At 33.4% G+C, this 144,179-nt stretch overlaps 9 protein-coding genes, 2 long non-coding RNA genes, 1 other non-coding gene and 1 pseudogene across 21 annotated transcripts; 4 read left to right on the forward strand and 9 right to left on the reverse strand.

The window, feature by feature from the left end:
- Nucleotides 1–17,840: 17,840 nt before the first annotated feature.
- LOC132634773 (phosphatidylinositol 4-kinase gamma 4-like) lies at nt 17,841–21,738 on the forward strand. Its single transcript, XM_060350837.1, has 2 exons — nt 17,841–20,362; nt 21,114–21,738. Exons 1-2 carry the CDS (start codon nt 19,025–19,027, stop codon nt 21,498–21,500), a joined length of 1,725 nt encoding a protein of 574 aa, XP_060206820.1. The 5' UTR covers nt 17,841–19,024; the 3' UTR covers nt 21,501–21,738.
- A 2,868-nt stretch (nt 21,739–24,606) lies between these two features.
- On the forward strand, nt 24,607–25,672 carry LOC132638050 (uncharacterized). Its single transcript, XM_060355042.1, has one exon. The coding sequence runs from the start codon at nt 24,939–24,941 to the stop codon at nt 25,527–25,529; it is 591 nt and encodes a 196-aa protein (XP_060211025.1). The 5' UTR covers nt 24,607–24,938; the 3' UTR covers nt 25,530–25,672.
- Nucleotides 25,673–37,324: 11,652 nt separating this feature from the next.
- Nucleotides 37,325–43,214, reverse strand: LOC132634774 (GDSL esterase/lipase At4g10955-like). The gene is made up of 3 exons (XM_060350838.1): nt 42,965–43,214; nt 39,643–39,725; nt 37,325–38,571 (listed from the first exon to the last, which is right to left on the reverse strand). The coding sequence occupies exons 1-3, from the start codon at nt 42,998–43,000 to the stop codon at nt 37,596–37,598; spliced, it is 1,095 nt and encodes a 364-aa protein (XP_060206821.1). The 5' UTR covers nt 43,001–43,214; the 3' UTR covers nt 37,325–37,595.
- A 4,174-nt stretch (nt 43,215–47,388) lies between these two features.
- Nucleotides 47,389–57,214, reverse strand: LOC132634775 (GDSL esterase/lipase At4g10955-like; annotated as a pseudogene).
- A 2,908-nt stretch (nt 57,215–60,122) lies between these two features.
- LOC132634776 (UDP-glucose 4-epimerase GEPI48-like) lies at nt 60,123–64,900 on the reverse strand. Of its 2 annotated transcripts, XM_060350839.1 has the most exons (9): nt 64,532–64,893; nt 62,764–62,813; nt 62,402–62,537; nt 62,209–62,310; nt 61,583–61,810; nt 61,348–61,426; nt 61,067–61,149; nt 60,726–60,817; nt 60,123–60,474 (listed from the first exon to the last, which is right to left on the reverse strand). In XM_060350839.1, the coding sequence occupies exons 1-9, from the start codon at nt 64,712–64,714 to the stop codon at nt 60,372–60,374; spliced, it is 1,056 nt and encodes a 351-aa protein (XP_060206822.1). In that variant the 5' UTR covers nt 64,715–64,893; the 3' UTR covers nt 60,123–60,371. The 2 variants fall into 2 exon arrangements, with proteins under 2 accessions (XP_060206822.1, XP_060206823.1); XM_060350840.1 differs by lacking the exon at nt 62,209–62,310 and having other exon boundaries at nt 64,532–64,900.
- Nucleotides 64,901–73,306: 8,406 nt separating this feature from the next.
- TRNAA-CGC (transfer RNA alanine (anticodon CGC)) lies at nt 73,307–73,379 on the reverse strand. Its single transcript has one exon. It is a non-coding gene; the product is annotated as a tRNA-Ala (tRNA).
- A 3,623-nt stretch (nt 73,380–77,002) lies between these two features.
- Nucleotides 77,003–79,681, reverse strand: LOC132638051 (uncharacterized). The gene is made up of 3 exons (XR_009581589.1): nt 79,404–79,681; nt 78,698–78,738; nt 77,003–78,394 (listed from the first exon to the last, which is right to left on the reverse strand). It is a non-coding gene; the product is annotated as an uncharacterized LOC132638051 (long non-coding RNA).
- A 2,884-nt stretch (nt 79,682–82,565) lies between these two features.
- On the reverse strand, nt 82,566–86,550 carry LOC132634777 (nucleoside diphosphate kinase 3-like). Its single transcript, XM_060350841.1, has 7 exons — nt 86,390–86,550; nt 84,577–84,711; nt 83,738–83,775; nt 83,580–83,630; nt 83,247–83,414; nt 83,051–83,163; nt 82,566–82,934 (listed from the first exon to the last, which is right to left on the reverse strand). The coding sequence occupies exons 1-7, from the start codon at nt 86,466–86,468 to the stop codon at nt 82,811–82,813; spliced, it is 708 nt and encodes a 235-aa protein (XP_060206824.1). The 5' UTR covers nt 86,469–86,550; the 3' UTR covers nt 82,566–82,810.
- Nucleotides 86,551–89,014: 2,464 nt separating this feature from the next.
- Nucleotides 89,015–95,227, reverse strand: LOC132634778 (uncharacterized). 5 transcript variants are annotated; one of them, XM_060350844.1, is made up of 8 exons: nt 95,085–95,227; nt 92,736–92,855; nt 92,513–92,623; nt 92,309–92,391; nt 91,075–91,138; nt 90,859–90,979; nt 90,365–90,519; nt 89,015–89,302 (listed from the first exon to the last, which is right to left on the reverse strand). In XM_060350844.1, the coding sequence occupies exons 3-8, from the start codon at nt 92,573–92,575 to the stop codon at nt 89,219–89,221; spliced, it is 570 nt and encodes a 189-aa protein (XP_060206827.1). In that variant the 5' UTR covers nt 92,576–92,623; nt 92,736–92,855; nt 95,085–95,227; the 3' UTR covers nt 89,015–89,218. The 5 variants fall into 5 exon arrangements, with proteins under 5 accessions (XP_060206827.1, XP_060206826.1, XP_060206829.1 ...); XM_060350843.1 differs by having other exon boundaries at nt 92,731–92,855; XM_060350846.1 differs by having other exon boundaries at nt 92,713–92,855.
- Nucleotides 95,228–99,953: 4,726 nt separating this feature from the next.
- LOC132634780 (uncharacterized) lies at nt 99,954–108,077 on the reverse strand. 2 transcript variants are annotated; one of them, XM_060350848.1, is made up of 5 exons: nt 106,655–108,077; nt 104,414–105,533; nt 101,358–102,744; nt 101,192–101,275; nt 99,954–100,685 (listed from the first exon to the last, which is right to left on the reverse strand). In XM_060350848.1, exons 1-5 carry the CDS (start codon nt 107,274–107,276, stop codon nt 100,059–100,061), a joined length of 3,840 nt encoding a protein of 1,279 aa, XP_060206831.1. In that variant the 5' UTR covers nt 107,277–108,077; the 3' UTR covers nt 99,954–100,058. The 2 variants fall into 2 exon arrangements, with proteins under 2 accessions (XP_060206831.1, XP_060206830.1); XM_060350847.1 differs by having other exon boundaries at nt 106,640–108,076.
- Nucleotides 108,078–111,692: 3,615 nt separating this feature from the next.
- LOC132634781 (NAD(P)H-quinone oxidoreductase subunit S, chloroplastic) lies at nt 111,693–112,719 on the forward strand. Its single transcript, XM_060350849.1, has one exon. It carries the CDS (start codon nt 111,868–111,870, stop codon nt 112,588–112,590), a length of 723 nt encoding a protein of 240 aa, XP_060206832.1. The 5' UTR covers nt 111,693–111,867; the 3' UTR covers nt 112,591–112,719.
- Nucleotides 112,720–113,366: 647 nt separating this feature from the next.
- Nucleotides 113,367–118,734, reverse strand: LOC132634782 (uncharacterized). Of its 4 annotated transcripts, none has more exons than XM_060350852.1 (4): nt 118,676–118,734; nt 117,493–117,601; nt 115,260–115,420; nt 113,367–113,596 (listed from the first exon to the last, which is right to left on the reverse strand). In XM_060350852.1, the coding sequence occupies exons 2-4, from the start codon at nt 117,566–117,568 to the stop codon at nt 113,579–113,581; spliced, it is 255 nt and encodes an 84-aa protein (XP_060206835.1). In that variant the 5' UTR covers nt 117,569–117,601; nt 118,676–118,734; the 3' UTR covers nt 113,367–113,578. The 4 variants fall into 4 exon arrangements, with proteins under 4 accessions (XP_060206835.1, XP_060206834.1, XP_060206836.1 ...); XM_060350851.1 differs by having other exon boundaries at nt 117,493–117,617; nt 118,676–118,693; XM_060350853.1 differs by lacking the exon at nt 118,676–118,734 and adding an exon at nt 118,284–118,302.
- Nucleotides 113,539–114,049, forward strand: LOC132634784 (uncharacterized). Its single transcript, XR_009580331.1, has 2 exons — nt 113,539–113,719; nt 113,881–114,049. It is a non-coding gene; the product is annotated as an uncharacterized LOC132634784 (long non-coding RNA).
- Nucleotides 118,735–144,179: the final 25,445 nt, after the last annotated feature.

Here is a 144,179-nt window from a genome sequence, read left to right on the forward strand (position 1 = left end):
CCAAAAAGAAAAGAAAAATAAAATAAAAAGGAAGGGTTGAAGCCCAAATTTGAAAGAAAAGAGAAGAATGATTTAAAAAGAAAAAGGAAACCTATGTAACAGAAGCAAAAAAGGCAGAAGCAACAGAAAAATACGCAGAGAAAGAAAAGAAAAGGGAGGGATAAAAAGAGAGGAAAAGAAAGAGAAAAACAGGGATTTTCAACCCTAATCATCAAGGTAATGCTTCTAATCTTTTATTTAAGTTTATTAAGTAATTATGGGTGAATTTTTGTGGAGAAAACATGGGGATATTTTGAGGAATTGAGAAAGTTTAGCTCTAGGGTTCTTCAACCAAAATCATTGATTTGAAAGGGCAAATAGCGTCGGATTTTAGACTTCTATATATCGTTGGAATCCTCTCGTTAAGGCCTTTCCGAAAACATAAGTCTTGTCGGGTTTTGAACACATTGACCAGAGGGCGTTTTCGTCCTTTAAAATTTGACTTTAACTGTTTAAGCCTCTAAAAATATAAAAGTGGTTTACCCTAAGGGTTTTGACCATTCTAAATCCGTTTTTGTATAGTTTGAGGCAATCCGGAGACTCGAGAATGCAGTTTTGATTTATTGAGAAGTGTGCTTGAATTGTGAATTTGAGGTAAGTGAGACTTTAAGCTTTGGGTACTTGCTTTTTAAAACCCATTTTAAAAATATGTTTTGTCTATCTGGTCCATGTGTTGGGGCGAGCGTGTGCTTGGCAGAATCAGTGGTCCTTAAGGCCAACCGCACATACTTTATTTTCAAATAATCCAAAACTCTCTTTATAAATTATTTTGTGATGTGATATAGGTGTGAGCCATGATATTGGGGCATTGTGTATACTTCCCTTAGCATTGTGTATGATTCTTGATTATATTGGGGCATTGTGTATGCTTCACTACTAAAAAAAGGGGCGTTTTCGACCAAAAAAAATCGACCACGCGCGGTCGAAAAATCAAGAATTTAATTTTTATTTTATTTTCAGTAGGATTTCGACCACACGGGGTCGATTTTTTAAAATGAAAATATAATTTCGACCACGTGTGGTCGAAATTAAATTTTGTATAAATAATAAATGGGAAACGTTTAATTTTAAAAAAAAAAAACAATTTTCGACCACATGTGGTCGAAAATTGACCACATTTATATCACATCTGGTCTTTACTTTTCAATTGAAGATTTTTCTTTCTCTCTCTTTCCTCTCTCCCTCTCCTCTCTACCCACACCACCAGCCCAGACCCTCAACCCACCGCCTTCCGACCACGCCAGTCCACCGTCGGCGGCGCAACCCATTATTTTCAGGTACGTTTTTTTTTTTTCCAATGTCATGAACACTTACCAATACATAACAATCTCATGTTATTAGCTACATTACCTTCTATATTTAGTAGATTTGATAACTTTATTTAGTGTTCAATATTTGTTTTAGGTTTTATATTATGTTATTTTTTTTTTGGATTTTGAATTGAAATTGAATGTTATTCTTTGGGCTGTTTTGGTCCCTTTTTTTGGGACTATTTTGATTCTTTATTTATGTGCTATTTATTTATTTGTTGACATTCAGATTTATGGTGATTTCCGAAAGGAATTTATGATATTATTGTGTATAATCTACAGACGCTAGAATAGCTTGAAGCATTTGTTGTTTTCGAATTATCAAAAGAAAGAAACTTTGCAATGTTTTCGCGGAGGATGCTCGTAGTTTAGTTGCTTAATAAGAGTCAGTGTACCTAGCACTGTTTCCTCTTTCTTCTTGGGGAACTTAGATGAAAACCTCATGAATTTGGAGATACATTATATTAGAATGTTGAACTGTTATCTTGTGCAAAGTATTATGACAAGCTATTCCATGAAGTTGTGAGAAAGAGTGAAGAGCGTAGACTTAGAGACGCTACAGGAGCAGCAATGAATCTGTTTGGAACTGATTTATGCTAGTAGATCTACAACACTCTTGATAAGATGATTGATGAAATTTGTAGGGAGAGGAAGAATGATCGGCATGTTGTATTCATTGACCATAGAAGTGCATACAAACTGGCCCAAACACCATGATTATTTTAACGTCCTTTGTAGGCGCTGGAGAAAAGAATCTCTGTCAAATATATAAATGTCACAAAGGATTTTTAAGATTAAGAAGCTGTCACAAGTGTGAGAACTGTGGTAGGAGATATATGTTTACCTTAGTTATGGATGAACTACCTAATAGTTTACAAGTTGAGGCATATTGCATGTTGTTGTAGACTATTGATAAACTAGTAAGCATGTCAACCAAAAGCTTGAAATTGTGGAGAATCAATCTAGAGATTAAGGGTCTTAAGATAAGTTGAAGTAAGATAAGATATATGCACTGCAAGTTTAGCCAGCATAAGACGAGTGAAATTGTGGTGAGATTAAATGGGATTGAAATGCCTAAATGCGAACAGTTCATATATCTAGGTTTGATGTTCCAAGAGAATTGTATGATAGATAATGATGTAACACATAGAATTAAAAAACATGGTAGAAAAAATAAAAGCACCACCGAAGTATTATTCGATAGGAAGGTGGTTAAGTTCCTACAACTTAAAACTTCTAGGTCCACAAGACTCTATCGCTCCTCTCCCTTCTTTCCGTTCATTTTGGGCGCTTAAGTTGTCAATTAGCAAAGTTTTCAACAATGCAACTAGTCAATGGAAAAAAATAGAAGTATATTTCAGTAGCAAAGTTTAAGTTGTCATTCTTTTTGGGCGCTTAAGTTGTCAATTAGCAAAGTTTTTGGGCTGTTTTGGTCCATTTTTTTGAAGTATTTTGGTTCATATTTTTGGGACTGTTTTGGTTCAGATTTTGGGACTGTTTTCGTTATTTTTTGGGACTGTTTTTGGTCATATTTGGACTGTTTTTTCGGAGTGTTTTTTTTTTGGACTGTTTTTTTGGATAGTTTTTTGGGACTGTTTTTGTGGACTGTTTTTTGGGACTGTTTTTTGCGGACTGTTTTTTTTTTTTTTGGACTGTTTTTGGTCAGTTTTTTGTACTGTTTTTTCTAGTTGTTAATACATGGATAAGTCGCTAGTTAACAATAATAATATATTTTTTGTACTAAATTAGACTATTAACATTGTATCTTTCAATTTCATAACAAATTTCAACAACACTTTGAGGAGTTTCGAGCCACTCGGCCAAGTACCACGCAGATGACCGACGAGTTAATACAGCAACAATGGATTGAGAAGGTTGCTCTCCCAACAAAGCATGGGACAGTTTTGGATTCTAATTCTGCTATGTTTAAATGGATATGTATATTATGTTTAAGGGCTTGAATGTAGTTTTAATTTGAACTAGAAGTACTTTTAATTTTAAGATGTTTAAGTGTTTGAACGTAGTTTATGATGTTTAAGTGTTTGAATGGACAATGTTTAAGTGTTCAAGTGTTTGGACATTGTTTATGGTTGTTGTGTTGCATTGTTGATGAATTGGATGACTGTTTTGGTTGATGAATTTGGTTATTTGAAAATTGGCAGGTGGGATGTCAAAAACAGGCAAATGCTAGAAAAAATATTCCAGATTTTCGACCACCGGTGGTCGAAAATAAGCCCAGATATTTCACAATTTCGACCACATGTGGTCGAAATTGTACCCAGAAAAATACAATTTCGACCACGTGTGGTCGAAATTTAGCAATATGGTTGCCAGATTTCGACCACATGTGGTCGAAATTGTGAAAATAATTTTTTTTATATTTAAATATAAATAGTGTTTTCGACCACACGTAGTCGAAAAAGTTAAATATATAATTTAATATAAAAATAATTTTTCAACCACATGTGGTCGAAAATAATTTTCCCTTAATTTCGGTAGAATGTGATTGCGACCACGTGTGGTCGAAAATTTCGACCACACGTGATCGAAAAAAAAATTCGACCTACCTGTTAGCGACCTACGCGTGTGGTCGAAAAAATGGTCGAAATAAAGGCCTTTTCGACCTCGTGTGGTCGAAATTTTTGGTCGAAAATCCCAATTTTTTTAGTAGTGCTTCCCTTAGCATTGTGTATGCTTCCCTTAGCATTGTGTATGTTTCCTGACATATTTGGCACATTATGTATGTTGCCGTGGATTCATAGTGTTGACTAATTCTTTAACTGCCACTTATGACGGTTCGTAGTGTAAATTGTGTTGAGATATATACTATTCTTGATAAACGATTGTTTGGAACTTGTCGGATATTATATTACGATATAATTCTTGTGCATAATATAAAGTGCTTGTTGTGTATTTATATTTTCTAACACTTGTTCCAGGGGTATTTAGAGTGGCGGGTCGAGGATCTTACTGGGTTATATTACGTATAGCTCACTCCTTACCTGCATGTCCATGCAAATACTATTGGTGACGACGAAGCTAGTAGCTCACGAGTTTGCTAGAGTTGATCTATTGGTTGAGGTAAGCCGCCGCTTTGTTCGTGGAGGCTACCAAAAGTGTCTTTATCATTTATTTATTATTATTATTCTTTTTGGGATTTAAAAACCCAAGCCTTTTGTAATTCTCTTAGATGCTCCATGGTCTAGTGTGGGATTTGGGCAAGAGTATTTGGTTAATATTTTTAGACACTAATTATCTGTAATTAATTATTATATTATTTGAGTGCTTATTTAATTTGGTTAATGCTGCAAAATTATGATTAAGATATGAAAATGTGGTTCGCCTGGCCGGCGGTGTGTGCTGGGTGCCAATCACGTTTAGGAGGTATTTTGGGACGTGATAAAGTTGGTATCAGAGCTTAGGCTTTAAGTCCCGGGTCCATGGAGCAGTGTTTAGTAAAGTCTTGTTCATGGGTATATAGGCGCCCACACTTATGACCTTGAGGCTACTGAACATCTAGGATGGTTCCCCTTCTTTCATTCCTTATTCGAGCGTTGAGTTGAATCTAGTCTAATTGTTGCAATACTTATTCCGCAGACGGCTAGGACATGCGTATCCTCCCCTGCTAGATGTCACAGTTGATTCGAAAGTTTTTTTTAACTTCATATGTGCAACTGAGAGTAATACTGAGTACATAGAATGTTGTGTGCGTTGATTGTAGTTGAAATTGGACCGGTGTACACTTTGGGATAGTTTTATTTACAAAGAAAATTCTGCCAAATATTTTTTTGAATGTTCGGGAGTTAGTGAAAATTTTGAACGTTAAGAAATAGTTGAATGAAAGGGTAGCGACTGCGGGTTCTCTAGTCATCAAAAAAAAAAAGTGGTCAAATGATATAAAAAAAAATTGTGTAAGAGCGACCATCCAAATCTGGGGTTATTAGTATAACTTTATATTATGAGTCTTATCGGTAAAGAGAAAGAGGGTAGCGGGAAAGTAAGTGGTGTAATTGCATACCCATGCCTAAGTTGTTGGACTTTATGGTGAAAGATATTTTGAGGAAAGTGCTTAAATGGCTCTAAGCTTAATGCCTCTTAAAGTGATTCACTATTATTAGTAACGCTGTGATGGTGATGTCATAAGTGTGATTGTGGCGTAATATTACATATCTTAAGTGTATTAAGTATGAGCATGATAATGGCCCTATGAGATGCACAACTTGTTCGTGGAGTAGGTCCCTGGGTGAATTCCAGATTGTGAGCGAGAATAAGACTTAAGTATAAGAATTATTGAAAGAAGATAGTAAGATGTTTAGCATGAAATTCAGTGTATAGTGGCTTGATTAGTTGTTGAAGGGAAAGACGTGGAATATTGAAGACTATCACGCACCAAGAAAATAAATGAACCATAAAAGAAGTTGGCCTAAATAAGAAATGACATGATTGCCACAGATAACCAGTTCACACAGTTTTGTTAATATACGTTGTTTTCGATAAAGCACAAGCTTGAGGAAGATGAGAAACACGTTAATGAGATGGTAGTATAGATGAGGATAAAGAGAGAAGTTGATACTTAGATGTACCATTTGTGATTTCGCGATGGAGTCTACTATTATTGGCTTGTCTATCGAACGTGTATGGACAGAGTTCAGAGTCATGATATGTTTATGTGCTGGGAAAAAACAAACATGGCTTTATTGACCTTGAGGTTATCTTTGATTCAGATTGAATAACTTCGTCTTGCCTTAAGCTTGATTGCCATAAAAAGGCCGTTCCATTTTCCATTTCGATAGAGCCTAATATTGAGTTTGTAATGAGTTTAAAGGATTCAATTGGTATGTCCACAGACAAAGCAACCTCGTCGATAATATAGGTCGTATTTAACTTTAACTCGAGGCACCTGAGTTGAATAACTAACTAGTGGGTTAGTGTGAGTAGCTAATAAGTTTTTGAATATGAGTTGGTAATAAGTTTGTGACTATTCTGTCGTGAACCTACTAATTATACCATATAATGGGGAGGTCGACTAAAACTTGGGGATTGATATGCTGTCATTAATCTGGTATATTTTTATTTTTAATTATAGAATGACTGCAAAGTCAAAGGAAGTAAATTATAAGTTACAAGATTTCGTGATTGAGAGGTCACTATACCAAGTATAGAGCCCGGAGGTGCTTAATTTCTGTCTGTTGGGGAGAACGTTGAATCGATGCAGATTTTTATCACTAAGAGAAAAATGACTTAATTTTTATCATATGATGGGCAAGTATCTTTTTGTCTTTTCCTAAATTACGTGATATGTGGCTTCAGTTACAGGGTGTTATATGCTATTCTAAGATAGACTTGTGATCAGGATACGCTGAGTAGTAGGAGAAAGGGTTGGATAATCTGAAGACATGTACCAAGACTTATTTTGGTTAGTGTAAATTTCTGGTGACATCTTTTGGATAGAGAATGCATTAGTGATTGTCATGCACTAGAGGATTGGGTATTCAAAAACGTTCCTTAGCTCTCTATTTGTTATGTTCATTAATGACATATACGAATATCTTCTCAGTCGATAGAAGCATATGCTATGGTTGAAAAAGATGTCGGGATAATATTGATTAAACAATTGAGGTTAAAAGTGTGAAGTTTAATTTTTACATCATGGCGTTATGAGCCTTGTGGTGTCCAGTAAAAGGATGGAAGGTTGAGTTTAGTACACACACTAAGGCTCTATCATGTGTTATGCTACAGTTTTTTTTGTTTGAACATGCACAGTTGATCGATACAAGAGTCTTGACCTTATTGGGGATTAGTGATAGTCTCTAAAGACGAGGCTACTTAATAGTGGGAAAAAAAAAGGAACATTCTAATTAAAGAGTTGAATGTGTGTACACCTATGGTGGTTGACTTAAGGAGATTTGTACTCGAAAAGATACAACGTTTATTATATTTATTACTTTTTAGATTCATAAATATGCATTGGGACCGCAGGAAAGAGAGTTAAAATTGACAAAAGTTATTTGGGGTACATAAATGTTGTTCTTCTGTTTAAATCGTTAATATATTAAATACAAGTGTTAGAGACTCGAAATTTCCGATGCATGGTTGTCTCCGATAGAAAGTAAAAATAGATCAATGTAGACTTTGTAGCTGGTCTATATGTTCATGCAGAAAATCGTGATCGTAGCTTGGTGATATTGATTGACTTAGCGAAATTGTGTACCTGATTTAAGCTGAACTATTTTTTATATATCATACAAGCTTATAAAGTGTTATGTGTCAGAGATAGTGCAATGGCATGAGACGTCAATATTGTCATGTGTGACAAGAGTAACAGTGCATGGGACGTTTATGTAGGAGCATGTGGATGTGTTCCAGCATCGCTATATGTGAAAGTGTTATGTAGGAGTGTATAGATGTGTTCCAACACCACTGTACATGTGAGAGATATGTAGAAGCATAAGGATGTATTTCTAACATTGTTGTATGTGAGAGCATTGTGTAGGAGTGCTTGGAGGTGTTTCAGCTCTACCGTATGTAAGATTGGGGGATATGTTTCGCCATAGGATCGTGGTTGTGGCACTTGAATTGTGCCATCCTTGGGTGCCCAGTCTTAACACTAGTCAGATGGATATTACCTGATAAGTGGTTAATGATCAGTTGCTTTTGACCGAGTTCGTGTATGATATTAGTTTACTAACTCATTATGCAAATCTTGTCATTTTAGGTTTTATACGAATGCTGGAGTCTTACTCTATCTGGTTGATTGAATACTCTAAATCAGAGTAGTTGGGTCTAGACTTTGATTAGCAAGCCTTGAAGAAGGTTGCATTGAATGCGGGAACGATTTCGGAGAGCATAGAGTAGACAAAAGTCTTATAGTGATAAACAAGATTGTGATTTGAAGCTTATGAAAGGGAGTAATTTGAAAGTTCTCAATACGAAATGAGTCATGAGATTCAGTCGAACGGCAGGCAAAATCTTAGGTATATTGTTTCTTGTGGGATTTGGATCGAATCAGGTTGGTGCATGTAAACTTGCTTTACCTCTGTGATTGTCTGTTGTTCATATCTCGTGTTTCACGTGTCCATGCTTAGATCATATATTCGTAATGATAGCCATGATTCAGTCCAAAAAAAAAAAAAAAGTGGAGCTAGATTAAAATTTGACATGCGAAGAAGGTTCAATATCTATTGTAAAGACAAGTGCGATAATTGAGCTCGAACAAGGTTTCTTAAGTGGAAGGATGGTGTGCAAATCATGTTTTTTAAGGCTTTATTAGGATATCGATATCGTCTCTAGTTGAGTTGTTTGAGCTTGAGAAGACAATGCGATTTTATTAAGAAAACAAGTGTGATAGGCCCTGATAAGGTTGGGTTGGACCAAAATATAGCTTGGAGCAGGTAAAATTTCCTTTTCTCTTCGAACAAGAAAAATTCATAACTTAAATTTATAAATAAAGGAGTTAATTACATGTCTACTCACCCACAATTTTCCTTTACAGAAAAATTGAAATATTTCATTAAGAATAGAACTTTAACTAGTGTTGACAGTGGACGTACTTTCGGGCTTTTGGCCGCAAATGCAGAAAAATTAGGACCAAAATAATAGGGATTTCAATTTTAATATTTTAAGTAAATTATAATAGGGAAGTCGAACGAGAAATTTATGTTTATTGATTAGGGTTAGTATATTCCTTGGTTTGCCTCCTGGCTACCAAAAATAACAGTGAGTTTTTATTTTTTCAAAAATATATTTGTCAAAGTAAAAAGATTCCAAAAATAACTGTGATATCTTTTATTTTTCCAAAAATTAAATCAACATTTTAAGGTCCTTCACGCTTTTAATATAATATAGATTATTTAGTTTCATTTTTATTTTACTAAACCTCTTTATTTAGAGGATTTTCTTTTTTTGAATGTTTTACGTTTTCTTCTGTTTATCCTTAATATTTGAGTTTAATCGAAAAGAGCCATGTAATAGGATAAAATTAGAATTTTAAATAATATATTTTGTCTTCTTAGATATTTTTTTTTCTTCATCCGGTGTCTGGTACCCGCATTGGAACCCGACTATATCCTGATTCACGCCGCATAAGGAACCATTCTTAAATATATTTGGAAAAAATGAAATTAAATAGATTTAATGAATTTCTTACTGTAATTATCAGATTTCTTCCAAATAATAATTTGACCAAACATTTTCACATTATGCTAGAACTTATATCATTGATCATTTCATGAAAGTTTTAAACAATTTAACTACTGGACATAACTGTATTACCTATTCCGTAAAAATGTTCTGAGATCCCTAAATAGTTAATTCTTGAATATCTAATCTATTAAATCCTACAATTTAGATATCCTGCGAATTAGAATTTTGATAAAATAAGATAATGGGTTAGTGCGTACTTGTCGCCATATGCACTGAATCAACTTAATAACATGAACAAAAATAAGTGTCATCGTAGGAAATGAAGACAAAAATTGGCAAGCGTTTATAATTATGTCCTTAGTATTAAAGAAGTAGCCCTCTTTAATATTGTTCAATTCTAAATAAAATCTACTCCAATAAATAGAGATAGTTTAGTAAAGCTCCACATTGTATTTATTGATGGAGGGAGAGTGTACTAATTTGGATTCCATTTCTAGCATTCGGTGTCACTCCACTATTTGGATCCTTATTTTTTTTGGTGTGCACGATACACTGAATTTAAAATTTAGAAATTCCGATTCACATGCTTTTAGTATAAATTATCCTCTTTTACACAATGATTATATTTAAAAATCAATTAGTTAAAATTGTTTGCAACAAACGTGTTTTATTAATCTGAAAAAAAAAGGAGATAAATAACATAATTATCATATTATATTACACTAATAGTGAAGATTTTACACGACTACTTTGTATAACTGAAATTACAATTTATTTATGTAATTATGCCAAAAAGCAAGGCAAGCCATTTAATAATGGACTGATGACTCTCATAACTCCCATTTTAATCTCCCTAATACTAATCAACCACTCAATTCTAACTAATTGTCGCAGTGGCAATTAATCAATTTCTTTTATATCCATTACGATTTATTTGCGTCCATTCTTATTCTTAATATTTCATTATTTTAAATTATCTTTCAATTAAAAAAATGATAGTCAATAAATAAACCGATACACAAATAGAGGGTTCGGATTCAAACCCTTAATACGAAATTAACTTTATCAGGAAGCATCTTCCATAGTGGAAGATTTTTGGGTACAATTCTGATAGTCGGGCCCAATCGGGTATTGAATAATTTCTATGAAAAGAAAATTTTCTTCAAATCTTATTTCGAAAAAGGGCCAAATATACCCATGTACCATAGAAAAAGGGTTATACTCGTTATATTTTGGGTCCAAATATACCCCAAAAATTATATTACTTTACTCAGATCTACCCCTCCATCGTTAAAGTTTACTAAGGTGAAGTCCAATCCAAATAATATTAATATTTTAATGAAGTAAATATCATGTGACTTGACACCTCACTGATCAAATTCAATTTTAGCACTCCCCTCGCTATCATCTTCCACCGCACCTCTCCCTTAGTACTAAGAAGAACCTAACTTGCCACCTCACTGACCAAACTCAATTTTATCACTCCCCTGCCTATCATCTTCCACCGCACCCCTCCCTTAGTACTAAGAAGAATCTAACTTCTCAGCATATATTTATCATACTAAGAGTCAAATATAGCCCATAATGGTATATAAGTCATCCAGCCTATTCGGACTTGGACAGTTTGGGCCGAGAATTTATATTGATGGGTCAAGTAGGGATATCCAATAGTCCAAATTGATCCATAAGAAGACTTATATCAACAAAATAGAAAGATTCTTTGGTTTAGTTTGTTATGTATGTTCTTTTTCTGCATTTTCATACATCCTTACACAGTAGAAGGAAAAGAAATCATCTTGTTTTGGTAGTTAAACATATTATAACTATCAAAACATTTTCTTTATTGACTTGATTGGAATTGACGTATAGTTGTTGACTGATTATATTATAACATGTTGCTTAACTTAAATCGATCCAACTCATCTTGGCCAATGATAGTCGAGTTATAATTTGTTTATCAACTTTATCCGTTTCGATCCATCTAAATTTAACTCAACCTTCTTGTTTGACAACCTAAAACTCACCAAGAGAAAAAAGAAAACGAAAAAATTAATGAAATTAAAGTTTTGCGCTGCTTTCTTCAGCTTGAAATTAGTCAAATCTGAACATTCAAAAAGAAAAGAAAAATTATAAAAGCTGAAAAAGAGACAATGTCTGACTCAGAGCCACCCTCAACGGTCTATAGGAAGTGAACCGACAAGTAAGCTCCCCTCTCTATTTTTTTAACTTAAAATTTTGTCAAGAGCAAAGCACCGTTATGAAGTGTGTGTATGAACGTTGAATAAATTGTTCATATCTATAATAAATGAAAATTTTAATATCAATAAAGGTTTAGAGGAGAAAAATACTGGGCTCCACTGAACGAGTAATCAATGGCGAAATCAGAAAGTTCGCTAAGACGGTTCAAGGTTTTAATATATGTATAACAAGTAATTTTTGACATATATAACCAATATAGTTTCCTAATAAAGGACTATGCCCCTGTGTCTAATGATAACAGCGGTCCAGCCGGCTGGTTAGTTGTGCAGAAGAAAAAATCGCATCTCAAAAATAAGTCACCTTTGTTTCACAAAGGGTTGCATTTTTTTGTTTGGTTTCTCGTTTGGAATCGCATTAGGGTATAACTAAATATGAATTCGTGTTGGGAGGTTCAACATTAGAGGTAAACTGCTCCCTAACGAAAATGATTCTAAAATCTAGAATTCGAATCTGAAACTTCTAATTAAGGATGAAGTTTACCAGAACGTTGTTTGTAAACCGTAAAGGATTGTATTACTATAATAACTTAAAATAAGCACGTCAAAGTACCACCAAAGGATGTGGTGCAGCGGATGAGGTTGTTCCTTCCTTAATCAAAGGTCTCGAGTTCGAGCCCTAGGCATGAAAAAATTCTTGGTAGGGAATAGAGCCGTCAAAATGGGCCTGGCCCTTGAGGCCAGCCCAACCCAATCCGCTAATGGGGTAGGGTTGGGCTAGGATTTTTTTAAGCTCATTTAAATTGAAGCTTATAAGCCCAGCCCAAGTCAGCTGGCTGGCCCTTGAGGCTTGACCGAGGCCGGGCCGAGGTCAGCCCGTGGGCCAAAAGGCTATTTAGATTAATTAAAACCTTAAAAGAAGATTGTGAAAAAAAAAAAGTAAAATCTAGAAATAGTGATTACCAAATAAGTCTTAGTATCTTACACATTACTTTACTCATGTAACTTTAAATTCTAATCACCAAGTATAGAAGTTGTATTCATGACTGAAATTTAAAAGAAAATTGTGAAAAAAGAAGTAAAAAAATAGGAATAGTTATTATTGAATTAGTCTTAGTATCTTACATATTTTTCTTATTTAGCGTTAAATCCCTAATACTAAATTCCTAATCGCCAAGTATGCCTACTAAAATTTCTAATCACCAAGCGTAAAAGTTCCATCATGAAATTGTCAAAAACTTGTTACTCGAAATAGTTGCAGAGCTTTACTAAATTTAAAATGGTAATATTTTAAGCGAATTTAAATATTAAGTATTAGTTTCTAAAATCTAGTTATTTGATAATGCTTAACTAATTAAATTTGCATATGAATGTAGACTAAGATGGAGATGTTAATTAAGACACCTTTATCACAAACGGATTCAAATGTGCTCGACGATGTATAGGTGTTTATTTTATATAAGTTGTCGTAAAATTATGTACTTTCATATAATTGTATGTTACAAAAATATAACAAATTGGTATACTTAGAGGTTCGAATTTAGATTGAAAACAAATTTTCTTATAAAAAAAATTGGAAAAAAAATGAAGGGCTAGCCCGCACCAGCCCACGTCCCTTGTAGGGATGGGTTGGGCTTGCCATTTTAAGGCCCTTACAAGTGAAGGGCCGGCCCGCCCCAGCGCCCTAGCCCATCAAATTCGTTGGCCAGCGAGGCTTGGGCTGGGTTGGGCTGGCCCATTTTGACCGCTCTAGTAGGGAACGCTTCCCCGAATGGGTCATACGTAGCGCAAGTCCAGATATAATCGGACTCCAATACGAATACCGAACACTGAGTGGGGACAAAAAAAATAAGCACGTCCAAATGGATGCAACAGAACAAATAACGACTGTCCGAGCTCTCTCTCTTTTTTTTTTTTTTAATTTGTTAATTTTTATCTTTTCGTGTTCATGATGTATTTTTTTTATTTACACTAGTCTGTTAGTATTCTCGAACATTAGAATCCATCACTATATTACTTTGATTAATTCAGGCACCAACCATTCCAGCATACTCTTTTATATAATAACACGGACACGTACCTCAAATTGTCAATTATTATCGATCTCTTAAAGTTACATGTTTACTTTTTTTTCTTTGTTATTATGTTTGGGGACAATAATTAAGGGCGCTTTTGTTACATTGAGATACAAGGTTCAATGAACATGTCCACTTGCCATTTCTTTATTATACAAAGAACCTTCCTTTGTAGCTTTGTAAGTTTCAATAGTGACACAAAGTTTTTTTTTTCAAGAAATTAGAGGAGACAAAAGAATGTGATACATCATTAAGTTAGACTAAAGTAAACTGTAATTTAGAACTTTAATTATACGAATAGTACTATTCTTATCCTTGTTAGATCGATATCTATTAAATGCATTTGAGTACTTTGTTACAATTATTGTACATTGTGACTGAACTTCAGATCTATGCACCCTTTTTTGATCGGTTGAAACTTCAAATTAAAGATTTTTTGCTTGTAGTTTTGTTTTCTTGCAGCTTGAAGTATGGAGATGCAAGAATTCAATATTAAAATAAACGAATATTAGCACATATTGTCCCTCAAATATTAATAAATTTTAATTTTGATTGTGATTTTTGGTTAAGCACGCTGCACATTTAACCTTCAAAATCAATTGATGTGTACATTATTGATCCCTCAAACTATGAATATTCACAAATTAACGAAGTGTTAAGTGTGAAATATCTAATTATCGATGTATTATATTAAATTTGTATTATTACTCCATATTTGAGAGTGATATATTTCTAAAAGTACTCTAAATATCAGATATTTCCTACAAAAACAAAAAAACAAAAAAAATGCATATTTAAATTAATTGGAGATTAAAGATGCTTCGAAGTGTGCAAGCTGGCCCGATCAGGGGATCATCACGATTATAATCAAAAAAAATTGAAGGATAAATATATTTAGCCACATATTACACGGATTAAAAATAAAATATCGATAATTGAGGGACCACCTTAAAAGGGGTGACATTTGGAGTACGACCTTTAGCATTAGCTTTTGATGTACATGAGTCATAATTTCTTAGCGAAACATCGACCCGCAAAGTTCTTACTACCTAGCACATGAGTCATAATTTCTTAGCTAAATACAATTGATCAACTTTTGAAATTGTAGGAATAGTCTCGTTTAAATTGAAACAAATTAAAAAAAAAAACTTACAAACTATTCGCCTGTCCACAAAATAAGTGTCTCTTTAGCTCATTTCACGTCCATTATGAAAAATAATAAATACGAGGTATAATTTACTTAATTACCCCTATTTATTAGATGTTTCTTGAGAATTAAGCACTTTTAAGAAGAAGTAATTCTTTAATATAATGATATGGTTGGAAATAATAGTACTATTTTTTTTTTTGAATTCCTAAAGTGATACTTATCATGGGATAATTTTTTTTTCCTAAAGCGACACTTATTTTAAAACTGAGGAGCATTAAGTTGGAATGTCCTCTCTCACCAAATAGTCTATAGTTTATGCATTTACGGGAATACACATTTAAGGACATGCTTAGTGAGCTTAATAAATAAATAAGCTTTCACAAATTACCAAGTTTTTACTGTTTTACTTTTACTCTAATTATTGAAAGGAGAGAAAAAGGTAATAGAGCTTCAAAGGGAGCATTTCTTCTAGGAGACATGAATTAACATTAATTGTTAATTTTCAAGAGAGATTTTCTGGATATGTAATGCTAATTTGGAACCCATTTCTGTTGCCCCGGTGTTTTACTGTGTCACTCCACTGTCTGGTATCGTTTTTTAGTGTGCAGTACCGTGAATTTTAAAAAATATTCTAAATATTAATCATTTTATCACTTAATTACTCATGCATTATTAAATTTATATTATTACTTCATATTTGAGGATAATGTACTTTAACATAAAGGGATCAAAAGCACATATTTAAGTAATTGAAGGTTAAATGTGTTGTGCATAAGACGGAAATGAAAATTTACCCACGACCGAGGGACCAAAAGTGCTATTATCCATTTTTATTTGCACAAACGATGAAATCAATAAATGATTATGGTTTAACTTTCGAAATTCCAATTAACAAAAACATTTTGTTAAATTAAACATGCCATTAGTAAGCTTATAGAATATTCTAGGATGAGCTTCTGCTATTTATTTATTTTCTTTTATGGATGCTTAAGCAACACAGACTATCCTCATCGATCGCATCTAAATGATATAGAGATGTATGATCAATTGTATTTTAACTTTGTATATACTTGTGATTAAAGAATCACTTAAACAATGATATTATTTCAAAATTAATTACCTGAAATTGTTTACAACAAACTTGACTTAGTAGCCTGAAAAAGGAGATAAAATAACATAATTTATCCTATTACATTACACTAATAGTAAAGATTTTACACTTTATATATCCATTACGAATTATTCGCATTAATTTTTATTCTTACGTTTTCATAATTTAATTATTTTCTAATTAAGAAAATGCAACAACAACAACATACCCAGATTAATGATTAGAGCTCTCGAATTTGAGCCCTGCATGTGGAGTTATTTTCGTTAGGGATTATTTTACCCTCAATGTGAGACTTGGTAGTAGTTTGGCGCACTGTACTTGTTTCTCCTTTCATATCGTGGTAGTAGCATTATTCTCGTAATTTCTTGTTCTTCAATTTCTATTACTATATGTTGTTTCTTGTGCTTCAGCCATCACATTATTTGGTCGTTGTTACTGTTTCTTGTTTTATGAATGCTATTTAATGCTTTCCTTATTATTTGCTAATTATTACTTATTTTTATTCTTTTTCAAACTGTTTTGATATGCTTTACTTGGACCGAGAGTCTTTCGAAAATAACTTCTCTACCTCCGAAGTAGGTTAAGGCCCGTGTCACTCTCTCTGCCCAGACCCCACATGTGGAATTACAATGGTATGTTGTTGTTGTGACTAGGGGTGTACATAGATCGGGTTGGTTCGAATTTTTCAATACCAAACCAAATTAATTGTGTCGGGTTTTTAAATCGATAAACTAAACCAAATCAATTAAAGTTGGTTTTTTTTATTTTTCGGGTTTTTTCCCAAAAACTTTTCATACAACATATAACTTTTACTTCAAATATTTCTTTAGTCCTAGTAAGACACAGCTATATAATTAAGGTGTTTCTTAAGAAAAGAACAAAAATGTGAAATGAGTGATGGCATTATAATAAAATATTCAACAAAAAAGATAATGAATTAGCATAAAATAAATTTAGCTAATTAATAAGGCATAATGAAAATGATCATCATCTAAAATTACTAAATTATGCTAAAATAAGTACGGCTAGTAGTATTAATTACAGGATAAAGAAAAAAATAAAATTAAGTTATGTATTTTCATTGTTTAAATTAACAATGCAGAACTAAATAATAAATATCCAACATTATTATCATTCCTAGTGTAAGGCTTGAATTACTTTTGATAGCATTAATATTGATTCAATTTTGACTTTGGTTGAGTAATAACATCTATGAGCTATAAATCTTATTGGAATATTCAAAATTTTAAGTCCAAACTCGAAATAATATGTTAAAAGACAAAAATTATGAAAAACTTCAGAGATATTAATAAATTACATTATAAGTAAACCTTTATGTATAAAATATTTTAAAAATTTATATACATGTAATTTCGGATTGATTTGGTTCGATTTGACTTTTTTAGATAAAATCAAACAAAACCAATTATGATCGCTTTTTTTTTCAACACCAAACCAAGTCAAATCAAACAACTAGTCGATTTTTTTTTCGATTTGATTTGAATTATCGATTTAATGTTGTTTGTTGATTTATTTTGTACACTCATAGTTGTGACTTGTGAGACTTTCCGGCTCTAATCGAATAGCTGGACCTCAATGTATGTACCAGACTCTGAATAAAAAAAAATAGTAAAGATACTACGTATAAGTTTCAACCAAAGATACTACGTATTAAGAAGAAATTCTTACTTCGAATATTAGTTTCAACCAAAGTTTGAGTGACACTGACACATGAAATAATTTGAGATAAAGTTATAAGATACTACGTATAAGATAATAAAGTTATATAAATTTCAATAAATAAAAGCTATGCTTCTCAATGCTTATATGAGTCATATAGTCAAAAGCAAATTAGCTTCACTAACGGCTATAATTCCGCTAATTCCACTCTTCCTTCACCTTCTCTTTCTCTTACATCATCGGAAAAAACAACTTCAAAAAACCGGCGATTAAACCGGAGATAATACTGTTTCAATTTTCCGACATGTAACCAAACCAAAGCTTTCAATATCCAATTACGGGAAATGCAGGGAGGATAAATAAACATTATAAATTTTATTCAAAAAAAAAAAAATCCTTCCTATTTGCCATGTAGTTGTAATAATTATATAAGGTTTTATTCATTTATACATTTGAATTTTGATTCTTTCCTAACTTGGTAAAGAATCCACTATCCTTGTGGAAAAAAAGAAAAAAAAATTATTTGCCCCCAAAGTTCCAGTGATCTCACTTTTCTTTGCACTCTTTTTGTGCCCTGGTGTTGTTTGATAAAATTCCCCAAAGGAAAAAGATCCCATTTTGATATATAAGCTTTGATTCATTGACCCATTAGCCTTTTGATTCTTTCTTACTTGGTAAAGAATCCACTATCCTTGTGGAAAAAAAGAAAAAAAAATTATTTGCCCCCAAAGTTCCAGTGATCTAACTTTTCTTTGCACTCTTTTTGTGCCTTGGTGTTGTTTGATAAAATTCCCCAAAGGAAAAAGATCCCATTTTGATATATAAGCTTTGATTCGTTGACCCATTAGCCTTTTGATTCTTTCTTACTTGGTAAAGAATCCACTATCCTTGTGGAAAAAAGAAAAATTGCACCCTTTTGTGCCTTCCACTTGTTTGATAAAATTCCCCAAAGAAGTGAATCATTGAAGCTTTACTGCATTTCTGAGGAGTTTTTGATCATTATTGAATTGGGCATTTCCTGTATAACAGTTTAGGTTATGCTCTATTTAGGTTTCTAAAAGTTGAATCTTGATTGCTTTGAGTTCTTTCATTGGTTTTTGATTTCATCTCTTTTTTGTGTATTCTTAGTTTTTCTTTGTTTTCTTTTGTGGGTAAGAAAGGTAGAGTCTTTTGGTAAAAGGGGTTACATTTCTGCATTAAGGATTTAAGATTGAGCCATTTTGCGCATAGTTGATGCCTTGTTTGAGATTTTGAACACTTACATAGTCATCAAGGGGTCAAGAACTTGAGGCTGGTTTTGTAAAGCGTTAGATATCATCACAATGTCAGCTGTTGATGTGGCTTTGAGTCCGGTACAGGAAGAATCTGTCCGGGCTACGAGGCATATCTATGGCCCATTGGCGCTTTGCACAAACGAATCGATTGTAATATACATCACTGTAGCTGGTTCTGTGATTCCAATGCGCGTGTTGGAGTCTGATTCGATTGGGGAAGTGAAACTTAAGATCCAAACATGTAAAGGGTTTGTGGTTAAGATGCAGAAGCTAGTTTTCGGAGGTAGAGAGCTGGCGAGAAATGAATCTTTGGTTAGGGACTATGGAGTCAGTAATGGGAATGTTTTGCATATGGTCTTCAAGATATCTGATCATCTTGTTATCACTGTTCGGACCACTTGTGGGATGGAATTTGAATTTCCTGTTGACAGGCATCAAGATATCGGGTACCTAAAGCGTACCATATTGAAGAAAGGCAAAGACTTTGGTGAGGAGCTTAAGGTTCAAGAGCTTTTTTGTAATGGTGAGAAGCTTGAGGATCAGAAGCTAATCGATGATATTACTGCTGATGCTGTGATTCACTTGGTAGTTCAGAAATTCGCAAAGCTTCGTGCTAAGCATGCCGAGAGAGATGTTGAACTTTCTGTTATTGCAGCTAATTGGAATGAGAAGACCCAAAGTTGGGGTGTACATGAAGGAAATAAACCTGATAGATACTTGTTGGTGGAACCTTTTGTTGTTAATCCAAATATAGAACTGCCTGGATATATATGGGACATGATCAACTCTGCAAGTGATGGGTTGACAAAAGGAAATAGACCGATCCGATCATCTGAAGGGACTGGAGGAGCTTATTTCATGCAGGATGGGTCTGGCAACAAGTATGTTGCTATTTTTAAGCCGATTGATGAGGAACCACTAGCTGTGAATAACCCTCAAGGGCTACCTTTATCAACCAATGGTGAAGGGTTGAAAAGGGGAACCCGAGTTGGAGAAGGTGCATTTAGAGAAGTTGCAGCTTTTCTACTGGACCATCCAAGGACTGGGCACCGAACATTGTCCAATTATGAGATTGGCTTTTCTGGTGTGCCTCCCACTGCTATGGTTCAGTGCTTGCACAATGCATTTCATCATCCCGATGGATTCGAGTGGTCATCTGAATACATTAAAGTTGGTTCGTTGCAGCTGTTTATGAAGAATGAAGGAAATTGTGAGGATATGGGTCCTGGGATATTTCCTCTTGAGGAAGTCCATAAGATTACTGTCTTTGACATAAGAACAGCGAATGCAGATAGGCATGCCGGGAATATTCTTGTGAGCAGGGAAGGAGAAGAAGGGCGAATCGTGCTTACGCCAATTGACCATGGCTACTGCTTGCCTGAGAATGTAAGCTATGATTCTGTTATTCCCTATAAATGTTGTTTGACAAATTAGGTGTTAACAAATGCCAGGATTGTGATTGCTTCCTTGCGAGTAAATTTTTCATTTTGACTAACTTGATTATTGCGTATGGAAGTTCTTAGAATCCTAAAGGCAGTGGCAGAGCCACCTTTTTCCGAGGGGATTATACTGTGTAGATAGGTAAAAAAAATCTTTTTATGTTTATATACTATGTGTTGAATCCCCGTAGCTTCTTCGTATGTTTGCTTCTTTATATTTTGACTCCTTTTGTGAGCCTTATGAACACTAATATTTCGGTTATATGAAATCGATTCCTGTCGTGTGGAGAAACTTTTGAGGCACGTAGCTTGGATGCCAAGTAATTTGTTCTTTCCCCGTGCATTGTTGGTAATGAGTCAGATATCAAGAAAAGTATGCTTACCCTGTCGATGGACTTAATATTATCCCTACACGATCTACTTGACAATAGGGATAGCGATGGTTTAACTATCTTTAGGTCCAGTTCGCTCCAGCAATTTACTTGAAAGTATTTGAAATTCTTAAGATCTGTGATATTGCTATATCTGTGTCACACTCCTGACTCATTATATCGAAGAATCTGCACTGACAAATGGAAAAATACATCCCTCTATTGTATATTAATTGAACATTTACTTGCTTTCAAAGAGTTGTTCTAATAACTGAAGTTTCTTCCTTTACAATCCAAAAATTTGCACTCACAAATTTGTTATTGCAGTTTGAAGATTGCACCTTTGATTGGCTCTATTGGCCACAAGCCCGTCAGCCTTATTCTCCAGAAACTATCAAGTATATCAAATCACTGGACGCTGAACAAGACATTGACCTTCTTAAGTTTTACGGATTGGATTTGTCTGTTGAATGTGCCCATACTCTTCGTATCTCAACCATGCTTCTGAAGAAAGGTGTGGAGAGAGGACTTACTCCCTTTGACATAGGAAGCATGATGTGCAGGGAAACCTTGAACAAGGAATCTGTTATTGAGGAAATCGTTCGTGATGCTCAAGATTCTATGCTTCCTGGCATGACTGAATCTGCATTTCTTGAAACTGTCTACAAGCTCATGGATATCAAGCTTGAGAAGCTAAACTATAAATCTTCCTAAGGATTGTAAGTATGTGTGTCTTTGGTCCTGTTGTATGTATATAGCATTCGGTCCATATATTATATAAATGGACTGAATGGAGATAGCGAAGGTGGATAACTGACTTTGTGTCTTATGGTCAGAAACCTTTTTTCCTCTCAGCTTCTGCTCATTACCAATTTGATGGTTTTCCAAATATGGAACAGAAGTTGCAATATGCAATAAATAAATAAAACAAACTGTTATTACAGTTGCCTTGTATCCTTTCTCAATGAGTATAGTGATACTGAGTTATTTGAATAAGGCAGACTTCTCTACTATTCTGTGGTCTGCGGACAAAGCTATCAAATTCCTTATCTCCGTAAGTACCAACTAACCTGTGAAATTTAATGTTTACTTGAGGATTATAATTTGAAGTGGAGCCTTGGCCTCCTTGTCTGACCAGGAGGTCACGGGTTCTGGTCTAGCCCTTTTTCCGTATCCGCGTATAACGGTAGCTTAGTGCACTAGGCTGGCCTTTTATTTGTGTACTTTTGATTTGAAGAGTCAAAAAGTTTTAGCTTGTGACAACTCTTTTTAAGAATTAGCTCAATCGGATAATTTATTGGAATTGTGATCGAAGTATAGAAAAATGACAGAACTAAGCAGAATAGTTAACATTAATGTGATCGAATTACAATTGTATTAGAGTTTGAAAAAGCACATTAAGTGTCCAAATTCAACATTTTCTGTTGGTAACTAACAATGACATATTATATAAAGATAATATAAAGATTTCTTTCTCAGAAGCTGTCAACACTATAAAAAGAAAATTTCCCATATACAGTTGTATAGCATCATTTTAGGCTAAAACAAGGTTTTGTGTTAACTTATCTCTTTGTTTTCACCCTACCCCACAAGGCCACAACTCCCGCTCTCTCACCAATTATAAGATAATGTTGTTCTAATTTTTTCTTTAATGTTTAATATATACATAGCATCTTTTTAGCTAGCTTTTTCAAACCATGCTCCGGGATATAACAATTACACCTCAATCTCGAACGCTTCATAATACAATAACTAGGCCTTAATGTTGAACAACGCTTCGCCAATCAACCTAGAAAACAACTTAAGAGTGTTGTTCTAATTAATTGACGGCAAAATTTAGTATCATTCATTCCTAACTGTTGTTGTTTGCTTAAGACTAAAAGCCACAGTAGTAATTTTGGTATTGGTTGTCTAATTCTCGTACATACCAAGGTTTTTTGCTTGCTAGCTGTCTCCCATATTTGCTGAAATAAACCTTCTTTAATGGTTAAAGGCAAAGGAAATCTATCATAAAGTAATTCTTTTTCTAGCATTATAGTTGCACTTTCATCTAATATTTGAATTTAGCAAAAAAATCTTTTCTTCTATCTTCTTTTGCCTTAGTGGAGTCAAATTTAGGGACTCATCCGCTTAAAAAAAACCTAAAAAAAAAAAGAAGCATTTATAGGTGTGATTTAGTAATCAATGAGGTGAGTTATGAATTATGAGGCCTCGTATTCAAATTTCAATGGATGCAATTTTTTTTTTTTTTTTTATCTATCTATGCTTTGGTGGTTATATTTGCCCCTCTACTATTTAAAAAATGTTTAATAATGTCATTCGTATCGGTCCATATATGCCCTCAATAATATGGACTGATAATATAACATTAAGGGCATGTATCGGATGTCCTTTATTATACTATCGGTCCATATATGCTCTAAATGTTATGGATCGATAGTATAAAATTAAGAGCATATATCTAGTGATGGTATAACGAAGGGCAATACAAAACCTTTTTCAATAGTAAAGGAAAAATATGACCCTTTTCCCTACCCGGATTTCATGCTAATAAGAAGTTGTAGGTATCTTTTTCCATCTGTCCAAACATTGGTAGACAAGGTCACCTGGATAACTGGATAATTTATGTTAATGAGAAGTTGTAGATATCTCATAAAATTAATTGAGGCGTGAGGAATCTGACTCGAACACAGTGATTAAAAGAAAAACATTCCATCCAACTCTTTTCCCGGGTCTCAATTCTTTTTAGAAAGAAAAAAAAAAAGTGGCAAGAGAACAGAAATTACGCATGGCAATTTGCAAAAAAGTCTCCATTTTCACACTCTCTCCACAGACAGTACTCTTTATCACTTTGCAAAATCAAAAAGAACACAAATTTCTCTCTCTTTCTCTCTGTCACTACTCACTTGTCATCAAACACCGATCCAAAAAAACAAAGTATCACTATCTTTATCTCAACTTTAAACACTTCACAAAGGTTCAGGAAAAAAAAAATGGTTAAGTCACGTAAACCACCAAGTGGACGTACAAATTTAGCTTCATGTATAGTAGTAACCATTTTCTTGATTTTCATCATCATTGCAATCTTCATCATTTAGTTCACAGTTTTCGAACCAAAATACCCCGTTATCGCTGTTAACTCTATTCAACTCCCTACATTCTCTACTTCTAACAACACCGTTAACTTCACGTTTTCTCAGTACGTGTCCATTGAGAACACAAACCATGATGTTTTTGCTCATTATGACAGTTCATTACAGTTGCTTTATTGGCGTAATCAAATTCGGTTATGTCCAAATTTCAGTGGATGCAAAAATACTATGTACTGATATCCCAATTATGTGACGATATTTAACTGGTCACAAAATATAAAAAAAAGTTTTTAAAATTTGTGATCTAAAATAAATTATAAAAATTTATATGCCTATAAATAATTTTATAAAGGGTAAAATGTGAAGTTTGAAATTAGATTATTATACTAAATATAAAAATATGTCATTCTTTTTTAGATTTATTAAAAAGGAAAAAGTGTCACATAAAATGGGAAAGAGGGAGTATACTCCCACTGTTTTAATTTATATGAACTCATTTGACTGGACACAAACTTTAAGATTTTTTTTTTTTTAAACTTGTGGTATTAAATGAGTCACACATATTTTGTGCGGCAATAAATCATTATATAAAGATAAATGGTTTGCCAATATAAAAAAGGGTCATTTCTTAGCATAGACTAAAAAGAAAATAGGTTCACATAAATTGAAACGGGAGAGTATAATTTATTTTCATCCGACCAAGTCTATGTGGACTTGAGTTACTTAATACTTGTGCTAGTAAGAAGTTGTATATATCCATAAAATTAATCGAGATATGCGCAAACTGACTCGAACATCACAATTTAAAAAAAATAAAAAAAAATCCACCGCTTAACTGTTTTCCCGGGTCTCAATTCTTTTAAAAAAAAATAAAAAGAAGTGACAAAAAGAACCAAAATTACGCAAACCAAATTGCAAAAAAGTCTCCATTTTCACACTCTCTCCACAGAAACAATCTTTATCACTTTGTTGCATCAGAAAGAACAAAAAACTTCTCTCAACTTCTCTCTGTCTTTATCTCAACTTTAAACACTTCACAAAGATTCAGAAGAAAAAAAAAATGGTTAAGTCACGTAAACCACCAAGTGGACGTACAAATTTAGCTTCATGTATAGTCGCAACCATTTTCTTGATTTTCATCATCATTGTAATCTTCATCATTTACTTCACCATTTTCAAACCGAAAAATCCTGTTATAACCGTTAACTCCATTCAACTTCCAACATTCTCTACTTCTAACAACACTGTTAACTTCACGTTTTCTCAGTACGTGTCCATTGAGAACCCAAACCATGATGTTTTTGCTCATTATGATAGTTCATTACAGTTGCTTTATTCGGGTAATCAAATCGGGTTTATGTTTGTACCCGCTGGTAAGATTAATTCGGGTCGGACTCAACATATGGCTGCTACATTTTCAGTTAAGTCTTTTCCTTTATTAGTGAATGGTGTGGGACCTACTACAGTTACTGATGGGTTAAGTGGGTTTAGTGGGTCTCGGGTCGGGCCAAGTATGGAAGTGGAGTCCAGGTTGGAAATGGCGGGTCGGGTCAGAGTGCTACATTTCTTTACGCATCATGTTGAGACTAAATCTGAATGTAGAGTGGCTATTTCTGTCAGTGATGGATTTGTTACAGCTTTCCACTGTTAATTTTTTTAGTACTGAGTTTTTTTTTTTTTTTTTTTGGTTTAGTTAATTTTTTGTTGTTTGGTGATGAATTTTTCAGAGGAATTGTAAATATTGTTTTAGCTAAAGGGGTGTCTTAATTAATTACATTTTATTGTTGTAGATAAGTTTTAGTTTTTTCTTTTTTGCCACCTGGCATCCGGTACTTATATTGGCTTGACTAAGTTTAGATTCTCGATGAAAAGTCCTATATTGAGGTAAAATGTTTTCTAAAAAAGACGATTTTGTACCTATGGCTCGAATTTGAAATCTTTGATTGAGGATAAAAGAGTACATATTTACTACTCCACCGCCTTAATTTTTAATTTGCTTGGTAACAGGTGAGTCCTGGCTTCTTTGATCTAGTCAAACGTAGAATATGGATTCTTTAATTTAGTATTTGAGTGTTACTTTCAAATTTTGTCCACTTAAAATATGTTTTGGAATAATAACTAAGCAGATAAAACAATGGGTAGACGGTTCCTTTTCCCCCAAATCAATGAAGAAGTGAGACATAAGTTGATTCTTCTGAAGAATCGAAAGCGAAGCGCTATGTCGGGGCGGGGGGACGGAAAAAGAAACGGCTCCGAAGAAAAAAATGGGGGTTCCCAATGCTTCTCCACGCTCAACGAGATGCGCCAACCTCGGGATGCTCTACTCCTAACCCCACAAGGTTCTGAGACGGAGCTTAACCTGAGTCTCGGTTAAGAAAGGTGATGATACACGTTTCACACGGCGCACGATTCCATGGATAGTTTCATTCGAAATCGTGATGGAGGACATAGCTTACGATCATCGGCTTTGATCATGCCACTAGGCATTTGATTAAGACATTGCACAATGATCCGAACACTTTGTCGCATGTCTTCCATACGAATACAGTAACGCAACGGAAGAATCAAGATCTCTCATTGAATTTGTGATGACTCAAGCTTCTTGCTTAATTTGTTTTATCAAAAAAAGCCAAAAAAAAAGGAACTCCTATTGTTTTGTTACAATATGTTAAAGTTCGCTTTTCTTATTAACATAAGTAGAAATTATGAAAGTGCTTATGCTTTTGAGTTTTATGAGCAACATTAGCTGGAAAGGATGTTCTTTGTTTCTTTCTGTTTGAAGTTAATGATTATTGATTGGCAAAAGACACTACTACTCTTTTGTAAGTAGTGCCAATTTAATATACTACTACTAAAAAGCAGATTAAGAATATACCAAAGTAAAGCAAAAGTATTACTATTAGAAGGAAAAAAACAACTTGGGATGAAAATGGTGAGGATTGTGGTTCAATTTATAGTAAGATAGTGGGTGATTAATGTGTGATATAACAGTTAATAAAGTAGGATAGAAATCATGCAAGATCAAGGTTGTGGTTCAATTTATATTTATTCGTTCGCTTTGGATCTCGCTCATAAGCTCCAAAACGAGCAAATAGCTTGCTTTGGACCTCGCTCAGCGAGGTTTTGGTCTTGTTCCACACCTGGCCAATTTTAATATCTATTTCTCCGAAACGGAGCATTTTCAACGTACAATATCTAGATTCCACATTAACACACAGATTGGTTCCATATCGCCAAAATCACTATTGGTTAGGGATATTTAATACATTTAGCTCTAAAATAAGGTACAAACATGGACAAAAACTCAGAAACCACTGTCTAGAAAGAAGACGGTGACTGATTAGGCGAGGAAAGTGGGCACCAAAACAAAGCACATGTTTCTGGAGCCTTAGTAGTGGACGGGGCGGAGTTAGCTTATAAGTTAGAGATTCACGTGAAATTAAGTATGAAAAATATTTTAAATAATTACAATTATTTTTATTATAAATCCAATTATTATTGTATATAATTTGAAATCATCGTTAGAATTCAGAAGTTTTAATTTTAAATACGACTATAGTAAAAACTCATACTATATTTTAGTAAATGTTAGATTTGCTACCAGTAGTGGACAGCCCGTGAATACTGGCTAGTGGATACAACAGGAAATAAGGACATTGCAAGATTTTTTTTTTTTTTTTTTTGTGGACCAATCTCCAAAGAAAGTGAATTATTGGTGTAGTCCTTTTCTGCAAAATTTTCATTTTCTTTGTGGGGTTAGGTCCCTTGGGTTTAGAGTTCATAGTGCACTCTTTTTCAACCTTTTTCTGTATGTAAGCATAAACGCATCCAAGGGCCCGTTTGTTCATGAGTTTTTTTTTTTTTTTTTTGGGAATACATCACTTTATAATGTTTGGTCGTAAAATTTTTAAATACAATTTGAAATTGCATTTGAAATTTAAAAAATAATAATAAAAAAATTCACTTTCAATACATTCAAACAACTAAATATTCTTTGCAAACACAACTCCAACTCCAAAATACCAAATAAAGTGAAAAATATTTGGTTTTCATAGCCAAACGCCTGCTAAGAGTTTATATTGGATACCATCCAATGCTCTTTCACAATAACTAGTACTCCGGTCTGTCCCAATTTATACGAGGGTTGACCTTTATGAAGAGTCAAACAGCTATTTTTTATATTATAATTTCATATATAGATTCTAAAAGTATATTATAATAAAATTTATATATTTGAAAATTACATAAAAAGTATTATAAGTTTGTAAATTAATAATCGCAATATATGAAAAGAGTTTGAAGAAAAACTATAGTAAAAAAAAGTTGTTTAACTCCCCAAATAAGTCAACTCTCGTATAAATTGGAGCGGGGGAGTACTAGTGTTAGTATTAAATTACAAATTAACATTAGTAGACATCTTGATAAAGGTTTTCAACAATATTTACCTAATTTTCTCCTATAATTGTGGTGTTCGAGTCAACTTGCGCTTACTTCGATCAATCTCATAAAGTATATGTTACCTCTTATCAACATTAGTGTTTAATAACTCTATCCACTAAGACTTGAATAGATGTGAAGAAATTACCTAATTTAATTCGAACCGGATATATTACTATTTTTCAGTCAGTTTCTATTATGCATTTAAGAGTGGTTTAGTTGTCAATTATGTAGATAAAAATCATGCAACCAAGGTTCAAATTTCAAACATAGATTAAAAAATGTTACTCCCACCGCTCACTTTTATTTGTCACGTTTCGCTTTTCCAGAGTTAATTTGACTAATCTTCGAGGCTAAACTGAATTAGATTAATTTAAGTTTTTTGAAATTAAAATCTAGATGTTCAAAAACTATATGAGAAATACCATAAATTGCAATTCCTCTCATATTAATATGATAAAAAAATACATCTTAAAATATCTGTCAAAGTTAGTATAAGTGAATGGAGGGAGTAAATGATTTTCTTTCTATATTGGTGAGAGATTAATAGCTGACAAAACTTTAAAATCTACTCCCTTATTAGAGTCGTCGGAGAAAATTTATTGAACTTTCTTTATTTGTATTGTTGATTGAGATGCTTCTTATGGATTAATTAATCTGAACAACACCAAAGAGCAAGTCAAAGCAAGACCAGTGAACATTTCCTTTTCATAAAGAGAAAAAAAAAAATATTAGCAGCAAAATTTTCATTTTCCTTGTGGGGTTAGGTCCCTTGGGTATAGAGTTTGTAGGGAACTTCTTTTTCAACCTTGTTCTGTATGTAAGCAAAAAGGGATGTAAGAGTTTAAATTGGATAGCATCCAATGCTCCTTGCCAATAATTTTTTGAGAAAACACAGACATTATATTAATACTAGTGTATTCGCCCGCGCATTGCGCGGTCCTAAAAGCAAATAAAAAATACGTTCATAATTAGCCTTATTATTCTTTTAAAAATATTAATTAGTCCCGCTACATAATTCTACTTTTGATGGTCATATATGATTCTACTATTGTTTTGATTGCTCTTTTAATGAAGATAATTTATTGAAAAAATTATTTAAATCGGAGCATATGACCTTAAATAAGTAAAAACTTAATATCAAATAATAAAAAAGAAAAAAATGGTGATATAAAAATGTGGTGATGTAAGCCTTACATATATTGCAAATCCTTTTTTCTTCCTCTACTCAAAGAATATTGTTCAGGTGGCAAATTATTCTCCACAGACATTCTTAATCCAATGTATCGCTTACAAACTATACATATGACAAGTCACCTCAAGATAATTCAATTTCAATTTATTTTCTTTAATTTACTATTTTCTGTTCTTTTACTTCCTTAAGCTTGTAGATAATATAATTGAATTAACGCCATTCTTCTTTTTTAGACAATAAAAATAAACTAAGAAATAGAAAATCATAAAAATTATAATACATGTAATATTTACATCACTTCACCTCATATTGATATCCCAAAATTAAATATTGAAACCTACAACACTTTTATGAGAATATTCTTAATTCCTGATTAGTAGATCACTATTGTCGTCAATTCTCACTGAAATTCATGCAGAACAGTCTATTTAGTATTGAAACATATAGCACTTTTGTGAGGATATTTCTTAATCTTTTTCTCCCCATTTCCTTCCTTTTTTGTCGTCTACGGCTTATACAAATTATATTTTTTTTATGCATATGTACATTGTAGTATGTCATTTCTTCGTGCTAAACAATCTATTTTAATGTTTGAATTCAAAATTATATCTTTGAATTCAAAATTATATCCACTCTTTCACAACTTCCTTTTGTCAAATAAATTAATAGTGTAACTCCAAAAGCAGTTTAGTCTTTTCCTTAGAAATCAAGCACAATAATTGTATATTAAAAAGGATAAGATTAATTCACCAACCGAAATACATTCGCATTTTATTTCAATTAGTTTCAGCAATTTTTTCAACAACCACCTAAAAACGGAAAAGAAAGAGCAGATAGTTTTCTTAAAATGAAAAGATTCGTAAATACCTATTTGTTATAGCCTGTAATTCCTGTATGGGTATTCTTCTAAAGCTTTTTCTGAATCACATCCTAATCTCGTCTTGTTTTCAAAATTTTATAGAACCTTTTCGTTTCACATGCATGCTGATTGTTGGATCAATATTCACCCTAATGTTTAATATTTATAGTAATGAAAGAGTTTTGCAACATTAATACAGTAATTAATGCAATATTATTATGGTGCTTACTAATAATAAATGTCTGCCATTGGAAATTCTTAGAGAAAGCAAATGACAACACATTAGTATGACAAATACAAACAGTACTCCACTGCAAACGGCAACAATGGGAAATCAAATGGACAACTTTAATTTTAACTTTTATGGGAATTTAATGTGTGGCCTTTTAAAAACGTCTAATGAATGAAAATGAAGAGGTAAACAGAAGCAAAAAGTTAAACCAGAAAGGCGTGACTTTTGAATTTTGATTAAGGCAATCATTAAGGTTATGTAATGTAGTTGCTCCGTCATCTTTAGTTAATTTTAATTTTTAATCAGAAAAAATGAGGTAAAAGGCTAAAAAAATGACAAAAAAGATAAATACTAATGCTGATCATAGAGAGGTGCCACATCACCTCTTCTATGCCTAGCTTTATTATATATATAGATTACTCCTAATAAACTATTACATCAAACAGGGTACCACACAGAGGGTATCCTGTTATTCCAGAGTATTAGTAGTAGTAGCAGTTTCCAAAACATAAGTATTAGTAGTAGTAGCAGCAGTTTCCAAAACCATATTAGTAATAGTACTGTAGTAGTTGTTGTGCCAGGGATGTCACGCGGGACATTTTGATTTCCAAAAGTAGCTAGATCATTACAAGCCTTAATATTTACATACTTAACAAAAAGGGGGCCACCATTACGATCAGCTTCAAAATACTTGTCAAGGAGGACTTGACATATATTTTACTTTATTTATATTGGACAGATTAGGAGCTGCCTTGGCAAGGTGGCACTACTAGAAACAGAAGTTCTTCCTATCGACATTCAGTGTGAAATTTATGTTATAATATATGATTTTCGCATCTCATTTCTACCGAAGCAGCTCAATGGGAAAACGCATGATGGAAAACAGGTTCTCACTGAAACACTGAGAAACTTTTTAATTTTTCTGTGTGAACACTACTATTTAAGTTTTTCTCACCGACATACCGTAAGAAATAGTCACTCAACATTTTCAGTGAAAATTCAGTGAAAAAATAGATTTTTTTTTGTAGTGTGATGCGCAACTTCATTCCCCTTTCGGAAGTTGTGCCTCAATATCGTCGGAGCCTTCAGCTGGAGCATTAAGGACCTGCATTTACATATAAGATCAGCATAAATATGTGAGTTTTGATTAATATATTGTATCACCTCCGTTGAATCTGTCTCAATTTCCAGGGGTGATAAATTGTGCTGATGTGCCATGACCAGTCCATCATAGAGTGCCAGAAGTTCTGCTTGCATCGGAGAGTAAGCATAGCCATGTTTCTACAAGTCCTAAGTTATTCAGACTCTTTTAACGTTGCCGCACCCGTGTCGGATCCTTCAAAAATACACTAATTTTGAAGGATCCAACACGCATGACTACGTTTTAGGAGAGTGGAGTTACTTAGTCTACAACAACTATAATTTAACATTAGTAGACTTCTCTGAAAAGTTGGATACCTAGTCTTGTGTTCCCTTTTTTTTTTTTTTTTTTTTTAATTGTGGTGTCCGAGAGAGTTTGTGCGCGTCCCGATTAATTCCACAATGTATACCTCTCATAGCATAAATATCGAATAACTCTGTCAGTAAAAACTTCAACAGACGAAAAGAAATCACCGAATTAATTTAATTCAAACAATGAATGAATTTGCACTCAACAAATGGATCCATATGTGGGTCTATATATAGTTTTTCCATAGTCACTTCTCATGAATTTAAGAGTGTGATCCAGCTAGTTGTTAATGAAGTAGGTAAAATCATGTAAAATTGTGATTCAAATTCCAACAGATTTAAAAAAAAGGTTAAGTGATTTCTTTTCATGTTGATGATAGACTAGTAGCCGGTTTGACCAAACTTTAAAATCTACTAATTTTGAAAAGAATTTTTTGTCAAAAGTATTTTTCGAAAAGTAGGAGAAAAAAAATTATACTAAAGTAATTTTCTACGAATTTCATGTCTTGGAATTCTTGACCTACTTGTTGTAATTGAAGATGAAGCAACAAAATTAGTTTATTCAATTTACAATAATGATTTTGACGATTTAGTCGACTGGAACAAGTTGTTTTTCAGTTAATTAAAGTCGTCGCAGAAAATTTATTGAACTTTCTTTATTTGTACTGTTGATTGAGAAATTTCATGAGGATTAATAATCTGAACATCCACCAAAGAGCAAGTCAAATCAAGATTTGTGAACATTTTCTTCACACATTAAACTTGGAATTTAATTCAGCCAAGACTTTTAACACTTATAATTCCCTTGGCAAAGCTTCAAACCAAATATTCATTAGGCCATTGAGCTAGAAAGTATACAAGTATATACTTAAAGTTTACAACCAAATTAGAATTCAATGCCTTGGAGTCCAGCAGATATTGTAGGCACTAAATTGGTATTTTTTGGTGATGATGGTGGCTATGGATTAAACGAATTGCTACGGTCGACGGCCAGGATGGATTTTCTGTAAGGGAGTGTTTGGGACGACTTATAAGTCGGAGTTGCAAGGGGAAAATGCAGTGGTTGTGAAGAGATTGAAGGTTGGTTGCTTACCTGAGGAAGAATTCAGAGAAAAAATTAGTGAGTCCGGAGCCAAAATGACATATTTTTACAGCAATTAGACCAAAATAGGCTGTCTTTTTTTTTTTATACCCAAATGGGTATTTCGTTGATCATTCAACGAAATACCCCAGTTACTGTTCATAGCAGCAACTCTTTTTTTTTTTTTTTTTTTTTTTTTTGCTATTTCGTGGATTGTTCCACGAAATAGCTTTTTTTTTAAATTTTTTTTTTGCATTTCGTGGAACAATCCAAGAAATAGCTTTTTTTTTTTTTTTTTTTTTAATTTCGTGAAAAAATGATTTTTTTTTACATATCATGACACAATCCACGAAATAGATGTTTTTTTATTTTATTTCGTGAATAAAAAAAGAAATAGGAAATTATAATTTTTTTTTGTTTTTGCATTTCGTGTATTAAAAAACGAAATAGGATAAAAAAAATTCTAATTTCGTTCGTATAAAAAGGAAATTGGAAAATATATATATATATATATATATTATTTTGTGTATTAATGAAGGAAATTGATTTGTTTTTTTATTTTTTTTGCATTTCGTAATCTAATGAACGAAATAGGTTTTTTTTTTTTTTTGTATTTAGTGAATAAAAAAACGAAATAGGAAATTATATACATATATATATATATTTTGCATTTCGTGTATTAAAAAACGAAATAGGAAAATAAAAAATAGGAATATATATATATATATTTCATTCATGTACCAATGAAATAGGATGAGTATATATATATTTTTGTGTTTCATTTATAAAAACATTTATATATTCACGAAATAAAAAAAAATCTTATTTCGTTTTTTAATAAACGAAAAAAAAAATAGTTGTAAAGTCAAGACATAACTTTATTTTAAATATAAATATAATTCTAAAAAATATAGGGAGAAAAACTAGTTGTAAAGTCGTCAAACTTTAGATGGTCATAACTTTGCGCTCGGACGTCCGATTTACGCGATTTTTTTTTTGATTTTGGGTATTTTTCCGAGATCTATGCACGCAAACGGCCGCAAGGCGGTTTGGCCGAGCCGATTTTTAAAAAAACGCCTTTTATCACATTCAATTTCAATTTTCCCCAAATTGGCATGAAATTTTCAGTTTTATTTACTTATAAGATGATGATACGCAATAGATTTCAACGTAAAAATCCAGGGATAATGTATCTGTGAATGTCAATTTCACTTCTGCGGTTTCAATTTTTGAAAATAAAGCTGACTAATTTTCTCGATATATAAAGTTGACTAAAATAACCTTACAGTTAAACACTAAGTTTTTTGAAAAATATATTTAAAAAAAATTAAAAAATGGCTTTTAATCAATTTGGAATATATATATATAAGATCAATTTCAAAAATATATAAAAAAACTGTTTTTTTTTTTTATATTTCGTGGATTGTTCCACGAAATGCAAAATAAAAAAAAAAAAAAAAAACAGTTTTAAATTAAAAAATAAAACAGTTTCGTTAATATAAATAAAACTGTTTTTTTTTTTTTGCATTTCGTGGAACAATCCACGAAATATTTCATTGGTACATGAATGAAATATATATATATATATATATATATGTATGTATATAATTTGCTATTTCGTTTTTTTATTCACTAAATACAAAACAAAAAAACCTATTTCGTTCATTAGATTACGAAATGCAAAAAAAATAAAAAAAATAAATCAATTTCCTTCATTAATACACGAAATAATATATATATATATATATATATATATATATATATATATATATATATATATATATATATATATTTTCCAATTTCCTTTTTATACGAACGAAATTAGAAAAAAAATTATCCTATTTCGTTTTTTAATACACGAAATGCAAAAACAAAAAAAAAATTATAATTTCCTATTTCTTTTTTTATTCACGAAATAAAATAAAAAAACATATATTTCGTGGATTGTGTCATGATATGTAAAAAAAAAATCATTTTTTTCACGAAATTAAAAAAAAAAAAAAAAAAAAAAAGCTATTTCGTGGATTGTTCCACGAAATGCAAAAAAAAAATTAAAAAAAAAAAGCTATTTAATGGAACAATCCACGAAATAGCAAAAAAAAAAAAAAAAAAAAAAAAAAAAAAGCTATTTCGTGGATTGTTCCACGAAATGCAAAAAAAAATTAAAAAAAAAAAAAAAAAAAAAAGAGTTGCTGCTATGAACAGTAACTGGGGTATTTCGTTGAATGATCAACGAAATACCCATTTGGGTATAAAAAAAAAAAAAACAGCCTATTTTGGTCTAATTGCTGTAAAAATATGCCATTTTGGCTCCGGACTCAAAAATTAGTGAACTAGGGATGCTATGAAAATTTGCTTTCTCTTAGCGGATATTGTTGGCATCAAAATGAGATTCTTCTTGTATATGATTATGTTGGAATGGGAAGCTTAGCTTTCCGTTTACATGGTATGTATTCTTTAATTTCTGCATCCCAAGTGACGTGTTAAATTAGCTAATTGAATTTTATCTTGAGAAAATTACACAAAATGATCTCTTATTTTTGAGGTAGGTTAGCCTCTTAAGTATGCACTTTAACAGTCTTGGTCTTTTAAAGTCCCGAGCTCTATCTATTAGATTTTACAACTACGGGAAAAAAAAAAAAAAAAACTAGGGTAACTCATTTAGAGGTACAATTTTTGAAGTTTCCGCTATTTTTGACGTTATTTTTAGTAGCGTGGCTTTTTTAGCTGTGATTTTTGCTACTTTTATATCTTTTTAATGCCTAGTGCGGTTTTTTATGTGATATATTTTAGGTTTTGATGGGGCTTTCTCGATGTTTATGATTAAATATTTTTTCCCACTATTTCCGTCAAATCGCAGAGATTAAAAGTATTAATTTTTGGCAAACGTAAAGGACTAAAACTGCTAAGTACATACTTAAGGAACTATTTCGAACCTACCTTCAAACATAAGGGACTATTTTTATCATTTATCATCTTCATTGTATGCAACTTTGATATCCACATATAGGAAATGAAGGTATCAGCAAGGGCTCACTCACTTGGGAAGTAAGAAGTAGCATTGCCTATGGGCAGACCTGCCTATGGGGTTGCCCGTGCTATTGAATTTCTCCATTCCCGAGGCTCGAATTTCTGCCATGGAAACATAAGATCATCCAATGTTTTCCTCACCGATTTCTCATCAGGTGTTTGTCTATCTGAGTCTTCCATTGCACGAATTCTCTCACCCGATACAAAACTAGAGCTCACGGCTGGTTATCGTGCACCAGAAGTGACAAATGTTCATATAGTCTCACAGATGTCTATAACTTTGGTGTCTTTCTCTTGGAACTATTAACTGGTAAGGCTCCATTAGATGCATTTACCAAGAACAAAGGAGTAGATTTACCTAAGTTCATCAGTTGCATGTTTCAAGAGAAGCCTATCATTGATGTTTTCGATACTATGATACCTGAACATGACCAGAATAATGTTGAGCAAATGGTCCAATTGTTACAGCTTGTAGTTTGCTGTACTTTTCAGTATCCAGATAAAAGACCTTCAATGGCTGCAGTGACAAACCAGATAAGGGATACCTGCAGTGACAGACCTTCATTGTTGACGGGCAATATACAAAAAGAACATCTGTTTATGTTATGTTTTATTATATGTTTTCTTTAATAACATTTCGCTATAGCAGTATATCAGAACAAACAACGCTGTTAGAAAGGTTTGACTGTATAAAGTCTTGAAATTTATCTTACCATATGTTTTTACAAATATTATAGTTTCGAATCAGGCTCCTCTCGATTTCCCTCAAGTTCCTTCTTGGATGTGTGAGTGTGTGACACTTTGTCTTATTTAACTATTGCTCTATGTAGATTCAAAAGCTCATAGGGAAGTTTCCTAATCGTTTCCTAATATAAAGTCTTGAAATTTATCTTACCATATGTTTTTACAAATATTATAGTTTCGAATCAGGCTCCTCTCGATTTCCCTCAAGTTCCTTCTTGGATGTGTGAGTGTGTGACACTTTGTCTTATTTAACTATTGCTCTATGTAGATTCAAAAGCTCATAGGGAAGTTTCCTAATCGATTCCTCTGCCATGAGGACTCGACTGGACAAACCAGTGTTCTGAAAAGGTGAAAAGAATCTCAAAAGTTGTTCCTCTTGAAATGCGACATTAGTTCAAATACAAAATACCAAACGAAAATAATCTCACAAGGGGTACTTCCATAGGGAAAATAATATCATTATCCATACACACAATGACTTGGAAAGGGAAGGATATAATTTCTAAAGAAACACACACACAATGAGTAGTATATGCACTATTTCAATTTTAGCACCAGTAGAAGACACGGCCATTAAGCCAAGAGCAAAATGTAATGTGCCTGATAACCATTAAGTATACCTGAGCAGGGGAACAAATAAGACAAGCATACCATCTGTCGCGTGTAGAGGTATTTGTTTTATATCATCATTCATGTAAACTGGTGTTTCTTGGACTCTACAAGTAAATCAGGTTTCCACCATTGGTGGATCCCGTGAGCATCTTTGAAGTCTGCCGGAGGAGTCAAATTAACCGTTAAATTGGCTGATGGAATAAGGTGCAATGGCTCATCACACTCTTTGCCCATGAAATTCAAGACAAGACCACCGAGCGAGTGTTGGGTCGCTATCTTCTCGATAACTCCTGCTCCCATCGTATCCATCTTTTCCCTGTGTTCAAAGTAGCCAATGTATTCTGCGCAGATGGGATCCGATGGATTCACGTATAGGCATGGGGTCCACGCAGATAATGCAACAAATGTATCTTCTCCAGATCGAGTATTAGCGTTTTTAGCCTTCGCAGCGAAAGCAAGTCCGGCTGTTATAACACTGGTCGCAAATCTGATCCCATGTTTCACTTTTTTATCTTTAATTCTTTCAATTGGGGCTGACAAGAATGGCGGATTAAACAAAAATGCATCTAGATATACACCTGTCTTTGCCGTGGTTTTTCCAGCTTGCATTGCCATTGCAGCCCCCAAGGAATGACCGGCTAGCCAGATATTTGAACTTCCAAATGTGGCAACCACATGTCGAACAGCTTGAATGGCTGTCTCAAATCGAGATGTCCGATGAAGTCCATTCCTGATTATGTCGACATCCAATTGTATATCTCGTGTAAATGCATCACCTTTGGTTAATGTCCCACGGAAAGCAATAACAAACCGTTGGCTTTTATCTTTGGAACCATCAAAAGAAGATTTTGAGGGTGTGAATCTATATATAGCACCAAAAATGCAGGAATCAACATCATCAACAAGCACGCGATATAACTCAAATTGGAAATGTTTCCACCATGGAGGAGCAAAAGCTTGATTTCCTTGCCGCTTTTCTTGCTTGTCACGTTCTAGGATGTAGACACCCTGAACCAAACTGGCAGCCACGGATCGTCGATGAGCAACATTTTCCCTGCATTTAGGTAGCAGAAAAATATTATTTGTAACAACTGTCTCTGGAAACTGGCTCGACACTTCCAGCTTTCAAGCAAGAGCAAGTGTCGGGCAGCATGAGAGTGAGTAGTCTTGCCCAAACAATAACATTTTTTTACAATGGTGTCCGAGCCAGCTTGCACGCACCTTGACTAATTCCATGGGATACCTGCCACCTCCCACCGGCAACAGTTACCAAATAACTCTGTCCGCAAAGGCTAGGACAAATGGAAGAAATCACCTAGTGTTTTGCCGAAACAATAACATTAAGCTTCATGATTTGGAAAAGAATGCATAGAGGTCAAACTAATTTCAGCTCCCTCTATACTTCTTTGCTTGTTGTATCTTATTTGTTTATCGGGTGAAACATCAAGGAAACTTGTCTTCAAAAGAGAGCCGGCCCATTCTATCAGAACGATATCAGGCTAATTTAGGCACTTGCAGGCATGACATCCTCCAAATTATCAAAGAGAACATGGCTCCCCCCTCCTCTCTCTTCTCTCTCTCTCTTTATGCATGCATGTCTTTTATCCATTTCTTTTGTTTTTCTAGAGGTGGACAAATAATTTAGACCTAGTAATGTGACCAAAGGAAATTTCTATATCCTCTACCATGGAGGTAACCGTTACAGTCATGCTCATCCTTGATAGGGTGCAAGGTGTACTAAGGGGATTTACACAACCAAAGCAAAGTGATCTAAAATCTTGGCAGCATTCTTATCACTTGGTAGATGGCAAAATCAAACCCCCCCCCCCCCCCCCTCCCCGGGACATAGGGAAAAGTGGTGTAGGTCCTCATTCTGATGCTATATTTGACAGACCTACACTTATTATTCATAGTTGAGACAAACAACTAACAAAAGGGTAAAATCGGGAGAGAAAATCTAAACTGAACAATATTGCACCTGACAATCTTTGATAATTCCATTAATTGCATAGTGTTCCATATATAACTACAAGTTTATGCTATATTACATCTCGGATAATTCCATCACATTTATGATATGCAAAACCTTTATTTAACTTAAAAACATGGAAAAGAATTTACACACCAGTCAATAGAAGTTAGGTGCGTAGGTCCACATAAGTCGAAAATTTCCCTTTCAGAGATTAATATATTTTGTTCTTCTTGTCCCTGCAAAACACAAAGGGAAAACAACAATGGTGAAAATCTGACTAGCCATACATCTATCAATAACACTAAGCCATCTTATCCAGCTAAGAACAGCCAAATAATTTCTTATACACCATCTCAGCCTACTCTCCACACGGACAGTAAATGATAGTAAAAACTTTCTAGCAAGACCAACTCTATTACGTAACTTTTACAAAAGGGACAACAGACCCTTGTGGTCTGGCCCTTCCCCGGACCCCGTGCATAGCGGGAGCTTAGTGCACCGGGCTGCCCTTTTTTTATACAAAAGGGACAACGATTAATTTAAATGAGTGAATTTTCCAACTTTAAGTGGGCTGGTTTTGCTCTAACCAATGGTTCTTGACCCAATTGAATGATTCAAATAACACTGATATCATTTCCACAGTTAGTCGTGTCTCTAGACATAAATCTCACATCTTCCCCCTATTATAGCACTCTTATAAGTTTTAAAGAGAGTTACAAGCTATGTTGCTCAAACTCCCCAAAAATGCTACTGTGTCCGCCAGATCCTCCAAAGATGCACCACTTTTGGAGGATCAGACACGCACTCGCCGACATTTTTGAAGAGTCCAAGCAACATAGATTATAAGGATACCTAACTTCACATTCAGGTTTGAGTTTATCTCCTAGGGTTCAAATTCTAGTTTCTTCAGCATTCTTCTGTTTAGATAACCATCCGCAGAACATTTGTTTAACCTTTCCATTAAAAGTGCCACTGAAAAAGAAGTGAACTGCTAAACCAAATTCACCAACTTCATTCTTCAATACCAACTATATTACGTAAAAGGATGCAGTACTCTCATGAACTAGAACCAATAGCAAGATTAGAAAACGAACATCCAAGTTAATTCCCATATCACATGATTCTCTAAGTTACTCTATTTACTACCCTAATCAACATATTTGTAGTCATTCATCATCAATCCTAACCTGACTGATAACCATTATCTAATACATGGATCATAAACAAAACACTAAGAGGGTGTTTGGATTGGCTTTTTAAAGTAGCTTATAGGCCAAAAGCCGTAAGTTGGGAATACCCAACTTTTGGCTTTCGACTTATTTTTGTATTTTTTAAGCCTAAAAGTAAGTGCTTGAAAGCATTTTTTATCATATCCAAACACCACAAAACTAGAAAAGAGCTTAAAAGCCAATAAGCACTTAAAATAAGCAAATCCAAACACCCTCTAAATAGTCTAATGAAACATCTATATAGCAACTGACAAACGAAACATCAAGGCTCATGGATGCAGGGGTTCTGGTGGTTTTTTTTTTTTTTTTTGGTGTGTGTGGGGGGTTTGGGGGGGGGGGGGGGGGGGCGCTACTTGGCAAAAAGATTAAGGAATAAAATGAGACTTTTGAATCTTGTGGGTCTAAATTAAAGAAGTGTGTAATGTACCTCCTTCGAACCTGTGGTTTTAAACTTGCCATGTAGGATCTTTGAATTGTGAACTTACTAACTATATAGAAAGAGGCACTCTTTTTGGGACAGACTAAAAAGAAGAGTAAGACATTTAAATTGGGATGGAGGGAATAAAATTTTGTTTCAAAAAAAAAAAAAAAAAAAATCTAAATAGCAGCATTTGCTTACAAATAAAACTCTGAATAGCAAAATGAAACATCTACCTTACTTCTTTTAAAACAATAGCAAAATGGAACAGCTACATAGTAACATTTGCTTTATTACTCAGACACTTCTCAAGGTATATAAATTCAAAAATACCCTTTTCTCCAGCAAGTTGGATCAATCAAAAACAGAAAATAAAATGGCAGGAACATAAAAAATAAAAATAAAAAAGATACAATCGTTAGAATAAAAATGCCAGAAACATTAAAAAGATACAATCTTTAGAATAAAAATGACAAAAACATGAAAAGATTGAATCTTTAGTGAAAATGCTATAAGGGGTATAAAAGATCCAATCTTTGTAGTTGTTAAAATGCCATTTCCTGTTCCATTTGTTAAGATTTTCAAGAACCCACCTTTGCTTCTCTATCTCAAACAGCCAAAAGGAGTGTAATATCTATATAGCAACTGACAAATGAGGGATTAGCCTAATGTTAAGGACCCTCTATCTCAAGTAGCATAGTGGAAAATGGCTACTATAGGCTCCTGGATACAAGGGTTCTGGTGGTTGTTTGTAAGGGGAGAGTGGGGGGGGGGGGGGGGGGGGGGGGGTGAGGGGTTTACCATATAATATTTTGCTTAAAGACAACCCTTCAAAATAGCAGCATTTTCTTACAAATAAAACTCTGAATAGCAAAATGAAACATCTACCATAAAAAATAGCAAAATGGAACATCTACATAGTACTCCCTCCGTCCCAATTAATAGTCTTACTTTCCTTTTTGGTATGTCCCAAAAAGAGTGACTCTTTCTATATTTAGTACGTTTTCCAATTTCAATATCCTACATGGCAAGTTTAAGACCACAAGACTTAAAGGACTACAAACATCTTTAATTTAACACCACAAGATTCAAAAGTCTCTCTTCATTTCTTAAACATCGTGCCCAGTCAAACTAAGACACTTAAAATGGGACGGATGGAGTAGCATTTGCTTTATTGCTCAGACACTTCTCAAGGTTTAAAAATTCAATGTACCCTTTTGGATTTATCAAAAACAGAGAATAAAAATGCCAGGAACATAAAAAAAGATGCAATCTTTAGAATAAAAATGCCAGAAACATTAAAAAGATACAATCTTTAGAATAAAAATGACAAAAACATTAAAAGATTGAATCTTTAGTGAAAATGCAATAAGGATTATAAAAGATCCGACCTTTATAGTTGTTAAAATGCCATTTGCCAATAATTTCAAAAACTCTAAATACTATAATGAAACATCTATATAGCAACTGAAAAATGAGGGATTAGCCTAATGTTAAGGGGTTTACCATATAAAATTTTGTCTTAAAAAAACCCCTTCTAAAATAACAACATTTGCTTACAAAGAAAACTCTGAATAGCAAAATGGAACATCTACACAGTAGCATTTGCTTTATTACTCAGACAAGGTAAAGAAATTCAAAATACCCTTTTGCCAGCAAGTTGGATCAATCAAAAACAAATACCAGGAACATTAAAAAGACACAATCTTTAAAATAAAAATGCCACGAACATAAACAAAAAGATATAATCTTTAGAATAAAAATGGCAGAAACATAAAAAAGATTGAATCTTTAGTGAAAATGCAATAAGGGTTATACAAGATCCAACCTTTGTAGTTGTTAAAATGCCATTTCCCGTTGCCATTTGCTAAAATTTCCAAGAACCCACCTTCCAAAATGGGGTGTTGTAGGGGAAGTTGGGTCGGTGAAGCTCAACTGTCGTTTTCGATTGTACAAACAATTGATGGTCTTGTTTATTTCCTCAACAGAGATGCTAACATGAGGTTTCCTCCTTTATTATTTTCTTTTTATTTTGTATTTTTGTCGGTATGTTCTTTCATCTTCGAGGGCCACAAAACGATATAAATGGTCTTTTTAACTACGACGGTAGGTTCAAATAGTGCCCCTTTTAATTAGTGTCATACCAAATATTCATCAAACTTTATTTATTAAAATTAATAAAAATTATGATAAAAACAGAAATTCGAGAACTTATATTAAGATATACACATTACTAAAGAAAAGGTTAAATGCCTCGGGACAAAACCGACTGACGTCTGTCGCTTATGGAGAAAAATTGAAAAAAAAAAAACAACAAACCTGATAATATCATAAAATAGTGTCTCGAAAGACTAAAACCAGAGAGTCCATCGGCTAAGTAAAATACACTAGATTCAGTTTTTATGAAAAACCCCGGTATCAAAATAAATAATTATTGTAGTGAATTTTAAAAAAGAATTGCTTTCGCGCATTTTTACCCGAAAATAACCGACGGTGGTATTTGGCCTTTTCTTTAGTAATGTGTACCTCTAAATGTGAGTTATCGCTAATATCTCTTTTTTCTATAGTTCTTGTCAAGTCTAACAAACAGAGTTCGATAAATATTTTGTCGGAGACTAAAAGTGTTAACTTTTGGCGAACTTAAAGGACCAAAATTGTTAAGTGCAAATGGACTATAGTTAAGAGATTATTTTTGTTAACTTGTGGCAAATTCAAAGAACCAAAATAATTAAGTGCATAGTTAAGGAACTATTTTGAACCTACCGTCATAGTTAAGGGACCAGTTATGTCGTTTTCTCTTCGAGGGCAAGTGCACGAAAAAAACCTTTGGAGCATTTTGTTAAAAGAGTGATTGAAAATTACAAAATATGTAATATTTATAATCAATTCTATCTTTACTACACTAAAATTGAAAAGCTGGAATTGGAGTCCGTCAAGTCTAATTTCAAATCCAAATATATGAAGTTGGCAATGTCAAGGTTGACATAGTCACGTACAATAAATGAGGTCAGTTGAACATCCTTCGTCAAAACATTGTCATTGTGCATATAAGAAATTATATTAACTAAAAACCAAAAATTACTCTATGCATATATATTAAATCTCGAACACTTTTAATAAATTTTTTGATTTCATCCACTGTCAACTCCAAACTCTTATATCTGAAGTTTAAAAACTTTTCCAAAAGGTTTGAATTTGGTGATTACAAGGCTTAACTTCAAACCACAAGTATTTGGAGTTGGCATATTAAAATTTACCAATAGATCCTCTTCAGAGAAGCTAATTAATTCTAGGCTAGTAATTACTCGAATTAAGCACTAGATTATTCCTATTCCGTTTCAGTTGTTAGTGTAGCTTTGGCAGAGACGGATCCAGAATTTTAACGCGGGGACACTATTTACTTAACATAAACATCAATAAAATTTTAATGATGACTGAGGGATAATACTGTGTCGGACCGGTTACTAATAGTGTAGCAGTGACGAAAATACAAGTATATAGGTCAAATATGTGTAATAAATAAAATTTAACACGGTAAAGCAAATGAAAGGGATAGCTCAGTGGCTAAGGCTGTGCAACATGTGGTGACAGTGCAGGTTTGAATTTGCGCGAACTCATTTAACGCTTATTATTTTCCTAAAAATAGGCTAAAACAAAATAAAAAGTGACATTCAGGTTTGATCCGAGGTGACATATAAGGGAAGCAGCAGTTGCAATCAATGTGCCCCAAAGACACTTTCGTTTGTTAGAGTGCACAATTAAACATATACTAATTTCTCAAGGTATACACACATATATACATAAAAAAAATTTGAAGGGTGGGAGTGCACGTCCATGTTGGTCCGCCTCTGGGTATGGGACTATGGGTGTTGGGTTGGACTAAATTTGTTAATTGAAGCCTTCCTTATACATAAGAAAATAGTACTCCGTCACAGTTTATGTGATACACTTTTCTTTTTAGTCTGTCCCAAAAAGAATGATATATATTTAGAAATAATTTAACTTAAAACCTCCCCTTACCCTTAATGAAATGATTTACAACCATACAAATATCTATAACTTGTTTTATATCACAAGTTTTAAAATATTAGTTTTTTTTTTTAAACTCCGTACTTAATCAAACTAAATCACATAAATTGGGACGGAAGGAGTAATATATTGAAAGCGTAAAGAACGAAAGGCTATTATTATGTCTAACTTTACTGTTTACAATTCACCAACACTGGCTTAAATTAAATATTTTTAAAAAGTTAAATAAAAATTTAAATGACACATGTAAATTGACTACATGATGCAAATCCTATTCATCTTCTTCCTCCTCTTTTTTCTTATCGGGCTTTTTAGGAGTAATGGACCCCTTCTTGGGTAAAGGCTTGAAGTTACTTTGTTGGACCAGTTAGATTGATTAGCTTTGGGTTTTAACCCAAGTTAGGTTAGAAGTTGACCCATCTGGCCCATTATTTAATGGGCGGTGTAAAACAGATAATGACATTTAACTAATTGTTTGGCAAAAGAAAAAATATCACTAGGCATAACACTATTTGATTTTGATATTTAGTGATAGTGCAAATGTCATTTAAACGATTAATGGAGTTTGGTCGACTCGTACAGATTATTTATTTGTCTTTTTCATATGCAAATGGTAGCTACAAACAGTTACATTAACTTTTAAATAATCTAATAAAGCAAAATTGATTAATTCACTACTAAAAAGAGGTAATCATAAACTTTTTTTAATTTTTTTTTCTTTTTATTACATATGAGGTAGGGGAAGGGGAAAATAAGGAAGGGAGTTATAATGTGGGGATTCGAACCTTCACCAACAAGTAATCCTAAACTTAGTTAAGTGGGTAAACCATTTTTTTTTTGAGTCACTTTCGCCAGCCCGAGAAGAAAATCCCTCCGCAAAACATCGATAATAACCTGTCAACCCAAAAAAGTTTCGGGACAAAATAAATGTGTCAACTATGCAACCGTCTATATAGTGACGAAGAAAGAGTGGTCAGCAAATTGGCCGGATATATATATTAACAGATTGGAATTCCTGGGACTGTTTTGCCTTTTAGCTAAATTTAGACAAGTGTTGTAATAGGCATGAACAGTTTGGTTATACTAAATTGATATGCCTCTCTCTTTCTTTCCTTCTTTCTTTCTTTCTTTTGTTTGTGTAGTCTCTTTTTGGATTTAACACCTTCCATCATTCTTGAGTAGCTAACGTGTGGCAAAAGATGATGCAACTATAATGATACAGTCAAATCTTCCTATACCGTGTCGTTTGTATGGATATGTTTTGTTGTTATAATGATATATATTATTATAAAAAACATATAAAATAATATGTTTTTTTGTTTAATTTATTATTACTGATACTTTTTCATCTCTTCTTGAGCCGAAGGTCTATCGAAAACAACCTCCCTACCCGTCAAAAGGTAGGTGTCAGGCCTGCGTACACTCTACCCTCTCCAGACCCACCTGGTGGATTATACTGGGTATGTTGTTGTTACCAATTTATGTGAAACTTTTCATTTTTCGAGATTCAAACTTCTTATTTTGACCGCACTTTTGGACACTGAATCTTTTAGTTGTTCAAAATAAAATTGACAGATTTGAAAACTACGTAAAATGTATAAAAAACAATAATTAATATTTAATTCATAATTAAAAGACATGAAAAAGTTGCGATCGAAAAGTAACTCGTTTGACTCTCGAAATCGAACATCGCCACATAAATTGGGTCAGAGGTACAAAAGCCAGTTCCAAAGAAAAGTCATTATAGTGAAATGTTGTTATAGATGATGGCTGCTATATAGAAGTCTTGATTGTATATCTTGAGTAATAGATCTCATCTTCTTTATTGTCCTATTCTTCTTTTAACCATCTGATATTCAAAATATACTAGCTTGACTAATCTAAATTCATATTTGGTATTCAAAATATATTGACCCCGCTAATCTAGATTCACATCTCATATTCGAAATATATGATCCAACTAATTCAGATTCACATCAAACTCAAAACTTCTGGTTAAAGTAGAAGAATCTCATCCGTGTCCCCTTTTTTACCTGTTAAAATTGTTAGGGATCGTTTGGCAAGAGGGATGTGATTATTAGTTTCATGGGATTGAAATTATCCCATGTATGATTGGTCAGATAACTCCTTTGGTATTCCACCCAATTCCATCCATATGGGATAAATTATCCCATATTGAGGGTGAGATAATTCCGAAAAAGACTTGGAAAGGAAAGGATATAATTTCTAAGTAAACACACACACACAATGAGTAGTATATGCACTACTTCAATTTTAGCACCAGTAGAAGACACGGCCATTAAGCTAAGAGCAAAATGTAATGTGCCAATAAGTATACCCGAGCAGGGGAACAAATAAGACAAACATACCATCTGTCGTGCGTAGTAGTATTTGTTTTATATCATCATTCATGTAAATTGGTGTTTCTTGGACTCTACAAGTAAATCAGGTTTCCACCATTGGTGAATCCCGTGAGCTTCTTTGAAGTCCGCCGGAGGAGTCAAATTAACCGTTAAATTGGCTGATGGAATAAGGTGCAACGGCTCATCACACTCTTTGCCCATGATATTCAAGACAAGACAATTGAGCGAGTGTCAGGTTGCTACATTCTCGATAACTCCTGCTCCCATCGTATCCATCTTTTCCCTGTGTTCAAAGTAGCCAATGTATTCTGCGCAGATGGGATCAGATCGATTCACATATAGGCATGGGGTCCAAGCAGATAATGCAGCAAATGTATCTTCTCCAGATTGAGTATTCGCGTTTTTAGCCTTCACAGCAATAGCAAGTCCGGCTGTTAAAACACTGGTCGCAAATCTGATCCCATGTTTCACTTTTTTATCTTTAATTCTTTCAATTGGGGCTGACAAGAATGGCGGATTAAACAAAAATGCATCTAGATATACACCTGTCTTTGCCGTGGTTTTGCCAGCTTGCATTGCGATTGCAGCCCCCAAGGAATGACCGGCTAGCCAGATATTTGAACTTCCAAATGTGGCAACCACATGTCGAACAGTTTGAATGGCTGTCTCAAATCGAGACGTCCGATGAAGTCCATTCCTGATTATGTGGACATCCAATTGTAAATCTCCGTGTAAATGCATCACCTATGGTTAAGGTCCCACGGAAAGCAATAACAAACCGTTGGCTTTTATCTTCGGAACCACCAAAATGAGATTTTGAGGGTGCGAATTTATATATAGCACCAAAAATGCAGGAATCAACATCATCAACAAGCACGCGATATAGCTCAAATTGGAAATGATTCCACCATGGAGGAGCAAAAGCTTGATTTCCTTGCCGCTTTTCTTGCTTGTCACGTTCTAGGATGTAGACACCCTGAACCAAACTGGCAGCCACAGATCGTCGATGAGCAACATTTTCCCTGCATTTAGGTAGTAGAAAAATATTACTTGTAACAACTATCTCTGGAAAATGGCTCGACACTTTCAGCTTTCAAACAAGAGAAAGTGCCGGGCAGCATGAGAGTGAGTAGTCTTGCCCAAACAATAACATTTTTTTACGGTAGTGTCCGAACCAGCTTGCGCACCTTGACTAATTCCATGGGATACCTGCTACCTCCCACCGGCAACAGTTACCTGATAACTCTGTCCGCAAAGGCTAGGACAAATGAAAGAAATCACCTAGTGTTTTGCCGAAACAATAACATTAAGCTTCGTGATTTGGAAAAGAATGCATAGGGGTCAAACTAATTTCAGCTCCCTCGATACTTCTTTGCTTGTTGTATCTTATTTGTTTATCGGGTGAAACATCAAGGAAACTTGTCATCAAAAGAGAGCCGGCCCATCTATTAGAACGATATCAGGCTAATTTAGGCACTTGCCAGCATGACATCCTCCAAATTATCAAAGAGAACATGGCTCCGCCCCTCCTCTCTCTTCTCTCTCTTCAGGCGTGCATGTCTTTCTAGAGGGGGACAAATAATTTATACTTAGTAATGTGACCAAAGTAAATTTCTATGTCCTCTACCATGGAGGTAACCGTTACAGTCATGCTCTTCCTTGATAGGGTGCAAGGTGCACTAAGGGGATTTACACAACCAAAGCAAAGTGATCTAAAATCTTGGCGGCATTCTTATCAGTTGGTAGATCCGGGCTACAAAGGCAAAATCAACCCCCCCCCCTCCCCCCCCCCCCCCCCCCCCCCCACACACACAAAAAAAACAAAACATCTATCACAAACATACTTTCTCGTTTGACTATGCGTACACGGAAAAGTGGTGTCCTCATTCTGATGCTATATTTGACAAACCTACACTTATTTATTCATAGTTGAGACAAACAACTAGCAAAAGGGTAAAATCGGGAGAGAAAATCTAAACTGAACAATATTGCACCTCACAATCTTTGATAATTCCATTAATTGCATAGTGTTCCATATATAACTACAAGTTTATGCTATATTACATCTCGGATAAATCCATCACCTTTATGATATGCAAAACCTTTATTTAACTAAAATACATGGAATAGAACTTACACACCAGTCAATAGAAGTTAGGTGCTTAGGTCCCCATAGGTCGAAAATTTCCCTTTTATTTTGTTGTTCTTGAGCCTGCAAAACACAACAACGGGAAAACAACAACGGTGAAGATTTGACTAGACATACATATATTAATAATACTAAGCCATCTCAAGTCATCCAGCTAAGAATAGTCAACTAATTTCTTATACACCATCTCAGCCTACTCTCCACACGAACAGTAAATCATAGTAAAAAGTTTCTAGCAAGACCAACTCTATTATGTAACTTATACAAAAGCAAGACGGACCTTGTGATCCGGCCATTTCTCGAATCCCGCGCACAGCGGAAGCTTAGTGCACTGAGCTGCCCTTTTCTTTTTATACAAAAGGGACAACGATGAATTTAAATGAGAGAGTTGTCCAACTTTAAGTGGGTTGGTTTTGCTCTACCCAAATGGTTCTTGACCCAATTGAATTATTCAAATAGCACTGATCATTTCCACAGATCGTCGTGTCTCTAAACACAAATCTCACATCTCCCCCCTGTTATAGCACTCTTATAAGTTAGGACAAGGGTGCTGATACCCTCAACTTTGCGATTTAGAGCAGATATACCCTTCGTTAAAAAAGTGATATATATATATATATATATATATATATCTGCCGTTACACAAATGGTGCCAATATACCCCCGTCATTATACAAATGGTGCAAATACCCGTCATTATACAAATAGTGTAAATATACCCTTTTTGCTGACAGATTTTTTATTTTAAAAAAAAATGCCACGTGACTTTAATAGATTTATTTTTTTAAAGCCGCGTGGTAATTTTTTTTTTCTGGTGAGTCGGGTCTGGTTCATTTAAAAAAATATCTCTGTGACTTTAAAAAAAAATTTACACAAACGTTGCATTAAAAAATAAGTCTATCAAAAGTAAATGGGTAGACTTTTTTTAAAAGCCACGTGACATTTTTTAATTAAAAAATAAACTAAATGATTTAAAAAAAAAAGTTTAGTCAGGAAAAAAGGTATATTTACACCATTTGTGTGACAGTATAATGCATCACTTTTTTAATGAGGGGTATATCTGCTCTAAATCGCAAAGTTAAGGGGTATATTTGCACTTTTGCCCTATAGCTATAAGTTATAAAGAGAACTATACGGCTACGCTATGTTGCTCGAACTGCCCAAAAATGCTACCGTATCCGTATCATGTCCTCCAAATATGCACCACTTTTGGAGGATCAGACACGCACTCGCGGATATTTTTGAAGAGTCCAAACAACATGGATAAGTATACCTAACTTCTCATTCATGTTTGAGTTTATCTCCTAGGGTTCAAATTCTAGTTTCTTCAACATTATTTTGTTTCGCTAAGCATCCGCAGAATATTTGTTTAACCTTGCCATCAAAAGTGCCACTGAAAAAGAAGTGAACTGCTAAACCAAGTCCACCAACTTCATTCTGTGGCACGAACTATATTACGTAAAAGGATGCAGTACTCTCATGAACTAGAACCAATAGCAAGATTAGAAGACGAACATCAAAACTAATTCCCATATCACTCAAGAGTTACCATTTACTATCCTAATCAAAATATTTTTCTAGGAGGGACATTGTAATCATCCATCATTAATCCTATAACTTAATTCATAACCATTATCTAATACGTGGATCACAAACAAAAACTTTAAATAGTCTAATGAAACATCTATTTAACAACTGACAAATGAGGGATTAGCCTAATGTTAAGGACCCCCCTACCTCTAACCACAAAAGTTGGGATTCAAATCACCAAGTACCACAGTGGAAAATTACTACTCTAGGCTCATAGATGCTCTGGTGGTTTTTTTTTTCTTCGGGGGGTTTTGTAAAAAAACAAAAACAACGGAAAAGGCTTAAATATGCCATCGAACTATCAGAAATTGCTCATTTATGTCACTCGTCAATAGTTTGACTCATTTATGCCATCGAACTATCGGAAATGACTCATTTATGCCACTCATCAATAGTTTGGCTCATTTATGCCATCGCCCGTTATCAAAATGGCTCATTCATAGAATTTTCATTAACGCCAATCTTACAATACCAAATATGACACGTGGCCTCCAACTAGATTATGGTTGTGTGTGGGTCGGATTTTTTATTAATTTAGCATTTAAAATTGGACTGGTTTAATTAAACGACGTAGACCTTTAATTGGAGGCCACGTATCATATCTAATATCATAAAACCTGCGTTAATGAAAAATGACATGAATGAATCGTTTTGGTAACGGGCGATGACATAAATGAGTCATTTCCGATAGTTCAATGGCATAAATGAGCCAAACTATTGATGAGTGGCATAAATGAACCAGTTCCGATAATTCAATGGCATATTTGAGCCTCTCATATCGAATTCGAAGTGTCATGCTATTATTACTTAGTATTCATATGGCGAAAGCATAATCTTCTTTTTTCTCTCAAATAAAAACCTCATTGGCGCCAAGCGTGAGGGAATGCTAGATGTTTGGTAATTTCTCTTCCGATCAGGATAAAAGATCCCATTGTTACAAATAAAATTCTGAATAGCAAAATGAAACATCTACATTACTTTAGAACAAATAGCAAAATGGAACATCTACATAGTAGCATTTGCTTTATTGCTCGGACACTTCTCAAGGTATAGAAATTCAAAATACCCTTTTGTCAGCAAGTTGGATCAATCAAAAAACAGCGAACACAAATGTCAGGAGCATAAAAAAAGATACAATCTTTAGGATAAAAATGCGAGAAACATTAAAAAGATACAATCTTTAGAATAAAAATGACAAAAACATTAAAAAGACCGAATCTTTAGGGTGTGTTCGGTAGGAAGGAAAACATTTTCCGGAAAATGTATTCCAATTTTCTCATGTTCGTTTGGTTAAAAAAAATTTAAAATATTTTTTTTAGGAAAACAAGTTCTTCAAAAATGGGAAAATGACTTCCCTAATCAAAGTAGGAAAAACAAGTCCACAATTGCCCAACAACCCCCAACTATCAAACCCCACAACTCCCAAAACCCCAAGCACCCTCCCACACCCAGCACCCCCACCCCGCCACCACCACCCCATCCCCAAAAAGAAAATTTTGTTAAAGTTTTTAAATTAATTTTTTTGGGTTTTCTACACCACCTATCCCCCGTCTCAACACCCCCTCCAAATTTATTTATTTTTTAAAAAATATTTTGGAAAGTTTTTTTTTTATTGGTTTCTACGACTCACCACCCCAACACCCCCCCCCCCCCCCCCCCAAAAAAATTATTTTAAAAAAATGGAATTTTTTTATTTTTTATTTTGGTTTTCTACAACTCCCCAACCCCCGCGCCCGCACCCCTTACCCCCTCCCGAATTTTTTACTTCATATTTAATTTTACTCTTATAAAAAATTTGTGTGGTTAAATTTGGTGTGGCGTGAGTGGTGGGGCAGGGGTGGGTGGTGGTGGGGTGGATAAGAAAAAATTTCCCATTTTTATACAAGTTAAATAAAATATATGAAATAGAAAATTTGGGAGGGCGTAGGTGGGTGGGAGGGTTGGATAGAGCAATGGTGGTGGGGTCTGGAACCAAAATAACCCCAAAAAAAAGGGTATGAACCAAAATACCCCAGGAAAAAAAAGAGGTACAAAAGTACCTTTAACGCATGAAAGGACTTGACGGAGACGGATCCATTAAGTCCTTTAACGCATGATTTTCATGCGTTATTGGATGGTCTTTTTTCTTTCTTTCTTTCTTTCTTTCTTTCTTTCTTTCTTCCTTTCTTTCACACTTTTTACATACTTTAGCCATAGATTAATCATGCTTCGAGACTCCAAAACTTGAATATTTTATATTAAACAAAGTAATTAACATGGGAAAAACAATTTCAGAAATAAATATATTAACCAGTGTTTTAAAAGGCGAAGGCGTAAGGCGGGGCGTTTTACGTCTGCCTCAGTGAGGCGTAAGCCCTGAGGCACGAGGCGTAAGCCCCATGGGGTTTTAATTTTTAATATTTTCTAAAATGATATAATTATAATCAATACTTTTAAATAGGTGAAATAGCGTAAAAAATGAAGAAAACTATAAATAAGTGATATATATATATAAATATATATATATATATATATATATATAAGTTCAAGAGATATATATATATATATATATATAAGTTCAAGAGATATATATATATATGCTCCACCACAAAAAAAAAATTAATTAGAACAATATATTATACGTCTATATATATATATATATATATATATGCTCTACCCACACAAAAAAACTAATTAGAACAATCTATTATACGCTACTTACAAGTACAAGTGACTGCTCGTTATTTTTTTGAGATAGTAGAAGACAAGATAAATAGTTGGAAAAGAACATATATTAGGCATTCTAGCAATAAAAAAAAGTCTTGACTTTTAAATTTAATGTTTCAGTTCCTCTTTAAAACATTTGAGTAATTACATGTTGACTTTTGAGAATTTGGGCATTATACTAAGGACTTATTTAACAAATTTCGTTTTAATTTGAAAAAAAATTCCGGGCTTACGCCCCAAACGCCCGGGCGTACGCCCCAAACGCCCAGGCGTACGCCCCGAATTGCTGGGCGTACGCCTTTCGATACTTTCGCCCCCCACCATAGCCTCGGGGCAATTTAGGTACGCCTCGCATCGAGGCTCGCCCCGGGGCTCGCCCCGAAAACGCCTTTTAAAACACTGATATTAACAATGACATAATTAACAAATATTAACAATGCCATAATTAACAAATAAATAACGGAGATCCATGGAGGTGTCGTATTTGTAAATACTAAATTATTCATTATTCTTGAAATTAACTAAAATTTTATATCTAATTAGAACTTACTTAACTAGGATAAGTTATGGAGGATTTAGTTAGTTATTTTGAATAATCCATGATATTGTATTGTTGATTATAATTTACTTAACTCATATAGTTAAAGTAATAACGAACAAAATTTTATATTAACTAACTAATCCTTCTTCAAAAAATTATGTTAACTAACTAATCCTTTTCGGAAATTATGTTAATGATGTTCAATCCAAAACTAAGGATTTAGCTTATCGTTTGTTATTCAGGATTTAATTTATCGTTCGTTATTCGGGATTTAGTTTATTGTTCGTTATTCGGGATTTAGCTTATTGTTCGTTATTCGTTAATGGATTATTTTGGTACCCACACCCACTTTTGGAGTTATTTAAGTTGCGGACTCCAATAAGTTGGGTGTTGAAGGGTATAACGCAAAAAAAAAAATTACACAGAAATAATTGATTATGAATTAATATTTTGTTAATTGATTATGGATTATTAATTTTTTATTTATTGTTAATTTATTTATTTGTGAAATTGTCAAAATAAAGTTACGCATTAATATAAAAATAACACAAAACCCTAAAACATAAATAACTTAAAGCTAATGACAACAAATTTTCAAACAAAAATAGACTTTGAGCACTTTTCAACTACTAAAACGACAATCCGAAGTTTTGTGTATCCTTGATGTGTTGAGCCTACCTTATTAATCGCACAAAAATAAATAGAGTTCTATATAAAATATTCAAGTTTTGGAGTCTCGAAGCATGATTAATCTATGGCTAAAGTATGTAAAAAAGTGTGAAAGAAAGAAAGAAAAGAAAGAAAAAAAAAAAAAAAAAGACCATCCAATAACGCGTGAAAATCATGCGTTAAAGGACTTAATGGATCCATCTCCGTCAAGTCCTTTAACGCATGATTTTCATGCGCGTTAAAGGTACTTTTGTACCTTTTTTTTTTCCTAGGGTATTTTGGTTCATACCCTTTTTTTTGGGGTTATTTTGGTTCCGGACCCGTGGTGGTGTGGGGTAGGGGTGGGTGAAGATAAAGTGGTTGGAGGGTGGTGGTTGGTTGGGGGGTGGAAGGTGGGTACTTGGGGTGGGTGGTGGGGGTGGCGTGGGTGTGGGGGTTGGTGGGGCGTGGGTGGTATTTTTCGAAAAATATTTTCTACCGACCAGTACTAACCGAACATGAGAAAATAAGTAAAAAATTCACTTATTTTCCAGTACCCAACCAAATTTAGAAAATAAGTAAAATTATCACATTTTTCAGGAAAACATTTCTCTTGGAAAATCTTTTCCATCGTACCAACACACCCTTAGTGGAAATGCCATAAGGGTTCTACAAGATCCGACCTTTGTAATGGTTAAAATGTCATTTCCTTTTGCCATTTGCTAATATTTTCAAGAAACCACCTTTGCTTCTCATCTCAAACAGCCAAAAGGAGGGTAAGGGATTAGCCTAATGTCAAGGACCCTCTATCTCAAGTAGGATAGTGGAAAATGGCTACTATAGGCTCCTGGATGCAAGGGTTCTGGTGTTTTTTTTTTTTTTTTTTTTTTTTGTGGGGAGCGGGGGGAGGTGGGTGGGGTGAGGGGTTTACCATATACTAAAATTTTGTTTCAAAAAAAAAAAAAAGCTTCTAAATAGCAGCATTTGCTTACTAAAAAAACTCAGACACTTCTCAAGGTATAGAAATTCATAATACCCTTTTTGCCAGCAAGTTGCATCAATCAAAAACAAAGAATAGAAATTCCAGGAACATAAAAAAAGGTACATTCTTTAGAACAAAAATGCCAGAAACATTAAAAAGATACAATCTTTAGAACAAAAATGCCAGAAACATTAAAAAAATACAATCTTTAAGGACCCAAATGGCAGAAAACATGAAAAAGATTGAATCTTTAGTGAAAATGCAATAAGGGTTATAAAAGATCCAACCTTTGTAGTGGCACCGGTTGCCATTTGCTAAGATTTTCAAGAACCCACCTTTGCTTCTCTATTCCAAACAGCCAAAAAGGGGTGTTGTAGAGGAAGTTGGAGAAGGAGGTGGGTCGGTGTAGCTCAACTGTCGTTTTCGATCGTAAAAGCAATTGATGGTCTTGTCGGAAAAATTATTAGATAGGCGTAGGGGGAGGGGAGTCGTGAGGGATTACAACGTGGTAATAAGTTCACGTATCCCTACTTTTATTTTTATGGGAAGGAGAAATGGGGGAGGTGATTACAATGTGGGGTTTTGAACCCTCACTAATACGGTGAAAATTTAAATAGTTAATTAACTGAGCTACTAGATTTCTATTTTTTTTTTTTAATTACATAGGGATTAGGGGAAGGGATTACAACGTAGGGATTCGAACCCTCACTAACAAGGCGAAAATTCAATAGCTAACCAACTGAGCTACTAGATTCCTACTTTGTTTTTTAATTACATAAGAGTTAGGGGAAGGGAATTACAATGTGGGAATTCGAACCCTCAGCAATAAGGTAAAAATTCAAGTAGCCAACCAACTGAACTACTAAATTCCTACTTTTTTTTTTTAATTACATAGGGGTTAGGGAAAGGGAATTACAATGTGGAAGTTGAACCTTCACGAATAAGATGAAAGTTTAAGCAGTCAACCAACTCAGCTATTAAATTTCTACAATTAATGCTCTTGTCTATTCCTTGATAAAGACGCAAAAATAAGTTTTTATTTATATTTTTATTTTTTTAACTTCCCTTTTCTTGTCAGAAATATACGTCTCTTCTTTTCGTCTTCATAAATGTACATATTGTTGTTTGGAGCACCGTCATTTAAAGAATAGCCAAAATTATACAATATTTAAACATTTAACCGTTGAACAATCAACTTTACATCCAAAAGATGAAGTATAAAATTGCTGGTCTGAAGTTTCAGGAATCAACTTTAAACCTGTGGGATTGAAGCTGAAAAACCAGGGTCTTTGGGATTCAAATATCTGAAGTTGGCAATGTCCAAGTTCAGACATTTGGATTTGCAATGGCATTCACATATAGTGAATGATGGTCAGTTGAACTATCTAGTTTAAAATTTTATATGTTATATTTTGAGCACTCTTAATTAAATTTTAAACTTTACCGATTGTCAATTTCAGACTCATGTGTTTAAAGTTTGAAGATTTTGAGCTCAAAAGGTCTAAAGCTGAAGGACTATAAAAAATCTTACTTCAAACCCCAAATTTTCGAAGTTGGCATGCTGAACTTTAACAATGTAATGGCATGCTGAAGTTTAACAATGTAATCTTCTTTAGAGAAGCTAGTTAATCTTAAGCTAGTAGTTTTTCTTTTACTTGAACATGATAGTAAGTAAAAGATCCGCTCTGCTAATTTGTTTGTGCTTATTTCTTGAAATTGTTCAAATTTTAGCACTATATTTTCCTATTCACTTTCAATTGCTTTGGTGTAGCTATGTGGTATAGATTGGACTAAATTTGTCAATTGAAGCCTTCCTTCTACAGAACAATACTAATATGTTGAATTTCAGGCACCAAGAAATTAGACGATCCATTGGCAAAGACTCCTCGACTATTAATATTATATAGTAAAGGACTAAAGGCTATTATTAATGTCTAATTTTGCTGTTTATAATTCACCAACACTGGCCAAAAGTTAAATAATTTAAATAACCCTATATAATCCATTACTTGGTGCAAATTACTCATCTTCCCCTCCTCTTTTTCTTTTCGGGCTTTTTAGGAATAATGGGCTAAGTTACCTTGTTGGACCAATTAGATCCATTATCTTAGGGGTTTTACCCAAGATTGGTTAGAAATTGACCCATATGGTCCCAGAAAAAATAGAACTTTCATGTGATCCCTTTGGCCCAATATTAATGGACGGTCCCAACTAGATAGTAACATTTAACTAACTGTTTTGCAAAAGAAAAAACTACCACTTGGAATAACACTAATTGATTTTGATATTTAATGATAGGTAGTCGCAGTTTTGATCTATAATCTATTGTCTTTTGATTCTTGCTACTATATGTTATTTCTTATACTTCGATTATCTTATTTATCTGTAGTAATTACAGCTTCTTTTTCTCATACGAGTATCATGACTTTTTCGCTTTCTTTAGTTTCATTTTCATTTTGCTTTGAACTGCTTGTGCCTATCTGACCTTTTCTCGTCGTATTTTCTCTTGAGTCGGGGGTCTTTCGGAAACAGCCTCCCTATCTTTCGAGATAGGGGTAAGGTCTGCGTATACTTTACCTTCTCCAGACCCCACATTTGTGGGATTTCACTGATATGTTGTTATTGTTGTAATGATAGTGCAAATACCATTTAAACGATTAATGAAGTTGGTCAACTCATACGGATAATTTATTTGTCTTTCATTTGCAAATGCTCTACAAACAATTACATATAACTTTTAAATAATCTTATCGTGCAAAAAATGTTTAACACTATTAAAGAGAAGTAATCATAAATTTAGTGGGTAAACCATTTTTTTGAGTCAATTTCGTCAACGGGTAGCTAGTGAGGATGTCAATTCCAAAAAAGTTACGGTACAAGATAAATGTGTTAACTATGCAACCGTCTATATAGTGACGAAGAAAGTGTAGTCAGCAAATTGGCAGGATATATAGTTAACAACTGGAATTTATTGCCTTTAGCTAAATTTAGACAAGTGTTGTAATTAGCCATGAAGAATTTAGTTATACTAAATTGACTTATGTACCACTTTTTCTTTCTTTTGTTTTCTTTAGTCTCTTTTTGGTTTTAACACCATCCATCATTCTTGTGTAGCTAACGTGTGCCAAAAGATGATGCAAATATGCAAATATAATTTGACATTTTGAGCAATAGACGGCATTATCTTTTTAACGTCTTGTCTTTATCTTAGCCATCTGATTTCGGAGATATACTGCCCTACTAATTTAGATTCACACTGAATTCGAAACTTCTGGTAAAAAATACAAAATCTCATCCCTTATTAAAACTCCAAACAAACCAGACACAATCATAAACAGGGGTGGATCCAAAGTTTTACGTAACGATTCCCAAAAACTTATTATTAGTTTATATATATTAAAATCTATTAAATATTTGATTGTGAATATCATTATCATTATAAATTAATTTGAAATTACTATACCTAGATTAGTCTTTGGTCACGGATAGAATCATTTCTGGAATATTCAAATGGCTTATGTCGAATGTGGAAACTGCTACTGCCGACAGATAAACAACATCCTACATGTGAGTTACAGCATATTATTGTACTGGGAACAGTTAAGGGATCTTTGAATCAGTTAATTGACTTGACAATTAGTAGAAAGTTGGTAAAGTTATGTTTCCAACAAAAATTGAAATGAGAAATCAAAAAAATAAAATAAATAATGAGTCGACCTTCCCCTTATTTCTATTTAACAAACATTATTGTGAATATGACATATTTCATCCTCTCGGAGAGTGCTTTGTCGTGCATGCTAATTGTTCAACCATAATGAAAGCATATAGTAATAAAGAATGATTCGATTATATCTATCAATCAACCATGTGTCAATCCCAAATTAATCAGGGTCAGCTATGGTGTGCTAAAACAAGAACCAAATGCTAATAGTTATTATACAAGAATAGGAATGAAAGAACAAATGAAATACTACTATATGCTTAAATTGAACAGGTTATTATTCATAAACTTTCTAAATTTCCTTTTTTTTCTTACTACTGACTCATAGAAACTCCCAATTACATTCTGAAACTTATAAGTTAGACAATATAAACATTAGCATCCCCTCTATGACCCCTAGAACTGTACGTTGAATCATCCCTTTAAAGACTGATGGCCACTGGTTGGTAAAATAACTGTATGGATACATAGCGGCTATGACCATATTATGCAGTTGGAAGTATATTTCAGTGACAATTATTAGATTCCGGAGTTCCTGCATAGCCATAGGGATTCTTCTTAGCCCAGTTCCACTGATCCCTACACATCTCTTCAATGCCATATTTCACCCTGCAAGCAACATAAGCCAGAGTGTTTAGAGTTGAATTCAAGATTTGAAGGTAGTAATATGGGTCTATATTCTGAAACCGGAATATAGGACACGCATATGTGTGTATATTTTGAAACCGGAATATAGGGTATGTGTGCGACCTGCTTATATGTCGGAAAAGCCTATGCTATCGGTGTTTGAGACCTCAAAAAGCAGTGTAAACAATTTACTTAGTTAACTACATTTTGCATTATTTGCAAATATCACTTACTTCCACTTCAATTCACGTTCTGCTTTCTCGGTAGCAGCATATACAATTTCAGCATCTCCAGGGCGTCGACCAGACAACACCAGTGGAATTTTCTGAACAAAAGCACAAAGAGAGGTAATTAGTGCACCATAAACACTCATAAGGGTCTTCTTTACAACAACTAGGAAGTTCCAGAATTAGCATAAGTCTTTCTCCACAAGGAAGTAGGAAAAAGAAAAACGAATGTCACTTGGCGATGAGATGGGAGAGAGTTAGCACTTGTCTTAGCCTTGGTAGACAGAGTTGCCAAGTAACTATATTGGCAACGAGACACGAAGGAAGAATGCATTTAAAAGTATTACCTTTCCCGATGCCTTCTCAAATGCAGCCACCATTTCAAAGACTGAAGTTCCTTTTCCAGTTCCCAAGTTGTACACTTCACAGCCTAAAAACATCAATCAAAATCAGCAGAAATAGCAAAACGATTCTAAAATGAACCAGTGGAGAAGAATGAATAATAGTATAAACTATCACGATAAAAAGGACACTGCTTTTTCCATACTGTTACTTCTATGGCCGCTTTGTGCACTCTGCCAAATTTATACCATCGAGAACACAAAAGAAGAAAGAACCATGTACACACCTATGGAAGGATCGGATAGCTTCTGCAAGGCAGCTATGTGTCCATCTGCTAAATCCACAACATGAATGTAATCGCGAACCTGAAACAAGTATCAACTACATAATCATTCTCCAAGAAAAAGCTCATAAAATGGACAGACTATGATAATTGTCATGTAAAACAGACGCCGGAGTAAATTGGAAGTTAAAACGCTTCTAACACATCTAAGGATTTGCCATTGAAAATAGAGTCATACCCCTGTACCATCCTTCGTCTTATAATCAGTTCCATAAACTGTCAGCTCTTTTCTTCTGCCAACAGCAACTTGTTGAACAAATGGCATAAGGTTGTTGGGAATTCCTCGTGGATCTTCACCAATGTTGCCACTTGGATGAGCACCAACAGGATTAAAGTACCGCAGCAATATGATTTTCCATTCAGAGTCGGCGTTCTGTACATCACGGCATATTTCTTCGATGAAGAGCTGATAATTGAGAGACGTGTTAGATTATGAACCGACAGAATAAACAGAAACAATTATTTTCGCCTATCGAAATCATCACCCCCAAAACAATACGAACCAAAAAGTAAAGGGATTCACTGTTAACTTTTCATAGTCGTATACATAGATTATACACGGTGATACACATATTATACACAAGTTATACATCTGCTGGCTATTGTTATTTTAAGCGGTTGGATGAATGTTTAATTGAGTTAATTCTTCGAAAGTAAAACTAAAAGAAGAAAAGGGAAGGAATTTGCAAGATTTGGGTCATATGAGCAAGCTAGACAGAAAAGCAGCCAAATGAGGCTACATGTCAATTTTTGGACTTCCCCAAGTTGAGCGCTAAAAATGCGAGATGAAACAATTGAAAGCACCTTTGTCCGTCCATAAGGATTTGCAGCACTCAGGGGGAATTCCTCAGTACAAGGAACCTCTTTTGGCCAACCATAAACAGTAGCTGATGACGAAAACACAAGCTGGAGAGGCGGAGAAGGAAACCAGTCAAGACGATGACTTATAAGAAAAAAAGATGCATCATAATAGTTCACCAAGTACAAGGAATATTACCCTTTTGCATCCATGCGCTGCCATGACTTTCAAGAGGGTAATTGTTCCAATAAGGTTGTTGTCATAGTACATCAGAGGTTTCTCAACACTTTCACCAACCGCTTTTAGTCCAGCAAAATGGATAACAGCATCAAATCTGCATTAAAAAATGTAAGTGGTGGCAAACCAATGTATCAAAAGCTAATAAAATCTGAGCAAACTATTCTTCACAGCTTAGTTTCATGTGAAATAGTACATGATTCAAGCAGAAAGCGGTAAATAAACCACCAGTGTGTACAAAAACTACATTATATTCAATACTGAGAAATTAGAAGAAAATATTGTCTCATAAGAACCACCAAGTGAGGGATGGTAGAACTTACTTGTTAGACTGGAAAATCTCCTCAAGTGCAGGCTTATCACGAAGATCCACCTGTATTATAAGACAAAACCATAGAGTTCAGCCACCAACTTTAAAGAAATAAAAGACATTACCACCGAGAAATCAGCTTAATCCTTGTAAAGGTAATTTTATACAGGAAAACTATTATGACATGATAAGCAGAGCCATTAAAAGCAAAGGTATTTCATGAAAAGAAATTTGACAGTGGGTTACAAACTTATCACCTCCAAACAAAAAACACCAAATTCAATGCACTGGTACTAATTTCCATCCAAATTTCTGGATTGTTAGTTTGTCTACTATATGAAAAGAAAAAAAATGGTTTGACAGTTTGTCTATACAAGTAGACAAGGGTTGTACTTCACCTAAATGTTTGTTAAATGGGGGAAAGAAGCACATGATAAACCAGAAATAAACAAGAACACAGAGATTGACCACAAAGCAACAGCAACCAATAAAAAAACCCAATTTTTACATTTAAAAAAAAAAAAATCTCAAAAATCAAATTCATACAATTCCACCTTTTTCGAGAAAACCCAGATCAATTCTTCCGAAAAAAGAAAAAGAGAGAACTAGTATGATAAATACAGCCATTAAAAGCAAAGGTGTCCATAGAAGAAAATTTGATTGTGGCCTACAAAATTATTACCACCAAACCAAACACACCAATTTCTGGATTGTTAACTGTTTAGATTACCGGGACTAATTTCCATCCAAGTTTCTGGATTGTTAACAGTTTGTCTAAATTTTTTCTTTGATAAATAGAGCTACAGTTTGTCTACATATAAAGCAAAAAGAGTTTGCCAGTTTGCATATACAACTAGATAAGTTGTATACTTGACCAAAATATTTGTTAGAATGGAGTAAGAAGCACATGATAGATCAGAAAGGGCATACAATTATTCAAAAAGAAAAAGGAACACAGATATTGACCACATATCAACAGTATACTAATTAAAAAAAACACCATAAAAATCCAATCTTTACTTTAAAAAAGAATACCCAAAACTCAAATTCATACAGTTCCATCTTATCCACCAAAAATCTCAAAAATATGAAAGAAAAAAAGAAAGAGAAAAAAGGAATATACCAGAAATGACTATTCTACCTATGCTCATGGCATACAACCAAAAAAGAAAGGCACATCAAAAATTTTATATATGGAAACAAAAACAAAAACAGTTTTGATGGGTTTGCCTATACAACTAGACAAGTTGTATGCCTCAACAAATTACTTGTTAAGTGGAGAAAGAAGCACATGATATACCAGAAATAACTATTCCACCTATGTTCATGGCATACAATTCAAAAAAAGAAACAAGAACACAGAGATTGACCACATAGCAATAGCAACCCAAATAAAAATCCAATCTTCACATTAACAAATAAAAACCCATAACTCAAAATCATACAATTCATTCTAAAAAGAAACAAAAACACAGAGATTAACCACAAAGCAACAGTATACTAATTCAAAAATTGGAAAACTTCATAAAAATCCAATCTTTACATTAAAAAAATGAATACCCAAAACTCAGTTTCCTATAATTCCATTAACATTCATTCTAAAAAGAAACAAGAACACAGAGATTGAACACATAGCAACAATATTCTAATTCAAAAAAACTCCATAAAAATCCAATCTTTACATTAAAAACGAACACCCAAAACTCATATTCATACAATTCCACCTTTTTACACAAACCCCACAACAATTCTCCACACCAAAAAAAAAAAAAAAGACATACCTTATGAAAGGAGAGATTATGGCCATATTCACCAGCAATTTCTTTAACCCTTTTAATAGAAATTTCAGAAGAATTATCCAAATTATCAATCACAACAGTTTTATATCCACCAAGCAACAATTGCAACACTGTATGACTCCCAATATACCCTGCACCCCCTGTCACAAGTATACTCTTCGACATAGTACTAAATAAATAAATAAAAACTAACCCTCAATTATATAACAAGATTTGGGTTTTGGTGAAAAGAATTCCAAAAACAAGAAACTATAATCTTTTTTTGCTTTATTGACAAGAGTATGACTTGAAAAATAAAGACTCCTAAGTCCAACCTTTTATAGGGTGTATGAAGTGCAGAAAAAAACACGGTTATGGCAAATAAGAAATTAAATAAAGATAAAATATGAAAATTTGTACCCCTTTACTTAAAGAAATTTCAAGAATTTAAGGGAGACGCCAAAAGAAGAAGAAGAAGAAAAGAAGGGACACGTGTAGTGTAGGGTCTAAATGAGTCTAGATTTGCAAGGACTCTCTAGATTCCAGATTCTACAAACCTTCTTCTATTACTGTAAACTCATCATTAACACCATATATCCAAAAAAAAAGTTTTGATTTAACTATTTTTTTAATGTATATTTTATTCACTTGTATCAGTTTTCTAATGTTAAAAAAAAAAACTAATTCTGAATTTAAAAAAAAAATAATGTAAATAATTAAATATTTAATTTAAAATAATCTTAAACATAATAGAAGTTAGTAATATAAGGGGTCGTTTGGTTGGAAACAAGTTATCCAGGATAACTTATCCTGGGATTAGTTATCCCGTAATTAGTTATTTCACCCTTCCACAGAGATAAAATAATAGGGATAAAATAACACTACAATCCCCGAATTAGTTATATCATCATTTTATTCCAACCAAACGTGAGATAAATTCATCTTAAATATAATCTCGGAATTATTTATCCTTATCCCTTGTACCAAACGGGCCCTAAAAAATTTATGTAAACTTGTTTTTGTTTTTTCTATTAATTTAAAATAACCTTAAACATCATAGTAGAAGTTAGGAATATAAAAGATTTATGTAATCCACTTCAACTTGTTTTTGGTTTTCATTCGAGGTACGATATCTTTATTGGATCCTGATTAATTTGGATTCCCGTCAGGCCTGGTTAAATGAAAAAACGCTCCAAACAATTTTTTTTATATATATATTTAGAGTTCGAACTCGACATCTTTTATTAAAGGTAGAATTATTTTATCCATGGCATCAAAAATCTTGGTGGTTACCTCAACTTATTGAAATTGGTAAGTATAGTTGATTGATTAAAAGTATTTTTTAATATTTAATTCCACTTATGTTAACCCTGTAATGCATAATAAGTTTTGAATCTGAATAAAAAGAAGGATCACATTAGATAAATATTTAGTTTAAAACTAACCTGATATTCTAAATGTTAGAAAATAACGTAATAATACAGATGTGATGGGATGGATAAGACTACTTTATGCACAATCAGAAATTTTGGATTTGAGGTTATGGCAATAGAGAAATTCTTATTGTGAGGTAATTTTCATTAAATAATTTTACTTAACACGAATCTGAATTAATTTGATCATATAATTCTAGATACTTAATTAATTACTAAGTAGGCGTTTGGTCAAACCATGGTTTCAAACTAGCGTTTGGTCATCAATTTTCAGTCATGATTTGAAACCTGGTTTGAAATCATGGTTTGAACCCAAATCATCCAAAAAGCATGGTTTGGGGTTTGAAATCATGGTTTCAATTTTTTTAAATACAAAATTTAACCCATAAGTTAATATTTTGTAACAAAAGACCCATAAGTTGGTAAATATTTTTAACAATTACCCCCATTAATCATTTACCAATCTCATTAACTTCCACCAACCTTTATTTATGTCTACCAACACTGGCGGATCCAGGATTTTCAATCAAGGTGTTCGAAAAAACAAATGAACCAATTTTTGCATTTGTTCAGAGTGTTCAAAAGTCAATATATGTACATGAACACATAAAATTGACCCTAAATATACACTGTAATTTTTTGTCGAGGGTGTTCGGGTGAACACCCCGGGCCTTGACTGCATCCGCCCCTGTCTACCAACCTTTAATTTATGTGCAAAGATTATATTAAATAGTAGTTATATTACTATTCATGTTAAATTTTCGATTTTATTGAAATAAAGTTTGATTAATTGATGTTGCATTTTTTAGAAAAGTCTTCTAGTAGTGTACTAATTTTCTTATAAACTATGATTTGTTCATTTGGTAAGATTGTATAAGAATTGAGAATGTTTTGATAGTTTTCACAATTTGTGAGGTTTTTATGTCTATAAGAGAAAATACAACTTAAAATATCTAAATTGTATGTCCAAAGATTCATGCAATTGATCTGAGCTGGCCGAAATTTGTAAATAACTGTTTTTTAATGTCCAAGGTAGGTAATTAATTGATTAAAATATCATTTAATATTTGTTTTTTCTTGTTCTTGGATTTCCACCTATGTTTTATTTCACCTCAGGATTCGAAATATTAAATTTTATGGTATATTCTTGTTCAGTGCCAGAATCTTTATTTTCTGTTAGCAGTTCTTTTGGACCATATTCTATTACGAAAAAACCAACATTGGAAGTTGTGGGGAAGTAATAAATAAAATTTAATTCTATGTGGTTGATTTTCGAGGGGTATGTTCCCTTTTGTTCTTGCTTCTAGATTTATCTTTTTGACATTCTTGTTTCTTTTAATTATTTAATTCTAGATTTGATATTGTTTTTTTCTATTTGTTTTTGGTGGTGAATGGGATTAAAGTGAGTCATCCGGTCATTTAATGTTTTGCTTTTGCAAATCCTTATCCAATAAAACGCGTAATCTGTTGAGATTAATGTTTTTTCTATTATGCAGATCTTATCAATAAAAATTATAATCTGCCGAAAGTAGCAACTATATGCATTTATTATTATTCTTTAACTAATTTTCCTTGCGTATGACATTAATTTGGCATAATAAAGTATGACTATTTTTTTTTGGTGTTTTCAAATTGATCATAACACATTGTACAACATTAAATTCATAGTTATCCTTGAAATTACTATGTCTCATATTATCGACGAAGACAGAATTTTCACTAAAGGGTTTCACCATCTACTGTACTATTCTCTCTCTCTCTATATATATATATATAAGAAGAAATATTATCTTAGAAATTCATCAGCTAGAAAGTCTTATCTAGGTAGAAATAGACATGTTAGAAAATATAGAACAGAGAGAAATTATAAACATAGATTAGAATGTTTTACTTGCGGAAGTATAGAACATCTAGCAAATACGTGTCCAAAAAGAATAAATAATAAAACTAGAAATTCGCAGTTAATAGAAGACTTTCATATATATATTGGATTCAGATGAACTCCCTTCCACCCCTCTAACTCCATCTCCATCCCCAATTAATTGGAGTCAAGTATATTAATCATTCGTGTCCGTTTAGAGGATTGAATAATCAAATGAAAGTTTTATGCTCTATGTTACATCTATTGAATGCTCCTCTTTTATCTGTTTCGAAGTAGACTATATTTTGCATAGTTATAGCTAAATAGTAAAAAGTTATTCACACTCAATCTGATAAAATAGTACAATTTGATAAAATAGTACAATTTATAATTATCGGGTGCAAGTAAATTTTTATTTTTACAGACAGAACATCCTTAATATTGAAATGATGCTAAATTTTCGCATGCAAGCTAAAATAGAAAAATATCAAATAACCTTGTATAGCCTTTCGAATAAGAATTTAGGAATATTCGAAGAATTGTTTGTAAAAGTTGGAGCCAAATTTCATGTTCGCATATTTGTTCATGCAATGCGTTTAGTGTTACATCATTTTTTTTCCAATTAACGCATGACTTACAAAAGTTTGACTCACACTTAGCGTGTGTCTAATTTTAACATGAGTTTTGCTAATAAACGCATAAGTTATATGTGATGTTAGTATTTGATATAAAGATATAATATGCACTCTCATCATCCTTGTCAATATTAAGGCTACGTGTAATCTCATTTGTGATTAAAACTTCTATGTTACTATCTTCGATCACAAATATTAGTTGTTTTCGCAATTTGATTTTATTTTCAAACTAGTTGACGTTTTAAAAAAGACCAAAACTAAATTATTACTTTTGTTCTACCTTAATCATTAACGTTCCAACTAGTGAAGATTTACTCAAGTGAGACGTTTAACAAGAGATGACGGGCAAATTCAGACAAACACTATTACGAGAAAGACTATTAAATTTCTTTTTAATCAGTGTAGAAAATTCTTGACATATAATAATATAGATGGGAGACAATACTTTGAAGAAAACTTTCTTCCTTTCTGGTATTTTTCTTTTTCTTTTTCTTTTCATTTTAGGTTTGGCAGGGTAGGGGTGTTATCTTGTTTAGCTGTACACATTGTGGTCCTATTTGTTAAACAATTTGAGGGTACCACACCTTTTACATGAATAACAAACAAAGATAATGTTAAAAGAAGGAACTTTACCTTTTTTCTACAACTTCAAACATGACAATCACACATTAGGTTTATTCCAAAATAAAGTACAAGAATTGCCTTGTTTATTACTCCCTCCGCATAAAAAAAAAAATGTCCACTTAGCCTTTTTTTCTTGAATAAAAAAAAGTGTTCACTTAGCTTTTTTTCTTGAGTCAAAAAAAGTGTTCACTTATTAAATCAAGAAACAATTAACCTTATTTTTTCAGATTTGCCCCTATAAGTGTTATGTGATCAAATCCCAATGTCTATTTAATTAGGGGTAGTTTAGTCAATTTACATATTTTTTTTTCTTGGAGTGAGTAGTTTCTTAAGGGGTGTGCAAATGACTAAGTGAACTCTTTTTTTGATCCGAACTGAGTACAAACCAAAAGAGTTTACTAATTGCAAAAGGCCAAAAGGTTGTGTTGGTGCACTCTACACTAAAAGGGGCAGATTAAAGGGTTCCCCCTAGATTAAAGGAATGTTTGTTTAAGCCCTAAGTTTTTGGACTTTGATAAAACCCCAATTTTTAATTTTTCTAATGACATATTGCATAATCCCTCTCGTCCATTTTAATGACACAATCTTTTTAGGGATACTTCCGTTTATGTCCCTCCGGCCAACCTTAATTACCAACAGTAGTCCAAACATACAAAATTTATACACTGATATGTATATTATACATATAGGATATGTATAGTATATATATATTTAAATATACAAAACCTATACTGATTTTTGTAAACTAGATCACCCAAAGGTTGGACCGTAATTTTTCCATCTTTTTATCAGCCCGTCCAGAAAAAAAATATATCATTCTCTATCTGAAAATAATTTACCTTAAATAATTTATGTTACCATTAAAAACATGTTTTATAATAACTTAAATCTCATGCATGCCTAAGATTACAAACAACAACAAAAAAGAAAATTCTTAAACTTTTGTAATCAATCCAATTCCACTGTATAAATTGAAAATGAAATGGTAATTAACAATTCTTATGGAGAGATTTTAGTTGACCAACTAGGCTGAAAGTTCATGAATATTCATGATTCACCTTTGCTGCATTTCCAAGTGTCAACTCATAAGTGGTCATATGACTTTAATTAGTCTTCTTTAGTCTTAATCGGGAATGACTTATGTGGAGTATAGTTTTTTTGGAAAGAAATGTTCACACTTTTGGTAGTTGTCAACTGTCACGTTGTTGCCACCTTTGCATTAATTATAGCTAACGTGTTGTAACTGAAAAAACAGTTGCATTTTTGAGAATAATGAGATAATCTTCACCCCTCCACTCTTTGACTGTTATAATAATTTAGTAATATCAGCCACGTGAAATCCATCCAACCGCCCCTATTGGAAAAGAATAAAGTAAATACGCGTTCAAGAAAAGGCAACTTTCTTTTTGTTTGAAGGAATTAGAAAAGGACTTGGTCAGACATGTAAATGGCGCAACGATTTGCGTTGTGTTGGGTTTTTTGCATGAGTGATGTAAACAGGAAATAAGAGAAATGAAAATATTTAAAAGAAATTGTTTTCCACCTTAAGAGCTAATTTTTAAAATTGAATTAGGTTCAATGTTTTCTTTTTTATCATAGTATCAAATTTATATCTGTCCTAATTCTTGATTTACTCGATATTGAATTTTCATATTATATTATTCACGTTTCAATTAGCTGTCGTGCATGGGTGAATTGAATTCCCATATAGTCGGTTATTTAGGAATAAGGTCTCTTTGTCTGGTCTAGGAAATCCTCACCTCGTGAGCTAACTTTTTGTGTTGAGTTAGCTTCAATGTCCCCTTTTTTTAAATCAACTCAAGATTTGTACTTTATGGCTTCGAATCGTAATTATGCCAAAACTTATTTGAATTATTAGGTTTGAAATCAATCATTTGTACTTGTTTGATGAATATGTTGACATATACACAGTGTCTGAATCAAAGCTATTAAGTTCGAATGTATCCATAAGTTGTATTCTACATTTGCTCTTGAACTCAAAATCTTTGTTTAAGATGAGAAAATCATATTCATCCCACCACACCTTTTGGTGGGTTTTATCCTCCCCGTCGTTCAAAAATTAATTTCTATGGAATGATATTTTAGTAATAAATTATTTTCACTCGATCGTATATTTTCACTTTAATTTGTAATTTTCGCAATTAAATTATTTGGTTTAGTGTTTTTCGTGAACTTTCCCTCTTATATCTCACTTTCGAAAAAGAGTTTAAATATAGAGATGTTCACCTAACTTCATAACTAGAATAACTACCGGCTAAAAGACAACCGGCCTAACTACCTAATTGGACCACGAATATTACAATTTACATGTAAGAAGGAACAAGAGAAATTAGAGATTGATGTGAGAATATGACTGTATGAGCTAACTTTAAGGATTCAATATAATTAATACAAAAATTAATCTTACATCGACGATCGATTGAAAAAGAGCAATTTCGTTGATTCATTAATTACTTTTGAGAATGAAGACAAAAACAAATCTATTTTTAATAAGAAAACTTGATATATTACTACTATGTGACGATATAAAGAATTAATCCCGTATTTATGATGCATTGACAAATGTGTGTAACTACATAAGTTGTGATTTATAATATTCTTTATGTAATTCTAAATACATAAAGCTTATTAAAAAAAAAAGATTGAGAATTTTTTTTACGAATATGTATTTCTTTTTAAGATTTACGTTATGCATACGACAATGCAATGAAATTTTCATATCATTACCATCCATAATTTAACCTGCTAAAATAAATCACTTACCGGTTATTTTAGTTATCAGTCAATGTTATTAAATATATTTATTTGCATTCACCTTTTATAGCATCGAACTATCGAAAATAGCTCATTTATGCCACTCGTCAATAGTTTGGTTCAGTTATGCCATTGAACTATCGGAAATGACTCATTTATGTCACTCATCAATAGTTTGGCTCATTTATGCCATCGCCAGTTACCAAAATGACTCATTCATGACATTTTTCATTAACGTCGGTTTTACAATACCAGATATGACACGTGGCCTCCAACTAGATTATGGTTGTGGGTGGGTAGGGTGTATGGGTCAGATTTTTTTATTAATTTGGGATTTAAAATAGAGCTGATTTAATTAAACGATGTAGACCTCTAATTGGAGGCCACGTGTCATATTTGATATTATAAAACCGGCGTTAATGAAAAATGGAATGAATGAGTCATTTTGGTAACGGTGATAGCATAAATGAGTCAAACTATGAGTGACATAAATGAACCATTTCCGATAGTTCGATGACATATTTGAGCCTTTTCCATAAATATATTTTACCTCATTAATGCAATAACTTAAACTATTTCTATTAGTCTAGGGGTAGTAGTGAATGGCCAGAACTCCAAAACGTGGTCATATGAAAGAGTATAGTAAAAGAAAATTAAAAGAGAAAATTATTGATGATAGCCTAAGTTTTATTTGATGGAAAAGTCTGTTTTTATTAAATTTATTCAATATGGTCAAGTGAAGTAAATTTTGTCTCACTTTCTTCAGAATTCCTTTTTTTATTCAATACGTAGTCAATGCTAAATATCACATTAAGACTTGAAGAGTCAGTATAATACGAGGAACTTTTTGAAGTCAACAAACTCATTTAACAGTTTTGTTGATATGAGACGAATGGCAATAAAAGGATTTAAATACGTACGTATATTGTAAAATTTCTTTTATACTATATAGTTTAACTTGTGACAGTAGTTTAGATATCAATTTACCAAATAACCAATTAATATATCTCCTAAAAAGTTTTACCCGTAAATATCTCATAAAAAATTTGATTGTGCAAATATTTTTCTTTGTTAATTTATAGAACCTAAACTCATGGTTAAGCTAATTAACAAACTTAAGCTAAGATTCACTTCATGAAAGTCAATGGCATAGCTACATAGAGTGTGAAGGTATTCGATTTGAAAATTATATTGAACATACAAAATTATATTATGTATACAAGTCAATGGTCAAAACCTCTCTTATTTTCCTTCAATTTTAGGACAATCCTTAATTGAATTCTAGCTAAAGTTGTAAAGGCCCTTTGCAAACACTAATGTTTGGACATTGTGATTTGAGTTTAACATAATAATTTTTTTTTCTTAGGTCAGTGAAATTTTATACTTATTTGCTATGGACCCACCAAAATCGGACCAAAATGATTCTAAAAAAAGTGCAAAACAGAAAGGATGGAGTTGCGGGGAATCGAACCCCGTGCCTCTCGCATGCGAAGCGAGCGCTCTACCATATGAGCTACACCCCCTTGTTCGTTGATTTTAGTCGATATATTTATGTATACGTTATATCTAGTTATTTGCAATTGTTGGCACCTATCTATTGGTAAAAATTTACGTGCATTAGTTAGTTAGTGTAAACATCAAGCACGAATAAGTATTTACCTTATAAGAGTATTTGATTGAAAATTTTGTGGTATTAGAACGGTTACCTACACTAGAGAAAAGTTATTCTTGTTCAAGCAGAGGTAATTGTCACCTTCTTTGCTTATTGAAAAATTACACTATGTATATTGATCAATTTCCATAAAATGTGGAGTATATATATACTACTCCATATGTTAAATTTTATTGACTTCTTTATATTTTTAATTTAATAGTGTAAAATTCCGTCACCTATAAGCAACTACACAACGCATGATAACAGTAATTGAGTTACCAATCATATTTCTTAGTTTAGTTATGATCATGTCATATGGTATTGTTCTAGTATTGTTTCAGTATCCCGTGTTTTCAAATCCTACTGTTCCAAATATATTGACATAATAGTCGACCAAGTAACATACAAGATTTTCTAATAGAGACGTATAGGACACAACTTTTCAGTTGTCTAAAACCGACTCTCCTTAGGAAAGTAAAAGAATTGTACATGCATGTTTTCCTTATCGTTTTCCACCACATTACTATAGACTCCGTATAACTTAGGGTTGGGGGTGGATTGGGGGGTGGAAAATATACAGATTATACTGAGTTTGAACTGAGTCAAAATAACGGTCAGTAAATCGCTCTGATTTTATTTTAGCGGAGATAGATTGAGTCAAGATGAGCTAAATAATGGGTCACTGAACCCGTTCATCTCTTACCAACTTTTATAGTCTGTTTAGTCGAACTTTTAAAATTTGGTGTTCTCAATAAGTGCTTTGGAGGGTACCAGTTTGTAGCTGGCTTAACAATTCGAAAGTACTTTTATCAATATTGGAGCGGTAATCTGGTCTTAGCCAACGTTCTAAAAGTACTTATGGGCAAAAGTTATTCTTATCAGCTTCATAAAAACAGTTTCTGCTATTACTCAAAAATATTTATTTATTTATTTCCTTAATATTTGGCCAAACACCTCAATTCTATAAAATAAGCACTTTTTTTTAATTAAAAAAAAAAAGCATTTGGCTCCAGAAACTTGGCTAAACACACTATTAATTTCTTGGTTCGTTTTGTCTAATCTGTTTAGTTATCATTCAAAACTAACATAACTCTTTTTTTTCTTTATTTCGATTATATAGAACATATCAAATAAATTTTCTTTTCAAATATTTTGTCAAGATTCCTCACAAGTTAATTCGGATTAAATATTCAGTTCAAATTAGTCCAACTTTTAGATAGGCTGAATAAAAACAAACGAGCTAAACCAATCAATAGATTAGTCATTAACCGATCAAACTTGAACGGATTGAGTGGATCATTCGTTCTTATGCTGATTTTGCTTCCTCCAATATAACCTTCTAGTTCAACAAAGATAATCCAGCCCACATACAGCCAATCCAATATTCAGTCCACAAGGAAATCCATCCCACTAGAGATCGACTTGGCTAGAAGCAACCTTAACAAACATTATACAATTGATCCAATGATCAAACTTCGAAACTCAGACCGATAATGAACCTCTTGCTAGAGAACAGTTAACAAGCAAAAGCATTTTTCTTCTTCCTTATGGATGTAATAAAATGAATCTGCATGGAATTACAAAGAAAAATTCCAAACTACCAAGCGTGTTTTGCTAGAAAATATGAAATTTTCACTTAGATACCTTAACTAATGTCATAACTTATTGGATACTCTACATCTTTTCAAATATGCCTTTTAGACATATTTTACTGACCTGGCAGATTAAGTGTGTCCTCTCAGTCCCCGACCTCCACCTAAAAATAACTGAGTGCGTTTTGCCAGAAAATATGAAATTTTCACTTAGATACCTCAACTAATGTCATAACTTATTGGATACTGTACATCTTTTCAAATATGCCTTTTAGACACATTTTATTGACCTGGCAGCTTAAGTGTGTCCTCTTCGTCCCCAACCTCCACCTAAAAATAATTGAGTGTGTTTTGCCAGAACATATGAAATTTTCACTTAGATACCTCAACTAATGTCATAACTTATTGGATACTGTACATCTTTTCAAATATGCCTTTTAGACACATTTTACTGACATGGCAGATTAAGTGTGTTCTCTCCACCCCCGACCTCCACCTAAAAATAATTGAGTGCGTTTTGCCAGAACATATGAAATTTTCATTGGAAAATAGATAAATTTTGGTCATTTCCAGTAACTACTACTTCTCTCAAGCCCATGCTAGATTTCAAACATCATAAATCTTCTTATTTATTTAAATGTCATAAGTGACAATTTTTCAAAGTCATACTAAATGCAACACATGCAAATCTCCCTTAAGCCACAACATATATCAATTTTTTGCGCGGATTGGCCTTCAAAGGCACTGATCTTTAATTTTTTTCTTTCGCTTAAAAAGGTGGCCGAAAATATCCCGAGGTTCTGGATTTGAACCCTCGCTCAGTAAAAAAAAAAAAAAATCGCAAGGCAATAGGCTTTGCAAAAAGTCTGTCTTATACGCCAGAGTTTGCCTTAAAGCATAACTAAAGTCTGCCTTATGCGGCAGACGTTCCATTAAGGCATAACTAAAAGTCTGCCTTATGAGGCAAAGGCTGCCGTATCAGGCAGACTTTTAGTTATGCCTTAAGGCAAAGTCTGCCCCACAAGACAGACTTTTCGCGAAGCCTTGCCTTGCGAATTCTTTTTTATTTTTATGACTAAGTCGGGGTTCGGACCCAGAATCTCGAGTATTTTAGATGAAGGACAAAAATTAAAGACCAGCAATTTGAGGGACAAAAATTAAAGACCACCCCAAAGAAGCCCAATCGTGCAAATTGCGCTACATATATTGAAAGCAATGAGTTCGGCGCCTTTCTCTTGGTATTCACGTACTAACATACAGTATTACCTATTGAATACTTTATGTTGTCAGATTCATGCACTAAATTAACAATAGTATCATAGTTTTATTATGCCATGCATTTTTCACTTTGGTGAAAATATTCAGTGCGAGTAAATTTTTACACTTAAGTCTACCCCTCCCTGCACTCTGCTTTAAGCTACTTGGGTTTGGACACCTATATGACCAAATTGGCCTCATAATATACCAAAAAAGGATTAGCAGATTGCTCAATTAGAAACTGGAGAATTAATTGTTTGATCCGAGTAGCTAATCCACGTTTAGTGCTATTTGAAATCCCATTTAAATGGTAATTGTCCACCAACCACAACACAAGGTTTCTCAATCTAAACAACAGATAAAACTCTACAAGTTGTTATGCTTGTAGTATTTAGTTGAAGACCTCTTATATTGTTTTACCTTTTTTTAAAAGGTCCAATGACATAAAGAACATTATTTTAAAGATCACTAATCGCATGAAACTTATTATTGACACTATCTCCTGTATACAAACGCAAATGAGTTGTATAAAATGCTATTAGTATGAGCTTAGGGAGAAGCAAAAGTAGAATTGACCAATTTAGTTGCAATTGATCTTCCCACTGGGAACAATAAAAAGTTCAAGAAAGTTGTAGCTCAGTATTTCAGTACAAATTATTGTGGTGATTCAAGTAACACTAAACTAAATATAAAGTTTTTACTTGCCCATGGAAAAAGTGGCATCCGATTTATTCTGATAATTTTGAGTTTGCTACTCTTCATGCCTATTTAATGGCAATTTAAATTAAGGCAAAATACGTTAAACGTTAACTTAGTTTTCACCATAAACTCACTTCTCTGAATTGCTTGTGTACTTAACCAACTCCTTTGGTTTAAACCATATATTAATCTCATCCTTCGCGATCTCGGGGCCATCGCTAATGTTTCTGTAAAGCAGATTGCGTTAGCAATATTAAGCAATCATACAAGCAGAATGACTTGTTTGATATTGATGCATAGTTATTATCCTCAGTGATGAACAAAACAGATGACGAGTTTGATAAAAGAAAGAAAAAAAGAAAAAAGAAAAAATGCATATATAGTTAGTATATCTTGTATATCAAGGCGAGAAACCATGTATGTTAACTTCCCACTACAACAGCTTTCTTCCATGCTGAAATATTGTTCTCTTATTCTCTTTTGTTACCTTGCAAATTATTTTTCTTTCCTAGTGCCCGTGATTTTTTTTAATTGATTCCTTTGAGTGATTTTCTTTGCTCAACTATATTTTTTACTGGAAACCCAAAAACACATTTCAAATTTAGTGTTTGGATAATGATTTGAGGATAAACTACAAAAGAAAATGACAAAGCTAAATATCATGCACTTTGATTTAAAAATGTTGGTGCACCCACTCTTGGGGGGGAAAAAATTACTTACTACTTTATAAGTTTGAATATCCCGAGCCATATTTCTGGCTACGCCACTGAAAAGGCCGACCATCCACAGTGTACAGATTCAGAGGAAGAGGTAGAATGACCATGAAGAGAAAACTTAGAAGTGGGCAGATCTATATGTCTATTTCTTTTTTCGGCAAATAGGTAGATGTAGGGGTGTACATGGACCGGGTTGGTTCGGATTTTTTATAAACCAAACCAAACCATTTGTGTCGGGTTATTAAATCTATAAACCAAACCAAACCAATAAAAGTTGGGTTTTTGGATATCAATTTTTCTCGGGTTTTTCGGGTTTTCGGGTTTTTTCGGGTTTCTCGGATTTTTCATAGTATCTAATGAAAAGCACAGAGCAGTGCTTCTTAAAAAAAATTCTAGTACAAAATATCAACATATAAGATGAAGGCTTTGAAGTTTTAACTTTATAATATAACTAAAATGTCAAATGGCCATAAAATGTCAATGTAGCAAAAACAAAAATCCAAATCAGTGCAATATGCTACAGCAACTGAAAGGAATCACTGCAGCTTGAAGATTGGGCAAAAATCCAAATCAGTGCAATATATTACAGCAACTGGGCAAAAATAAACAAAGTTTGCAGCCTGCAAGATACATACAGCAGTCAGCAACTGAAAGGAATCACTGCAGCTTAAAGATTGAGCAAGTACTGCTGTTTACACTAGCTAGAAAAAGTAGTGCGATTGATTTATCTAAAGTTTTCTTTTTCATCATATAAGTTACTACCTCTGATTGAAAATACTAATATTAAAATATATGAAAATCCCCATAACTCCAGCCTTTTATGCTATTAAGTACCAAATATTAAAAAACAAAAGGGAAGCAAATTGTCTACTTCAGCCTTGAGTACTATGTCTTTTGGTCCTAGTTCTGCAAGTCTCACTTACCAAAGAAAACAATTGCACCAGCTAGAAAACAATTGCACCACCTAGAAAACAATATCAGTAAAACACAACAGAGAAATAAAGAGAATTAGTGCCAGCCAATTCATAACTATCAAAGAAAATGAGCTATACAAAATAATTTTTTGTAGAAGAAGCCTGTAACTTTTGTAAAACGTTAAAGCTAATTAGGAAAAAAAAAGTGTTGTTTCCTTCCTCCTGGAAAAGAAAGAATATCATCGTCTCCTCTCCGTGTTTGATATCCCCCACCACCCCCTTTTTCATCTATAAAGAAGATCTTCCTTTCTAATAATATATATATATATATATATATATATATATATATATATATATATAGATTCTTTCTCTCTCTGAAATTGCTTTTAGTAAACTGGGTCCTTTGCAGTCTACAAGAGATGATGAAGAAGCTGAGGGTCCTTTGCCACTTTCTAGATTCTTTGGCAACATCAAAAGCTAATGCCTAAATTTGACATCTAATTCCACTTTTCTCTTCTTCTGGTTTTGGATATGATAGGTCCCTTTTATTGATATTATTATTATTATGTAAACAAGGATCATTGGTTTGTCGATGAGAGTTTTGTATCCTGGTTTTAAATGAAATTCTACTTTCACATAGTGAAACTGAAAGCAATTGTAAAACTACTTTCACAAAAAAAAAAAAAAAAAAAATTAGGAAAAACAAAATGCTTACAGTGTAAAGTTGAGTCTTGTAGCCTGTAGCCTAAGATCATAAGATCCGAATGCTCTGTGATAAATCTGAAATGAGAAAAGGCAAACAATGGCTAAGAATTAAGATCACAAGCTACTGAGTGTCATATTATTTCTTTGATTTGAGAGGAAAGCAAAAGAGAAAAGGAGAAAGGGATCTGAAATGAGAAAAGGAGAAAGTATTTGCAGTTTTGCACAAAAGAGGGATCTGCAAATAACTTTTGTGTGCTGTGTTCTAGACCTAATATTGGGAGAAGGTTCTGTTTCTATAGCCGAATTGGGCTAAATTTTTATTATGTTTTGATCTTTTGGACTTGTGGACTTGTGGTGTTCATTTTCTTATGGGCTTTTTTTTTTATATATTATTTAGATGGGCTTCTTAAATCCAAATCTAAATGTAAGAAAGAAAATAAAAATTATGAAAATTTTTTAACAAAATATTTATAAATTACATTTTAATAAATATTTTTATGTATAACATAATTTAAAAGTAGTATATCTATAATCGGGTTGGTTTGGGTTCGGTTTGACTTTTTTTAATTAAAACCAAACCAACCCTATAATGGTCAGGTTTTTTTTTTCAAAAACCAAACCACTAGTCGGGTTTTTTTTTCGGTTTGGTTCGGTTTGTCGGTTTGGTGCGGTTTATCGGTTTTGGGAGAAAATAAGTGCTTCTAGGGAGTAGCAAAAGCATTTTTTTAGAAGCTAAAAAAAAATAGTTTTTGCCCAAAAGCACTTTTTTGAAAAGTACTTTTGAGAAAAATACATATAGAAGCACTTTTTAAAAGCTTGGCCAAACATTAATTGCTGTTCAAAAGTGATTTTTAAATTAATTGGCCAAACACAAACTGCTTTTAGCCAAAAGTATTTTTTTGTAAAGTACTTTTTAAAATAAGTTTATTTTAGAAGCTTGGCCAAACAGGTTATAAATGCAAACTTAATGATAATAAAATAATTTGATTAATAAGGTACTCCAAAGTCTAAAAGAATGGGAAAGATATTGCTAATATTAAAAAAAAAGGAGAACCGTAACTCACTTCACCGAAATTTTTACTTATTTGCCAAAACCTACTTCTAATTGTGTGAAGTGAAGGTGGAGAAAAGAGTGAAGAAGGATAGCCTTATAAAGGGTGAAGGGGAAGGGGTTGATTTATGGCTTTGCCCTAAAAATGAAAAATAGAGAAAGGAAGAAAGGCATGTTATAATTTGGTTAATCATGCATATAAGCAAAGTCCAACTAACACAATTGAGAAAGGAGGAAGGCATGTACTCCACATTTTTGGTCTTGATCACCAGTTGTTGCAATAAACACCATATAAACTTTAGTTTCAGAATGCCATTTTCTTTCTTAAATCAATTGTCATAAGTGGCCATTTTTCCAAAGCCATACCAAATGCAACACATGCAAATCTCCCTCAAGCCACAAAACACATATTGAAAAGCAATCAGTTAGGCACCTTTCACTTGGTATTCTCACGTATAAACATATGACCTATTGAATATTTTATATTGTCAGATTCATGCACTAGATTAGCATAAGTATCATAGTTTTATTGTGTCATGCATTTATTCCTTGGTGCAAACACTTAAATTTTTACCTAGAAGACCCCCCCCACCCCACCCCACCCCCCTTTTTAAGCCACTCGGGTTTGGACACCTATATTGACCAAATTGGCCTTATAATATACTAAAGAAAGATTAGTGAGTCATTTGAACTTTTCCCCTTTTTTGCGCTGGTCTTTTATTTATGCCCCTCGTAATAAACAACTTTTCTGAGGGCATAAGTTTATATTTTCGCATCATAATATTTCACAAGTTATGTCCCGTATGATTTTGCCCTTAAAGAACTTATACCCCACTAGGTATAAGTCCGATTGTTAAAGGACAAAGATTAAAGACCGGCCCATTTGAAGGGCAACTTGTAAATTTTTTATCAAGGTTTAGCAGATTGCTTGGTTAGATGGTAATCCATGTTTAGTTCTATTTGAAAGCCCATTTACATGCCAACTATCCATCAACCACAACATAAGGTTTCTTATTTTAAAGGCTTAATACCTAGATGGACCCTTAAACTTGGCATGTTTTGTAAGATAGGCATATAAACTTATAAGGTGACCAGATAGACACTTAAACTTACTCAAAGTGTATTTTTCAAGTTTTTCAGTTGTTTTGAAAACAAAAACTATATTTTTCAAACACTCACAATTTTCATGGCCAAACAAGCCCTAAATATATCACAAAATATTTTTTTTAAAATGCAAAAATAAGGCAAACGCATATACATGAGACTATAAATGTGCACTTAAACCAATAAATACTCGCTAATCGCAATTTTGCAGCTTTCAATTAACTCAGATTTTTTTTTACACTTGAATAATTAAAAAACAATAACTTTAACCAATAAAAATCCTTAAAAAAAGAAATTTCAAATTAAGAAATTTCTAAGTTCAGTATTTCAAGTGTAAAAGAAATTTCAAATTAAGAAAACTGTAAAGCCGAGAAGAAAATCCTTAAAAAAAAGAATTTTCTTAATTTGAAATTTCTTTTTTTAAGGATTTTTATTGGTTAAAGTTATTGTTTTTTAATTATTCAAGTGTAAAAAAAAAACCGAGTTAATTGAAAGTTGCAAAATTGCGATTAGCGAGTATTTATTGGTTTAAGTGCACATTTATAGTCTCATGTATATGCGTTTGCCTTATTTTTGCATTTTAAAAAAAATATTTTGTGATATATTTAGGGCTTGTTTGGCCATGAAAATTGTGAGTGTTTGAAAAATATAGTTTTTGTTTTCAAAACAACTGAAAAACTTGAAAAATACACTTTGAGTAAGTTTAAGTGTCTATCTGGTCACCTTATAAGTTTATATGTCTATCTTACAAAACATGCCAAATTTAAGGGTCCATCTGGGTATTAAGCCTATTTTAAACCTCAGATAACTATACAAGTTGTTCTTATTATTTATTTTAGTTGAACACCTGTTATATTATTTTACTTTTTTTTTCTTAAGGTCAAATGACACATAGAACATTACTTTAAAGATCATTAATTTAGCATGAAAGCTATTACTGCACCTTCTCATGTTCATAAAACGCAAATGAGTTGGCATATAATGCTATTAGTACGAGCCTGGGGAGAAAAACAGAAGTTATAATGTGACCAACAGTTGCAACTGATCTTCCCATTGGGAACAAGAAAAAAGAAGTTCAACAAAAATGGGGTTCAATATCTCAGTACAAATGATTATTGCGGTGATTCAAGTAACAGTATACTAAATGTAAAGTTGCTACTCGCCTAAGGAAAAATGCATCCGATTTATTCTGATAATTTTGAGTTTGCTACTCTCCATGCCTATTTAATGGCAATTTAGATTTTAAGGCAAAATATGTTAACTTAGTTGTCACCATAAACCCACTTCTCTGAATTGCTTGTGTACTTAACCAACTCTTCTGGTTTAAACCATAGGTTGATCTCATCCTTCGCGGTCTCAGGGCCATCGCTACCATGGATGATGTTCCTGTAAAGCAAATTGTATTAAGACATATTACGCAATCATACAAACAAAATGACTTGTTTGATATTGATGCACAACTATAATATGACTCCGGGATCAAAGGCGAGAAATTATGTTACCTTCCAACTACAACAGCTAAGTCACCTCTGATGGTTCCAGGTTCAGATTTCTGTGGATCCGTAGCTCCAATAAGCTTTCTTCCGTATCTGATTACTCCTTCACCTTCCCAAACCTGAAGAGAAGTGTATGAAGTTACTCACGCTGAAACAGTTTTGGCAAAAGTAAGATGACACTTGATTGCGAAATTCATCTTACCATTGCTAAGACAGGGCCAGAGCTAAGGAAATCACACAGGCCGTTAAAGAATGGTCTCTCACTCAAGTCATGATAGTGCTTCTGTGCAAATTCCTTGGAAGGAATCACAACTTTGATTGCAACCAGCTTGAAGCCCTTGCGCTCAAAGCGTGATACGATTTCTGAAATCTAAAATGCAACAAAATTTATCAGCAAATTGAAAGAGAATACATTTGCCCATCAAAGTAGGAAAAAGCATCAATATTACTTCAACAGAGGGATGAGGACAGAGCACAATAAAGCACATTAAGTCGAAGAAATAAAGGTAGCAACAACAAAAACCAGTTAACCTACCAGGCCCCTCTGCACTCCATCTGGCTTGATGGCAATAAAGGTGCGCTCCATCTTGAAAAAAGAGCAAACAGATCATATATGTTGTTAGGAGAAGTGAAAATGGTAATGAAATGGATGATATAACGCTTCAACCAAGAGGAAGGCTGAGAATAGGGTACCTCAGCAGCATGTGCTTCTTGCTCCTGGAGCATGTAAGCTAAAAAATGAAGAGAAGGAAAAGATGAATTAGAATACAAACTACTATTTCCCTGAATAATGAAACAAAGCAAGTACACCGGGCTGCCCTTTAAGGAAACAAAGCAAGTGGTGTGATCACTAATATGATTCACTCTTCTTCTTTTTTTCCTTTTAAAATAAGTTTTAACATGATTCCACTCTTAAAAAAGGCTCTGTATCTGCATGTGCTAAAGGATGGAGGAGAAGAGACTCTATGACAAAACTGAAGACAAGGGAGGAGGACAAGTTATAACACGTTTACGGGAGAAATGGAACGAAATGCTCAAATTATGAGCATAAGTACAGCACACCATTTCACCCCGCACCCATGCAAGAGCATTGACTACTTGTTACAGAAGAGGTTCCGGATGCCATAATGCCAATGTTAAGCAAGAGACAAGGATCCTCTCCCTCTGATGTCCCACTTGCACCACATTAACTATAGGGGGGAAAAGAACCTACTATGAGTCTCATAGCTATTAACCACTATTTTTTTAAGTAGAGTCGGAGGTAGTTAACCTTCATACTTCAGGGAATTTTGCATTCATCACAACAATCTGCCCTGCCCCATATTTCTGGCGCCTCATATTAGGAGCAGACAACGTTGAATGCAACGCTTGTTTTAATTGTTCTAGTAAGGACATAAACATAGGCACCTAAATGCCAAAATCTATTTCCTAGAAAGGTACAGAATAGAAGTTTCACCAAGAAGAGGCTTCCACAGTGGGCATGCGACAAGTCCATGAGAAATAAACTTGAGGAGCAACATTATAATACAAACCTGCTGCAGGAAGGGCAAGGAAACCAGAAATCCAAGCTCTAGAAGTGTTTCCAGATTCAGTCCTGCCGTATGAAGCTAGAGAAGGAACCACTCCTCTCAAAGAAACTGCGGCTGCTGCAGCTGCTGCTCGTCCCCCTGCGACAAAGATAATTCAAAATACATTTATTATTCAAACTCTTCTAATTATTATCTCCTTTAAATAGAAAAAATAGCTTTTTTAATATAAGCACAGGTAGGTAATCTTTAAACATAACTGAAAAACAAGGCATCCATTCCCAACAAGCAATCAAGCACACAGGAAAACAGATCATCTTCAATAAGAAAAGCTAGGTGACTTAAAGTATTTGAAAAAAGAAGCACTATCTTGATCATACAAATCGTGTGAGGCAAATCCATGATTTGAAGACCAAGGGTAAACCACTTAATAGATATGGATATTTTAACTTTTTTATATACAAATATATAGTTCGAGTTTTAGGCAGGTGCATGTGCTGTCCACAGTATACTACTGAAGATTAAAATTAATCCTTCTTAGATAAAACGAATATAAAGGTTGAAACCAGTAGTAACCAACAATCCATGAGTACAAGTATACAACAACATACCCATTGAAATCCCACAATGTGGGGTCCAGGGAGGGTAAAGTTTACGCAGACCTTACCCCTATCTCGGAAGATAGGGAGGCTGTTTCCGGAAGACCCTCGGCTCAAGAGAAAACACGACGAGAAAAGGTCAGATAAGCACAAGCAGTTCAAAGCAAAATGAAAATGAGACTAACGAAAGCGAAAAAGTCAAGTATGGACTCCTTAATTGTTCTGCTACGCCTCCAAATTCCAATGTAGCTATAACAGGAAGCACAAATCCAAACCAGCATATTAAAAGAATCAAATACCGTGACTGGAAAACTAGAATAAGGATGTTAATCATCCTCCTATTCTTCTAAAACAGAAACAGAATCAGCACAAATAAAGTAGATTGCCAGGCAGACAAAAAAACAATCACTTTCTCTATCACAAAAAATAACCACATATTACTATTCTAAAGTCAAATAGTTTACTCTTCCATTACTAGATTTCAAGCATTTCTAAAATATTACAGAGTATTTACCCAAAAGATTAAAATTTATAGTACTTTTAGGTAATTCCTGTGTAGTTTTACACCAAAGATCATATGCTTTCAGGTCTTTTTTTTTTTTTTTTGAAAATGGAGTATCAAGCTCAAAACTTTACAATTTTTCTTTTTTTTTAATAACCAGCTAAAACGTCATCAGTAGAAAACTATAGCAATTATAAATCATTATTCCTTTTGAAATGGAGTATATCAAGCTTAAAGATCAAAACTTTACAGTTGCTTTTTGATAATCAGCCAAAACGACAGCAATTACAAATCATTATTCTTTTTTTGAAATAGAATATCAAGCTTAAAGCTCAAAACTTCATCAATAAAAACTAAGGACCCGTTTGGCCATAAGAATTATTCACTTTTTTCCAGAATTTGTTTTACACTTTTTTCAAAAATCAGTGTTTGGCGATGAAAATTCCAAATACAACTTGAAGTTATTTTTCACAACCAAAACAAGTACATTTCAACAAAAAATACAATTTGCAAACACAACTCCAACTCCAAAATTCCAAAAAAGGTGGGAAAAAAAATTTGGTTTCTATGGCCAAACGCCTAGTAATACTCGTAGCAATTATAAAATCTCTAAAAATCCTCAGAACAATGTACATGAATTAAAAATGATAGAAACAACAAATCTGAATACATAGATTATAATTCAAATAAGCAATGAAAGAAATGAAAATTTATTTACCGGAGAACGCACGAGAAGTGTGCTTAGATATGAGTGATTTAGCTGCTCGTGATGCAGATTTGCATATTTGTGAATTCATTTCTTCTTTAGAGAGAGAGAAACAGTCAAAAATGTGTGTGAAGTGGGAGTGAGAAATATGAGTGCGCTAAAATATGTGAGGTTCCCAATGTTTGTACATATATCTGCAAAACACAACTCACGTGGTCCATCTTGTTGGGCTCAATCTGATTCCTTAACTTTGCTGTCGGTTTAAGCAACTGTTACCACATCCGGTTGATGCTACTTCCAAAATATAAAAATGTATCATTCATTTTTTTATAGATTAAAAAAAAAATATCACATAAATTGAGATATAAGGAGTAACTACTAGAAAAAATGAGTAATTTGACTAAAATTTCCCTAATAATTTATGTATTCAGATTTGGTTACTTAATACTTAATAAAAGCAAATTTGAAAAAGTAAGACTAATAGCCTGTTTGGCCAAGCTTATTTTTCCCCCAACAATACTTATTTTTTCAATAAGTGCTTATTTTAAAAAAAATGAGGTGTTTGGCCAAGCTTTTGAGAGAAAATAAGTACTTTTGAGGAGTAGTAGAAACAATTTTTTAGAAGCTAAAAAAATAGCTTTTGCCAAAAAGTACCTTTTTGAAGAGTACTTTTGAGAAAAATACACATAAAAGCACTTTTTAAAAGTTTAGTCAAACACTAATTGCTGCTCAAAAGTACTTTTTAAATTAATTGGCCAAACACAAACTACTTTTAGGCAAAAATGCTTTTTTGAAAAAAAGTACTTTTTAAAATAAGCTATTTTTAGAAGTTTGGCCAAACAGACTATAATTTTTTTTTGATTTGATAAGTAAACATTTTTTCTGACCCAAAAAAATAAAAAAGTGGACATTTTTTTAAGAGGAGAGAGTAGTTTCCAACTAGTTCACTAGTAAACCACAACTACTTTGACATTGTTAACCGGGAATGGAAAGGTTAATTATGTAAGAATGATTAAGAAGTTGCTCGAATTATAATTACTACTACAATATATATTATTTTAATCATGATCTCTTGAATATTGAATTGTTTCTCAGAGAAACTAGATGCATATGTAGCGTAACTGCATTATGAGTTTATGACTATTGAATAGTTCTCTACGACAGTAAAACTAAATCATCTCTCATTAAAAGTTTATGATTTCTTAAGCTAAATTTTTAAGGACTAAAGTTGATCCAATTTTGGCTTTTATTTTGATTTGCTTTATGATTGTCTTTGATTGATGCTAAAAGTTACACTCTTTAACAAATGATTCTATCACAATGAGTGGTAACACGAGTTTAACACTTGTTTCGAGTATAATTAGGTTGTCGTTACTTGAATGTAGGTCTTCTTCCAATGTTTCCCAAAGAAGTGAAAGGAGCAATCATTTTTGGAATGATTGTTGTTTTAAAAGTTAAAGGGCATATATGGTGATTCTTGACAACATTATCTTGTCACCTTGCCTACTTGTTACTAATAATCCATGCTTAATAATTATACAAGCCACCCCATTATAATTGAAAAACAAAAGAAACCATTGTGCTCTAGCTTTATGAGCTTACATCCTAGAGGCCATTGAGGAACTTAACATAAACAATATCGATAAAAAGGCATTTCTTTTACAACCTTATTATTGAGCAACTATATTCTTTTCTTTTATTATTTTTGGGTTGCTTTACACATCTAGTATCTGAAACACACTAACACGACTAATTCAAATTCACGTCGGATAGGCTCACTGGGGAATAAACCACCCTCTTGCCAAGAGATTCTCCATTCTCAGAACTCGAACTTAAAATTTCTGATTAAAGGTGGAGGAGTCCCAGTCATTCCACTGCACTTCTTGTTAGGGTTTTTGCCCTAATTTTCTTTCAATATTTGGCTATTCCTTGCCTTGGAAGAAAAGTTATTGGACATCTATAAATTGTGTACCTCCTTCCCACAATTACAATACAATAATATCCACAATGTAATCATTACAAAGTCTTCTTTAAGGGAGATTATTCAGGCCAGTTGGGTAAACTATATCCATATATTATGCCTCTTTTAGTGTAGTTTTCTTTGTTGTCCGATTTATTGTGCAATGTTTGCAATTATTAGCTTCCGCATGACGCCCCGTTATTTCGATCCCAACACTTCTTGGTTGTGCTGGAGGTACTATCTAGCAAATTGCACTGAAACAATGGCAGATTTCTTTCAGAATGAATTAAAACGAACCATCATGGAGGAATATTCTCATCTAACCACCATTCAAAATTTTGAAGAAAAAAAAGCCATGAAGGGTTGTTCACAATAGAATTCCAGGCATCAAAGGGAAATAATAATAACGCAAGGACACCTTGAGAGCCAGTTTTCTAGACACAAAGCTTGAAGTGTTAAATGAAGATTTAGTCTATAACTTCAGAAGCCTTAGGCTGAGCACGTTGAAGAAGGTTGGAAAATTTAGAGCTTCTGTGTTTTTCTATTATTTTCCAAAAGACTAAAAGAATCTACTGCATCAGAGACAAAGAAAATCTTGCATGAAAAGGGTGTTCCATCGCTACGAGATGGAATGGCTGATTCACTTTGACATTCCATTAACAATCTGAACAAGGATGTCATGTAATAGAAATCCTTAAACCGTGACCAAATTTTATTTATATAATAGTAACTTGACCATGGCAGTTAGATAATCTATGCACAGAATAATGGATATGCTAACAACTGGCAGTCAAACTTCCAAGTGAATGATAATGCCGCCTTTGCTTCAGTTTCTGGCCTATTTACAGGTTTTTGCTACCGAATACTGACAGCAGAACATGTCAAGTCTGGGTTAACTCATCAGGCGCGGTGCCATTAGATTGCAGATCACAATTATTCTGTAATGACGCTAACCAGGAATCAACCTGCAAAACAAAAACAATAAGGATTCTATAGCATGCAAGTGGATAATGAAAGAGTGTAGCTATGATGCGGATTAGGAGTGGCAATTGTGCGAGTCGGATCGGATATGGACGGGTTGAAAACGGGTTAAACAAAAGTGGATAAAATATCCAACCAGCCCATATCTAACAACAATAACAACAACATACCCGGTATAATCTCACAAGTGGGGTCTGGGGAGGGTGGGGTGTAGGCAGACCTCACCCCTACCTTTGTGGGGTAGAGAGGTTGTTTCTAATAGACCCGCTCATATTTAATACGGATAAAAAATGGTTTAACCGACGGAATATGAATACGGATATGGTTTCAGGAATAGGGTGAAAACACAAGCTAAAAGCCAAAATAAGCTTAACTCCCAGAAAGCAAGACTTCATGAAAAATAACAAGTAGACAAATGAGATGGATAATATGGATATCAATATTATCCCTCTGGATCCATTTTTTAGAGGATAATATGGATAATATCCATATTTGATCCATTTTTAAAAGTCAGTCATCTAATCTATGTCTAATGCGGATTATTGTTACTCACTTTAGTCCCACAAATGAATGGAGAATAAGCATGTAGTAATATATTACTTTTGCTAACCACATTCTAGTTTTCAATACATTAGCTGAAATCATGGCAAGACAATATTCTCAACAGCAAAGCACTAACACGATAACCCACGCTCTACAAACATGCTGCCCTTGACATCTGCATTACTACTTTCCTGATAAATACTCGTTCCATTTGTTTATAATGATCTGGACTTTTATGTATCTGATCGTTCAGGGGAAACTAATGCAAAAGGACAGGATAACAATAAATCATTTCATGTCCAGAAAAACAAGGCAACGCTTTTAGTTCTACTAACAGGCAGTTTGTACTCCATCAAATCATGCATAGAAATGATGGAGAAGATCACATATGCATTTGAATTCGCATTTACTCGATGGTCCGTTTATTAACTTCAAACATCAATACATGGAAAAAGGTACCAAGACTAAGTACTAGTAGTAGATGATCCAGATACATCCATTACCTTTATTTTAGAAGCACTAGAGCATTCATATCTCAGCCCATTACGAGTTGAGATAGAAAAACAATATCGAGTATCACCATCTTCTCGTGTCAGACAAGGCATGGCTCCAACTTCAACAACATCAGATAGGAGAGTTGAGTCTTGAGGGCTCATATCTGCATCATGTTTAGTACTTTATTCAGTATTTTTCATGACAAAGCCACTTTGGAGTGTTAAAGAGATGCGAGCAAATTTGAGGTGGGTCCATCAGACTACAATGAATTCCATTAATCAGCATAAGCTTATAAGATATCATTTAACATTTCCGGTCTTTCCCAATAAGTAGTTGAGATTCTACCTCTTATGGAAAACTCAAAATTGGCCAATAAAAGAGAGAGGCAAAACATATAGCGCAACGGTCCACTATTAAAAGTTTGGAATAATGTACTTACACCAAAATAGGGCAATACCAAAAAATACTTGACACTTGAAATTGAACGTTTCAGTCAAATTACCAGTGGATGATTTATACAAGAAAATACACGATCCGTGAAGGACAAGAAATCTAGGAAGCCAATCATCAACTTCAGTGTCATCATCGATTGGAAGAGGTTCTCCTGGTAAAGCTGCCCATCTCTGTCGAACAAAAGCAAGAATAAGATTGTCATAAATTTAAGTCAGAAAAAATCCAAGAGATATCAAGAAAAGGACAGATGCTGGTATTTCAGTACCGTTCTCACGTATAAATAACCCGACATGCAAGCAGACTGCAGTATTTCATCAATATGTTCTAATCTGTGAAAAGAAAGATACACATTGATATATCAGAACTCAAATATGAGTATTGCTTAGACAAATCCATGACTCCAAAGGATGACATCATATTGATAATTTAAGTCTTTTTGATTATGTAGAGAGCCAGTTATGCCATGTAACAATGACATCTCAAATTTCCTCTACCTAGCAATACGATAATATTCACTTTCCCAATATGTTCTTTCTTGTTTTAAAAGCATGGACCGGAAGTACCTTTATTTCATAGAAAAGAACTCTCACAGCAATATCTTGCAGGGTGTTCACAGTTCATGCTCCAAATTTTCCTTTTATTTATTAATGGAAGTGTCCAGTCCAACTTGCGTGCACCTCGACTAGTCCATCGCCAGGCAGGTACTAGGTAGCTCCGCCATCAAGGCTTAGGCAGGTGGAAATAATTCATCTACTATGCCTCTGCCGGGCTTCGACCCTTAGTTCCCTAGGTGGCAATTGAGAAGAATTTCCTGCTTTCTGTTTTCATCTTTTATTTATCCACTAAACTATACCCAACGGTTCTATTTACCCAGATGTGGAGAAGCATTCAGGATGTCTTACTGAAGGATTTTCATAATCAAAGACTGACACAAGTTCACATGTAGAGAGTTCGGGTGCATATTATGCGTACATGTCATAGTTCCACCTTAGCATATTCGTAGAACGTGCAGAAAGACTCCATGTTTAAGGGCCAACTCAACTAAGCAAAATAAATAAATAAAACTTGGCAAAGCTTCTATGCTTTTGATCGTAAACCTTGAGTTTAACAATGCAATTAATGTTAGACAGATATGTATCTGCGGATGTGTTCATACTTAACAATGCAATCAATGTTAGATAGATATGTATCTACGGATGTGTTCATACTTCATATTACACAGATAATCTACCTCCAAAGAGATGAAGAAACAAGTCCTTCAATTTCATTATGCAAGAGGTATGACAATAACATGCTTCATGTTTAAAACTTCCCAACATTACAAAAGTATATGAATTAACAAAATATATGACCTAGAAATAGCGCCTTGGACCCTTTCTCCATGTCACAGGTAATAAATCGAAGTACAATCATATCAATGAAGCAACCACATCAAACACAAATGTGTTTAAAGAAAAACAAAAGAGGTGCGCAGGAATAGTGAAAGCATCAAAACATACTGAGCTTTTAAATGAGCTTCTCTTTCTTCTAAAGCAGCAATTTCTGACCGAAGAGATTCTACTTCTACAGCAGTTAAAACTACCTGCAAGTCATGATACACTCAATATTCCTCACTTCACCGAGAATAATGAATGAACTTGAGAACAACTAACTATGAAATACCAAGTTAGCTGGTTCAATTATAAGCAAGAAAAAGTTAGTACCTTTTTCTGACCATCTGTACCAGATATCCAAGGTAGCCTCCTCGGGCTAAACAAGTTCAACATTGATGCAGACTTTTCAATTTTCTTCAAGTCCACAATCTATTATTGGATCTATTATAGGGGAGAAGTAAAGAGCAAAAAGGTGAGATTAATTTTGCAAGGATGACACTTTTTTCACCTTAAGAATGTTTAAGTTTAACCTCAGAGAAAAAGAAGGCCTCACAATCTGTAGACAACCCAGGGTTCTGAATAGAGTTGTCACCAACTATTGAATCTTGAAAATGATCTCTAAGAAATTCTACTGCTCAAAGTTTATATTTGCCAGCAAACGCACAAGTCGTGACTGGATAAAGTGCAACCAGAATTATGTCAAATCAGCGGTTCCAACTTATAAACTGCAAACTACATAATGGAAAACAACATATTCATGGAGATCAATAATTTTTAAAAGCTTTACAAGTCTGTCATTGTTTCAATGAGAATATATTCATAGAGACTCAACTAATACTTAGAAGGCAAGGCAGGGTTTCCCTTTCTTGGGAAATATGGTTTTGCTTCTTGATTCTGCTAATTGATTCAGAGGTTTTTTTAACAGTCGATATAAAAGTGTCTTTCAAACAATGCAGCAGCCCCCAGGGCTTAGTAGTTAGTTCAAGTGGCAAAGGTTGAGGACCTTTGACTTAGGTCAGAGGCTCGAGCCCTGCGCCATGCAAAACTAAGCTTGGTATTTAAGTAGAGAAGGATAGAGAGGCAGGCCCATTATCCTGGAGTCTCAAAGGTTGTGCTTGGTCCTAGAACTGGCTTCAGATAGATTTCCCGGTCATCCAAAAAAAATGTAGCGTGCCCTGCCATGTCCGAAATCCATAGTAGCTCTCAAGAATCAGTAAATAGCAGACATGCCTCAGATTTGGAGAACAGAACAGTAACTTGTACGCATACCATAGAAAATTTGGGACAGTTTTTGGACTATATAGAAGTTTTGAGATTGTCATTGATACAGATATGTTGTAGGCTGTATGCTTTCAGTACCTTCTTGGTACTTATTTAATGAAATTTATGTTACCTTATCAAGAAGAAAAAAAGGAACAGTAGCTTGTAAGCATTGGGTTGCTTGGAAGTATTACAATGGACCTGAAACTTTCTTCAGGTTTGCGCATTGTGCGCGATAGTTAGATAGCAGGACAAACTATAAACCCCTTCAATGCCATGGAAGCAAATTATTATGGATTAACTTCTTAAACTGTACCTTGATGAGTTGATGGAGGTGGAAGAAATTAATAAATAGAGATCACATCCAATTGCAAAAGGAAATAAAGTGACAACTAAAAGGAAAAAATTGCCACTTTGAAACTCCACATATAAAAGCAAAAGCAAGACCAATAGGTGGATCCACACAAGGAAAAGCATTTGCCAAAGAAGTTGATTGACTTGCTTTCACACTCCATATTGCTCTAAAATTAATGTAATTTTATCCATGTCAGCTATATATTCTACCCCTCCCACTGCAAATGACCAAATTCTACATCAAGAGTTCTATTCCATTTCAATAAGAAGGCCACCTTTGAGCTTAACGTCAACCTCTATCTTTCATAACTAAAGCTTCTAGAGTACAATCATTGAGCCATAAAATTACTCCAAAAGTAACCAAAACACTATTACTAGTACCCAACTACGAATAAAACATGATAGATCATAATGCCCTATGCAATCAATCAATTAACTACCTCTCGATCCCCAATTAGTTGGGGTCGGCTGTACAACTCATCAGACGATTAAACCATTTTTACGCTAGTCATTATATCCTACTGCAGTCTTCTCCTTACCATGTTTGGACCCAAGGGCGGATCTAGGTAGAGCCCAGGCTATTCATCCGAACCCCCTTCGGCGAAAAATTACACTTTTTATACATGGTTAAAATTATTTTTTTATGTATATATAGTAGATGTTGAACCCCCTTTCACTTGTTCGTGTGTTTACTTCTTTAAATTTTGAACCCCCTAAGTGAAAATTCTGGCTCCGTTTTGCAGGCAAAATCAAAACCCCAGGTACTATCCAGGTAAAAGAAACATTACACACAAAATTCAGCTAAAAGATGGAAGAACAAGTCTATTTAAGCAAAGATTAAAATACCAAAAGCAAAAAAAAAAAAAAACTAAAATTGATTCTAAAATTCTAACAGAGAGAGTCAAGCCTTTTGGTTATCAAAAAAATAAAAAAGTCAAGCCTTTACAGTTGAGGTCAGCTGTACAAATCATCAGATGATTCATTATAGTTAATACTATTTCTATAATGTAAAAGAAACATTAGACACGAAATCCAGCTGAAAAAGAATTAAGTCTATTTCAAAAGGGAAAGCAAAAAAAGGAACTAAAATTGGTTCTAAAAATCTAACAAAGAAAGCTAAATTACTTTCTTAGATTTTTAGTACTAAAGCTCAAGTCTTTACATAGATTAACCTAAATTACTCTGTGAAACCAAAGGATTACAAAGGGAAATTAATATAGTAAAACCACTGATAAATCTTAATTTTAATTCAACAAACAATACTACTATTTATCGAAGAAATTGGAACCTGTAATTTTGGGGAGATAATTGATTAGATGGTCTTGAGAAGTCGTTTTGACATATACAATATAGAACCCGGATGTCTTTCTTAAGGTTGTCATGACATGGTTGGTAAGTTATCATTATGAAGTTTGATTGAACACGGATAATTTATAAAATTTATGATTTAAAATTAAATTAATAATTAAATAAAAAAGGGAAAAGGACACTGTGTGGAAAACCCGTTATACACGTATGATCCAAGTAAACGTCCAAACATCCTTTCTAGCATACCCGTCCGAAGAGTCAAAGGCCATCTATCAGTGGATCGACTTTAAATCAATCATACGAGTATGCTATTTCACTACCCGTCAATCTGAGTTCTCGAAAGCGACTAAACCAGCCACCCAGATGAGACTCCCGCTGAAAAACGGAATACCCTCTGCGGCTATCATGGCTAGGGTAATAATTCGTATATGGAAACGCCCGCTTCGTGAGGTGGGGTTCAATGCCTAACAAAAAGGGCCAAAAGCAAAAAAGGGATGTAGGGTTGAGGGGAGGAGAGAAAGAACGCATGCATGGAGATTCTATCTGTGTCCACTCAGCCAAACTAATCTCACATTTAATCACTGTTTGGTCTTAATTCCACTAGGTGTCCGTTCGGCCCAAAATAATGCCAAAAAATGGTCGGTCGGCCGAAAATAATGTCAAGGCTGACCGGCCCAACAGCCCAGGTGCTTAAAAAAAAAATTGTGACGACTAAGTCGCCACTAAAGGGCTGCTACAGCATATATACATATGTTGGAACTATATATACCCTTTATATACAAGAATTATACATTTTATATACATATGCTGGAATTAATCATACATTTATTATACATAAATTATATGTTAATTATACCTTTATTATATGCATATTATGCAATAATGATGTGATTTTTTTTTACATATACAATAGCGATACATATTATATACCACAATGATATGGTTTCTACAATACATTTTTTATACGTATGATACACTTTTTATACAAGACTGATACAGTTTATATGCACATGTTGGAATTATATATACACTTTCTATACAAGAATGATACAGTTTATATACGTATGATACATTTTATATACATATACAACAGGGGTACATATTATATACACATATGATACAGTTTCTACACATATGATACATTTTATATACATATACAGCAGGGACACATATTATATACACATATGATACAGTTTCTATACATCAAAGCTTTTTCAGTCCTGCAATGGCGTCTTCATATGAATCCTCTACTATTTTCGTAACCTGCAACTCACAAATAAAATTGGAGAAAAAGGTGGAAAAGGAAGAAGAAAAATGGAGAAGGCAGAAAAAGAAGGGAAAGTGGAATTAATTTAGTGGTTATAATTTGGGTTTAAGAGAATTGTGGCCATCGGTTGGGATAATTTTTGGCCGAGCGGCCATTTATATCCTTTCCCCGATAAAAAGTATCATTCTTTTTTACATTACTAGATGATGAAAGCCCGTGCTAGCACGGGCCCAACATAAAAAATAGTATCATGTTTTTTTTTTTAGTCTGTCTAAAAAAGAATAATATATTTTTATGTTTAGAAATCATTTAACTTGACACTTCCCCTTTTACCTTTAATGAAATGATTTAAATCCGCACAAATATCTATGACTTGTTTTAGATCACAAGTTTCAAAGATCTTTCCTTTTTTTTTTTTTTTTAAACTTCGTACCTAGTCCAACTATGATACATAAGTTAGGACAGAGAGAGTACTTTTTAGTAATATAATTATGGAATTTTTATTATAGAAAGTATTATAATTCAGTTAATTAAAAATATCAATAAATTATTTTACTTAGTCCGCTTTTCCTATTTATGGACATTCCTAGTTTGGTTCTCCAATGAAAGATTTGAAATACACCTTCTCCTACCGAGTTTCATGCCATCATCTCTTTCTATTCAACAACACTAAAAAACGCTTTTATGTGTTAGCATCTGTTGTAGTCTTAAATTTTTAAGTATAGACCAACTTCATCATTTTAATAAAATATGTGTATGCATTTCTTGACCGTTTATATTTTGTCTTCTTGATGTTATTCCTCATTATTTGTGTGAGACATATGTGTCTAAACTTATGCCTTTAGGTATAAGTTTTAAATCTTTTGGTTTTATGACTTCTTTAACGGCTTTTGTGTTCAATTTAAATCGTTATTTCTTTTTTCATGAATTTCTCTTCTTTAAATTTCTCTAAGCGTACCTTACCATTTTCTGAACTTATTATCATTATTTAAATATCCTTTTTTTTTCAACATCTCCTACTTCTTCACGTGGACCCCGCATTATTATTATTATTATTATTGCAATTATCTCCTGTTCTTCACGTGGACCCCACCTTAATTGTTTTAATTTTTTATTACTATTATAGAAGTGGTTGACGATCAAACTCACTCTTCTATAATAATTAATTAAATACGAATATAAATTGGGACGGCAAGAGTAGTTATTTTTTAATATAAAGAATTTAACTTGATTAATTTTTTGAACTAGAGAAATCACATAATTTTTTAAATTTAAGTTTAATTTTAATATTTGAAACTTATAGGGAACTTATCGTGATGTAGTTTCTTTCTACCTCTTTTTTCTTTTTTCATTTTTTTTTTTTTTTTAGCATTGTAAAAGACAAATTTTAGGATGTTACTTCGGTATAATTTTGTTGTACTATTAATTTTTTAAATGAAAAGAAAAAGCTGAATAATGATGTTAAATACCAAGCTATAAGTTTTGATAAAATAAGAACACATGGCATACGTTACTCGATACATCACGCATTTACATTTTTGCTTCTATTCACACATCACGTGTTACGCACTTATCGGACGTTTACGTTCTTGCGCCTATTCACACATCACGCATTCACACTTATCACTAGGCCAAAACGCAAAAGCGTCAAATTGTGAATATTAACTTATTATAAGCTGTTCTGCGTTGTGAAAACAAAAAACGACGGCCATTTGGAAAAGAAAGTTAGAATGGTTTGCGGATTGACTTTTGTATTAATCTGTGTGGAATTTGTCCAATACTATGATCAAGAGTTTCAAATTAGAGTATGGTCTCTTAGTACTTAAGCAAAATCAATAAACACGTCACATGTCTTACTAAACCACCTTTTAATTTAACAACTAATAATGCTTAACTGATACTACTCATTATAAACTCAATTTACCACTTAACTAGTGAAAAACTAACAAGACTTGTTTCAAACATCAGGTGCAACAACGTGTCTATGCAGAAGCAATACTATCATGTTGTGAATTGCATGGCTTCTCATTCTAAGGGTACAATCATCCATAGTCTGAACTTCATTTGTGTCATAAGTTCGTTGATTTTCGGACTAAACTGAAGTTGTAAGCGTATTTTGAAGTGTCTTCAACTATGATTTTAAGTCTGCAACTGAGAGCTGGAAACAAACTTATAATAAAAATGCCAACAGACTTGTTTTCGAAATCTTTTGTATCATATATTTTGTTTTCGAAATCTTGGATCAAAGACGGATCATGATTTAAGTTAATCGAATTGAGTTTTTAGCCAATTAACAAAAGGAGAAGGAAACCAAATCAGATGGAAGAAAATCATGAAATTTCGTGAATAATACCCTTTTAAGATCGTAATAATCAAATAGAAGATTACCACACAAATAATTTAGAACTCAGAAATGACCATGACAAGGACGTATTTTCCACACAACTTAAAGAGGAATACAAGTGGAGCTATTACGCTACACGCACGGTTTCCAGAACCATTTTTTTTTTAAACTGACAACTGTAAAAAGAAAAAAAAAAAAAAAGTTTTATTAAGTAAGTTACCGAGAGTACCCAGAAAATAAGCACATCCGATCACAAATGAACCAAATATAAAATAATAGGATCAACCGATCTTGTAGTCATTTACCAATTTATTTTTAGTTTTATTGTCTTTTTAACAAGAGATCTGAAAATATAACCTACAAAAAAATCTTCGCGGACTTTTTTTCCCATTCAAATTGTAAAATGTAACAATCACCCCCTTTCCTCAAAATAATGTTGGTTGAAAAAACAAGTTTAATACAGTATTTTAGCTTTCTGATTTTGTTCGCAGTTAGAAACCATTGTAATGAAAAGTGCTCCCTATGTCCCAATTTATGTCACCTTTCTATATTTAGAAATAATTTAACTTTATGAGATGATTTACAGTCACACATTTATATAAGGCTTGTTTTGGAACACACATTTCAAAAACTTCCTTTCTTAAACTCCGTGTCAAGTCAAATGATGTCACATAAATTGGAACAGAGGGAGTATATAAAATAGCAAATGGTGGTAAAACCCAAGACATTCATTCTACAATATCATTGGATTTTTTTTTAAAGAAGGGCATGGATGACAACATCTAAAAGCATGAGTGGAGCAAAAAGAAAGTTGAAAAGCAAATGCAAGTACCACGATATGCAACAAGGAGAATACAGTAAGGCAGAGACGCATGCAAATTAGAAAAAGATTGGAAAAAGAAAGGAAAAGGACTGCAAGGAAAAAGAACGAAAAAAAAGGGGGCAAAATACACCACAGACAAAACAGGAGCGCCAGAAACATCATATGAGATTAAAAAGACAGACGTTCATACCGGAAATCAGCCAAGGGCGTGCTGAGATAGACGTCCAAATCCTTGCTCGACCTAAAAGCACTACAGAGAGAATCGCATACACCAACATTCCAAATTCCAAATAGAATACGAAAACTAAATTAGAAAAATAGATAAGAAACTGAAATCCCACAACCCATTTGTAGGAGAGTAAGGGATTGGCATTGCTTTCTGGGAACAGAAAAACAAGAACGAAAAGCAAGAGCATAAAGAAAACTCAAAAGTTTTATTGATTAGCTAAGGAGCAGCAAGCAGACAAAACAGATGATGGATTATAAGCGGCATTTCAAAAACGCAGAAAAATAAATTGTCTCAATGTGTACTTTCAGGAGAATGATGTATCCGACTTAAATTTACTGACCCAGACTCAATTGACTCTGGCATCACTGCCTCAAATACCTCAGAAGACACATCAAGGTGTGGCAGAGTACCACATTTAGCATCAACAAACTTCTCTTCCTCTTTGACATCATCAAGAATGGAAACGTCGGACATCATCAAATCTTTAGACGCCAGAGGTGCAAGAGCATTAGATTGGCCCACCTCCTCTTCCAGAGACAAGGAGTTTTCCGCAACTTTACTTTCCTGAACCACATCCAGAACTGTATCACCTTCCATGCCAGCTCCTTCATACATGGAAGTAGGGAGATCTGATTTCTCAGTCGGGTCCAAACCCATTGGCTCACACAGCTCGTCAAGTGTGGTTTGTGGAAGCCCTACAACTTCCTCAGAACTAACAGGGAGATCAACCCCCTTATCACCATCTTCTTCCATCACATCATCCACCTGAGCGGACTCCTCAACTTTAGCATATTCTGAACTTGAATCCTCTAATTTAGGTGCTGCATAGGACTCGCCTAGCTGACCAGAAAATGAAAAATTCCCGCCGTTTATGAGTTTAATTTCTTCTCTCCTCTTCTTGTAAAGAAGAATGGCTTTCTGCAATAGGGTCCCATGGGGTAAGAGAAATTAGAACGCACAGATTTATGTGTACAAGGATAAACTGATTCACTTTAAAATTGAGCAACTAGATTGGGTAACTAACCCATGAAAAAAAAAATCCTGTCTCATCTCACAAGATGAAAATTAAACACAACTCCTATCACCCATTTTCCCCTTTTTTGAAAAAGAAAAAACTCCTTCTAGGGCAGATATCTTCTGCACATCAATGAAACAGAGACCAAGACCAAAGTATGATTGCTCCTCTCATTGCTTTTCTCCTAAAACAAAGGTGAAACAAGATATGTGCAGCCAATAATAGAAACAAGACATTACTGTAAGTAACCCCAACAAACATGCATTTCATAAGTCAAAGACACTAATCCTAGTTAACAGAAGCATAAGCAGCATAGCAACAGCAGACAAAATTGTTACAAACAAGTATGGTTGATCACGATATTTTACTTTCCAACTCGAAATGCTTGCATCTTGCACAAAGCACACACCTGAAAAACAGAATCAGCCACGGTACCCATGAGTGAAGCACTTGAAAATTTGCTGGGCAGTGTCACATTAGATTCTACAGCACCCTGCTAGAGGAAGAATGGATGTTATACTTCCGGTGATTAAAGTAATAAATAAGCAAAGAACCAATTTAGTTACCCGCTTTACCTCCAAGAACAAGATCTTAGAACCATCTACATCAGACGTCATGATCTGCTCAACACCCATTAAGCTAGTACATTGATCAAACAACTCGGGCTCTGTAAGATCTGCCGATATATCAAGCTTTTTGAGGTAAACATTGCAAAGACGAGCTTCTTCTTTCTTGGATGGCTTCACTTCAATTGGTTGCTCCTCAGGATTAATTTTCGACTCTTCTAGAGTGCTCCTTCGAGGAACACTGCTAGACTGACTGATATCATTGCTTTCAGCGTCTTGATCTGTCAGCTTTTGCTCACCCTGCGCTTGCTGAGCCGACTGAGCAGCAAAGGAACTATCTGGACCCTGAACCTCCTTCTGTGAACCAGATGGCAAATCCACACTGGTGCCCCTTATTGGCCCTTTCCATACATCAGCACTTGTCTCCCAACTCCGACTATTGTTGGACAAAGTCCTAGTCTGGTCCCAGTCTGGCCTACCATAAAGGTGAGCTTCTTCACCAAAATTGTTAGCATCCCACCCATGCAATGGAGGACCGCATGAATCATCTAGTGGAGTTCGCCAACCCATCGGGCGTCCATGGCCAGAAAAGCGGTCTGCATCTGGCATATGATAAGGAACCCCAGGGTGATTCAAGTCCATTGAAGGTCTGACACCAAACATTGGTGGTCCAGGAAACTGCTGCATTGCGGGATGAAAACCAACAGGAGGTGGACCATGCTGGAAAGGCATAAAACCGTTTGCCAGAGGTGATGGCCAATTTGGAACCCCCTTCCAAGCATTTCCTTGCATTCTTCCAATAGTAGGATCATTAATTCTTCTGTGACGGTTGGTCGACTTCCCCCTGCTGTCATCCTCCAAAGAGCCAAACATTAATGGGCTGTCAACCCCAGACCTAAATGGGGGAGGGGGAGGTAAAGCAGACTTTGAACTGCCTGACAAGTGACTCCCTCTAATAAAAGGAGAAGACACAGAGACATTATCTCCATCCATTTGAGATAGTTCATCACCTGCAAATGCATCACCAGCAAATTCACGGTTTCCCCTACCTTCCTTTACTTCCCTGGAGCCACCACTTCTCTGTGTTGACTCCTCAACATCAATACTCCGGCGAACCTCTGATCTTGTCAAGTGTCTTCGCTCATTGCTCGCTGAAGAAGGAGATCTATCCACCAACTGCAGGGGAGAACCGCGAACATCTGATTTAAGCCGTCGTTCAGCTGAGAACTCTCCAAGAAAGATGTCCTCCTTCTGAATCATTTTCTCTGTAGATCGAGATGAAGAAATTTTCTCAATTGCTCCACCAGAACCAGCATAATCTCGAGAGGTTCCACCATGTCGAATCCTTTCTTCATAAGGATAATCCCTGTACTTAGACTCTTCTTGTTTTGACAGCCTGGTTAACAAAGGAGGGAAGCACAAACATATAACTGTCAGATTTTGTTAAAACTGATCAAGCGTACAGACAGACTGTTGGTAACAGGAAATTTATCAACATTAGGCATCACCAATTAAGCAGAACAACACCAGGTCCAGTAAGACAAAACTAGATCTCTCGCTTGGGATCAACAAGGTTTTATCGAGCAAAATTCTTAAATCCTCTGGTGTCACACACAAATCACCTATTAAATACTCATCAAGATCAAGGTTCCATAAGCAAAACAAAGCACCTCTAGAGCTGTTAGTGAAACATAGCAAAGAAAGTCGAGACATTGACTTAGCATCAAAATTGCACTAAAGCAAACAGTAAGTATGTTCATGAGAAAGGTATGAACAATATCACCCCTGATAAAGAAACTATACAGAAGATCACCAATTCCAAGTTTTTTTTTTTGAAAGGAATAATTCCAAGAAACTTTATTACAAGCCAAAAGAGCAGAATCCAAATAGAGTAATCTTTATTCTAACTAACCAATAAATTACTCGAATACAAAACGGTTTGAAGCCAAAAGTTGGAACAAAGACTACCAATACTAAAACCAAAAGTAGCAATCATAAGTAGTTGCACCATCTTCCTCACCTATTTCACACCGATATACCTTTGAACAGTAGAAGGAAAAAGTTTCTGCAATGCACAGAAGGAAAAGGTTGGGTGCAAATTCACTAATCACTAAGGCATCATTTTCCAGTCAGCAACAAGCCTATCTCTGAACTACATCACAGGCCCATCAATCACAATAACCAGAGGAAATAATTCTAAAGTGATAGGAAAGCCAGCATACATCATCTATAAATGTAATTTATTAATTATTATACAAATCACAAAATCCACTGTTGAAAGAACCCAGAAAGACGCTATTTCATAATCAAATTAACCTATACGGTAATAGCACTTATCATAACCCAGAAAATGTAGCTAGCTTCCCCAATCCACTGAAACTGTACAGATAATATATAAAGACATAGATTCATATCTGCTCAAAGAATAAACACGTAGCAGCACATTAAGTTATCACATGCCAAATTGAGTTTTAGCATATCGTTCACTGTGCTCACCACGTCACTGTGTTCAGTTTTAGCATATGTTCAGAAAATAACTTTCTACTTCTAATATTTGAGACTGGTGCAGTCTAAAGAGGCAATTAAGCATCCTCATCATTCCATCAACCAGTTAAAAGTACCCTTAATGAAAACCTTTCCTGCCCAGTTTTTTCAGTAAAAGTGGTCTCTGGGACAGCTCACACACGTTGACCAATCTACAATGCAGCCTGCTACAACCCAGAAGAGCAGGTGCTGGATAACAAGGAACTCAAAATGAAAGTTGTCGCTGCAATCAGAACGTGGGATCTATGGGTTTTTCTCCTACACCTCATCATCTTAGCTAACCTGTGGGGGACGATACAAATCGTAGTAGCTACTACTAAAAAGTCAGACAAGCACACAAACATTGGCATAAAAGCGGTTCAAGCCCTATAAGGTTAAAACAAGCATGGAATACTAAGAAGTTGGAGCATGATTATTTAAGAAATCAAGATCATTCAAGTAATCAAATAGATGATTTTAGTTCTTGCTGTTGAATTACATCCACATTTTTGAGAGTAGAAAGGAAACTGGTAACTACTTGCCTGTAACTATCCCTTGTAGTATGAGGTCCAGCACTAGGTGAAGTCTTCCACCTGCTTTTTTTGGGAGTATGTTCTACATCAACATTCCTCGAGGTAGACCTTCCACGATCATTGACAGACTCTACTCTAGAACTGCTTATGGATCTCTTCTCTGCTTCAGATCGCTGCTCTTTAGTACTCCTTGATCTTATATCCCCAAGGTCCTCTTTATCATGAGTTCTCCTTCTTCCTGTCTCATCTTTATACCTTGCACGATCATAACCAGGGTTCCCATCGTGCATACTTGACTTCCTCAAATGCAAATCAGAAGCATGACCCTCATCCCTAGAACGCTTCACATCAGACCGGTCACCTGAATGGTCTCTCGGAGCACGTTCATCCCCATACTTGGCATCATTGAGTCTCCTCTTTTTATCACTTTCATCTGCTTCACTGCCATCTTTGCATCTTCCATGTCTTTCGAAATCTTCCCTGTGCTTCTCATCCTTGCGCCTTTTATCTCTTTCACTGTCTTCTCTATATTTGATGTCCCTCTGCCTATCATCCCTTTCACCATCTTCATGATATCTCTCTTCGTCATGACGACCATCTTTCTCCCCAAACTCTCGATACTTGTCATCCCCATGCCTGTTATCACTGTCACCATCTTCACGATATTTGTCATCCCTACGACGACTATCTCTTTCATCATCTTCTCGATACCTATCATCCCTTCGCCTATTATCCCTCTCACCATCATCACGGTATTTGTCATCCCGGCGTCTGCTATCTCTGTCGACATCTTCCAGGTACTTGTCATCTCTACGTCTACTATCTCTATCACTATCTTCCCGATATTTATCATCACGTCGTTTTCTGTCCTTGTCAACATCCTCACGGTACCTATCATCCTTGTGCCTGTCATCTTTATCACCATCTTCCTTGTACTCTTTATGCTTTTCATGTCGCTGTTTTTCATCTTTAGTACGTTCAGACCTCGAAGATAACCGTCTGTCATCGCTCTCATTTATATCATCTTCATATTTATCTCGATCACCAGGGACTTCTCTTCTTTTCCGTGCCCTTTTCTCAGCTTCCTTGTCCAAGTCAAGGTTCGGAACCTCATTTGGGATAGACCACTCTGTAAAGGTCAAATAAAAATTAAAAGATAAAGAAGGTTGAACACCTAGTAATTTCTCCATTATGGAAAAGGAAAAAAAAACTAACCAACATACTACAATTAGAGCAATGCACAATAGAAACAATAACACCAAAAAGTAATCTGACAGCATAAAACTTAAATACTGGACAACCTCTGACACCAATCTTTACAGGTCTCCGACGTTACATGCAAACTTACACACTTAAGAAAAAAGGAATTTTGATGCAATAAACAGTTCATGCAAAGCAATTTCATTGGCTTGCAAAATTCACACTTCAACGCCAAGTCAAAACCCACCATTCAGAGGAGAGAATAAAACAATCCATCTTCACCCTCTTTTCCACATCAAGTTACAAAAATACAATCTTCAATCATGGATGCATAGGAGAAATGCCACTAATATACACATTTTCTTACATAAGAGAGACCAAATGAATGCAATAGGAACGTAACTACAGCCGGTTTCTCTCATAATTCACCCTCAGCAAAAAGATCACTTATGTCAGAAAATGATAGGGACCAATCTCCATTTCTTTTGACCGTGTCCTCCACATATACTAAACCAACGAGAGTGAAGGAAGGATCCTTTTTTTTTTTCCTTATCGACAAGAAGTACACCTAGTTTAGAATTCAGAAAAGTCTCCCACTTGTGTCCCCTGCCCAATTAATGCAGAGAAGACTAATCTAAATTTGAACAAATTCACAAGGATCCTACTGTTCTTATACCAAATATCGAGCCCCCCAAGAAAAAGCAAATTCAATGTGTGCATCTCACTGCACATTCCCTATGCAACAAAAACTAGATGGCTTGAACAAAAGAAGGTTACAGAACTCACTTTCCTGGAGTCTCATCGAACCATATATTGTCCCCATTCTTAATCTCAGATATGTTACTGCTTGAACATTTTATGATACCATTTATATTTTTCCATTAAATTATATATTTGGATATAACTATTAAAAAACAACTCGCTAAAAGCTACGACAATTTTTGCCAATCAACACTTCCTATAACCACATAATCCAAAGAAGAAGTCAAAGGGAACATTCCAATAACAAATACCCACTCAAATAAGTTACCTTACCAGCAGTTTCTCTACCTTTTTTATTCTGCTTTTCTTCACTAACATCACCTGATTGAGACCCTTGTTTCTTCACATTGTCCACATCATCGCGTTTACTCTCGTGACCCTTTCGCTCCTTTTCCTTCACCTCCTTGGAATCCTTCCCCCCTTCTTTTCGGGCAGAATCCTTTTCAGATTTCCTCTTTGAATCAACTCTTCCACTCTTACTACTCTCCTCTTTTTCCACCAACGAAGCAACACTGCCACCTTCTTTCTTACTGCTTTTACTCTTGGAATCACTCGAACTCTTCGTTTCCTTCCCTTTAGAACCCTTATCTCCATCAATTTTCAAACTTTCAGCGCCATTCCACCTATCACCACCACCACTAGTAGCCTCCGCCTTCTCTTTCCGCCTTTTGGACGAAACATACTCCTCTGAGGCATCACCATTTCCATAGCCACTTAGATCTTTACCGTCCTTACTATGTTTTCGCTTCTCACCACTAGAAGAATGAATTGAATCCTTAGAAACCCTAGCCAAACCATCCTCCTTACTACTCCTCTCCTTATCCTTCATTCTCACTTCCGAATCCGTATCCGAGTAATCCGGACTATGTTTACTCTGCTTATGCGATTTATGCTTTGAACTTCGAGGCATAACTGTAAAAATTATTCCAAAAACTAAACCTTTTTTTTAATAAAACCCTAAAACTCTTACTTCCCCACCACAACAAAGCAGCAAATCATACAAATTCGACCAGAATCACTCGCTTCCACTGCAAAACCAATTCGAATCTTCCAGAAACCCTAACTCTCTAATGTTTCCACCACAGCAGAGCAGAAATCACACAGATTCCACTAAAAATCACTCGTTGGCACTGCAAAGCCAATTCGAATCTTCTAGAAACCCTAACTCCTTTGCAGTTCCAAAAATAGCAAAAAATTTACACATTCATTTCATTCACGCGCCGCTGCTATTTGACCGATGCAAATCTATCAAGCAAGCGCCAGTATACTCGCCGGCAACTTGAGAAACTTCTAGAAACCCTAACTCCTTTGCAGTTCCAGAAATAACAACAAAAATTACGCAAATTCCATTATATAACCGATTCGAATCTGACAAGTTCACGCCGGAAACTTCCAGAAACTTCTAGAAACCCTAACTTCCTTTGCAGTTCCAGAAAAAACAACACAAAATCACACAGATTTCATTAAAACCGATTCGAATCTGACCGTTAAACTCGCCGGAAATCTGAGAAACATCGAGAAACCTTTTGACCTTGTTCTTCTTCAAATCGGTTCGATACAAGACAACATATAGTGTACCAAATAGTGTACAGTAACACGTATATATACGTATAGAAAATACAGAATCTAGAGAGAGAAATTATATTGAGAGAGAAGATCGGAGGCGATGTGGGTTTGTTGTTGGCTGCTAAAATTGAAATGTGGGATTCGAATTGGGGTATTGCAGATAATACCATGTTATGACGGAAATACCCTTCATGCTAGTTTGTATTTACCATTGAGTTAGGGCTGACACGTACTGCCGTACTTGTATATGAGTAGTAAAAGGGGCATTTTATACTAAAATTCCAATTATATTTTTACTACTAAAATGAGATATTTTTATTTTTGCCTAAATAAAATAACATGTAACTTTTGCCTAATTTATGTGTATACAATGCAAAGTTTAATACTATTAATTAAACCTTATACATTACTTATGCTTAAAAAATTAATTTTTATATGATTAATCAAATAGATACTTTTATAAACAAACTACTATAATAACATAACCAGTGTAATCTTACATATAAACGAATTATTATATCGAAATTATTTTTGTATATGCGACCAACCAAACAATACCTTAAGAAAATTTAATTATTATCTGGATTATAATTCATGATTAAAATAACGTAATGTAAACAAGTTGAATAAGACAGGGTTCTAAATAGCGGTATGGTAGATATCGATTACCATATCGAAACCGATATTTTTTATATCGCGGTTTCGGTATTATGGTATTTGGTACGGTACTTGGAATGCATTTTAAAAAAGTTTAGCATTCGTTACGGTATTCGACATTCATAAAGAAAATACTGAAATACCGAATACCATACCGAATTGTAGTTACATATGCAATCCATATATCTTAGTGTTATAATACTAACAAATATATAAACTAGTATTATTAGAAAACTAATGGTTTAAACTTTGGAACTTTGTCAATTCTATCTTGATTTAAATGTCTTTTTTTGTGTAATTGATTTACGAAAGGGATTGCTTGTACTTTCTTTTGAATATTTTTGCATGTGTAAGGTGTTAGTACAATATAATTGAGACGTGTTTTTGAGTAGCCGGAGTCATAATTCTCTACGATATAAGTATATGTTGAAGTTAAACAAACTATGATACCGATTTACCGTACCGCAAAATACCGAAACCGAACTTAAAAATACCGAACCATACCGAATTAATTTGGTATGGTAATGGTATAGTATTTTTAGAAACCAAAAACCGAAATTACCATACCAAACTTTCAAATACCGTACCATGCCCACCCCTAGTTCTAAAGCAGCGAGCTCAAGTTCGACTGAGTTTTTAGGAGCATAGTCAGTTGTATTTGTAAATTTAGTCGATATCAAACTGGTTAGACTAGATTTTTTCTAGTTTTCTCCGTGAGTGACTTAAGTAATGGTCGGCCTTATAAAGCTTAGCTTGTAAGCCACACTTCCGTCTCTCCTTCACCTATTAAGTGGAAAATAGTAATCGACATTAAGCGCCTTGCGTCAAGTTTGGAAGATCAAGAAAAGCGAAAATTGAAACTCATAAAGTTGTTGGAGAACCAAACCCGGTTGTTACCTTCCTCTACCGTTGCTTTTCTCATATCAACATTACAATACTCCTAAGCACACATAATATATGTAGAGTATTAATTGGCAAATTCATTCTCTCTTCATATCTAAATGAGTCATAAACATTTTCATTCTTCTGAATAGAAAAATATTGATCTTTTTTTGTTTAAATCGCAACAAATAGAAATACCTACCAAGTGAAAATAATATAAAAAATTATTATAATTATTAAGTCAAAGTTAATTAATCAATCAAATGGGACCCAAAATTCACATATGAATTTTCTATACTTGTTGCTCCCTATTGGATTTCAATTATTTTGGTAAATTCAATTCATTCTCATTATCAATTGTCTTTTGGTATAAGTTGATTAAGATTTTCAGAATTTAGATGTCTAAATGAAATAAAGTTTAATGGCTCGTAATAAAGAGTGTTAGGCTAATTAGTAACCAGTCTTAATAATGTCTAGTTGTATTAAATAGAAAGAAGTGTATTTTCTGCTAATTATTTGTTGGTCCTTTAAAAACAAGTGTACACTACGAATGGATCAAATACTCAAATGTTGCTTTAAGAGTCATTAACGATTGAATTTAACATCATAAGAAGTTAGTAAAACTGACTATAAAGACAAACTTATCACCAACGGTCGTTAACCACATTAAAATTAAAATATCATATATAAGGTCACAGTATTGTTCAATGTATGACATTGGTTATTCACACGAGCAAACTAAGATTTGAAGTGTATGGATTTCTACAACGATTTCAAATTAATATATCATGGTTAAATATTTAATTTTAAAAAAAATTAATGGAGAGAGAGAGAGAGAAAGTCTGGACAAAAATAATAAAATCATGTGAACCTGTAACTGAAATGGTAGATCCGGCCCTGATTATCTATGTATTACTTTTTCAAACGAATTAACCTATAAGTAAATATTTAGCAAATATGATTTATTGCTTTCTGGTTTTTATTTTATTGTATGAGGACTTTGGTATATCCGATGCTAAAAGTACCATCTACTATATGATTAATAGGAGCTAATTATGTTCATTTACCAAGATTAATAGAGCCAAAAATCAAAATGTAAAAAAATTATGGTATAACAACAAATAGTACTTGTTTTGAGTAGGTTGGAATCCGATAAACTAGTAAATTTTTACGAGTTACATACCTGGATTATTCATTGATGTTTCTCGACGATGTCGGCGGCCCCACATCTACAAACAAACATTCAATTTCATTATCAAGAAGGTTTTGGGTTTACTAAGAAGATACAATAATTTGATTCAATGCTATCTTTCAACAATCAACAACAACAATAACATATATACTGAGTATATTCTCACAAGTGATTTGAGAATGATGGGATGTACACAAATCTTACCTCTACTCTAGTGGAGAGATGAGTAAGAAATTGAAGAAGAATAGAATAAGAAAGGAAACTCTAAAAAATTCTGGATGAAATAAGAAGGAAAAAAATTTCAGACGGAGAAATAACGAAGAAATGAAGAAGAAAGGTAAGAAAATAAAGAACAAGTCAAGAATATAAAGGAAATGAAATAAAGGTTTTTGTTAAAAATATGGTAAGCTCATGTAGCAGGTAGATGTTTTTTTTTTTTTTTCACGCTCCTTTTGTTGATTTATTTCAAATATTTGACTAGCTAAGCAACCGGGCAGCTGAAAAGGGAAGGGGGGAGGGGGAGGAGAATTTTTTTTAATACATAGGGGGTTATTGTTTAAGGAAGCAATGCGAACACCCAAAAATTTAGGTAGATAACTTGCAAAGTGTGATAATTTAGGGATGTCACCTTATTCGTCACAATTCTTGCTATTGATAAGATTTTGAGTTTTAAATTTCAAATAAAGAAAGTTATTGATAAATTATTTATACATATTAATTGGTTCTTGTAACACGAATACATGGCCTGCGCAAAGTTACTGAGTTCTATCAAATCAGTAATAGACATGCTAATTCCATCCCTGTTTGGTACCCCCACAAATCTAACTAATTCAGATTTGCATCCCATAAGATTCATTAAATTGAAAACGCTTCCTATTAGAATTAGTAAATTTTGTGTTGATCATGATACATATACAACTAAGTGTCGACCACTAGATGTCCAAAGAAAGAAAAACAAAAGAAATTGAGTAAAGGATAAAAAGATAATGTACTACTAATCCAGACAGCTCTTACATATGTACACAGTAACACTGAACCCGTGTCCTCCATTTGTCAATTGAAGATATCAAAACACAACTAGATTCGTGGCCAGAATTAAAAAGGACAAGTTACACTCTCCCATTTCTTCAAAACACTTCTCATCTGATCTCCTCCTCCTTCCCAAATCCAAATTCTTGAGAAGAAAAAAACAAAAAACAAAATCATGGCTGCTTCTTCTTCCTTTCAACTCTCAAGCCTTCAAATTCAAACCCCACCTCTTAAAAAATCAAACTTTCTTGGACAGTCTCACAGCCTTAACCTCAATAATATTCATACCAAATCAACTTTGAAACAAACTTCAACCTCAGTTACAGCAAAATTCAATCTTTATGAGATTCTTGGAGGTAGAGGTCTATGTAATGGAGAAGAAGGTATAGAAAAAGAGCTAAAAAAGTCGGTTTCGGAAGAACCATCATCATCAGCAGCAGCACCACCAGCTAGTGATGATAATCAAGAAAACAGCGAAACCGGGGAGTTCCCAGTAGATGGATTTGAGAAAGAAATGATGGGGCTTACTGGCGGATTTCCGGGAGGTGAAACGGGTTTACAGAAATTCATAGAACAAAATCCACCTCCCAAGAAAACAGAATCATCAAGTATGGTTTTTTCTGGTTTTAATCAGAGACCAAAGCCACCTGAATTGCCACTTTTGTTACCTGGGATGATTGCTATAGTCAAGAATACTAATAATCCATATTATATGTATTGTGGGATTGTGCAGAGGATCACTGATGGCAAAGCTGCTGTGCTTTTTGAAGGTGGGAATTGGGATAGGTTGATTTCTTTCAGGCTCGAAGAACTCGAACGAAGAGAGAAAGGACCACCAATGGTGAGTCCTAGGTCTGTCATACTTGAAAACATGGTAGAAAAGGACTCTGAAGCTTGAATTTGCTTCACTTTTATTGAGTAGATTGTTTTCTCTTTTGTGTCTTTTGGGTTGTTGTACATACAAGATGTGTAAGTTTTGTAATGGCAATGGCATAATAAGGAAAGGCAGAATGCTTTTGTGCAGGAAGAGTCTGTTTCCAAATGAGAAGTTCAAAACTCTTAGCAATGATATTTCGATAGATCTCTTAGCTGAAACAACGAAAAAAATAACATTCAGGTAAAAAGATTTCCACGTGCTTGGCTCATTTAAAAAAAAGAATCAGGTCAGCGTGAGGGGAGTGTTGAGAATATAATTAAGCACTCTCTCTAACAGCTTGAGATTTTAGATGAGATAGTCACACACTTTAACCAGATTCAGGGCAGAGGGGCGGGCTCAGTTTTGAACCATGTAGAAAATGTATAGTAAAATATATTTTCAATAGGATGTCACAAGATCTAGTTTTCTTCAAGTAATGGATCCAAGCCAACTGAAAAAATCTTCTGATCATTCCGATTCCATTAGTAATGAGGATTCGAAATCTCACGCATTGATCAAACAAAGAGAGACCCAACAACGAAAAGGAAGCCCAGCAGAAGTAACAACATACACTACCTAAATAACACAGGACTTAACAGTATGATCAAACAATTCTTACTTTCACATATGGTGGATTTTTAGACTCCAATTTGACAACAGATCGATGTCGATGTAGACAAGTCCAATAATGCTATATAGCCTGAGAGAGAGTACATAATTGGTGCAAACTGCAAGATCTTGACAAATTCTCAAACAGATGACCAGAATTTTATCTTGCATAGTCTGCAAATGTTTACATTGTGTATCAAAGGGTTCAATAATGCTTTACAATAGAATGAGGTAGTAAGCCAATTGCATTAACCTCCCAGGTCTAACAATCATTAATCAAAAACATCATTTGCAAAAGAAATCGCCCAAATGTAAGCCAGGCGTCAAAACTATGTCCTCTGTCTGCAAATCTTCGCCTCAATTAGTTGCAGCCGCCCAACTGTCAAAATGGAAAAATAGTATAAGAGCAGTTGTTGGGAGATCAGCATAGAACTATCTCTTGAACAAAATCGTCTGGCTTGAACTTATCAAACATGGCATGGTGAATCTTCAATATACCCAGGTAAAGATCTATATGCCTCTGTTTACATCTTACATGCAGCATGTTAAGTGATGGAAATGAATCTCACATAATTAACACAGTAAGGCACAGACATACTGATTGAGGTCCTCTACATTTATTTCACTGCTCTTACAATCACAGATTTTCTTTTGTTTTGACAGTAACCCAAATAAAGGGCAGCCAGGTGCACAAAGCAGCCCGCGTTAGCAGGGTCCGGGGAAGGGCCTCACCCCAAGGGTTGTGATGTAGAAAGAGAAAATAGATAGCAAAAGCGAAAGATTGCGTTACTTCACCTCAAAAAAAAAAAAAAAAAAAAAAAAAAACACGAAAGATTGTGTTGCCATACACATGCATGGTCTTTCAAGCAAACCAAAGAACAGGTATGTGAAAATCTCAAATCTCAGAAACTCTTACCTATATCTACACTAATAACAACAACAACAACCCAAGGAAATCCCACAACCTGGGGTCTGGGAAGGGTAGAGTGTACGCAGACCTTACTCCTACCAAGGTAGGACGGTTGTTTCCGAAAGACCCTCAGCTCAATAGAAAGCATAAAAGTCTACACTAATAAAAGTCTAAAAATGTTTTACCGTAGGTTTCCATTCACATAAAACAGCATCTGAACAGTAAGACAGCTGAAGCAAGAAATATAAGTAAGAAATGCACTGTTAACTAATGTAAAAAAAGAGGTTTCACTGAAAAGGAACTGTAAAAAGAATATGTTAGGATGATTAATATCTTTTCTAAACTCTTTAGAACTACTTCTAAATGGCTAGTACTATTTAAAGAAATATATCGGGCATTCCTTATAAAAAATAAAAGAATTATATTGGGGATTATCCATTTTCTCACAACATGTAACAAAATTAAAGAACAGAACTAGTAAAATTTGAGTTCATTTAGTATAAAACTGAAGAACACGACAACCTTAATGATTTATAATACTTTTAAAAAATTATTTATGATTTATAGGCGCTAGATTATCTTATCAAAAGATTCTTATATTCACTAAGCATTTCCCGAGTAAATGATGAGCTTTTTCAATTTCTATTACTACCATGTGAAGTGCACATGCATGCAAACTAGCTAATACTGCCTCAATTTCAGTTTATGTGGTGTAGTTTGACTTGGCACAAATTTTATAAAAGAAAGAAAGACTTTTGGAAGTCCCTCAGGGGTTGACCTGGTGGCAATTGACTTGAGCCTTGAGGTGCTCCCTTTCAAGGTCTCAAGTTCGAAACCCGCTGGGTGCAAACAATTTCTGAGGGCCATTGGACTGGGGAAACCCTGAATTACCCGTGGTGCACTTGCGAGAAACTCCTTGCCGAGGGCCTGTGCACCCCCGGGATTAGTCGGGGCTCAAAGAGACTCGGACACCCAGCGCTAATAAAAAAAAAAAGAAGACTTTTGGAACTTGTGGTGTTAAGCCACGCATGAGATTTTTGTGACTATAAAAGCATGTCATTAAGGATAAAATTGAAGTTCAAAGTGTCACATAGAAATGGAACAAATAACAAAAGGAGTAGTTTATACATACCAAAATGGCCTCAATTTCCTCCTGAGACACCGGTGTTCTTTTAGGTTGGTCAGAAGCCTTCCCTGCAACAGGCATGCTAGATTGGGATCTTGAAAAGAATGTTCGAGGAACATCATCAGTTGTTGAAGTTTTCATTTGTTGTGAGTCCTGTTGCGTGGAACCTGCACAACAAGAAAATTCTGACTAAAGAATATGGAAAATCTACAAGCAGTCAATCACATTAAAAGCTAAGCGCAAGTAGTAAAGCATAGATAATCCCTACCTTTTTTTCTGTTTAATGACTTGAAACATTCGGAAAGAAGATGTCCGAGCAAACACTCAGAAGTCAGAATTGGAAGGTCAAAGATTAGAAGCTATTGTTTATGCAGCTAGCTTTTCCATAGACTGAATCGGTGAATTCTGATAATCACATGTAAACTGTAAACTGGTAAATAGGGTAATTTAAGGTAGGAGACAAATTGTGAAATAAGAGTGCCCGACAATCTGAGATATTGTGGGAGTTTGAGACTCAGAGTTAACAATATTTAGTAGTACCTATCAACTAACTAAAATCAATCTCAAGTACCATATTTCGTCCACTGAAATTTAATATCTCAATTGGTCGTATGAACTATGAAGTGAAGAAAACTTAGTAAAGTAGAAATGGATGATGAACAACTATTTAAATGAGATTTTCGAAAAGCAGCATAATATTAAATTGATTAAGCAAGAAAGAGCTTCACATTTTCTCATCATAGTTCAGCTAAGCAAACATAACAACTCAAAACTGCCACCATTTTGAATCAGACAATTTCAAGCTTTTCTAAATGCAGGCATTTAGCAAACCGAGAAAAGTAACAGGAAGATTTGGACCATGCCCCTCTCCCTATATAGAACCTTCGCATCAATATCTTCTTCACATAAACAGAGATTGATGTTGCACATAACACTTTAGTAAGATAAAACAACAACAAAAACTATTACTACTATCCCTCAAATAGGGGCCGACCCACCTATTGGGAAGGGGATTATACCACGCAAATAGGGTAAAGATTAGATTTTTTATATAGAGAGAATTGAATCACCTTGACATAAGAGAAACTTCTAATTAGTGGTAAATGGGGTTTAAAAAAAAAAAAAAACTTTCCACGAGATAGGGGGTAAGGTGTGCGTACACTCTATTGACTACTCTACCCAGATCTCACTTGTGGGAATACACGGGGTATGTTGTTGTTGTTGTTGGGGTTAAAAAATATACTTGAAATCATAGGTTCAAAACTCAATTTGTTTTTCTTATATTTTTTCTTAATCCTCTTGCCAGGCTCCTCCACTAGCCTCAAACCAGTGGCAGATCCAAAGCTTTATCTACGGATTCACAAGAACCCAGTAGCATTTTGCTCAACACCAACATACCCAGTGTAATCTCACAAGTGGGGTCTGGGAAGGGTAAGATGTACGTAGACCTTACCTCTATCTTTATGGGTAGAGAGGTTGTTTTCGATAGACCCTCGGCTCAAAAGAAACGTAGTCAAATGCAGGAATGTAAGAGACAAAAAGATAACAAAATATCAAGATACCAAACAAATAGAGCAACACATAGTAATACACACATAGGGATAATGATCTACGTGATACCAAAATAATACTACTAAGAAAAAAAGAAAAAGAAGAAATGGAAAGGCTGGCGCCCCATCTCTCTCACACACAACGCGACAAAACTCAACTACCTACTAACTGTCTATCCTAATCCTCGACCTCCAAATTTTCTTATCCAAGGTCATGTCCTCGATCAGCTGAACATTTTGCTCATGTTGTATATATGTATTACAAATATCTACTAATTATTTATAAATATTTGATTATGAACCCAGTTATCGTTGTAAGTTAATTTGAGATTAATGTAGCAACCCATAAACTTCAAATCCCTATGCCTCGAACGCAAACTAATCAAAGTCGGCTATGTGAAGCCTCTATATCTATCCTGTTACATTTGGACCCATTTCATTCCAGTACTTTGTCTTTACAACAAACAATAAATTAATGGTTCCATTTAGCTCAATCAATTTGCACCCGCTTCATTCCAAGACTCTATCTTTACAACAAATTAGTTATTTCTAACACTCTATTTCAGCATAATAAACAAAAGAAGAATTAAAAAACAGCAGATTCAGAGAACCAGATCAAACAAGTCAAGAAATACATCAATATTTCATACATAAAAGAAAATTAGGAGGAAAAACAAATGGGGAATTACCAGAAGAAGGTTTTGGGTGTCTCTGAGGAAATTTGATACGTGGGATTCTCTTCATCATATGTGCTGCCCCACCCATCGTTTCGTCTCCAAGAATTGTTTCTTACGGCAACTGCCAAAAAAAAGGTCTAAAAATTGGGTCTTAGTAAACAAACAAAACTTGAAGATCAATATGAGCAAATATTAACTTAAGTAAACAAAATCAGGAAATAGTGGTCTTTAATTTTTGCCCTTCAGGCAGAAATTTTATCTTCAAGCAGAATTTACATAGCATGGGCAAAATTTGCATGGGCAAAAATTATGCCGTGCGGCCCTAAGGCAGAATTTTGATGGACAGATTTGCAAAATTTTAAGGCAGATTTTTTTTTTTTTTTTTTTTTTTTTTTACTGAGGTGAGGTTCAAACCCGTAACCTCGGTGTTAGGCGAGGGGTAAAACTTAAAGACAACCAATTTAAAGGACAAAAATTAAAGACCACCCCAAATGAAGGGCAATCCGCACAAAAAAAAAAAAGTTGTCCTATACGTGTCAAATGAGCGGATTGGGTTGAATTTGAGCGGGCTTATTGATCCGCCTAAAATTTATTTGGGCTAAAATACGGGTCATAACTCAACCCGTTCAATTAGTACTAAATTTTAATTGCTTTATTTGTAAAAAGAGCACGTAATAAAATAGTAAAATGAGAAAATTTTAGGATTAATTTATAGGTGAGATAATATTTTAACTAGAATTTTGAGATGCCAAATATTTTGAGTAAATAAAGGAAATATTTGTTATTCTAATCATGGTTATGACCTTGATTTGGGTAATTAGATCTCAACTTTTAATTCTTAACTTTAACATGTGTCTCTCGTCTAAGCAGAAACTTGACGAAAATAGAGAGGAGAAATGGAGAGGAGCCGGATCTGACAATTTTGACTAAAAACACTAAATTCTGCCCGTCTATTTTAGTCTGAGTTTATAAAATAAGTCCAGCAGTCACAGTTATACTGCTGCTTAGTAAATTCCTCCAAAATAATATGTAAATCCATAAGGTTCTAAAAGCAGCAGTTTTTACTACTATTAATTAGTAATCCTTTAAAACACCAATAGGAAAAGAGCATTGGAAGCTATAATTAAAAGAGGAGTCAGAAAATTGTTCGAGAACATGAATCTGCAACAAATAAAAAATAGCAAAGAAAATTTACCTAAAACAATCTGAAAAGGGCTGGAAAATTTTTCAACAAGTTTTCGGAAGAAGGTTTAATTGAAGTTAAAAATAGCCGTCAAATATATAATATATGTATATTTCATGTATAATACATATGTATAACTGTGTATAAATATATAATCTATGTATACCAATTAGGAAAAACAACCGGCGAATCCTCCCTGCTATATGTGTAAAATCACTTTTTGGAACCACAGTCCACAAATAGAGAGAACAGGGATTTGGGTCAGGCCCAAGAAGGTGGAAGGGTGATGGGCCGAGAGGATTATGTAAGGCTCATCTTTTAATAGGCTGATTTATGCAAATGTCCTTTTTGCAAGTCACTATTTACAATAAAAATTGTGAAAACGTAGCACTTCCGACTAACAAAATATTAGATTGCCGTCTTATGAATATATAATTTTAGATCAAATCTAACATTTTCTCATAAGGTTTTCAGCTTGCTCAAAAGAGACCTTTAATCTGTGATCTAAAAGGTCTATAAGTTGCAAGATAAATAAAAAGAAGGTCATTTATTAAATGGCTACCCCGTTAGTTGGGTACAAGAAGCATATCAATAATAGATAACGGATTCTGTGTGTGGCCATGATTAGATCGAGGAAATTGCACGGTTTCCCTTCAAATGGGTTGATCTTTAATTTTTTTTGCTCTTCAAATGGTATGGCTTTTAATTTTTGTCCTTTAAAATTGAACTTATGCCTAACGGGGATAAGTTTTTTAAGGGCGCGAGCTATAACTTGTGGGATATCAGGATGTGAAAATATAATTTTCGGCCCATGAAAAAATTATTTGTTATAAGGGACAAAAATTAAGGACCAACGCAAAACAGGGACGGAAGTGCAAATGACCCGAATAAATCTCTTATAATAGTTCAGGATTTTAATTTTAATCTACATTTGAAAGTAGTCTAATTAACAATATTCTTGTATGTCGGTATACATTAGTTTGGTGTAAACTGGTGCGGGTAAATTTTTATGCTTTATAATATTATGAGAGACAGCCCTCCCCCTCCAAAAAACAAAAAAAAAAAAAAAAAAAAAAAAAAAGAGAGAGAGACAGCCCTCCCCACTCAAAAAAAGAAAAAGGAAAAATGAGAAAGAGGGACAGAAGGAGTTACGTTCTTATCGTTCTTTGTCGTGTTTCAAATATATTCTATGAATAATCAATTGAGTGTGACAATATTGAAGAAATTTGTTTACTTGGTCGTAGAGAAAAAACCCTTCAATAGAAAAAGACCCTTGACAAGTTTTGAAGACTGAAATGATGTGATTGAAGCAAAATAATTAACCACAAATATTATTTTAATTACGGAAAAGTGTCAAATATACCCTTATACTATTGAAAAAGGGTTAAACATACCCTATGTTATACTTTGACTCCAAATATATCCCTATCGTTATATTTTGAGTGTAATGTACCCCTCCACCGTTAAAGTTAACCGAACCCAATTTTACCCACAACCCCCCCCCCCTCCCCCCCGGCTCCTGAATATCACCGGCGGAGTTGCTTCCGGTGACTGCTCCGGCGAAGATGCTGGAGCTGAAAGAGATACCTTAATTGCTATTTTTTGGCCTTGTAAACATGATGTGTTTGACCCATTGTTGAATGAGAAGAAAAATGTACCTGGTCTTGATGGGTGCCACTGCATTTTTACAGAATTAGATTTATCAAAAAAATTAGAAAGATTGAATCTTTTTGCAGATTTTTGAACACCCTTTTGAATTTTAGCCGTGAATCTTTAGAATTTTGAAGAAATTGAAGTCATATACAAGAAAGTTGAGACTTTGACATGTAAACTACCACCCAGTAAATTCAAGCTTGATTCTTGAAAAATTAAATTCATTAGAAAAGTTTGAAAGATCAAATCATTTTGCCGATTTTTGCATACCCTTTTGACTTGCGCATGCATATAAGAATTTAGAGAGCCCCCGTAGTCTTTAACGACTCTCATTTACGACCAACCACCTTTTAACGCCATTCTCCATTTTACTTTTTTTCAAATAGTTAATCTTCAAAAGGTGTCTAATTTGGAATAGTAAACAAAATTAATTATTAATCACTGAACTATAAGTAAACGTGACTGACGAAACATTTTATGGTGCTATAATTTTTTATGAAACTAAAAGTGCAGCAGCTGGGATATCAAAATCCTTTTATGTTTTTCGGAGGTGCCATTGTGAAAGATGATACGGAAGGAGGTGGGTAAAATTGAGTTTGGTTAGCGAGTTGGCATGCCACATGGTATTTAATTCATTAAAATATTAATGTTAATGTGGGATTGAACTCCACCTTAGTCAACTTTAACGGTGAAGGTGTACATTTGTGCTCAAAGTATAACTGTAGGGGTATATTTGGACCCATAGTATAACGAAGGGTATATTTGACCCTTTTCCGATAGTATAAGGGTATATTTTCCCCTTTTCCGTTTTAATTAAGACCCTTTTTAAGGATTACATATATCAAATATAAACACTTTTTGCTCAATTAATATAAAACACACTCCAGGGATGCGATTAGCCGAAGCATAATAACAGAGAGTAGAGAGAGAAGCCGTAAATAATTCAAGCTAGGAAGATCTATTTGTTTGTCCAGCTTATTCAGAACATGACCTTAGATAAGAGGTTATGGAAGAAACGAATTAGGGTAGAAGATTAGCAGGTAGTTGAGTGTTGTCCTACTTATCCTTTCATACTAATAGTCGTAACATTACTCTGTAGTTGCTTAGTTTGTCCTTCAATTTCTGCTACTATCGTTGTTTCTTGTATTTCGATTATTTATCAATTTGTTGTAGTTACGACTCCTTTTTTTCCAGACAACTTTATCATGCTATTTATAGTATTTTGCCATGACTATTTATACTACTTTGAATTGCTTGTCCTTGTGTCGAGGGTCTAACGAAAACAACCTCTTTACTTCTCAAGATTGGGATAATTAAGGTATGTGTACACTCTATCCTCCCTAGACCTTATTTTGTGGTATTTCATTGCATATGTTATTGTTGTTGTTACATATCAATATAACGCTTTAAGATAACGGTAATCTAAAACTTGATGTAATTAAACAAGAATAGCATTAATTAATATAAGGCCTAATATTTCAATATTTCTGAAGTTTATAAGTTATGAACTTGTCAATGAATTTATAGTTCATTTTAGTTATTGAGTTCACAATTAAATATTTTTACATAAGTAATGTTCTGTTTATCATAAAGAGATTCGTCGTTCCTGACCCTGCTCACCCCAATTGTTATTTGAACAAGTAAAAGTTATGTCTTGATCCGTGTGGGGATAACATTTTTCTTCTACATGTCCATTGAGTTTTGAAAAGTCCAAACATCTCAGAGATAGATACAGAGGTAGGATTTCTCGAACGAACCGTACTCCTTCATAAACGTCAGAAGTCCATTGATGAGAAGGGACTGGGGAAAGCTTGAAGCCAATTCCTACAGTAACGAATATGAACGTTATTGAAATTCATGGGGAATTATGCATTTGTGTATATTGATAAGACCGTATACTATTTCTTTGAAGCTCAATCTATCCCCGGGAAGAACCATATAGCCAAGAGAAATCACGAATCAGAATAGAAGAGCTTGCCCCACCCATGAGTAAATATTTCATAGTAGCCTCATTAGACCGTACATCTTTCTTAATATATCCAAATAATAAGCAGGAGCATAAACTGAAGCATTCTGGGGCTACAAAAATAGTTATTATATACAAATAATAAGGTAGTTACGTTCTTCCATTAACATGTTCATACATAAGAGAAAATTACCAATCAGAAGAAGGTTTTGGGTGTCATTGAAGATATTTGATGCGTGGGATTCTCTTCATGATATGTGCTCCACATTGTTTCGTCTCGAATAACAGTTCCTTATCGCAACTGCAAAAGAAAGTCTAAAAATTGTGTCTTTGTGAACAAACAAATCCTGAAGAACAAAATAAGGAAAATGATGATAACGGTCCTTCATGTATGAGCTTTGGTTTCATTTGGTCTTAATGTACAAAAATGATAGAAATGATCCGTAATATATTTTAAAAAATGATAATTTAATCATAATCCACATTGTGGATTTCACTAGGTATGTTGTTGTTGTTATCGTTGATCAATTTAATCATAAGTCATAAAGTCATATAAGTAAAGACTATCACTACTTTTATTGCCAAAATAAACGGAGGCTGATAAGTTGGCATTTTTGCCAACTTATGCTACTTTTTAATGATGAATTCATGCCCATTTTGTGAGATTAATGGACTAATAATAGTTTGAATGATGTAGTTTTAGGTTTGGAGAGCTTCTAAAGAGCAGAAGGAGTGAATAGCTTCAAATACTTGAGACAATTGGACATGAAGGCCAAAATTTGAAGGAAAAAATGACTAAAAGAGCAAAAGGGAGAATCTGTGTGGGTCACATGGCTCACCCATGTAGCTGGCCTCACCCACGTAGTCACCCACGTAGCCACCTACGTAGCCGAGGAGAAGAAAAAGTTGCTTCTGGAAGTACCCCCGTAAGCTATATGGGTGGGAAGCTTTCCCACGTAGCTCACCCACGTAGCTGAACGTGAGGGGTGTTTTTGTCACATTTTTGGAGGACTTTAAATAGATTTTTAGGGCATTTTCTTATATCATCTTTGACTACTTTGAGCTTAGTAGAGCCTCCATAGCTGCTTTTGGCATGTTTTGAGAGATTTCATCATAGAGTTTGAATTTTCTTACTTAATTACTCTTTAATTATGTCTTTAGTTTCCTTTTATCTTGTATTTTCTATTTCTAGTAGGAGGAGCTAAACTCCATACCTGGGATTGTGACTCTTATGACATTAATGTGAATGAGTATTTAATTATGAGATAATTACACTCAGTATTAATTGGGGTACCAATGCTATCAAATTTAGCCCATATTTTCTTGCCCACAGTAGCTCATCTTCAGTTTAAACAAAAATTACTTGTCAAAAAATGACTCATTCCCTTCTTCCTCCCCCTCTCTGTCCACTGCCTCCTTCTTTTTCTTTTTATTTTTTAATTTTTTTTTTTTTTTTTTGGAGTTCGCCACTTCCTCCTTTTTTTATTTTTTAATTATTATTATTTTTTAATATTTTTTTTGGAGTTCGCCACTGCCTCCTTTTCTTTTCTTTTTTTAAATTTTTATTTTAGTTTTTTTTTTTAATTTCCCATCTCCCTCTGGTACGTCGGATCTTTGATGTTTGAACAGTTGGTTCTGGTGGTGGTGTTGGAGTTCGCCGGAGAACGAAACTTCGGCGATGATTGTATATGGGTGTATTTGAGTGTATAATATTGTATGTCGGTGTATATGTGTGTATACGTCAAAGAACGGAACTCCGGTTATGACTATATATGGGTGTATATGAGTGTATATGGGTGTATATGGATATATGGGTTATAATATTGTATAATGTTGTATATGGGTGTATTATATTGTATAATATTGTATATGAGTGTATATGGATGTATATGGATATATGAGTTATAATATTGTATAATATTGTATATGAATGTATACGGGTGTATAATATTGCATAAGGGTGTATGTGGATATAAGGGTTATAATATTGTATATGGGTGTATAATATTTGTATATAGGTGTATATGAATGTACTAGCCATCGCACGGACCGAACATGTTTATTCACTTTAATTAGCTTGTCTTTAAGGTTTGTATTTTGTTAATAATTTTTAAAAATTTGTCATAGTCATGACAATGAAAGTTGTTCATCAATGTGAAAAAGAAAATTAGTAAGAAGGTGAGGGAAAATTAATATTTTGATTTTAGATTTCTTTCTTTTAAATTGTTTAATATCTTATATGTATACCGACAAGTTGATATCCATCTCAATCAATTAACTGTTCATATCCAAACATAAGAACCATTGTTGTGTATATTGGATTTTTTAAAAGCAAAACTAATAAAATATTTTTATTAAATTAATTAAAAAATATGAGGAAATAAATGTGTCGAATAATTAAAATTGAAGTGCATACGTCTATGGAATAAATATTAAGTATTATGACATATTAGAAATGTGATATGTTATATCGTAAATCACCAAATTTTAATTCCGAAATGAAAATATAAAGTAATATATTTTATAAATGTAAAGAAACAATAATTAGAGAATGCAAAGGATAGTAAGATAAGTAAAGTGTTGACAAAGAAGGAAAATAGATTTTTCTTCTTTCTTAATACTTTAAACGTGAAAAGAGGATGAACAATAGCAATGCAAATTTTACCAAAAGTTATATAAATTGCACACTTTAACCAACTACTTTTTTATCGCACTTAGACATTTGTCATAGTCTCTCTCCAATAGACTATTTTCAAGAATATTTATTAGAAAGGGTTAATTTTATTTTGGTTTTATAAATGAACAAGTAATTTGGACACACACATATTATATTTTTCAAGAACGCGAAAAGTCAAGAGTGAACAAGTAAAAATGCACGGATGAAATAAATGTGTCGGAGAATTAAAATTAAAGTGCATACGACTATGGAATAAATATTAAGTATTATGACATATTAGAAATGTCCACGTGGGATTAAAAAATAGTTGGATAAAGTGTACAAGTTATATAGCTTATGATGCAAGTATTCATTGCGTGTACAATTTGTTAAGCTTTTGGTACAAGTTTGGGCAATTATGTTCGTACCCCCAAGCTACTTATAGATATTAGAAATAGAAATATGGGAAGAAAATAAATATTCAGTAAAAACGTGAAAAGTCAAAAGTAAACAAGTAAAAGTGCACATAGAAAATAAATATGTGCCGGAGAATTAAAATAAAAAGTGCACACGTGAAGAGAATAAATATTCAGTACTATGGCATATATCCACGTGGGATTTATTAATTCTTAAAGAATGTGAAAATTCAAAAGTGAACATATTAAAGTGCACGGACGAAATAAATTTGTGTAGGAAAATTAAAATTTGAAGTGCATATGTCTATACATGAGAAGGGAATAATATTAAGTACTATGACATATGTCTGCGTGGGATATAAAAATAGTTGTATAAAGTGTACAAGTTATATAACTCATGGTACAAGCATTCATTGCGTGTACAATTTGTGAAGCTCATGGGAAGAAAATAAATATTCAACAAAAACGTGAAAAGTCAAAAGTGCACAGAGGAAATAAATGTGTCGGAGAATTAAAATAGAAGCGCACACGTGTACACATGAGAAGAGAATAAATATTCAGTACTATGACATATATCCACGTGAGATTTATTAATTCTTAAAGAATGTGAAAAGTCAAAAGTGAACATATTAAAGTGCACGGACGAAATAAATTTGTGTAGGAGAATTAAGAATTAAAATTTGAAGTGCATATGTCTATACATGAGAAGGGAATAAATATTAAGTACTATGACATATGTCTACATGAGATATAAAAATAGTTGAATAAAGTGTACAAGTTATATAGCTCATGGTACAAGCATTCATTGTGTGTACAATTTGTGAAGCTCATGGGAAGAAAATAAATATTCAGTAAAAACGTGAAAAGTCAAAAGTGAATAAGTAAAAGTGCACGGAGGAAATAAATATGTGTCGGAGAATTAAAATAGAAGTGCACACGTGTATACATGAGAAGAGAATAAATATTCAGTACTATGACATATATCCACGTGAAATTTATTAATTCTTAAAGAATGTGAAAAGTTAAAAGTGAACATATTAAAGTGCACAGACGAAATAAATTTGTGTAGGAGAATTAAAATTGAACTGCATATGTCTATACATGAGAAGAGAATAAATATTCAGCTAGAATACGAAAAGTCAAAAGTGCACGGAAGAAATAAATATGTCCGAGAATTAAATTTGAAGTGCATACATTTTTTCATAAGAAGGGAATAAATATTAAGTACTATGACATATGTCTACGTGAGATATAAAAATAATTGGATAAAGTGTACAAGTTATATAGCTCATGGTACAAGCATTCAATGCGTGTACAATTTGTGAAGCTCATTGTGCAAGTGGGGGCAGCTGTGTTCGTACCCCCACCGCACTTATATATAATGAAAATATCGGTATATGGATTATAATTTTTGTATAATATTGTACATGAGTACATAATATTGTATATGAGTATATGGATTATAATGTTGTATATAAGTGTATATGGGTATATGAATTATAATACTATTTTAAAAAAATTAAAAATAAATAAATAAAAACATTAATTATTTTTTAAAAAAAAAAAAAAGCGAAAAAGAAGGAGGCAGTGGAGAGAGAGGGGAGTTTTGGGTTAGAGCCTTGCAATGTAAGTTTTGAACTTCTTTTTTTGTAATGTAAGTGACCCAGTCGTATATTTATGAAATTTCCCCTTTAATAATCTTGTTATTAATACTTCAATTGTGACTATCTACTTGTCTTTAAGCTTTATTGTTAATTTGGTAGTTGCATACACTAAATTAGGCCCTTGTATGTTCATTTCTTGCTTGGAAAGGCAGAAATGATTTGGATATTGAACAAGTAGCAAGGAATTGAGCTTATTAAGGAATTAATGAAGCTTGATTAATGAAATCAAACTAGGAATAGGGAGATTTCTACTTGGGTCATATGCAATTGGGTTTTGATATATTTGTTTGGGTTTGAAAAGATTCTGGGGAAAAAGCTTGCTAAGAGTTGGGAAATTCTAGTGAGTAGTAATTAATTGGATCATAATCGCTAAATCAAAGTAGTTAAGCAAGATACTTATGTCCATAAACTAACTATGTTGTATTGAGGTCACAACCCCAGTCCTTCTCAATATTCGAAAACAACCAATATATTTTGCATTCTAAGTGTTTGATAAAATTCCTAACTTAGTTTAATAGTATAGTTTTAGAAGTAAGTGATCAATCCTTCTCTTATTTGAAGAATAATTTAGGAATTGCAAATTCTCACATATTTTGACATCTTAGTACACTTCAGCTAATTACATTTTGTAGCTATAGTAGATTGTATTCACGCGCTACAGTAGATTGTATTCAAAATTTGGATTGTATTCAACATTCGGTTGAGTCAGATTTCGCTGTATTCAAGTTCAGATTTCGTTGTATACAAGTCAGATGTATTCAACTAAGTTGTATTCAAGTCAAATGTATTCAACTCAACTGTATTCATTTATAGTTATTTTACACTGTATTCACTTTATTATATTTAAAATCGGTTGTATACAAAAAAAATATCCTTCAAAATACACCCCCAAACACTAAATTTTGCACTAAAAAAATTAACGAATACACTAAAATACTGAATACAAGAAATAAAATTCACTGTATTCATTTGTATACACTTCAAATTCACTGTATTCATTTGTACACAAAAAGATCTTCTTCGAAATATAGGTGAAAAACACTGTATACACTGTATGTATACAACAAATACAATGTATTTTTTGGTCAGATCTAGAAAATACAGTGTATTTTTCGGCCAAATCTGAAAAATACACTTATGGTCAGATCAATGTATTTTCCGGTCAGATCTGGAAAATACACTTTTGGTCAGATCTGGAAAAGTCTGATGGCCGAGAAAGCAAATAACAAAAGGACGAGCACCATAGTGTCAACGATGAATAGCAAAACGGAGAAGACACCGGAGAAGATGACAAATACTCAGATTTGAGAAGAAGACGCCGGAGAAGAAAGGGAAAAGGGGAAGGGGCTAGTAGTGGCGGTGGCGAGGAGTTCGTGTGGGTTGTACAGTGGTGGTGTCTGTGGTTTGGGTCGTCGTGGGCACGGCTGCTCCGGTTCACTGGAGCTAGACCTCCTAGCCGGAGCAGTGGGGGAAAATGGGGGAGAGAGATGGGAGGGCAGTGGCGTAGTGGTTGGGTTGGCAGTGATGATGGTAGTAATAATAAAGTATTTTACTTTAAATATATATGTAGCTATTAATTGTATTTAACATATTACTCTTAGCTATAAGATATAATTAATCTAAACTATAGCTACTAAATCTAAATATGTACTAGAGTTAGTTATGCCATGTAGATTTCCCTAAATTTTATCCCTTTTTTTTGTGCGGATTGTCCTTTTTTTGGGTGGTCTTTAATTTTGCTCTTCGCTTAAAAGAGTGGCCGAAAATACCCCGAGGTTCTGGGTTCGAACCCCCGCTCAGTCAAAAAATATAAAATTTCGCAAGGCAAGGCTTTGGGAAAAGTCTGCTTATGCGGCATAGATTGCCTTAAGGCATTTAGTTATGCCTTAAGGCAACCTATGCCATCTCCGACAGAGGTTGCCTTGGCATAACTAAAAGTTTGCCTTATAAAGCAACCTCTGACGGATCCGGTAGAACTTTAGTTATGTCTTAAGGCAACCTATGCCGCATAAGATAGACTTTTTCAAAAGACTTGCCTTGCGAATTTATTTTTTATTTTTATGCCTGAGCCGACATTCGAACACAGAACCTCAGGGTATTCTAGGCGAAGGACAAAAATTAAAGACCAACAATTTGAGAGACAATTATAGACCACCCCGAATAAGGGGCATTCCTGCGAATCAATAAAATTTATGTAAAATAGCCCGACTGACAAAATATTAGACTATCATTTGACGTCTACGAAATTTAATTAGATCGAGTCTAACGCTTTCTCATAGGATTTTCAGTTCGTTCAAAAGAGAGCTTAAATCCGTGGTCCAAAATGTCTATAAGTTGCAAAGAAATAAAAAAAGATCATTTATTAAACAACTACCCACTATTAGTTGGGTACATGAACCATATCAATAGTAGATTAACAGGTCATGTGTGTGCCCATGAATAAATCTCTTATAATTGTTCGAGATTTTATTTTTCATCTATATTTGAAAGTAGTCTAAACAATATTGTTGTAAGTGTTAATTAAATTTTCCGATTTTTTCTTTTAACTCTATCATCGCACTATATAGCCTTAAACTACTAAAATAATCGTCTGAACAACTAGGTTGTTAGGCGGAGTGTTTGCGGAACATGTCCTTTAGGTGTTACAAGTAATTTGTAAATTCTATAGGAAGATAGGTCGTGATTTTTGACTCCTTGAGTAATAAGTTCTCCGTGAAAAAATGCTTGTGTTGATTTACTTCCCGCTGCATTACTTTCTTATGCAAACAGTTCTAAGAATCTAATAAAGAGAGAGAGAGTTCTTATCGTTCTATGTAGCGTTTCCAATAAATTCCATGAATACTAATCAAATAAGTGGGGACAAAATTGAAGAAATTCGTTTACTTGGTCATAGAGAAAGACCCTTTTGTTTTTGTTCGATAGAAACAGGAGACCTTTGAAAAGTTTTGAGACTAAAAGTGATGTGATTGAAGCACAATAAAATAACAACAACAACAACAACTATCCAGTGAAATCCCACAACTTGGGGTCTGGGGAGTATAGAGTGTACGCAGACCTTACTCCTACCAAGGTAGGACGACTGTTTCCGAAAAGCACAATAAAATAACCACAAATCTTATTTCGATTAAGACCCCTCTCAAGGATTACCTATCAATATAAAGCTTAAGATAGTGGTAATCTAAAACTTGATGTAATTAAACAAAAATAACGTTAATTAATCTATCTATGTATACTATTATAAGAGCCTGAATATAAATGTTGGTTGACCAAAATATCCTTTAAATATTAAACGATTTTTATACACTTAATAAGCTCTAATCCTATTTCTTTTCTATAATATTAATGTACGAAAATGTAAAAATACTTCATTAGTTGTATAATCCAAATCAAAATATATAAATGTGTATTCTTATCTTTTAAAAAAACTAATTCGTAACATAACAATTTCAATCCCAATAATAATCAAATTCTTGGACTTATTCCATTCTTGAAAAGATCCAGATTTAAAAAAAAAAAAAAAATCTAATCCTATTCATAATCAAACTCTCCCGTGGGACATATATTTTATATATCTTAGTTCTTTTTTCTCGTGCAATGCTAAAAAGTATATTTTAATTTTTAATCTCTACCTAGAGTACACAAGTTATTATGTATAAAAAGAACTACAAACGTACGTACACTAAATATATTTATTTGTATTAGACATTTCTAAGACACAATGGTTCAATTATGCTAGGATCCTTGAAGGTGCATCTAAAGATAAGAGGCGTGATATCTTCATAGGTTATCCAATGTGTGTTATTTCTATTTTAATAGTTTGTAAAAATTGAATATTTTTCACTATATATTGTAAACTTGAAAAGTTAGTGTTATTATAAAATTGGGAATGTTAAATTGTCTAATAAAATCTTTTACCTCACTATTAAAGTTAATGTCTAATAATATTTTTGTAATATAATGTAATTACAAGTAATATTACCTAACATTTTTTATGTGATAAATTGATAGGGAATAATGTGCAATGCACATTCGTTGAGACTAGTATACTATATTAAAAACAGAAAGAGCCTTAGAAATGTTGATTGATCTTTTTACTCTTCATTAAAAGACTCTGCAAGAGACAAAATTGTAATTTACTAATTTCTTAATATTTAAGATTTAAAAATTAACTAAATTTTATATATTAAATATTTATGTAGTCACCAAAGGAAACTTTCCCACTTTGAATTCCTTATTGGTTTAGGAGTCTTTATGTTATTAAAACCTTTCAAAATTCATTCCCGTTAATAAAATTAGAAAACCAACACACAAGAACACGTTGCATCATTGGTAGTAAGCATGAAATATCATTGATCTCCTACAGGTAATTCTTTAAAAGTATGCCAATTATCCATCCATCTTAATGAATGTAGTAGTATTTCTTAGTTGTATTTTTCCTTCGTATTGTTTTTTTTTTTAAAAAAAAAATTAAGCTAATGATCAATGATGGTTGTGCTTTGGGGTGGCGTGCGCTAGGATTTTGTTGGGATTCTGATTATGAGTATTGTCGTCATAAATATAAGTTCATATAATAACAATCACGCTGTGCTTTTTCTGTTTTTATGTAATAAGGGTTAGTTTATTGGGATATTGTCTTCATCTTGCATGTTTGATTGGACTGTAATGTCTTTGGACTAATTGTCGTAATGAAATATTGTACATTTTTTTTAATCAACTATGTTACATACACGGAATTCAGTCCCGCTTGAGGTAATTTTTTCTTAATCACATAAATTCTCTATTAAATTCAAGGATTAATTTTATATTTACATCTCAATTCTCAAATTCTGTTGCTTCTTCTCTTCCTTTTTTATTTCTGCGGGCGTGAATTAGTAAACGTCTAAGCCAAAAAGTAAAACAAAACATTGTAAACAATCAATCAAAGATAAATCTCAACTCTCTACTGCAACCATATTAAATTTCAAAGACAAATCAATTGATATCTTCCTGTAATTGATAACCATGAGACGTTTTTATGTTCACAAACTGCTCTTTTTAATATCTATTTTTTATCCCTTACATAGATGTCACAATATCATTTATTAGAGCTTCGGGAAATTTACATATACCGATTTAAATTGGTGATTTTATATTCAACCTAGAATGTTTGTCACAAATTCTTTCCCGTCAAATAATTTTATACATAATATTATGACATTAATATTTAGTCATATTTTAATGACACGGGTCATTCAGATTTTTTACCTTTTAAAAATAGAATTCATACTAGATAAAAAAAAATAGTCATTTAACTATTTTCCTAATATGTATGAATAGTTATTTAATTATTTTCCTAATATTTAGGACTTCAAAATCAACTATATTTTGTGTATTAAATTCTTACTTATTTGAACTGGGAGTTATATTAATTCTAGCACTTTTAATTCTTTTTAAGTATATTGTACCTAATATATATAGTGGGAGTATAAAAGGCAGAGAAAATTCATTAAAATTAAGGAATCTTTGGGCATTATATTCCTTTCAAATTTTTAGGAGTCTTTAGCGACAATAATGGAGCTAATCCTTAGTACAATTTTTTTATTTTTAAAAAAACTTCTAAAATGTAAAAGGGTTGAATTAAAAAGATAACATTGGAATAAATCTCAAGTTGAATTAAAATAGTAACTGAGATAATTGAGAATTTTTAGGGGTAGAGTTATAATTAGATTAGTTAGACGGGATCAACAATCATCATTCTAAAAAAATAATCATTTAATTATTTTTCTAATATTTACGAGTTTGAAACTAACTACGTAATTATTTGATATTAAATCTTTCCTTATATTTGAACTACGTCGATTATCCTTCTGTCCCAATTTATGTAGCACTTTTTTGGAATTTTAAGAGTCAAATGATTTTTCTTTGACAATGATGTTTTATATGCATTTTAAAAAAATTGAGTTTTCAATTAGTGTGGTTTATATAGTACTTAATATGTAGTTTTCATAGATGTAAATTTTATTTCGAAAAACTAAATTCTATGTTAAAACTTACGGTCCGGGAGACTAAAGTGTACACAGTCTTACCCCTACCATGAGCGGTAGAGAGACTACATTTCGATATAGATCAAACTTTTTTTTTAAAATTAAGATATTTTAGCAATATACAACATTGTTTCACTAATAACTCTAATAATATCTTAGCTTTCAAACGTTTTAAACTAAGTAGAGCACTTATTTGGAATATTGAGCAGAAACCAATAATGGACATAGAAATTATCAATTATTCTGACAAGATAATTTATGAGAACTTAAAAAAAATGATGAATTTAGCGGAATAAAAGGGGGTTAACGATATGTTCTTTCTTACCTTTTAAAAAACAGATTACAGAGTAGACAAAATAGTCATTTAATTATTTTCCTCCAATTTAGGACTTTAAAATCAACTAATATTTTGCATATTAAAACCAACAAATTATTTGTAAAATGCTATTAGGTAAGATACAAATACTAACGAAATTCATCATATTTACATGTTCAGGAGGTATTGCGTTAAACAAATAACATTTATTTCATGATTTAAAAAATGTTGCATTTGTTTTAACGTTAATTATTCCTTTTCAATATTACTTTATATATTTATTGCTTGACGCGATACACAAGTGCAACGCACGTACACTAAAATAGTATATATCTAAGACTTAATATTTCAATATATCTAAAGTTTATAGGTTATGAACTTGTTACCGAACTTATAGCTTGTTTTAGTTATTGAGTTACAACTAAATATTTGTACACAAATAATGAATTTCTTAATGTAAACAAAAAATCTAAGCAACAACTACTATATTTATCCGAACCCGCACCTAATATAATATTGATGCTCCGCCTCTGAATCTAATAGAAAAAGTCTGAGTCCGGAGCCAAAATGACTTATTTTTACAGCTATTAGACAAAAATAGTATGTTTTTTTTTTTTTTAGACCAAAATGGGTATTTCGTTGGTTATCCAACGAAATACCCACACAAGTACTGTTCCGGTGCCGATGAATTTCTTGCATTTCGCTACATGTGTAGCGAAATGCAAGAATTTTTATTTTTATTTCCTTTGCATTTCGTGAATCAATTCACGAAATAGGCATTTTTTTTTGCCATTCGTGAAATTAAAACTGTTTTTTTTATTATTAATTTCCTTTGCATTTCGTGAATCAATTCACGAAATAGGCATTTTTTTTTTTTTGCAATTCGTGAAATTAAAACTGTTTTTTTTCCTTTGCATTTCGTGAATCAATTCACGAAATAGGCATTTTTTTTTTTTGCAATTCGTGAATAAAAACGAAACTAATTGGTATTTTTTTTTTTTGCATTTCGTTGTGTAATCAACGAAATATGTGTTTTTTTTTTTTTTTCGTGAATTGATTCACCGAAAGTGATTTGTTTTGTTATGTTTTTTTTTGGCATTTCGTGACACAATCAACGAAATAGGTTTTTTTTTTTTTTTTTTTGCAATTCGTGAATAAAAAAAGAAATAGGAAATTATAATTTTATTTTTTTTGCATTTCGTGTATTAAAAAACGAAATAGGATAATTTTTTTTATTTCGTTCATTAATACACAAAATGCAAAAAAAATAATTATATATATATATATATATTTTCCAATTTCGTTTTTATATGAACGAAATAATTTTTTTTTATCCTATTTTGTTTTTTAATACACGAAATGCAAAAAATAAATAAATTATAATTTCCTATTTCTTTTTTTATTCACGAATTGCAAAAAAAAAAAAAACCTATTTCGTTGATTGTGTCAGGAATTGCAAAAAAAAAAACAAAAAAAAAACACATATTTCGTTGATTGCACAACGAAATGCAAAAATAAAAATAAAAAAATACAAATCAGTTTCGTTTTTATTCACGAATTGCAAAAAAAAAAAAAAATGCCTATTTCGTGAATTGATTCACGAAATGCAAAGGAAAAAAAAATAAAAAAAAAATCTTGCATTTCGCTACACATGTAGCGAAATGCAAGAAATTCATCGGCACCGGAACAGTACTTGTGTGGGTATTTCGTTGGTTATGCAATGAAATACCCATTTTGGTCTAAAAAAAAACATACTATTTTTGTCTAATATCTGTAAAAATAAGCAATTTTGGCTCCGGACTCGAAAAAGTCTCATACAATAAAACCTAATGTTACAAGACCTCGTTAAGGGTTACTCACTACCATGGGTTTGATGATGTTAATTCATGGTCTAAAACTTGACACAATAAAAAAAAATCTTGTACAAAACCTAGATTGCTTATAATTATGTTATTATTCAACGTAAAGACGAGCATTAGTGCTTTAATTGACCGGTTGATACAATAACAATACTTAATTAATTTTAATAACATTAATAAAGCAATGAGCACGTATTGGAATTATATATTCGACTCAATAATTAACAAGCACATGTTACTTTGATTTTTTCTAGAAGTAGTCCAATTTCACATTTTACCACCATTTGAAGAATTAAAGAAGTTTTTCTTGACCGCAAAATTTTCATCCTTTTAAATGTTTTCGAATTTTTAATTATTGTGACTTGTAATGATTTTTATATAATTTTTAAATATGTAAATTTGTTACAATAAACTTAAAGATTCTATATTTGAATTCACATAAAGTGGGACGAAGGCAGTACCTGTTTTAGTAGATTTCCTTGCCATCTTTCATGGCTCATCAATTCATACTTCTTATAAAAAGTTGTTCGTAATTGGTTTTTTAAGTAGTATGATACTGTGAAAATTATTTGCTGGATAAAAATTAAACCCAGCTAGAGATCTTGTTTGACCAAATAAGCAATATGTTTGTAACAAATTAAAGTTTGAAGAAATTCTATGGAAAAGAGAAACTAATGAAATTAACCTCTCTGAAGTCAAGTCGTCTTGTCCTCATTAATTAACATTTAGCTCAAATACTTCTAGTCTTAGGAAAAAAACAAATGAATTGTTTCTTGATTGTGACACTATTTGTGTACTCTAATTGACTCCTTCAAAATTTCACTCATCTATTCAAACACTTAATTCATTATCTCTTTTTCTTCATCGTCTGTTCTCTCTACAACATTACACCTCCTTTTTCTTTTGCAAGAACTTGCAAATATAGCCCCTTCCCACTTCTCAACTTTGATTTCCTCTAGCTTTCTCCTTATATACACACAATATATTATAAATGTCGTTGAAAATAATTATGGTATTTGCTTGTTTTTTGCTAAAGGGAAAAAGAAGCAACTCCAAGAAAACCAATAAAGTTGAAAGTAGTAGTAGTATCACTTCTACTTATGTTTGTAGAGATGAGTTGGATAAGAAGAAGCCCAAGATCAAGAAACAAGTTACATTTAACTTGGAACCTAAATGCCAACATCCATTAGATGAAGAAATTGGCCATGAAGAACCAAAGATAAAGAATACTAGTTCTTTGGAGAAATATATAGGAGAAGGTGTTGATGATAATGCAAATAATGGTGTTAGAGTGAAAATACGGATGAGAAAAGAAGATGCTGCGAGACTTTTGTTGAAGTGTAGAGAAGGAGGGGTACTTGAATTTATGAATGTTGCTCATGAACTTGTTTCATCTAGTAGTGTCATGGTTTTTTCTTCTCCTACTCATAGTGTTCATGGTTCACTCAAGGCTATTCCTGAAGAATGTTAGTGCCTTTGAGGATTTATTTTGTACGAATTTATTCAGCTTCATATTTACTTTGAAGATTAGAGTTTCTTTTTGGTTAATTGGATATATATAAACAGAACTACATGCATGCCAAATGGAGCAATTACGCTCCATGGCAGTTTAGTTAGTTCGTTGTCTCCCAAATTTTATTATTACAAGCCGAAATTTGACGTTCAAAAGTAATTTCTAAATGTCTGCTCATACTGTTTCATTAACAAACACCGAAAAATTAAGTGTTCATGGTTAAAGTACCTTATCTAAGACCTTCTGCTCATCTTGCTTCTCCATATGCTCTCACCTTTAAATTTTTGAAAAAGCAAATAATAGAGACATTAATCGATACCAAGAAAATACAAAGTCAAGAGAAGACTACACTTGAAAAGAAAGAAGAGTTGGAGCTCTTTGTGCTTTGGAGGGTCCTGTTTTGATGAACTGATTAAGTAGTTCATAAATATTAAATGTTGAAAAATGTTTTTTTGTGGTGAAATTGATTTTATAAACAAACAGTTTCATGTTTGGGTTAAAGTGTTGTTATAATAAACAGTTGATGTGTTTGGTAAAAAAGTGCTGATAAGCAATATATTTTTAAAATACTAATCAACTTCGACTTTTGGCTCATTTTGGCTTATAAGTACTTTGAGTGTTAACCAAACACATAAATATGTAAAATGTACTTATAAACTAATTTGGCCAGCTTATAAACTTAGTCAAACATCCACCAAAGCTATGTGCTTGATTCACACAATGGCCACAGATAAATTTTCAATTCGACCATGTTCAAAGGCATTAGATAAGACTTTAAGATACAGCGTACACGTATGGCCTGTTTGGCCAAGCTTCTAAAATCTGCTTATTTTGAAAAGTGTTTTATTCAAAAGTCCTTTAAAGAAATACTTTTAGCAAGAAGTAGTTTGTTAGCATGTTCGACGACTAAGCTCCTAAAATCAACTTATTTCGAAAAGTGTTTTTTTTCAAAAGTGTTTTTTAAGAAAGTACTTTTAATGAGAAGCACTTTGTGTCCGGCTAATCAATTTTAAAAATATTTTTGAACAGTAATTAGCATTTGACCAAGCTTTTAAAAAGTGTTTTGAAGTGTATTTTTCTCAAAAATACTTTTCGAAAAAAGCATTTTTGGGAAAAACTAAATTTTTAGCTTCTGCTACTTTCAAACGCACTTATTTTATCACAAAAGCCTGGTCAAAAATCTCAGCTTTTAAAATAAGCACTTTTTGAAAGATAAAAAAGCACTTTTGGCCTCCAAAACACTTGACCAAACAGGCTGGTGGTTTAAAACTTATATCATAGACTAAGATTATATAGGATGTGTTCGGTACGGAGGAAAATATTTTTCAATTTTTTCATGTGTGGTTGGTCAATTTGTTTGAAAAACATTTAATTTCTTTAGGAAAACAAGTTCTTTAAAAATAAGAAAAATGACTTCGCAAGTAAAACGCGTACTTACTAGTAGGGCTGCATATCGGTCGGTTCGGTTCGGGTTTCAAAATTATCGGTTTAACTTATTGGTTATCGGTTTGTAGATATATTAAACCGTTAAAGAACCGTTAAAATATCGGTTAATGGGTTATCGGTTAATCGGTTGTTGTATGTTATCGGTTCGATTATCAGTTTGACCGTTAAGATTTCACACAACAAAAAAATGGCTTGACCACAATATGAACGGTGACTGGTTAAAATTGAGGTAACTGGCAGGTTTATCCCGCTTAATCATGATTTATAATTGACAATGGGTTTCAACCCACAAAAAGATCAAGAAATGGATGTAGTTCCATATATGACTTTTCTTCATTTGAAAACTAATACTGTTAAAAGAAGGTTATTTTGCCACCATCTTTCAAAAGGTTAGATTAAAATCACTCCTAACCCATAAACAGAACATAAACAGGCAGTAGTTGAGTTTAAATCTTAACATACATCATATGCAAACACAACCTGAGACTTCTATATATACAGAACATAAACAAGGCAGCAGAGCATCTTAAGTGTATAACCAACAAAACACAATACTATGTTTCAGCCTTAATACTATCAAGAAGGCAGGTTGTTAATCATTTTTACATTTCTCCACCATTCTACGATCTGCATCTTTACAGGGGTTAATAAACTTCCTATGAACACCAACCCTATTGACAGGACCATAATTAAGCTATAGATTAGAACTTAGAAAACAACCCATAGAACAGCTTCTAGTGGGCACTGGGCAGCAGCGACAAAGGCAAAACAGTGCACAACAACTTAGTTAAAGGGTAGAAGTGTAATTAATTAAATTGTTATCGGTTTATCGGGTAACCCGTTAACAAAAATGGTCAACCCGTGACCCGACCCAATAAGTCAATAACTCAAAAACACCACCCGGTACCCGAACCGGTAATCCATTAACCCGAACCATTAACCCAATAACCCAATAATCGGTTCGGGTTATTGGTTTAACCGTTAATATGCACAGCCCTACTTACTAGACAAGATTTAAACATATTCACATTGAAGATGTGATCATTGGCGCTTAACTTGACCCGTTGTTAACACTAATAATAAAACCATATAAATTAAAACGCGTACTTATTAGAAATTTCGAATTACATTCTATTCAATAATTAAGAAGCATCATTTTCAATTCCCTTAGACCCAGTCTAATTTCACTTACTATGTACCACTTGCAATAAACTAAAATAGCGACAGGATTGACAATGGAAGGTCCTCCATCGTGCCTCTAAAAATATTTAAGTGCGATTACATGTTTACCAGAAAACTCTATTTTACTTGATATGTCTTTTACCTATTTCAAAGGAACACCAATTTTTTTTACTTGACTCGACCAAAGAAATTAACTTGGCTTCGAAATCAAAACAAAAAGACTTCCACTATCAGCATATATTATTGGCTGTAGCAGGTTAATTCTTTGCCATCTAGATGTTATTAATTTACACTAGTTATAAATAGTTACTCACGTAATAATGGGTTATTAAGGAGCATAGTCAAACCTCTATATAACAGCCATAGTTTATAACAACATTTCAATATAATATCCATATTTTTAACCGATCTTTTATGTTATGTTATATTATATGTTTTGTATAATAGCATTTCACTAATAATAAAATAAAAATCAAAACAAATGATATTATTATAGAGAAGTTTCACGTAAAAATTCTTTGCACATTTTGCATATAAAACTTAAACCTAGCGATTTAGCATTATTGTTTGAAGAAAAGCAATATGTTTGTTAAAGTTGGAAGAAATTAATGCAATGGAAAAAGAGACAAAATCTCTCTGACGACCACAAGAAAGGATTCATTTAAGGAGTCTTCTTATTATTCTTCCTCGTTTCTTCTTCACATTAATTAAATACTAAAATATATTAAGGGTGTGTTTGGTATGTAAGAAAATAATTTCAAGAAAATGTTTTCTAAATATTTTCATAATTCGTTGGTTAAATTTTTTGAAAAGTATTTCTTTACAAAACTAAGTTCCTTAAAAATGAGGAAAATAACTTCTTTACTGAAAGTCGAGAAAATAAGTTTCATAAGTGACATTTAACATTAATTGTTTCCTCCCTCCCGGCCCTCATCCATCCCATTCTTCACCCCTACTTGATCTGTACTCAGTAGTATTTTCCTAAATTATATACAAATGCTTTTGAAATAATATTTTCGGCTTACTTATCAAACACCAGAAAATAAGTAATAAAATCACTTATTTTTGGGGAAAAGATTTTTCTTCATACCAAACACACCCTAAATATAGCTCAAATACTTCCATTATTGCAAAAACAAAATTATTTCTCCACTGTCACAGTCATGACTTGTGTGGCTGACTGGTTGCCCCAAATTGTAATCCAATTGACTCTTTCAAAACTTGTCTCATCTATTTAAACACTTAATTATTATCTCTTATTCTTCATCCTCTCCTCATCTCTACTACAACATTTAATTTGTTTTACAACATCTTCATAGTCTCCTAGCTTTAATTTCTCCATATAGTACATTACTAAAAATTATGAAAATCATGGGATTTGGGAGTTCTTTGCTTAAGGGAATTCACTTTGGCGAGAGAAGTAAATCAAGAAGAAAAACCAATGTTGTAAGTACTACTACTACTACTACTTATGTTTGTAGAGATGAGCTTGATTATAAGAAGAAGCCCAAAATCAGGAAACAAGTGAAATTTGATCTAGAACCAAAATACATACCACAAGAAGATCAAGAAATTAGCCATGAGGAGGAAAAGAGAAAGAATAGTACTAATTTGGAGAAAAATACAATTACTCAAGAAGAGAAAACAAGAGTGGAAGGTGTTAATCATGCAAATAATAATGGGGTTAAAGTGAAAATCTTGATGAAAAAAGAAGATGCTGCGAGGCTTTTGCAGAAGTGTAGTGAAGGGGGTGTGCTTGAGTTTATGGATATTGCTCATCAACTTGTACAAGTTCCTTCTAGTAGTGTTAGAGTTCTTTCTTCTCCTACTCATAGTTAGGGATGCAGTGGGACGTGGCGAGTTTGTCTTAACCTGAAATTTTTTCAATCCGCCCCTCATAGTGTTAAAAGCCTTTGAGTTTTTTTTTTTTTTTTAGTTCACTTAAAACTATTCTTGAATATTTTTTCTCAAGCCTCAGTACACTTGAGTTTATTTTGTATGTAACTCTATGTAGTGATATTGATTGATATTCTGGAATGAATGGTAAATATATAATTTGTTATAACATGTTAAATTATAGAAATAACTTAAAATTTTGTTATATTATCAGTGTATATAACTTAAATGCTTTATAATGAGATCCGTTTTACCTTATTCTTGAAAAATGAAAAGATAAAACATTAATCTGCACAAGGAGCCTATCAATTTCAGAGAACCAACATCAAATATATTGTCTATTATTTAAGTTTTGAATGATGGTGATCAGTGGCGGAATACAAATTTTCACTAAAGAGATTTAAATATAAAGAAGTAAACACACAAAAAAGTTGATAGGAAATTCAACATGTACTATTTATACATAAAAGATAATTTTAATCTACATATACAATGTAATTTTCCAAAAAATAAGGCTCGGATAAACTGCTTGCGTCCCTAACTCCGTCTAATATATGTAAATTAAAATCATACAATCATTTTTGAATAGACTAAAAACAACCATAATTTTGAAACAAGATACATGCATGTTTGAAAAGTAAACTTGTTCTTTTGTAGAAGCGGCCCAACAAGTATTAAGTAGATATGTTAAGTCTTCGGCTCTTTTACATCTCAAGAAAATTACAACAAGTGATTAGCCACAAATTCTGTTGTAGGTTAAGCTAATTTAACTGCATGAATTAATTATTTTTATGTCAATTACTTGTAATTATTTGCACTATCAATATAAATTTGATTGATAGTAAATATTATCCAACAATCATATCCTTATTGGGACAGACAAACACATAAGAGGACTTAGCGTTGCAAATTTAAGTTTACTAAAATAGAGCATTTTTGAAGTGGGGTATAAATTTATAATAGTGTCTGAACTTCGATGTGACAAATTCAGATTTGAATTATTTTTGTCTCTTTGTTCAACTAAAGAAAAAATGAAGTTAAATGTAAGACTTTTCTAAAACTTGCTGGTCTTTTGGCCCGGAACTGGTCTCTATGTGTCTTAACTTTTACGCGTCTCTTATATAAGACTAAAACTAATGGAAGATTTTAGAAGATAACTTATGAAGAACAAAAAAAGAATATTTTTTAGGTACCTTATAGCCTGTTTGGCCAAGCTTCTAAAAACAGCTTATTTTAAAAAGTATTTTTGGCTAAAAATAGTTTTTGTTTGGCCAATTAATTTAAAAAGTACTTTTGAGAAGTAATTAGTGTTTGGCTAAGCTTTTAAAAAGTGCTTCTATGTGTATTTTTCTCAAAAGTACTTTTCAAAAAAGTGCTTTTGGACAAAAGCTATTTTTTTTAGCTTCTGAAAAACTGTTTCTGCTACTCTCTAAAAACACTTATTTTCTCTCAAAAGCTTGGTCAAACACCTCACTTTTTTTAAAATAAGCACTTATTTAAAAAATAAGTACTTTTGGAGGGAAAATAAGCTTGGCCAAACATGCTATTAGTAGTATCAAACAATGCGATACAGTACAAGTCTAATACTTAGTCAAAAAAAATTCCTTTTTGATATTATCTGTCTCAATTTATGTAATGCATTATTTTTAAATTTGTTCCAAAATAATGATATTTTTTTATATTTAGAAATAATTTAATTTTCGATTTTCCATTTTAACCTTATTAAGATAATTTATACCCACACAAAAAATCTATAACTTGCTTTGAACCACAATTTTTTTTTGTTAAAAAAAATTCTTAAACTTTATGTCATGTCAACGAAGATAACATAAAATGTGATGGAAGATGGAAATCAGGAATACTAACATCGTTCTAAAACGAACAAAAAGGATGTGGAAAATATATATACTGTATTTGACAAATATAACACGCTTGATTACATGAATTCGACATTCATTTTTCTCTTAGTGGGACAAATGTATTTAATTTGCCCTGTCGTAGAAGTAACGCCTTTTGGTCCTTGTCTACTAGCCTTGTTGTGGCTCCATCCCAACAGCCCATCGCGGTTACCTCTCGACGAATTTAAGATTTAAATTTTATAGATTCGATTTCTAACGTTTTTAGCGCGTTTGGAATTATGAGTTCAAATATAATATTTGTTTAGAATTTAGTGTTTTTTCATATATATATATATATAAAATATATGCTTTGGCACCAAAGGGGGATGCATAGTTCGGGGAATAGCTGGGTGGAACCTAGTAGCTTTGGCTCAAACCTTGTATTTATCTTAAGAAATTTATTTAATACGTACAAATCATTAATTTATAATACAGTAACTCAAAATGACTAAAAACCTCGTAATCACAAAATTTAAAACCTGGATTCACGCATATAAAATATTGAGTTCCAGATGAAGAACTCCACCCTTCAATACAAGCGCGAAAAGATAAAAATACAACGATAATTACGCCTCAATTCTAAGTAAGTTCGGCGAAAGTTTTATGAATGGTCACTGTCCATTTCGCTATATTTGAACCATTATTTATTTATTATAAATAAGATATATCACTGGGTTGTTGTTGTATAAATAAGATATAGAAAAATCGAGTTACAGCTGTTGCTTGAAAAAGCGGGCCTTTGAATACTCATCACAAACAAAAATTAGAAATGTCTCCGATTAAGGGTGCTACTGAGATGTCAATTCAAATTTCAAAAGTATCAAATCCAAGTAGTAGACTTGTTTTAAGGTTCTTTTGACTAGTTAATTGACTAAAATTCAAGTGATAAATTTGAAAAAGAGCTCCAAACTTTATCATAGTTGAAAGTAGGGGTGTTCATGGTTCGATTTAGGTCGGTTATTAATTAAAACTATAACCAAATCAATTTAGTCGGTTTTTAAATATCTAAAATCATAACCAAACCAAAT

Source organism: Lycium barbarum, chromosome 4 (assembly GCF_019175385.1).
Source record: "Lycium barbarum isolate Lr01 chromosome 4, ASM1917538v2, whole genome shotgun sequence".
In the NCBI taxonomy this organism is placed as follows: Eukaryota; Viridiplantae; Streptophyta; class Magnoliopsida; order Solanales; family Solanaceae; genus Lycium; species Lycium barbarum.

Excerpts from the sequence above, each read along its gene's own strand:
- LOC132634773 (XM_060350837.1), top strand. The coding sequence starts at position 19,025 with ATGTCAGCTGTTGATGTGGCTTTGAGTCCGGTACAGGAAGAATCTGTC. Across the intron at positions 20,363-21,113 it reads GCTACTGCTTGCCTGAGAAT|TTTGAAGATTGCACCTTTGA; the intron begins GTAAGCTATGAT and ends TTGTTATTGCAG.
- LOC132638050 (XM_060355042.1), top strand. The coding sequence starts at position 24,939 with ATGGTTAAGTCACGTAAACCACCAAGTGGACGTACAAATTTAGCTTCA.
- LOC132634774 (XM_060350838.1), bottom strand. The coding sequence starts at position 43,000 with ATGGCAACGGGAAATGGCATTTTAACAACTACAAAG. Across the intron at positions 39,726-42,964 it reads GCATTTTAACAACTACAAAG|GGACAAGAAGAACAAAATAT; the intron begins GTTGGATCTTGT and ends TGTGTTTTGCAG. Across the intron at positions 38,572-39,642 it reads CACCTAACTTCTATTGACTG|GGAAAATGTTGCTCATCGAC; the intron begins GTGTGTAAATTC and ends ACCTAAATGCAG.
- LOC132634776 (XM_060350839.1), bottom strand. The coding sequence starts at position 64,714 with ATGTCGAAGAGTATACTTGTGACAGGGGGTGCAGGGTATATTGGGAGT. Across the intron at positions 62,311-62,401 it reads CAGCGCATGGATGCAAAAGG|CTTGTGTTTTCGTCATCAGC; the intron begins GTAATATTCCTT and ends CCGCCTCTCCAG. Across the intron at positions 61,811-62,208 it reads ATCCTTATGGACGGACAAAG|CTCTTCATCGAAGAAATATG; the intron begins GTGCTTTCAATT and ends CTCAATTATCAG.
- LOC132634777 (XM_060350841.1), bottom strand. The coding sequence starts at position 86,468 with ATGAATTCACAAATATGCAAATCTGCATCACGAGCAGCTAAATCACTC. Across the intron at positions 83,415-83,579 it reads ATGGAGTGCAGAGGGGCCTG|ATTTCAGAAATCGTATCACG; the intron begins GTAGGTTAACTG and ends GTTGCATTTTAG. Across the intron at positions 83,164-83,246 it reads CTGGCCCTGTCTTAGCAATG|GTTTGGGAAGGTGAAGGAGT; the intron begins GTAAGATGAATT and ends ACTTCTCTTCAG.
- LOC132634778 (XM_060350844.1), bottom strand. The coding sequence starts at position 92,575 with ATGTTGAACTTGTTTAGCCCGAGGAGGCTACCTTGGATATCTGGTACA. Across the intron at positions 92,392-92,512 it reads GTACAGATGGTCAGAAAAAG|GTAGTTTTAACTGCTGTAGA; the intron begins GTACTAACTTTT and ends CATGACTTGCAG. Across the intron at positions 90,980-91,074 it reads GTTATTTATACGTGAGAACG|AGATGGGCAGCTTTACCAGG; the intron begins GTACTGAAATAC and ends TTTGTTCGACAG.
- LOC132634780 (XM_060350847.1), bottom strand. The coding sequence starts at position 107,276 with ATGCCTCGAAGTTCAAAGCATAAATCGCATAAGCAGAGTAAACATAGT. Across the intron at positions 105,534-106,639 it reads AAAAGGTAGAGAAACTGCTG|AGTGGTCTATCCCAAATGAG; the intron begins GTAAGGTAACTT and ends TGACCTTTACAG. Across the intron at positions 100,686-101,191 it reads TGGCTGATTCTGTTTTTCAG|AAAGCCATTCTTCTTTACAA; the intron begins GTGTGTGCTTTG and ends ACCCTATTGCAG.
- LOC132634781 (XM_060350849.1), top strand. The coding sequence starts at position 111,868 with ATGGCTGCTTCTTCTTCCTTTCAACTCTCAAGCCTTCAAATTCAAACC.
- LOC132634782 (XM_060350852.1), bottom strand. The coding sequence starts at position 117,568 with ATGGGTGGGGCAGCACATATGATGAAGAGAATCCCACGTATCAAATTT. Across the intron at positions 115,421-117,492 it reads ACACCCAAAACCTTCTTCTG|GTTCCACGCAACAGGACTCA; the intron begins GTAATTCCCCAT and ends CTTGTTGTGCAG.